General features: G+C 53.4%; 3 protein-coding genes across 6 annotated transcripts; 2 read left to right on the top strand and 1 right to left on the bottom strand.

Annotated features, from left to right (window-relative positions):
* The first annotated feature begins 237 nt into the window (after positions 1 to 237).
* Positions 238 to 10,706, top strand: NBL1 (NBL1, DAN family BMP antagonist). Of its 2 annotated transcripts, none has more exons than XM_032863609.1 (4): positions 238 to 412; positions 8,393 to 8,587; positions 8,686 to 8,797; positions 10,154 to 10,706. In XM_032863609.1, the coding sequence occupies exons 2-4, from the start codon at positions 8,418 to 8,420 to the stop codon at positions 10,400 to 10,402; spliced, it is 531 nt and encodes a 176-aa protein (XP_032719500.1). In that variant the 5' UTR covers positions 238 to 412; positions 8,393 to 8,417; the 3' UTR covers positions 10,403 to 10,706. The 2 variants fall into 2 exon arrangements, with proteins under 2 accessions (XP_032719500.1, XP_032719499.1); XM_032863608.1 differs by lacking the exon at positions 238 to 412 and adding an exon at positions 4,531 to 4,702.
* Positions 10,707 to 17,192: 6,486 nt separating this feature from the next.
* HTR6 (5-hydroxytryptamine receptor 6) lies at positions 17,193 to 28,548 on the top strand. Its single transcript, XM_032863611.1, has 3 exons — positions 17,193 to 18,205; positions 27,601 to 27,756; positions 27,957 to 28,548. Exons 1-3 carry the CDS (start codon positions 17,492 to 17,494, stop codon positions 28,446 to 28,448), a joined length of 1,362 nt encoding a protein of 453 aa, XP_032719502.1. The 5' UTR covers positions 17,193 to 17,491; the 3' UTR covers positions 28,449 to 28,548.
* A 1,950-nt stretch (positions 28,549 to 30,498) lies between these two features.
* TMCO4 (transmembrane and coiled-coil domains 4) lies at positions 30,499 to 113,005 on the bottom strand. 3 transcript variants are annotated; one of them, XM_032863612.1, is made up of 15 exons: positions 112,859 to 113,003; positions 108,539 to 108,686; positions 102,979 to 103,156; positions 97,768 to 97,942; positions 96,892 to 96,919; positions 83,435 to 83,567; positions 76,631 to 76,728; positions 76,230 to 76,373; positions 75,459 to 75,578; positions 71,299 to 71,463; positions 70,299 to 70,435; positions 67,455 to 67,539; positions 43,414 to 43,531; positions 37,175 to 37,292; positions 30,499 to 31,606 (listed from the first exon to the last, which is right to left on the bottom strand). In XM_032863612.1, exons 3-15 carry the CDS (start codon positions 103,146 to 103,148, stop codon positions 31,229 to 31,231), a joined length of 1,869 nt encoding a protein of 622 aa, XP_032719503.1. In that variant the 5' UTR covers positions 103,149 to 103,156; positions 108,539 to 108,686; positions 112,859 to 113,003; the 3' UTR covers positions 30,499 to 31,228. The 3 variants fall into 3 exon arrangements, with proteins under 3 accessions (XP_032719503.1, XP_032719504.1, XP_032719505.1); XM_032863613.1 differs by lacking the exon at positions 108,539 to 108,686; XM_032863614.1 differs by lacking the exons at positions 30,499 to 31,606; positions 37,175 to 37,292; positions 43,414 to 43,531 and adding an exon at positions 45,670 to 45,901 and having other exon boundaries at positions 112,859 to 113,005.
* Positions 113,006 to 131,018: the final 18,013 nt, after the last annotated feature.

The following is a 131,018-nucleotide window of genomic DNA, read 5'->3' on the forward strand; positions in this document are numbered from 1 at the left end:
GCCGCGCAGGCCGGCCAGAGGCTCGCAGGCGGGGAGAAGGGCCGGGCCGGGCGGCCGGGGCGCCCCCTCCCGCGAGCCCGGAGGGAGCGGCCGTGCGCGCCCGCCCGCTCTTTCTTTTTCGCGTCCCTCCCTCCGCTGCCCCCGCCCTCGCTCCCTATTTGGAGCGGAGACACCCCTGACGTCGGAGCCGCTCCGCTCGCCGCTCCCCCGCACCGCGCGCCCGCCCGGGGCCGCAGACGGCGCGCAGCGCAGCCCAGCCGAGCCTCGCGGGGCCGCCGCCAGCCCTGCCGGCCGCCTCCCGAGCCTCCCGGGGGGCGCCGGGCCTGCCGCCCCCCGCGGCCCGCAGACAGCTCCGCGGGAACCGGCGGGCGCGCCGCGCTCCTCGCCGCCGCCGCCGCCGCCGCCGCGCGCGGTAAGTCCCGCCCGGGCCGGCACGCGGGCGCCCGGCTTCCAGAGGCTTCGGCCGCAGGGGCAGCGCCGCGCCCCCGGCCCGCCCGGCAGCCCCGGGACACAGTGCGGAGGCGCCTCCGGACGCCGGGGCTGGGGACGTGGGCGCGGCACGGGGTGGCTGGGGGCACCGCTGCGCTCCGAGCCCGTCCCCGGACTCGCCGGGGCTTTCCATCGCTTGCTGAGAGTTTCGGCGGCCGGGAGAGGAAGGGAGGGAGGTGCGTGGCGAGCGCACGCCGGGCGGGTCGAGGGCGGGTCGGGCCGCGCGGGCGCTGGGGCAGCGGCCGGAGCTCGGCCGCGGGGCTCGCGCGTCTTCCCGGCTCTGCCCGGGCCTCGCCGCGCCGCGAGCCTCTCCGCTGCGGTACGTTTCTGCCTCCTTTTTGTCTCGCTCCCTGTCTTTCTGTCTCCCCATCCGACTGCCCGTGTCTCTCGTCTCTCTGTTTCCGTCCCCCTCTCTGTTCGGTCCCTTTCTTTCTGTTTCTTCTCCCCTTCTGCCTTCGTGTTCAGCCTCCCTGGGTTTATGCCTTTATGTTCTCTCTGTCTCTCGGTTCTGCCCCTCTGGGAGGGGGTACCTTTGTGTCTGTGCATCCCCCTGACCTCCACCCTCAAATTCAGACAGTCCCCCGGTGTCAGAGGCACGAGCCCCCCCAGTGGGGTTCATGAATAGTTTCCTAGACCGGGTAAAAGACGCGTAAACCCTCCCCCTACCTTCCGCCTGCCCCCGGGGCCTGGCCTGGGTCATCCCCCTGGAACTGAGTCTGGGGCAGAGGGAGCCAGCCTTTCCGGGGGCTCAGGGGGCTCAGTTTTCTTAAGAATTCCACCCCCGCGAGGCGGCCCGGACAGCGGGGCCCCGCTGCCGGCCACCTGCCCGCCCCGCTCCCTGGGCGGGGCGATTCTGATCTTTTACAAGCCACTGTAAAGGGGGCAGCTGCCCGCCTTGGCCTGGCCAGGGGGTTGGCAGACATCAGGGGAGAAGGGCACATTTTCAGGCTTTCTGAGGCCCTCGCCCAGCTGGAGGACACAAGCCTGTAACTACGGGAACCCCAGGGAAACAGAGGTCAGGGCTGGAGGCCAAAGGCTGGGCGCTGGCTGGGGAGGGGAGTGGGGAAGCAATTTGTCAACAAGGAGCCCCTCACCCTTTGTTACTGTGGAAACCCCCAGCCTCCAGAAACTCCCCCAGATGCTGGGGCTGTTTGGGTGTGGTTTGCCTTTAGTTGGGGCCAAAGAAAAGGCAAGACTGGATCATTTCCTTGGTGACCCTTGCCCCTCTCCCCGCCACCCCTGCAAACTGGACCTCTTTCTCCTGGGCCTGCGCCTGGGAGGGGTGGATGGGGGGAGTAGGTGGTCTACATTAGCCACGGGTATATCCTCATTCTTTTCAAGTGAGATTTCAGACTGAGTTTGGCTCTTTCTCCCCACCCCCAGCCCCAAGGGTCGGAGGCTGCAGAGTGGGCAGGGATGCCGGTGAGGTCTGCAGTGGGACTTCTGCTGAGCAGATGTGCAGCGGGCCCTGCAGCAGCTCATTAGCATAGATTTGTTTTGGAGACAGTTTTGGGTCTGTGGGCAGGAGGGTCTGCAGGTGGGAGAGCCGTGGCCTGAGGTGGGGGGGCGGGGGTGGGGAGTGGTTTGCTGTGACCTGGAAGCGGGACCTGCCTGGCAGAGGCGGGCAGGCCTTGGGAGCATGGGCCTGGCTCTGGGCGTCCACCCCCCAGGACAGTTAGTTCATGCTCTGCCAGCGCCTAGGGCCGAGGGGAGGAAGGAAGCCACCCCGCGGTGAGACTGGGGTCACGGAATCACAGTGGCCTTAAGCAACATGCCGGAGCCAGACTACACTTGAGGGAATCTGCTTAAATGGACCTTCCCAGGCCATGCTCGCTCTTCTGGAGGGGACCAATGTGGGGCTCAGGGAGGCAACACAAAAATGTTCAGGGGCTCTGTCTGTAACTCTTAGACTTTACCGCGCCCGGGGACACAGTGAGTCAATGGATGGGCTTGGGCCTGAACTTGCCCTTGGACCCCAGAGCGGGTCCAGTAGAGCCTACTGAGAGGAGTGGGGCTGGGGTCTGACGCCTTTTGGCCGGCGTCCCAGAGCGACCTTTCCAGCTGCACCATTCAAGGAAGTCCCTGTGCTCCTTCCAAGACCTGCAGGGACTGCCCCACCCTGGCTGAGCCCAAGCCTGGGGCTGCGGCTACAGAGGCCACGCCCTCCGCACCCGCAGGTGGGGACAGCCTGGCAGCCAGGCCCAGCCTGATTTCTCCTGGGTGGGTCCGAGGGGGCTGATCTCTCCAAGACCCTGTCCCTTCAGTCAGTGGCCCCAGAGTGAGAGTCGGAGGGGTTCTTCCTCTCGGCTCCCACCCTGGCCAGTCCGTGTGGGAGGCAGCACTCAACAGTTTATAAAACCCTTTCTAAGACATCATCTCCTATGGTTGAGTTTCCCCTAAATCCACTCTCATCAGGGCAGCTGCAACCCCGGATTTGGTTATTTTCAGGACCCGCCCAGGATCTGATGGGAGGAGGTGAGGGAGAGCGGAGGGAGGAGGGCATCCTGTGGGAGGCGGGGAGAGGGTGGAGGCAAAGTTTGGGGACCCCAGGCTAGCCCTAGGGGTGACATTACTGAGGCTTTATCCTGTGGCAGTTGCCCTCTGCAGACCTTTCTGCGCACTCCGTGTGCCCACCTTACAGATGAGGAAATGGAGGCACAGAAAGTTTAAGTTGGTGGAGGTAGGATATGAACCTGGGTCTGTGGCCGTCCGTGGCGGGGAACCCAGAGCGTGCTCTGTGCGTATGTGGACAGGGAAAGCAGGAGGGGATGGGCTGGGGTCATCTGTTCTGATCATTTCGAGAGCAACACACCACACACACCACGGGCTTGGTGTGTCAATCACCATGTCGCCCGGATGCTGGGCCCACAGGCCGAAGTCTCCGTCCGACTCAGGTGGGGCTGTAGGCGGGAAGGGTGCCCAGGAGAGGTTACGGAAGCAGGAGGTGAAGTGGGGGAGATCCTTGCCAGCAGGGATTTGCCAGCCCTGGCCTCACCTGCTTCCACACCAGGCTGGTTGCTGCGAACAGTGACACCAGGGGCCTGTGTGTGTATGTGACTGGTGGGGAGTGGACCTTTCTAGCAAGAAAATCCTGGCATATGTGGCCTGAATATTCAGATTTGCCCTAAAGAGGAAACGGGCAGCGACTGTTCACTTCTTACACAATATAGGCTTTGCGAAGGGGTTCACGGTGGGGGTGGGTGGGCTGGAGGGCTCCCTGGAAATCTGGGTCCCTCCAGTGACTTGAACACTTCGTTCCAGGCCCTGGAATCCAGGCAGCAGGGTGGTTGGCTCCCGTCAGCAGTGCTGTTATGGGGGTCCCTGCCCTGGGGAGTTTGGGGGGCCATAGCTCCCGACCTGGCTGGGCCTCAGAATCATGTGGGAGTGTCGTCGATGTTGCCCGGACCACAGCCTGGACCTGTGGGGTCAGAAAATGCAGCGCTGGGGCCTGGGGAATGTGGGCTTTGGCAAGCATCTCTGGGAAGATGCTGAGTTCTGGGCGCTGCGGAAACGAGAGGGGGGACCCTGAAGGCCCAACCACGGAACATGTTCTTGCTGCCCCTCCCCCAGCCCCTCCCCGGGGACCTTTTGAATGAAGGATCCCGAGAAAGCCCCCTCCCCCCCGCCGGCTCTGCTGTGTTTGTCCACTGCCCTCTTCTCTGGAACGAGAAAGCTGGACACTCACCTCCTTGGTCTGTGCCTCAGTTTCCACGGTGCTGGCTGGGGTCAGCCAGCGACCCCTCCTCTCCCCCCAGGGAATTTTCCGTGTCATTGGCAGCCTCAGGATGTGTCTGGTGTTTGCATAAGGCCTCTGAGGATCTGGGGGGTTTGGATCTAGGCTCTGCAGGGGGGCTGGTGAGAAGGCACTCATCCCCCCACTGAAATCTTGCCACGACTCGGAGGCAGGCCTGTATCAGACCTTTCCTGAGGCGCCAAGGTCCCAGGGGTTGGCCCTGGCTGCACTGTTGTCAGTGGCGGTGTGTGTGTGTGTGTGTGTGTGTGTGTGTGTATGTGTGGGTGTGTGTGGGGCGGTCTCATGGGCTGCAGAGTCAGGAGTGGAACTTGAACTCTGCTCCCAGGTAGTGCGAATAAGGATAAGAGACACAGCCTGCTGGGGCAGGGAGCCCCAGGCCTCTTGCCAACTTTGGACCCTTCCCTGGATGCCTCGTCCTGTTTCTGGATTTATCCTCTGGGAGCCTTCCCGTCTGCAAAGGTAGCTGGTGCTTATCTTGCTGCTGTCCATGTTCAAGTCTTGGTGTTGGTCAGTCCTTATCTTGTAAGCTTGAGCAAATCTCTTAATCTCCCCATGCCTCAGTTTCCTCCTCTGTAGAATGGGGGAGCTAGTAGTAGCTATCTCACGGGTGGTTGTAAGGACCGCATAAATGCATACACATTAAAAGCACCCAGAACAGTGTCTGGCCCAGTTAGCACCAACTCTTGCTCTGAGACAGGCTGGGCATGGGCCGGGCTTTTAGTAATAAAGCCCCTCTCCTTGCTTTTGCGAGTGCGGTCCCCTCAGCCGGGAGCTCCCTCCTCTCCCCGTCATTGGTAACTCACCGCAAATCCTGAATTAAATCCAGAATTAATGGGGTGCCTGGGTGGCTCAGTTGGTTAAGCATCTGCCTTTGGCTCCGGTCAGGATCTCAGGGTCCTGGGATCAAGCCCTGCCTTGGGCTCCCTGCTCAGTGGGGAGTCTGCTTCTCCCTCTCCCTCTGCCTCTCCCCCCTGCTTGTGCTCTCTCACTCTCTCAAATAAATTCTTTAAAATAAATAAATCCAGAATTAAGAATATCTCCTTCCCTGCACCCCAGCCCTCTCTGACTTCCCATCCAAACAACTGCTTCTGTGAAACCCCATTTCCTTCAACCTCCCCCTCTAGGCTCTGAGCTCTGAGCGGGCATAGGGTCTGGGCCCCCAGCTCCCCTGGCCTCTCCTTGGCCTCCATCTTCCCCACCACCTAGGAAGTGCTTAGTGGACTGAGCATTAAACTGTGGGGAACTTCATGCTTCATGGGAAGGGTACCGCTTGGCCCGACTTGCTGGGGGACCTTGGGGATGATCCCTTTGCAAAGCAAGGGGGTGGAGGGTTGTTGGCCTGGGGGAATCCCTCTGCCCACCCTGGCATTCTAGGAGTCCCATGACTTGCGATGTGATCTTCAGGGAGGGAAGAAGAGATGAGAATCTGTGGGTGAGGCTCTTGTCTGAGGAAGGAAGGTCCCACTGCTGTCTAGAAAAATTAGCTGAGCATAAACCAAAAATAAAGAAAACCTGCGAGCGGTGTGAGGCCTGCCCCGCCTTCCCTGCGCTCTCCCAGGGGACGGGGACCCGACTGAGCTGGGGGCCCACTGACTGCCTCCTCCGAGTCCTTCTCCCCAGCGGTGCTGTGCTCCCATCTTAGGGTAGGGGCAAGTAGGTGCAGAGAGGTCAGCTTTATTTCTGGAAGTTACACAGCTCCTAGGTGGGAAGGCCAGACTTGAACCAGAGGACTCTGGGGGCCATGCTTGGGGTGGGAGCAGGGCCACCAGTCTAGGTAAGCAGATAGTGGCTCCAGCTTGCTCTGAGGTCCTGGGTGCTGGCAGGTTGGCTAAAGGGACCCCCCATTCTCCTCCTCTGGGCCCTGCTGGATTAGCTCTGGACCGTGTCCTGGTGAGCAAGATTCCCCTTTCACTATAACCTAATAACCAGACCCCATGCTCCAGGCCTGTGACTCCCCTAAAACCTCACCACTACCCTGTCCCTCAATAAGCCTTGTTATTAACCTCACCCCTGTCTCAGCTCTGCCCCCCTTTAGCCTGGTCCAGGCCCACGGCTGCCATTCCAAAACCGCCCCCCCCCCATCACCTGCAAAGCAGGTCCACGGGGCTCAGGGCTTCTTCCACACCATCCCAGCCTCAACTCCCAGTCACCTCCTGCCCAGCCCAATCTTCCTGAGGAATCATCACAGGGTCAGGGAGAAGACAAAGTGCCCAGACCTGCCTGAGGTCTTTGAGGGAGCTCTGGCCTCGGGGTGTGTGTGGGGGTCCCTGTGGGGCTCCTTGTGGTGTGCTGTGGTCAGACCCCGACTCCAAGTTCGATTCCCCAGGCACGGAAGAGGACCCAGTGGGGTCAGGGAGCCTTCCGGATGCCCCGCTGGTTGAAAAATTAGTTGGGCTGCCAGGTAGGAACGAGTCTGTTCTATTTTGTTAGGATGTAGTTGTACTGAAAACATGGGTTCGCTGCCGGTCTTGTGAGTGAGACCAGAAATATGTGGGTGAGAGCCAGGGTCATGACACAAACGCAACTGGGACTGGGCAGGCTGTCCCGACTCACCTCCTACTGCTCTCCCTGCTTCACCCCTCCCCGCTGGCTGGGAGCAGGGGTCACCCAGGCATTGGGGTCCAGTGAGATGGGACTCAGCTCTGCTTCTGGAGACCTCCTGCAGGGAGAAGGGGCTGAGCAGGACTTTCTGGGTGGAGGGGACACGGGGCTGTGGAGGTGGTCCCAGCCCTGCAGGGGACCCGGGCCCTCTCCTAGAGCCCAGCCCATCTAGGTCTTCCCTGGAGTAACAGGCAAGACCCCCAACACCACCCCCTTTCTGGACGCTTCACCAAGGAGGCTGACTGAGGGTAGGATCGTTCAGAAAGGGTATATGTTCCCACTCTAGTGCTGGGTGTCTGTGGGACAGCACCTGGCCCCTGATCCCGACTCGGCCATGCCCAGACCCCGCTTGGGACCGTCCCAAGGCATGGAATCCCGGACTGACTGAGCTGGACCAGTTCTCCATGTCAGAGGCACCTTGGAAGCTTGCTAGAAAATTTGCAGCCCCGCTTGGCCCTAGAACTTCACCCCAGAAGTCCGTAGGGAACTCGGGATTCTTATGATCTGCCGACTTTGGCAACCAGTGTCCAGGGCACCTCACTCATTTTAGAGGTGGGGACACTGAGGCCTGGGTGTCCAGGGTCATACAGCAGGTGCAGACTCCCAGATCCCCATTCAACACACCCTTTCCCATGTCCTGACCCCAGAGCACCCCCTTGCAGGCCTGGCCCTCATTTCCAAGTCGCTCTGAAGCTTCCCTCTTCCACACGTTTGGAGGTCGGGGAGACGGCAAAGCCTAGGGAGGCTGCAGTCGGGGAACACTGGGAGAGCCCCCTCTGAGAGCAATCCTTCGGACACATGCTGCCCTGCAGCGCCATCTTCCGGCCAGTTCTGGTATTACAGTCTCATTCCATCCCGTCAGACGCTGGTCTTGCCTTGGAGATTGGGATGGTACTGGAGATAAATAAAGATGTATGTATAGACTCAGGGCTTGCGGCTCTGGTGGGGGATCCAAAAAAGAAATAGCCTGGTCTGGGGTTAGCTTTTTCATCTGACGCCCAGCCAGCCAAGGTGGCCCAAAAAGTCACAGTGCTGGACAGAGGAGGTTAGCTTTCCCAGTAGCTGACATGCAGGCGGTGTGCCCAGGAGAGGCGCTGCGTGGCCAGCCCCTCGAGGGCAAGCACTGTGTTTCCTGGGCAAGCTTGTGGGTTTGCCAGAGGCCCTGAAGCATCACAGTCCTCTGCCATCCCGTCTCGCCATCCCCATTTCTTGGATGAAGAAACCGAGGCACATAGAAAGGAACTTGCTCAAAGCTGTACAGTAGGGTTGCAGAGTAGCACCCGCAGAGCGTGCATTATGGGCTAGTCTCACCGCTGGGGGCTCTCGTAACCTCCTGGGCGCCCATGGCACGTGCATATGTTAGTGGCTCCACTGTCGAGGTTCAGAAAGGACAAATAATGGGTCCAAGGTTGTGTTTTGCTGGTAAGCGGTAGAGCTAGGGCTCGAACCCAGGCAGTCGGGTGGCAGAGTCCGTGCTTGTCATGCCGCCGTCCCCTCTGTCCACGGGGCCTCTGGGCCTCACCAGCCTCACCTGCAGTCTGTGCTCAGTCCTAGGGCCCTAGAGGCCACGGGCATGATGCTTCGGGTCCTGGTGGGGGCCGTCCTCCCCGCAATGCTACTGGCTGCTCCGCCGCCCATCAACAAGCTGGCACTGTTCCCGGACAAGAGCGCCTGGTGTGAGGCCAAGAACATCACCCAGATCGTGGGCCACAGCGGCTGCGAGGCCAAGTCCATCCAGAACAGGTGCGGGGCAGTGGCAGTGGGGGGAGGGGCAGAAGACGGGGCAGCCCATCCCCGCCGCTGCCGTGGTGTCACGGGCACAGTGACCTCTCCTCCTGCAGGGCGTGCCTAGGACAGTGCTTCAGTTACAGCGTTCCCAACACCTTCCCGCAGTCTACGGAGTCCCTGGTTCACTGCGACTCCTGCATGCCGGCCCAGTCCATGTGGGAGATTGTGAGTACTGCTGCCCGCCCCTGTCTGCCTGGGCCTCGGCCGCAGGGCCCACCGGTCAGGCCCCGCCATGTACAGGGGCCGAGAATTGTGCTGGGGCTCCAGACGTGGCCCTTGCCATGGGATGGCTTATGTGTCTGACACCAATATGTACTGGACAAGAGCTCTTCCTGCAGCTCCATTCTGATGTCAGTCCCACAATGAAATTCTTTCCGTGGTTTCTTACTCTTTTAAGATGAGACCCAATCCTCGCTGTGTCCCGCAGTGCCCAGCGTGGCCTGGCTTCCCAGTCTCTTGAGCTTTGTCTCTCCTCCCTCATCTTTTTTACTTGCTTGACACTTGACATCAGTGTGCTTTCTTTCAATCTCTCATAGCTGCTCTGTGTGGTATGACCACAGGGCCTTTGGATGTGCTCTTTCCCCTGTTTGGAATACCTCACTTCTCCTTACTCACTTAGCATCTATTCATTCTCCTGCTCTTGGCTCAGCAGCATTTTCAGGGTCCTTTCTTATCCCCCTGAGCACTGTGTGCGTCTGCTTTGACATCTGTCCCCTCACAGTTTTCCATCTGCATTTGGGTGATTGTGACAAGTCTGCTTCCCTCGTTAGACTCTGAATTCTTTGCAGGACCATGCCTATCCTTATGTCCCCAGCACTGGCAGGGAGTAGGTGCTTTGTGGAAGGAAGGAGGGAGAAAAGGGGAAGAAAGATGGAAAAAGGGAGAGCTGTTGGAAAAGTGTGAATTAGGAGAAAAGCAAAACCCTGCAGGGTCCAGTAGGGCAGACCTAGGCTGGGCTGTGGCTTTGAGATGGGGCTCTTTGAGGGCGTGATGTCGGAATGCCACCCCAAAGGTTAAGTGGAAGTCAAGTGGGCGATTTGGGGGCAAGTGGTCTGGGGTGGGTTAGGTGAGGACCTTCCAGGTGGAGGGAACAGCATGTGCAAAGTCTCGGGCTGATCAGGCAACTTAGACTTGGTGGGAGTGACATGAGATCGGGGATGGAGAGGTCAGCCAGAGGCCGCCTGAAGGTCCTGGGGAGGGGGCTTGGTAAGGAGTCTGGACTTTTCTTCAAGTCCACTGAGGTGGACTGTGGACAGGGGCAGGCCCTGTTGGATTTCTCCCCTCAGGCTGCCATGAGGGAAGGGGTAGGGAGGGGGCAGGACAGGTTGTGAGGAGACAAGTCGGGTGGCTCCTGCGGTGACTTGCCCTCCTCCCTGTGGAGGGGCCCGCAGAGCTAACTGTGGTACCCCCCCAGGCAGGCTCAGGCATTCTGGGGTCTCTGGGACTGTCGGTCCCATGAGGAGTGTTGTTGCCCGTGGGGCCTCTGGAAACATGTCTTCCCTTCTCTGCTGTCCTCTGCAGGTGACCTTGGAGTGCCCCGGCCACGAGGAGGTGCCCCGGGTGGACAAGCTGGTGGAGAAGATCGTGCACTGTAGCTGCCAAGCATGTGGCAAGGAGCCCAGCCACGGGCTGAGCGTCTACATGCAAGGCGAGGACACGCCAGGCTCCCAGCCGGGCACCCGTCCCCACTCCCACCCAGGCGGGCAGACCCCCGAGCCTGAGGATCCCCCCGGGGCCCCCCACGTGGAGGAAGAGGGGGCTGAGGACTGAGGCCCCAACTCCTCCTCCCCTCTCGTCCCCTGTGGAATGTTGGGTCTCACCCTTGGGGGAGCGGTGGGGAGAAAGGCCGGAGCCTCCCTTTGGCACTGGATGGACTTGGATTCAGACTTGGACTTGGAACGCTTTCCGGTTGCCGTGGAGATCTGAAGGGAGGGGTTGGGGCCAAGCTGCACAATTTAATATATTCAAGAGTGAGGGGAGGTAGCAGAGGTCTTCAGGGTTCTTTTTCGGGGGGGGGGGGCGGTGGTTCTCTTCCTTTCTGCCTCCTAGAGATATGCCTTTGGGAGCAGGAAGAGGTTGGAGGAAGAGGTTGAGGACCTCACACCCTGGTGGGGCAGGGCCCCTGGGGTACAGATGGTGGAGCGGGGACCCTGGACTGAGGGTCGGTGCCTTGCCAGCAGTAGCCTTGAGGAAGGGGCTGGGTCCAGGCTAGGAAGACCACTGGCAGAAGCTCAAGCCCCATAGGTTTCCCCAAAGGTCTCTCGTCCCCAGGAGAGCTTCTCCCCATTGGCACCAAAATGGCCCTCCCTCGATGGTGTGCTTAGGAGTCAGGTCTGGGCAGGACCCTGCTGACTCATGGCCCTGGAGCTGGGAGGCCTTTCTGGCTTCCTTGGCTTTCCAGCGGGTGGAGGAAGGCAAGAGTGGAGCCTACCTGGGCCAGGGGGAGGGGAGGACTCCCGGACCATCCCTGGAATATCCCTCACCCTCCCTCTCCCTCCCACTGCCCCCCCCCCCCGCCCCCAAGTCTTGGGCGGAAAACTGATGGAGCTAGCCTTACCCCTCCTGGGGAGCTCTTTCTAAATCTGACGGTGGCGGGTTGTGGGGGGCGCTCCAAGGAGGGATCTGGGTGGGATAGACTCTGGCTGAGCCTCAAGAAACCAGGAAGAGGAGGGGGGAGGGCTCATGGCGGCCAGTGTCCCCACAGCTCTCCAGCACCCAGTTCTACCTATCACCCCCCTCCCAGCTGCACTTTAACCCAGAGGGCAGTGGGGTCCTGGGGACAGGACAAGCAGGCGGGCCGTGAAGAACGCCTCGGTACCCACACCCGCCTGTGTCTGCCCTTCTGTCCCCAGGGCGGCGGTCAGCTCCCCCCCCCCCCCCCCCCCCCGGCCCACACTCCCGGCTGTTCCGACAAGGGCTTCTGGAGCTTGTAACCAGCAGATTGTTTCCCTGAGTTTTCTCATGAATAAATTTCCTTCAGTGCTTGTGTTCTCTTCCTCACTGGGTGCCTCTGCTGACCCAGAGTCCCTGAAGGGGTCCTCAGCAAGGAGGGGGTCAGGCTGCGCAGTGAGGAGCCCCTAGTGGCCCTCCCACTTTGCTGCCTTGTGGTGTGCCTGTGGCTGCTGCCTCCTTGGCTCCCACCTCTCTCCTTGGGCGCCCATGTCTGGCCTCGGATATACCTTGGGTGGGCCTCCAGACCAGGCGCTTTTCATCTTGACCCCTGGGCCCTTTGGGCTTAGCTCGTGCCATCTGTTCCCCCTCCCAGGGACCCAGTATCAGCCCTTTCCTGGACCCCCGTCTAGTCTGGCCCGGTAGAAGGGGAAAGAGACAAAGCCAGTGGTTATAAAGGAATATACAAGTTTGGGTGCTGTGCTAAGTACTCTACACAAAGTCACTCGCTTAATCCTCAGCACCAGCCTGTGATGCAGACACTGGCCCGCACTGTACAGAGGAGGCGGCCAAAGTGGGGAGGGATTGCGTCATCTGTCCAGGGCAGCATGGTTGAAAGACGGCAGCCACAGGACTCGAGCCCAGGCCTGACCCTGCTTTCAGCGGTTGTCATTTGTATGTATCCTGCTGTGTGCCAGGTGGGTGCCTGACCACCTCACAGGGACGCGGGGATTTGGGATCATTACCCCCAGGCCATTCAGTCCCCCCAATTCTCCATCATTGAGACACAGCAGGGCTGGCGGGGTGGGTGAGGGCCCAGACCCTTTGTTCCTCACCCATATTGCTGTGAACACCACATACCAGACAATTCACATATATTACTGCTAATCCACAGAAAATCCATTTTTTGGAATCGAGTGCTCTTATGCCCTGGGAGTGCTGTGCACGGGCCGGTAAGCAGCGGCGCCCAGAGTCTAATCTTGCGCCCTCTAGCGACAACGGTGCTGTACCACACGCACGATTTCCTCAGCGGACACTGCCTTCCCAGAGCATGGCTGGCTGCTCTGGGCTGTTGTGCAAGTTGTGTACTTCCCAGCTCCGGAATGGCGTTTCTTGCAGTTGTGCGGACGTAGCCATCCACCGGGGCCCTACGTCCCTGACGTGGAGTGGATTGGAGAGAAGTAGATCTCCTGCATGCAGACTCAGTGACTCCTAGTCTGGTAGGGACAAGTCCTGGTCATATTAACAGCCATTCCGTATGGTTGGAGGTGAGGCCTGGCCCAAGGATGCAGAGAAGATGCTGCGGGGCTTCCAAGGACTCAGAGAACACGTCCAAATGCAGGGCTTCCTGGGGCCTTGGACGCGGTGCTCAGAACCTGGAGCCTGGAGGAGCTCAGAACCAAGCACCGTGCTGGCAGGATGAATCTTGGGTCAGGAGCCGCCTCCATCCTGTGTATGGAACCAGGCAGGATAGACATATAAAGAAATTAAGAGGCTCATTGGAAAGAAAGTAGGAAGATGGGTTGGCGTGGCTGGTGGCAGGTGTGCAATGCTAGCCGGAGTTCAGACTTCATTCTCCTTGCAGTAAGAGCCCCGGAGGGCTCTGCACAGAGCTGGGTTTTCCAGAGAGTGGAGACGGATGGTGGTGACTGCAATCTTCCGGGCAGGAGATAGAGACCAGAGACCACAGAGACCAGAATTGAGTGGGGCCTTGGGGAGGCGGGGCCAGGTTGGAGAGGAGCCGCTGATTGGGTGCGGGAGCAGCAAATGGGAGGAGCCAGATTTGAATGCTGACGTCGCTTGTGCCAGCCTGCCATTGGGCATGGGATGGGAAATAGTGACTTCTCTTTTCCTTGCCAACCTCAAGCTGAACCACCAAGAGAGCCCAGAAAAAAACATGTCAGGTCCTCCTCTGCCCTTCGCTCCCTCCCCTGCTCCCCTCCCCACAGCAATGGTAGAAAGATCTTAAAATCTTTACAAGGGATTAACACCGAAAGCACAGGCTCCTCTCGGCCAGGGCGGGTAAGTAATTAGCAGCATCTTCCCCTCCTTGTGTGCCTACATGGAGCCTACAACTCCCAGCTCGTTTTCTTCCCCGGCTCCAAGCCTCTGGAAATATCCAGTCAGCCTGGGTGTACATTCAGGCTGGGCCACTTCCTAGCTGTGTAATCTTGAGCAGGTCAAACTCCCCAGGCTCAGTTTGCCCATCTGCAAAACGGGGACTAATGATGACACCTCCTTTAACTCCCAGGGTCACGGTGAGCTTTACCTAAATGAATGTGCAAGTGGAGTTTGGAACAGTGCCTGGCATGTAGTAAGGACACATGGCTGGCTCAGTCCACAGGGCATGTGACTCTTGATCTCAGGGTCCTGAGTTCAAGCCCCATACTGGGTGCAGACCTTACATTACAGAATAAAACCCACACACACGAGCAAAATGATGACTGTCCCTCTAATTATTGAGAACGAAGATTGGGTCCCAACTGCTGGTGGCTGGGCTGATAGTTTTGCTCATTCATTCATTGAACAGATGTTTATTGAGAGCCCGTTATGTGCTGAGGATAGAGCAGTGAACAAAACAGACAAATCCCCTGCGTCATGGAGTTTAGGCAGTTAATCTGTGAGAGCAGCTTTGAGCAGGCTTCACGGCCTCCCTGGCTCTCGGTTTCTCCATCTCCATAATGCGGAGCTCCGGTGAGCATGGAGGTCCAGGCCAAAGGCCTTCTGAAGAGTCACCTGTTCCACTGGGACATCAGCCTTCTCCTCCAGAGAGGGAACTCCCCGTGGCTAGAAGTAATCAAGCAAACGCTGAGGATTCCTGGAGGCCCCTCTCTACCCTGAAAGGTTAAGGAAGTCTGGGGCTTTATTATTCCACAACAGATACAATAAACTTTCGAGTACACACATGGAACTTTTGAAAAAGTTCTTAAATTCATGATAATAGTGTGGCCACAAGGTGGCGCCACCACACAGGCCCAATCTTGAAAAAGAAAATTAAAAAAAGAAAATGATAAGTTAAGGGGCGCCTGTGTAGCCCAGTGGGTTAAGCATCTCATGCTTGGTTTCGGCTCAGGTAGTGATTTCAGGGTCATGAGATTGAGCCCCTGTTGGGCTCCATGCTCAGTGGGGAGTCTGTTTGAGGCTCTCTCTCTCTCTGCCTCTCCCTCCCAAACCTGTGTGCACGCTCTCTCTCAAATAAATAAATGAATCTTTTAAAAAATTATAGTTAAGCACAAATCACAATATAACAAACGTCTGTGAACCTGTCACCCAGAATGAACAAATATGAACAAATTTGTCCTGTTTTCTTTAGGCCTTTAAAAAAAAATAAATGAGGTCCCTGAGTCCGCAGAGCTGGTAAGCAACAGCAGTGGGATCCCAAGTCTGGTCTTTATGATTCTCAGCCTAGTGCCTGGTATCCTGTCCTTTGGGGCATGGCAGAAATTGTCACAGGGGTGTCACATGGGAGGGAGGACAGTTCTCCCTTTCCTGCTGCCTAGACCCATCTGTAGACCCTACGACTGGGACTCTGGGCCCCAAACAGTGGCTTGGGGGCGGGTGGGGCGCTGCAGGGTCGTGAGGTTTTTGTCTTGGGTGTTGGGCAATCCTGAGTTTCAGTTCCACTTTGTCTCTTGCTCCTGGTGGACCTTGGGTGAGGCCCCTGGACTCTCTGAGCCTCTGTTTAACACCTACCTATCCTCATTATTGTAGTGGTAGGAATAAGAGAATAAAACCCCTGGGACATCACAGGAATCTTTTACATGGGGCTATGAATTTTCTCTTTCTGCAGAGGGAAAAAGGCCCCCTTCCCCTTCAGACTCCCTTTATGTTGCTTTTCATTTTCTTTTTTTTTTTTCTTTCTTTTAAAAATTATTTTATTTGACAGAAAGAAACACAGCGAGAGAGGGAGCACAGGCAGGGGGCAGAGGGAGAGTGAGAAGTAGGCTTCCTGCTGAATAGGGAGCCCTATGTGGGGCTCGATCCCAGGACCCTGGGATTATGACCTCTGCTGAAGGCAGACGCCTAATGACTGAAACACCCAGGCGCCCCTCTCTTTCTTTTTTTCCCCCTATAACTGGGAACCCTTTAGGATGACTTTACAAGTCTGTTACGCTTATTGTTAATTGTCTGTCTCCTTCCACTAGAACGAAACTCCACGAAGCTGGATCTTAGTTGTGGTTCCTGTAGTGCCCTGACTGGCCAGAACACTGCCCAATATCTAGTAGGTGCTCAATAAATGTTTGTTGAATGAATGAATGGAATCCACAGTACTGATCTGTGAAGCGTCTGGTAGAAACTCCTTTTTTTTTTTTTTTTAAGATTTTATTTATTTATGACACAGAGAGAGAGCAAGAAAAGGAACACAAGCGGGGGGAGTGGGAGAGGGAGAAGCAGGCCTGCTGAGCAGGGAGCCCGATACAGGGCTCCATCTCAGGACACTGGGATCATGACCCCAGAGGAAGGCAGACGCTTAATGAGTGAGCCACCCAGGCGCCCCCGGTACAAACTCTCCTTCGCTAGCGGGGAGAGAGCAGGTCCAGGGGGTGCTCCACCTCTACCTGCAGTGCCTCTACCCCATCTGGCCTAGGGATTCCCAGATCTGTTCACACTCTGTGTTAGACTAGGAGGACCAACCCATCAGACTTCATCCTTCATGTCTGGTGCTGTCGAGGAATGTTAGGTTTCTGCTCAAAGGATCCCGAGGAGGAGGTAACCTGCTGTTTAAAGGTTCGAAAAAAGCTATATGGGTTGTTATATATTATGTATACTATTAGATACATGTATATATGTGTATGCATGTGTGTGTGTACACATTTGGGTGTCAAGCGAGCTCCCCGGTAGCTCCCGATGGGCTGCGGACGGGCAGCTCCCCGACTGGGGAGCAGTCCTAGATGAAGGCAGCCACAGCCCCTCCTCTGAGTTCCTCCTGCGCGGCTGCCACGTCAGGAGGGAGAGGGGTGTGCGGGGTCGCAGGGGCGGTGGAGGCTGCGACCCGGAGGTGGGAGGACTCCGCGCGCGGCGGGGCGGGGGCTCGGTTCTCTCCGCCCACCGCGGGGCGGGGCGGGGCGCAGGCTCCGCGGCTCCGGGACCGCGCGCTCCTGGAAGCGTCACCCGCTCCTCCGCGGCGCGGGCCCCTAGCGGTGCCTCCCGGGCTTCCTGGGCGCCTGCCGGGCCCGCGGCCGCCTCCTCCTTCCCAGCCCTGCGGGGCCTGCCGCAGTCGCAGGCAGCGGAGCAGCGCGGAGCGCCCAGGTACCGAGCGCGGGCGGGAGTGGGGCCGGGGACCCCGCGGCCGCGCGGCCGCTGCTGCTGCTCCTGTCCCGGCGGGCCGGCCGGGCATCCTCCCGCACGCCGCAGGGGGCCGTAGTCGCCCAATCCCGGGCTGCCTCTGCGTTGGCTCGGAGACCTGCTTTCTCCACCGAGGGCTTTGCTGTGGCTGACCGGCCCCCGCCCTGCCACCCCAAGTGACCGCGGCTCCCGACCTAGCGCCCGGGTACAGCCACCTGCCGCGGAGGGGGCTGCCCCCTGCGGAGCGCGCTCGTTCGTCCCAGCTCTCGGCTCCTCAGGTCCCCGCCCCAGGCACGCGTCCCCACCCCTCCCTTCCCGCCCTTCCCTCTAGGGGGCTCAGCCCCCTCCCGTTCAACCTCACAGTCACCTGCCCGTCCCTGACTTCCCGCCCGCTCTCTCTCGGGGACTCTGCACCTCATCAGGTTCCCTCTTCCAAATCCCTACCGTTTGCTCCGTGTCCCCACCTCACACCATATAACCCCTCTCCATCCTCCTTGGCTCGTTGCCCCTTGACCTAGTGCCCCTGTCCCTCTCTTCCCACCTGACCCCTGGTGGCGGTCCGTTCTCACCGACGACGCCCACCCAGCCTCTGCTCAGGTCCCTCCCTCAGGTCTCCAGCGCATCCCACCTCGTCCTCCTGACCCCCCTCGGGCCTGACGTCCTCGCCCTCCGCCCCCCGCCCCCATGGTCCCGGAGCCCGGCCCCGCCAACCACAGCACCCCGGACTGGGGGTCGGGGCCGCCGTCGCACCCCGCGGGCAGCGGCTGGGTGGCGGCCGCGCTGTGCGTGGTCATCGTGCTGACGGCGGCGGCCAACTCGCTGCTCATCGCGCTCATCTGCACGCAGCCGGCGCTGCGCAACACGTCCAACTTCTTCCTGGTGTCGCTCTTCACGTCGGACCTGATGGTGGGGCTGGTGGTGATGCCGCCCGCCATGCTGAACGCGCTGTACGGGCGCTGGGTGCTGGCGCGCGGCCTCTGCCTGCTCTGGGCCGCCTTCGACGTGATGTGCTGCAGCGCCTCCATCCTCAACCTCTGCCTCATCAGCCTGGACCGCTACCTGCTCATCCTCTCGCCGCTGAGCTACAAGCTGCGCATGACGCCGCCGCGCGCCCTGGGGCTCGTCCTGGGCGCCTGGAGCCTGGCCGCGCTCGCTTCCTTCCTGCCCCTGCTGCTGGGCTGGCACCAGCTGGGCCGCGCGCGGGCCCCTGCCCCAGGCCAGTGCCGCCTGCTGGCCAGCCTGCCCTTTGTCCTCGTGGCATCGGGTCTCACCTTCTTCCTGCCTTCGGGCGCCATCTGCTACACCTACTGCAGGATCCTGCTGGCGGCGCGCAAGCAGGCGGTACAGGTGGCCTCGCTCACGACCGGTGCCGCCGGCCAGGCCTTGGAGACACTGCAGGTACCTGGGACGCGCAGGGAGACCCGGGCTTGGGGGATGGAGAGCAATGAGCAGCCGCTGGGTGCCCACAGGGCATCCATCACTTAATATATACACTTGCTGGTGACCTCCAAGTGGCCATTTCCAACACACCCGACTCTTCTGTGCTCTAGACTCAGTGCTGACTGTCCCCAGGACAGCTCTGCCAGCATGCGGGGTTGGCTTCCAGAAGGTAACATGGGCCAAGGGAATTCTGGGTGTCCCCCCTCCCCACCTGCTCCTCCCCCTGTCTTTCCCATCATGTCAAATGGCACCATCAGGGCATCACCCCGCAGAAACTTAGGAATAATTTCTCTCCCTAATGCTCATGGGGTTCATTATCAAGGCCTGTTGGTGCTGTCCTCCCGAACACGCCCCACTTCCAAGGCCACCCTCCTCCAGCAGCCCACCATTGCTTCTTTCCCAGAAGCCGTCACTAGTCTCCTGCCGGCTTCCCCTGCTTCCACTCCAGACTCACTCGGGTTGACTCTCTGCCCGGGAGCCAGCGCTTGACAAAACAGAAGTGGTCCTGTCTCTCTTAAGATAAAAGTGGAGACCCCTGTTGGGATCCAGCCTGGGAATGTGCCCCTGCCAAGCTCTCCACCTTCGCCTCCTCCCCTTGCCCTCTCTTCCTCTGCACCAGCCCTTCTGATGTTTCTGGTAGGCACCAGACTGCAGTTGGTGTCCAGGACTTGGCATCACTGTTCCCTCTCTGCCTGGCCGGCTCTTCCCCTGGGGCTGTCCTGCCTGCTTCCTTTACAGCTCACAGGTCACCTCTTCCCAGTGTCTGTCCCGGACCACCCTGTCTGCAGACCGTCTAAGCTCCCTCACCCTGTTATTCTCTATCCCAACCGCAGGTTTATGTGTTGAATTGGTCATTGTCTATCTCCCCCACGAGAGTGTAAGCTGGGCGCATCCGGTGTGGTTTTGATCCCCACTGTACATCCTGGGTGCTCACTAATGACTTGTGAGTGCTAAGGCCCTGCGGTGTCTGGAGTAGGGTAGGCTGCTCTTGTCACTCGGGCCATATGGCACCTGAGTCTTACTGTCCATTGTTCTAAACCCCCAAAGAATGGGGCTTTAGCTTGACCAGGCCTGAGGCGCAGAGAATTAGGGGCAGGCCCCGAGGAAGGTCCTGGGGGCTTCTTCGGTCTTGATGTAGTCCCAGGGGGAGGAGCCTCCCGCAGGATGGGAGGTACTGGGGGTTTGTGTGGACGGGGGCTGAAAGGCAGGCCCTGGGAGCAGCTTGCCTGACACCCCCCACCCCCAGGCCCTGCGGCCTGGAGCTGCAGCTGCCCTATCAACCAGGGGGACAGGACTTCAGTGAACCCAAGGTCAAGGCTGCAGTCCTACTCCCTCCGTCTGTGCACACTGGAGAACATTCCTGAATCCCAGTAGGTAGCTGAGACCCTCACTTGGTTCTCCAGCAGTAGGAAGGCTGCCCTGGGCCATGCACCCTCTCCCCCGGGTTCTTGTAAAGGAGCATTTCCCAAACTGGAGGCATCTGGAACCACGTGGGACTTTCTGCCTTCTCTCCACCCACCCACGCGCCTCAGGCGGCTCCCTTCTTCTGTATTTTGCATATTTCTCTCCACTGCCTCACTTATCTTTTTCCTTCCATGCCTTGGTTTAGAAAGGACCCTTCTTATCTCTTCCGGAAATGGAAACTCTGTACCTTGTTCATAAACAGAAGGTGGTCCTAAAGACAGCTGCCGCGCACCCTTCAGGAACCCCAGCTGTGTTGCTGGAGTTCAGAGGGGAGGTCCGAGGGGCCCAGCCCCAGGCCCGCTTTCTCTTTGGTGCTAGCGGGTTGTTAAAGACTGAGCGGCATCAACACCCACTTTCTCTTGACACAACCAGAAAAGGAGCTGGGAGAGTGCTGGAAAAGTCTCATGTTCTCGCTCTGTCATTGAGTTCTGTTACGGGTCATCTTATGTTCCCGCACCTCGGGGAGCTCTGCACGAGTGACCAAGGATGTGAGGAGATGGCTGTTCTTGGTGAGGTTGGGGTGGGATGGGTCTGGATTCTCCCTGCCAGTGGTACCCGCGACACAATTTCTGTCCCTGAGGCTAACTGGCTGGTGCCAGGATTGGATCTAAGACTGTGGCCCAGAGCCCCAGGGTGCCGACCACTGCAGTCCCACAGTTTCTCTGTGCCTGCCATGTGCTGACACTGGGCTAAGCTTGTCCCCCAAACACCCACTATCATCCCCATGGGGCAGATGGGGAGATTGGGGTTCCGAGAGAGGGGAGGGGTCTGACCCCACCACTTCCCAACCACTCAGCTCCTTAGCCAGCCTCCTGTATGCCTGCTTTCTTTATTGTCTGCTCAACTGCCTGCATTTTGGGATTTTGTTCCTGGAACATGGCCTCTCCTCCATTTTCCTGGGTCACAACCCCTTTCCTCCCACCCAAGCTGGCCTGTCCCAGACTCTAGGCTTCCAGCCAGGCAGTGGAAGCTCCAGTGCCTGGACGAAAGGAACTGATGAAAATGAACAAAACTTGGGGTGCATTGGACCCCTTTCCTCCAGTCCTCAGCCCTACGTAGCCCTGAGCTCCCTTCCCCAGTCCAGCTGCTAGCTTCTCCGCAGGGGACGGGTCGGGGCACATGGGTTTCTGAAGCCCCAGCTCCTCTGGGTTTGAGGGCATGGTAACTGAGCAGGCTTGAGTATTTTAATCTCTCCAGTCCCACCCCCCACATTGGCCTACTTGTGTGAACCGGCTTTTCAGAAGCCACTGGTTAGCTCAGCGGTCTCAGCCAGGGCTTCCTGGCCCTGCGGCTGTGGGGTAGGGGTCTCACTGCCAGCTGCAGCAGAGACTGGGCTGGGATGAAGAGCGGGGCATGGGGAGAGTGGTTTCAGAGTGAATGAGATGCTGCCAGTGTAGGGGAGAGAGGGAGAGAGAGACGTGCAGAGACCTGTGCTGGGGCGGGACGCTGCTCGTCCTTGGGAGGGACCAGTGTGGGAGGTCAGCGATGGAGAGCAGCAGGGGAGAAGGAGGTCCGCCGGGTGCCTGCCTCCCCAGCCCCTTTGTCTCTGTGTCAGGACCTGTGCCTTTGGTCTGGAGCCCTTTACCCACCGCCTTCCCCTACACACATCCTCCTCCCCTTCTCCCACCCTTCTCTCCTCCAGGTCCACCTCACCTTCTTCTCTGTCTTCTACATCCTCCCATCTGCCTCTCCCCTTTCTCTCCATCAGCCCCCCCCTCCTCCAGCCTTTTCCACCCTCCCTCACCCAACTCCGCATCACTTTGTCTTAGCGATCTGTCTTCCCTTCCATTGCTGTCCTTCCTCCTCAGAGGAGGAGGCTGTGACAGAAATATCTCAGAGGGGGAGGAGGGGGCTGAGCTGGGGAGAGGCTGACAGAGCAGCGAGTCTGAGCATGGCAGACTGGGCTGCTGATGGGAACAAGGGGGTCCGGGGCGGCCAGAGCTGGCTGTAGGAGCTTGGGCATCCGGCTGGTCAGGGGTTCAAATCCTGCCTCCAGCACTGCTGACGACTTCGGACAAGCCACTCAGCTCCCGCTACCCCAGGGGCAATGCCACTTATGACTTGGGGCTGTTAGAAGTATCGGCGAGACAACGTATGTCAGCCTGGCACACACTAGGTGCTCAGCATGTGTTTGTTCCTCCCCTTTCCTCTCGGTGGTGAGATACGTGGTTCTGGAGAAATCATCCCTCTGAGTCTCTTTAGGGGGGAAAAAAAAAACACCTCCGTTGCTGCCAATAACAGCATCATCACCAGAATCAAAGAGCTGAGCTGGACTCTAGCAACAGAAATGCTGGCTGACGCTTCCGTGGGGCTTACTGTGTACCAGGCTCCGATCAGCTGACTCTGTGTGTGCTACCTTCGCTAGTCCTTACTACAACCCTGTGGGGCGGATGCCCCTGTGATGGCCATTCTACAGATGAGACAGCTGAGGCACAGAGAGGTGAAACTCGTTACCTGGGGTCACACAGCCAGTTAGTAACAGAGCCAGGATTTGAAACCAGACCGTCTGGCTCCAGAGTCTGTCTTAGAACCCTCACACTACAAGTAGGTGATTATAAAAATTTTGAATTATACAGGGGAATACATAAATACACTTTATAATAAAAATCCAGAGGGTGCCTGTCTGGCTCAGTTGATAGACCATGTGGCTCTTGATCTTGGGGTCGTGAATTCAAGTCCCACGTTGGGTGTAAAACCTACTTAAAAAAATAGATAAAAAATTTTAAAACTATCCAGCCATAGAGATAAAGTGAAAGAACCTCCCAAGTCCCACCCAGCTACCTTCGATTCTTAGGGCTATTCTTACTGATTTAGGATGTGTCTTTCCACTCCTGTGTATGTGTGTGTGTGTGTATGTGTGTGTTTCCATGTTTGCTTATGTATCCAAAAAGACTTAGTGCTTTGTTTTGTGTATTTTTTTATTTTTATTTTTTTACTTAAAAATGTATTTTTAAAGATTTTATTTATTTATTTATTTGAGAGAGAGCGAGTGACAGCGTGAACGCACACAAGCGGGGGAGAGGGAGAAGCAGGCTCCCCGCTGAGCACGGAGCCTGAGGCGGGGCTCGATCCCATGATTCTGGGATCATGACCCGAGCTGAAGGCAGATGCTTAACCAACTGAGCCACCAGGCACCCCTGTTTTGTGTAATTTTAAAGCAAATGTAGTCCTGTTGTACCTACTATTTTGCAACTTGCCTTTACCACTTAATATTGGTATTATGTCTTGGAGATCTTGTCATTTGACTAATTTTATTCCTGGAAACATCTGTGTGTCATCTATAATGGGAAGGTACGATGGTTTATTTCACTGCCATCTTTCCGTGCACATTTTGGCTGTTTCCAGTTTTTTCCAGGAATAGTGTTGCCATACACATGTCTGTGTATGTCGAGTGTACAGATGTGCTTGGATATTTATCGTATGGGGAACCTGTCTGTGCGACTGCCTCCCGGGGAGGCACTGCCAGCCTGTCACCCAGGCGGCTGCCCTCGGCAGTGGTAGGGGCGTGCAAACAACAGCACATGGCCGCGAGGGCAGAGAGAAGAGGGCAGTTGCAGCTGGCATGAGCTAGACCTCAGGGTGAGGCCGGCGGCTGCCACTGGCCTCTGCCCCATGAGGGCCTCTGTGACAGTGCTGGGATTTCTGTAACCCCCCGCGTGCAAGCAATTTCTGGAGCTAGGAATGCAATTTCTGGAGCTAGGAATGACTTTGAATCCCAACTCAGCCCTTATCTGCTGTGTGGCTGCTGGCAAGTTCTTTTGCCTCTCTGAACCTTATCGGCAAAATGGGGATACTAATACCTACCTCACGTCAAGGCTGAATGGCACAAGGAAGATCAGATGTTGACACACAGTAGTGCTCCCTAAATGCGGACAAAGTGCTGATCGGGGTCACTTGGGGTGCTTTGCTTTGAGGTCTTGTGCTGGGACAGTGTGACCTGGGGAAGGTCCCCTATCCTCTCTGAGCCTTGGTTTCCTTCTCTCTTCCCTTCTGCCTGTGTTCTTGGGTCAAATCTTTGGGGGAGAAGAAGAGAAAGAAAAACCCAGGTTTCTCCCAGGAAGATTCCTAGAGAGGGAACCTGAGGCCATCTTTAATTCCTTCTCTGGAGCTCCTTTCCCAGTGATTGCCTCCCACCCAGATATCTCTCCAGGGTCTCAGTTCCCCAGTGCCCTAGAGCTCTGACAAGATCAGGGCTGTCTCTTGCCCCGCCCAGGTTGCCAGAGGTCAGGGGGTACCGGCGTGAGTGGCTCCTCTGGAGATGGTGGCTCCCTCCTTCCCTATCATCTGTCCCCATCGATGGCAGCAATGTGAGAGCATGGCAGATCTTTGGGGGAAGCAGGAGGCTCTCCAGGCTGACCATGGTGGGGCCAAAGGAGCCATACAGAGTCTACCCTGGGAGGGAGAAAAGGAGACAATGAAAGGGAAGAGCAGAGCCTTTTTCCCTCCCTAGTTAAAGCATGGTGAGTCAGAGTGTTTGTCCTGACATCTGTGCTGCTTTGGGGAGCCTGAGCTGCTAGCAGAAGGACGGGGCTCCTGAGGGTGCTCAAAATTCCCCCAGCCTCCAACACACAGCACTGAACCGACCTCAGGGCTACTGTGTATGTAACACTTAACTCCGTGTCAGGCACTGTGCATGCATTTATTATCCAAAGCCTCGCAACGACTCCACAAGCTGAGTATTGTTTTTCCCATTTTACAGATGTGGAAACAGAGACTGTCTCAAGATCACAGAGCGAGTAAGTGGTAGAGGCATGACTTGAAGCCAGATCACTTGTCTTACAAGTCCAGCTCTTGCCTCTGCACAAGGCGGCCCCACCAAGACGGAGGGGAGAAATCAAAGGCTTCTCTTAGGCTGTGCTTTGTGAATTTGTCCTTGGTATTCATATAACCAGATTTCACCTGGATAAACATACTGAGAGGTGGGGGTTACAGTGTGCGTCATCTCCCCGATCCTGCCCACCGCCATTCTAGCATCCTTAATCTTAAAGATGATGGCATCTACCTGGGCTTTCAGCACCATGGACAGGACACCAAAGTCTGGATGCCCTGGGGAGGCAGGGAGACATGGCAGGGCTAAAAGGGAGCCTCTCTGCGCCAGACCCGGGTGGGGGTTTGGCTTTGGTGCTCCCGGGACTAACACATCTTCTTGGCTTTGCTTCCTCCACCCCCTTTCCATCTGTGAAGGTTGCCTGGAAATCTGGTTCCCTTCCTACCTCCTTCTGACTTTTTCAATTACTCTGTAATCAGCCCACCTCTGGCTCCCTCAAGAGCTAAGCTGGGCTCTCCTGCAGTATAGGAAATTTTGGAGGAGGGACACCTGGCTGGCTCAGTTGGAGGAGCTTGCAACTGTGAGTTTGGGGCTGTGAGTTTGAGCCCCACGTTGGGTGTAGAGATTACTTTAAAATCTTTTTTGTTTAAGATCTTATTTATTTGGGGGCACCTGTGTGGCTCAGTGGGTAAAGCCTCTGCCTTCAGCTCAGGTCATGATCTCAGGGTCCTGGGATCGAGCCCCGCATCGGGCTCTCTGCTCGGCAGTGAGCCTGCTTCCTCCTCTCTCTGCCTGCCTCTCTGCCTACTTGTGATATCTCTCTCTCTCTGTCAAATAAATAAATAAATAAATAATCTTAAAAAAAAAAAAAGAACAAAAGCTGTAACTGTATGAGGTAATGATTGTTAACTAAACTTACTATGGTAAGTATTAAAAAAAAAAAAAGATCTTACTTATTTGGGGCACCTGGGTGGCTCAGTGGTTTAAGCCTCTACCTTCGGCTCAGGTCATGATCTCAGGGTCCTGGGATCGAGCCCCACATCGGGCTCTCTGCTCAGCAGGGAGCTTTCTTCCCCTACCTCCTCTGTCTGCCTCTCTGCCTGCTTGTGATCTCTGTCTGTCAAATAAATAAATAAATAAAATCTTTAAACAAAAAGATTTTACTTATTAGACAGAGAGAGAGAGAGAGAGAGAGATCATAAGCAGGCAGAGAGGCAGGCAGAGAGAGAGGGGTAAAGCAGGCTCCCTCCTGAGCAGAAAGCTTGATGTGGGGCTTGATCCCAGGACCCTGAGATCATGACCTGAGCCGAAGGCAGAGGCTTTAACCCACTGAGCCACCCAAGTGCCCCAAGATTACTTAAAAATTTTAGAAAGAAAGAAAGAGAAAAGAAAAGAAAGAAGGAAGGGTAAGAAAGAAAGGAAAAGAAAGGAAAGGAAGGAAGGATGGAGAAAGAAAGAAAAAGAGTAGAGGAATCCCTCGCTTCTAAAGGCCAGGCATGGTCCCAGACTACACACACGACCTTTACATAGTTCAATGAACTGTGCATACCTTGGCATACTGGTATTTACTTAAATTATAAATGTAAGGTGGTCTCATTTTGTGTAAAATTGGTGTATGAAAATCCAAATTGATTACAACATGCACTTTAGAGGGGGGCTTTTATGTCCCAGCTTTCGTGGGCATTGGGGGTTTCGTGGTCGGGCCTCGAGGCGGTCTCTGAACCCACTGGAATTATGGGATGTTTTTTCCTTCTCTGTGTGTGCATGTGTAACAATTTATATGCTTTTTGTTTTCTGGGGAAATGTTTTGTAGATTGCATTGGATTCTCAGTGAGCTCAGGAGGTCGAAAAATTTGAGGTAAGAGCTGGCGAGAAGGATCGTCTAGTTCAGAGCTTTTTAGTGTTTTGGAACTGCTGGTCACCAGTCTGCAAACTCAAATTCTTTTTTTCTTTTATAAGTGTATTTTTTTTTAAAGATTTATTTATCTGACAAACAGAGATCACAAGTAGGCACAGAGGCAGGCAGAGAAAGAGAGAGAGGAGAAAGCAGGCTCCCTGCCAAGCAGAGAGCCCAATGCGGGGCTCAATCCCAGGACCCCAGGATCATGACCTGAGCCGAAGGCAGAGGTTTTAACCCACTGAGCCACCCAGGCACCCCAGCAAACTCAAATTCTAACCTCCTCATGCCTGTGTCCCCTTCGACGGCAGCTGGGGGAAGCTCCTTTCTCCTTCTTTTCTTCCCCGTGCTCTATCTCTTGAGGTCAATGTTTGGGAATGAAGATGTCTGTCAGTTCACAGTGTAATTTGAGTTGTGCAAGGCCAAGGTCACTAGCACCCTTAGAAGTCTAAAGTGGATTTATTGCAAACATTTACTCTGTACATGTGTTTTCAGAAAAGCACTGTATTCTGTGTGACGTAAGGGTAAGGGTGCAGGCAAAATCACTACTCCCAAATATGAGGGAAATCTATGAAGAGATTGCCACATCCTGGGCAGTGGCACGGCCTCTTTTGTCAAGTATGGTTTAATTGCAACTAGTTGTTGAAGGGTCAAAGGCTTTGTGTGGTGCTGGGGCTCGTGGCCACATGTGTTGACTTGTACTGAGTATTGTCCTTGGCGAGGTGGGCAGGGGCTCCCCTGAACTGATAGTGTTGGCTTTGTCTTACTATCCTTCCTAGAGCTCCTCGTGTCAGGGTCAGGGCTCAGTGCCCGGCCAGGGTCAGGGCTCAGTCTATTGCTGAACTCAAGCCACAGTCTGGGCTAAGGCTGGGATCAGTGCTCTCCAGGGTCGTGGCTCCGTTTGAGACCTTGGTTACATAGGTCTCAATCTATGGCAACTATCCGGGCTTAGTCTGGGACCCTGAACAGGGCTTGGTTTCTTGCTGATGTCGGTGCGTAGTGTAGAGCCAGGATCAAGGTTCGCTCTGGAGTCAAGGTCAGTTCTGCTCTTGGGGAACCTAGGGCTATATAGCTGGGCCTCCGTCAAGGATCAGAAGGGCTCAGTTTATTGCTGGCACTAAGGCTCAGTCTAGAATTAGGATTGAGGCTTAGTCTGTGGCTGGGACCAGGGTCAGACTGGGGCTCTTCCTCAGGTAACTTATGGATGTGGCCTTCCTTCCACAGGTACCCAGGACCCCACGCCCGGGGATGGAGTCAGCTGATAGACGTCTGACCACCAAGCACAGCAGGAAGGCCTTGAAGGCCAGTCTGACACTGGGCATCCTGTTGGGCATGTTCTTTGTGACCTGGCTGCCCTTCTTTGTGGCCAACATAGCCCAGGTAATGCCACCACAGGGGGCAGGTGGGTCCAGGCCTTGCTGGGGAGGCCCCGACCTGCACCCCAGCCCAGACATGGGGATAAGAGGAGGGTGGGCTGCCTCTCAGGGCATATGTGTTTGTGGTGCCTCTCCCATCCATGCTGGCTGGGGTGGTCTGTGACCCTGCTCCAGGACCAAGCATGACGTACACCATCTCTCCAGGCCGTGTGCGACTGCATCTCCCCAGAACTCTTCGATGTTCTCACTTGGCTGGGTTACTGTAACAGCACCATGAACCCCATCATCTACCCACTCTTCATGCGGGACTTCAAGCGGGCCCTGGGCAGGTTCCTGCCATGTTCCCGCTGCCTTGGGGAGCGCCGTGCCAGCCTTGCCTCGCCCTCTATGCGAACTTCTCACAGCGGCCCCCGGCCGGGCCTGAGCCTGCAGCATGTGCTGCCCCTGCCCCGGCCACCTGACTCCAATTCTGACTCGGGCTCAGCTTCCGGTGGCTCCTCCGGCCTGCAACGCACGGCCCAGCCCCTGCTGCCTAGAGAGGCCCCCCCGGGAGCCCCCGGCCTTGGCCAGGGCTGCCGTGGTGGTCAGTTTCTTCAACATCGATCCCGTGGAGTCCCAGCTGCAGCTCCGTCCACTTGGGGCTCCCACGAACAGACCCGGGCTTGGAGCTGGTCGGTGGGGAGCTGTACTGGATAGAACCAAGTCCCCAAGGCCTTGGACCAGCTCTTGGCTAAGGCTGGGAGGCTGTGGGTATCCTGGGAGCCCTCGGAGGGTCAGCGGGGGCACTAAGCCAGCCCCCGCTCCTCCCCGGGGGAAAATAGCTGGTTCAGACGGTTTTCTCCAGGATGCCCCACTGCCGAGTAAAACCCATGCGTGTGTGTGGAGGTGGCTGGGGGACTCTGGCAGAGGGGAAAAGGACTTCTCGGTTCAACTTAGGGTGAAGACAATCATCTTTGACATTTCATGAGAGTGCAGGTCGGGGAGGGATGCCTCTGTCTGCAGAGGTGGATGAGGGCTGGGCTGGCTCCCTCATTCCTGAAAGTGTAGTCCTCGGGCCACCAGCATTTGTGTCACCTCCTTGGAGTTTGTTACAAATGCACACCTTGACCCCCCCCACCCCCACCCAAGACCTGCTGCGTCAGAATCTGCATGTTAGCAGGAGCCCCCGGTGAAATGTGTGCACAGTGTAGTTTAAGACGTGCAGGTTTGGATGATCTTTAAGTGTGAGGATGATCTGTGTTCAGTCGGGACAGCGTCTCGGGGCGGGGTGGGTGGGTTAAGTGTGGAGCCGCACAGAACCTGACCTAGGAGTCAGGAAGACAGAAATTTGAATCTCCACTCCAGTACTCGCCAGCTCTTGCACAGGTCCCTTAACCTTCCTGAGCCTGGTGTTCCGTGTACAAGTGAGGGTAACAATGCCTGATCATAGGGTGTCACAAGAATTAGGAGAGCACGTACAGACTACCCAGCACCCACAAGTAGTGCTGTAGGTGATATCTGTCGTTGTCACAACTCCTGGGCATCCAGCCCCCGTGGCCTCTCGCTGTGGGCCAGAAAGGGCTGTTTGTTCCCACTGTTTTTCCCGTTTCCCTCCTCCTCTTCAGGCCTGGCCTAGATCCCACCACCTGACTGCCCGTGGCTCCCCAGCTTCTTGCTCTGGATGCTGGACGGGACTCCCGTCCCCAGTCCCAGGCTGCTGCACCATCTCTCCTGGAGGGCAAAGTGGGAGCTGGTAGTTTCTTGCTCAGCACCAGGAATAGGTCTCCCTCCGTCCTGGACTTCCTTGGGCCTGGAAGGGAACCAGCTGATGGGGATACATCAGCCCAGGGCCCCACCTCCTCCTGGCATTGCCTGGGTCAGCCAGGGAAACAGGACTGGAGCCTGCTCAGGAACACAAAGTGGAGTGCAAGAAGTGCAAGAAGTTGGTGTGGGTTGCTGCCCTCAGGCAGGTTGGTGAACCCTGGCATAAGGACCTGGGTCGCTTTTGAGGGGGACTCTTGGTTCCCAGTTTACCTGCCATAAGGTCCTTTTCAGTCTGAGGCTCCCCGGATCCATCATCCCAAACTCCCAGGGAGCCCTCCATGCGTGGCCTGGCGCTCTCCTTGGTGCTGATTAGATTCAACTCTGGCCCCAGTCACTGGCCACAGAGGGGCCATGGTGCTCTTTGGGGCTTCCCCTCTGCCCCAGGCCTGCCTGTGTGGACTCTTAATAAACACTAGCTGAGGCAGTGACCGTGGTGTGGACTGGATTTGCCTGAAGGGCTCCGGGGTTGGAGAAGCAGCTGGTGAAGTGGGATGAGACCCTGGGCAACATGAGCTGTCTGGACTGGCAGAAGCGGTTCTATAAATATTTGTTGAATGAACAAGCAAACACACACACATGGGGACCCATTCAGCTCTAATATTCTAGTTCCTTCTGCAGTCTTCCACTGGGCTGCCTCCCCCGCCCTGCTCAGAGTTTGTCAATACTTCCTCTGCCTGGGCCCTGGCTTCCCCGTCTGCACAATGGAAGACAACTATCTCTGGCCTCTCATTCAAGCACAGTGGAAGAAACCCAGGAAGAGGCTCCCGGGGATACAGATACAGTGGCCGAGAGCCCCGCTCTGGAGTCTGAGACTGACCAGCTGTGTGATCTTGAGCAGATTATCTAACCTCTCTGGGTCTTAAGAACTTTCAGTAACACGAAGATAATAGCAGCGCCTTATCAGGTTATTGGTAGGGTCAGCTGAGACAGTCCATGTAAGCACTCTGTCCTAAATTCTCAATTATTATTTTTATTATAAGCATTGTCTCCCCTTCCTGCTATAGGAAATCCTTCCCCTGTGTAACTCATCCTTGTCACCGGGCCCACGTCCCACCCATAGTGCATGCTGACTCAGCATATATTCACCATGCTGTGACACTTACATCCAGGGCGCCACATAGCACAACTGGGAGGACCCTTCACATCACATCCATGTGGTCCATGCTCCTGGGGTTCTGCAGTGCACAGCCTGCACAACTGTACAGGCACATCTGATTGCACATCCTCAGAGCAGTCAGTTGCTGGCTCCCCACCTGCACCCGCTCTGTAGGTGTATCAGTGGTGCTTGTGGGTTGGCGGGCAGCCCTGGCGTGTGGATGGAGGAGCAGGCATCTACCCGGATTTACTTGGGCTGGGGGAGCCCCCTGGGCCCCCAAATGGCCAGCCAGCCCCCACAGCTGTGGCCTGAAATACAGGAAGCCCAAGGCTGATAGAGTCCTAGGGCTCTGAACTTTGCTGGTTGTCTCTGCAGGGCTCTGGCCTTCCTTCCTTGGGGAGGGAAAGCTGTCTATTTTTTGACTCCCCTCCTTCCAGTTCCGTTCTTTTTGGTCCCAAAGACTTCAGCTTGGGAAAGCACTGATGGAAATTCCGAGCTCACGTGGGGCAGCTGGTGGAGGGCTAAGGGAGTGCTACATGGAGGTACCTGGGAAGGCAGCTCAAGTCCCCTTCCATGGTCAGTCCAGCCCTGGGCAAGGCCCCTGGGTCTCGCTGGCACAATCGGGGCAGCCCAGTGGGTTGGGGCCCATGCCGTGGCTGCAGATCTTGGGGCTCTCAGCTGGGCTGGCAGCGGCAGGAAGGGAGGGTCCTTCACATTGGTCCAGCCCCGTTGGCGCCTGGGCTTGGCTAGGGTCGGTAGATATGGCCAGTTTGGGGGTGTCTCCGGGTGTGGCCTTGTCCCACGAGGAGGAGGCTGCTGCCTGGTGATACTGCCCTTGGGGCAGATTGCCGGGAGCCAGCAGAAGCCCTGTTTCATCCCAGCCTGGCTTGGTGGGGATGCCCACAGTCTTCAGGATGACTTCCATCTGCTTGGCATAGTCTAAGTGGCCGCTGACCTGCAGGAGGACAGTGCGTGAGGGCCCCGGGGGGCGGTGGTCAGAGCCCTGCCCTCCCCAGAGCCCCCAGCTGAGCTCTCGGGCCTCACGCTCTCCCTCAGTAGCCTCAGCCACCCGGTCACCAATGCCAGGACTCCAGCTCTCAGTGACTCTCAAATCGAGTGGGGTGGGAAGCCTCTGGGTTCAGGACCACTCCAGAGTTCATTAAATAAAGGTGAAGGATGTTTCTCTATAAAATCTGGGTCCTTTGGGGCAGGAATGGTCACTAAGACAAGGTTGAGAACTCAGAAAGGCCTACCTTCTTCCTCAAAGGATAGAGATACCCCATTTTGTGCTGGGATGTGTCAGTGGGTTAAAAGTAGGGGAGACTGAGAACGTCCGATGCCTCACGGTGATCATGGACAATGCCCCACGCGTATAATATGTCCTTAACACATTGTAGATGAATTTATTGGATACAGTCCGTTGACAGGTTTTGGCTGCTGACTGGAGCTGAAGGAATTGAGCCTTGGAGAGGTAAGGTCTTAGAGCTAGGTTGCCCGAGGTCATATAGCTAGGACGCGTCAGAGTTGGGTTTTAAATCTGGGCATGTTCTCTTCACGGAAATGAGCTGGGGAGGGGAGCTTTGAAAACCACTGCCAGTTTACCAAAGAGGAAAGCAATGTCCAGAGAGGGACGGTGGTTTGCTTAATGACACGACATGTGAAGAGCAAAGCCACATGGGGCTCGGGCGAGATGATGCCTATACAGTCTGCTCAGCTCAGATCTGCTCCTTAAATGCAGCCAAGAGCTCCCGCCACCAACGTGCCACCCCCCACCCACCCCAACACTCAGTCCACAGGGTCTGCTTCAGTGCCAGAGGCCAGCGCAAGACAGAACATTCCTTTTTGTTTAGAAAGAAGGGTGGGGGGAAACACTGGGGACACTTTGGGAACCACACAAAGGCTCCGTTGATAACATCTGCATTTCTATTTGAATCACAAATCACACTGAGCTATTCAAATGAGTTTTCAAGAACGCAAGAAGACAATTCCCTGTACGGTTTTGTTACTTTCTCATAACCAGAGCCTGCTGACTTCGCCTTCCTTCCTTCCTTTTTTTTTTTTTTTAAAGATTTTATTTATTTATTTGAGAGAGAGAGAAAGAGACAACACAAACAGGAGGGGCAGAGGAGGAAGAGGAAGAGAGAGAATCCCAAGCAGACTCCAGGCCGAATGCTAAGCCTGACATGGGGCTCAATCTCACGACCCTGAGATCTTGACCTGAGCCGAAACCAAGAGTCGGACACTCGACCGACAGTGCCACCCAGGCGCCCCTCGTTTTTTTTCTTCACAAATGCTTTTAAACAGTGTTCAGTGAACACAGACCCGTACACACCCATACGAGGGAATTTTTAGATCCCTGGGTTCAGGGTGGAGGTCAGGGGGGGCAGTGTCTTCCCACAGAGGGTGGACATTACTGGCTGCGAGGCACTAGAAAGAACTTAAGCTTGGCATCAGAGAAACAGGGGCTCCAGCCTCAGCTTTCTCTTACTAGTAACTGGATGAGTCCTTACAATGTCCTGAACTCCAGCTTCTCCATCTGTAAAATGAGGATCAGGACACCTACCTTCAAAGTCTGCTACAAGAGTTCAAGGGCCCAGCACTTTGTAGGAATCAGCAATTGCGACTTCTAACTATTAAGCTCCATATATGGCCCAAAACACTTTCACGGGGAAGTTACCCAATTAGAATTAGTCATACCTACCTCATGGGGTGGGTGGGAAGAAATAATACATACAAACCATGAGGTATAGCACCTGGCACATTGCCAGTGCTGCACAAACATGAGCTCCCTTGCCTCAGTGTCCTTGGAAGGGGCGATGGGGGACAAAGGGCAGGGCCTCAGCAGGGCTGATCCATTTGGGAACCCAAAATGGCTGCTGAAGCTCTAGCCATCACATCTCAATTCCTGCCAGCAGAAACCTAGACCCACAGGGACAGACAAGAACTGCTGAAGGGCTGGTGCTGGTCTGGGTGGAGGCAGACAGGACGGAAGGGAGATATTTGTGGGCACTGGCTGTGAACCTGATTCCAGGTGGAAATCCCACCAGGCAGCTCTTCTAGAATGCATGGCTCTGGCCTTCTTTGGCTCCACGTTGGCCCACGTCTCGGCCAACCCTAGGCTCTGAACTGCCACTCTGCGAAGATGCAGGGGAACCACTCGTTGGCAGAGTTCCAGTTTTCCAGTTAGCCAAAGGGATGGGAGAGCCCAGGTGAGGCCAACTCATGAGTGGGAACAGAATCTCTTCTCGGTGGCGGGAAGGTCCACTGTGGCTGGTGTAGGACCATCTCCCCGGCTGTCAGGATGGAAATGGGCCACCCATCTGGATTCACACTGGGTGTCACTGGGGCTGAGAAGCCCCCCCTGACCTTTCCACGCTGGCTAGGGACCGTCCCTGGGGCTCCCCGGTGACAGTGCTTGTCCTACCCCATCGTCTTCATCTGCTCATGCAAACGAGGGAGCGCAGGGGCCACTTCCGACTCCCTTGGTGCCCACGACTGGCCCCGAGCAGCGCCACCTGTTGGCTGCCTTGCAAGGCACCGTGGGACTTGCCCAAACTGGGGCTGCTGTCTCCACCTCCGCCTGCCACCAATGCCTTCCAAGACTATCAGGCCCCTTCGGGGTCCTTTCCTTCCTGGGCCTCTGTGTCCCCATCTGTAAAACGGGGCCAGTGAAGGCACTTGCACCATGTGTGTGGGGTGAGGAGTCAGGGAGCTGACACACAGGGCAGACTCCGTGACCCGGAGCTGGAGGTCACTGATGGCACACGGGAGCACAGTAGCAACGAGCTTGGGCTCTGGTAGGCTCCCTGGGCTCCAGGCCTCACAGGCCACCTTGGCTTGCACACCTCTACCGCAGCGCCGCTGTCCCTCCCTCACTGGATGCTGTGCGGGCTAACGACACGAGAACTCTAATGCAGGGGTGCAGTGCCTGGCCTGTGCCGGCTTTGTTATCATGAGTCCCTCCCTGCCCTGCCTTGGGTTAAGTTCTAGAAGTCAGATGACATTTCCTTTGGGATATGAGGAGTCTGTGGAGACCCCCGTGCTGGCTCTCCAGCCCTCCAGAAACCTCATGAGTTGGCCCCGAGGGTGGTGTCATCCCCCACCCGCCGCACCCCTGTCCCCGCACAGGAGAGGCCGAAAGGCAGGTGGGTGGCCCAGCCTTCGTCTGTTCCATTCACCCCCTCAGGAGATGGCCCCCCGCCTGGCCACAACAGGGCCAGCCCCTCAATCCCTGCTGGCTCAGGCTTGTCCGAGGCCAGGAGCCACAGCAGATCACGTCTGCCACCACGTCCAACCACGTCTGGGTTGGTGGCTGACACGGGGCTGGTTCATGAAGGCTCGGTCCGTGTTGGTCCAGCAGGGAGAAGGCAACTGTGCAGGCCTTAGCTCTGAGCTCCGGGCAGCTGGCATGCACCCCATAGCAGTAACTAAGGGCAACTCTTTTGCCAGGGGCCCCTCCTCCAGCAAGAATTCTCAAGAAAAACAGGAGGGCAACACAAAGGCAATGCTAATTACCTCCAATTACCCAGAAGAGAAATGCACTGCTTTTTGTGCTGTGCGCTCCTGAGGGGTGGCAGGTGCAGGAGAGGAGGGAACTAGCGTTGAAATGAAGGCCTCCTAGGGGTCATGCATCTTACATGCGCTGCTCTGGAAGGTGATTCCCTCCATTTCATAGATGAGAGAACTGAGGCACAGAGAGGTTAAGTCGGCGGCCTGAAGTCATACAGTCAGCATGCCAGCAGGAGAGCCTGGCCTCTCTGGGGCCAAAGCCTGTGCTCTTGCCACCTCCTCCTACTCAGGCAATTCCAGGGCAGAATGTGGGTCTTGTCCAGGGCTCTGTGGTGTTTAAAGGGAATTTCATTTATGAGTGTTTCTTCTGATCCTTTTTACTTTTGATTCAATAGGACAACGACCCCGGGACACAGGTCGGGAGGCCTTGCTCTGGTCCTGTGGTGTCGCGGTCTGGTCACTCATCTTACCTCACCCCGCAGGGAGGTGGACAGCACAGCCCTGGGCCTGGTGGCCGGCTGTGCTGCGGGCGGGGTCCAGGTGCCTGGCTCCACCCACCATCAAGGTGTGGGGCTTGGGCCAGGGGTGGGGGTCACTGGTGCAGGCTGCTTAGGAGCCTGGAGGGTGAGGGGGGTTAAGCCTGAGTCCTCCATAATGCCCCTCCCTCGGGGGGTTTCAGATGCCCATGGAGGGGTCTGGTCTGTCTGCTCTCAGGCAAGGGGGTGCCTTGTGTGGAACCTGGGGGAATGGGGATGTGCTGGGAAGGGCTTGGCACTTGAGCGCTGGCTGGCAGCCAACAACGTAGTAACTAGAAGCCCACGGTTCTTGCTCTCATGGGCCGCTCGCGTTGCAAGCATTTGCACTGGCCCAAGTCTGCCTGGGGACGTGACTACAGCTGAGTGCCCTCACCCTCCGGCTGGCTCACCGCTCTCCCACTGCCGGCCATATCTCCCTGAGCAGGAGCGATGCCCACCGGCCTCAGGCCTGGGTTGGAGTCCTGCTTGGCCATGTGCCCACCGGCAAGTGACCCTGGGCAAGTCCCTTTGCGTCTCTGAGCCTCAGTGTCCTCATCTGTATAATGGGGATGCTGGTGCCTGCAAAGGCTCAGGACAGAGCTGGACATGGAGACTGCCCCACATGAAGCTCTCAGCTCCCTATGACAGGCGAGTGCAGGAGGACGAGGGTCCGCTGAGCCCGAGAGATGGCTCTAGAACCTCAAGTTCAGTGCGTCCCACCCCATCCCCAGCAAGAATGCTTTTGAACCCTCTGTACCCGACCTAAGCCTAGTCTTCAACGTCTAGGACTGTTGGGGGATAGCGGGGGCCAGTTCGATAGCAGGTGGCAGGCTCTGCTCCCAGAGACCAATCTAAAGGTCTGTGCGTGGGCCCCTGGGGTCTGCATTTTATTCATTTATTTATTTACATTATTATTTTTTCCCGGTATCCCTGGGAAGAGGGGGCATCCTGCATTTCAGTTAAACCCCCAGATGACTCCAAGGTGGGGGTTCCTGGAACACCCTCCCTGCTCTGCATTCCACAGTGTCACAGCCCGGCCGTCAGGGGCTTCTGTAGTCTGGCCCCAGCCCTCCACCTGTGTCCTCTGGGGGCTCTTGGGACTTTTGGGGGAACTGGACCGTCCTGACGAGTAATGGGGTGGGGAGGGCACTAGTGTAGGTCCCAGAGCAGGGGCTCTGGAGGTGCATTTGGGCTGCTGATGGCCACGCGTGTGACAGGAATGTTCCTAAACCTCAGTTTCCTAGTGTGTGAAATGGGCACAATCACGGCTGCCCCAGGGGCTGGGTGCGGATTGGAGACAATGTGTGTGAAGGATGTGGTGACAAAGCGCCGGCAAAGAGACGGACAGGAGTTAGCTATCTTCTTCCCTCTGCGCCCTCCCTCCCCCCAGCAAATTCTCACGACCTCCCTCCTCTGGGGTGAAACGGGCCAGTGTCCCTGGGGCCAGGGGTGGCTGGGCTGGCATATGCAGAGCCCGAGGGGGGATAGGCAGTACTCACAACAGATGACAGGTCCACGTTCTCCACCCTCCTGTCCCGCAGCTGCACAGGCTGCAGGCCGGCCACGCGGAGCTGCACAGAGGATGTGCGGTACACGAAGCTCAGCAGCCAGTCCCCCCTGCAGGCAGATGGGGGAGTGGTGTCAGCCCCGGGAGCCCTACCTGGCCCTGGGAAGCCCGGTTGGCCCCGTGTGCGGGCAGGCAGGGCCCCGGCTGCTCCATGGAGCAGGACTGTGGAAAGCGGCTGCCTCTTTGGGGGTGCTGCCTGGGCCACGGCAGCCCCAGAAGGCTGTTTTGTCCCTGTTGGGCCCCCAGAGATGAGAACAGTGCCTGGTGTGCAACGGAGAGCGCCTGGTGGATGCAGGCATGGGGACCCTGGACCACGTCCTCACGAGTCAGCACATGGCTTTGGAGGGGTTTCCAGTTCTTGGGATGGTGGGTGACTGCTCTAGGGCTCTGTGGGAAGAGCAAGGCAGCAGAGGTCCTCTGGGGGTGAGCGGACCATGGGGGCTGGGAGCTACTGTGCTCTGGGGGACAGAACCTGGGGCTCTGGGTTCCTGTCTGTGAGCTGGGGGGCTCAGCTCGCCCTCGGAGTCAGGTCCAGACAACTTGGAGGTGGAGAGGCTGGCCGCCCAGTGCAGGTCCCGGACTAGGAACACCCTTCCAAGTACGCAGGTGTGGTGAAGCCTGTTCCCGGCACCCTCCTCCCCAGCCAGCCACACCCCTACAGCATCAAAAGAAAATAATCCTGGATCCTGTGCTCCCTTTTTCTTCAGGTACCATGAGCGCTATCCACAGAGGACATGGTAGGAGGGGCCCACGAGACAGCCTTCCCAATCGAACCCTTGACATTGTCCGGCTGAAGCCAACCCAGCTGAGAGCCACGCACTTGGCCTCACTGCCCAGCAGGTCTGTGCAAAGGGACACACCCCGTCTCCCCGTTGCAGCCGGGACTATCCCACTTAGCACATCTGGTTGTCTTTTATTGAGACTGATTCCAACCCTGGTTTGCATGGCCACGTGAGACCATGACTTCAGCGCACGCGTGTGGAAGAACGTGAGCTAAGAAGGGGCTCAGATTTGGGGCCCCTGGCCTGTCTCTGTGACTGCTCTCTGGGGCCCGGGGTGTGGGGTCGCTCTCCAGGCACCCCCGCAGGTGGTCTCTTACCACGAGGGTGCTCCTATGCTTACACCCCAGAAACCCCCAGAAAGACTGGGGCTCAGAGTTGAGGGGCCTCTGTAGATCCTCCTGTGTGTCCCACCCTGAGCTGGCCAGCCCTTACTCCCCCTCCACTGGGGTGGGGGGAGTGCCCAGGCCCCCCGGGCAGACACCGGTGGGGTGATGTCAGGCCCCCTTTTCCCCAACGGCCAGTCCACCACAGTGGTGATTATTACCGGCACACATACTGGTCCCTTTGGCTCCAGCCCTGAGATCAGACCATCCAGCCTCCACAGATCAGTGCAATGGCCTCCTGCCTGCTCTCCCTGCTCCTGGCCTCACCTCCCACACGCCACCATTGCTTTCCTGAAACACCCATTCTGACCACAGCCCTTCTCTCTTAGAAGCTGACTGTGCCTCCCCATTGCCTGAAGGCGTTCTCTTCTAGAAAATTCCTTTAGTCTCTCCAGAGAGCAATGCTTACAAGTCCCAGGGATTATTACAAGAAGCACCGTCTCTAAACACGGATGGCTGAGGGGAGAGGAAGGATTCACTCGTGTTGTTTTACTGCGCTGACCGTGACCTCTGTGCGTCACACGCTGGGTAAGTGTGGTCCGTACACATTTCTGATACAGACAGTTAGAAACGAGCCACGTCAGCCTCATCCCTTCCACATTGTTTCTGTCTTCGTCATGACAACACTCTACTTAAAATGTTAATTGCTTCTGGCCTGCAATGTTTCTGCTAAAAAAAAAAAAAAAGTTAATTGCACTTCCTTGTGTACATTTAGGGACAGAACAGGAACATATGTTAGAAGGTTCCATATCCTCTAAACTGTGCTAAGTAAACCACAGGGTCTTCCCTGGCACTCGAGACCCCTCTCCATCTGGCATCTGTCTGTCTCGCCCGAGGTCGGCCACGATCCCACGCACGGGACCACACAGAGCCAGGCTCAAGTCCTACCTTGTCAGTTACTAGCTGTGTGAGCTTGGGCGAGTTGCTTGGACCCTCTGGGCCTCAGTCTCCTCACTGCGTCTTGCCGGCCAGGGTAGGTAGGTGGCACACCATGGACACAGTGCTCCCGCACGTGAATACTCAAGAAGCATCTGGTCCGATTATGCCTCCCGCTCTCGGAACCCCTTGCTTGGCCTGGTCTTCCCGTGTCTGATGGGCTCTTACCCATCCTTTCAAAATTCAGCTTGGATATGACCTCCCCCAGGGAGTGTCCCTGAGTCCCTCAATCTGATACTATTAATCTTTTGTCCCTCATGTGCCTGGAGTATATGCTCCTTTGAGGACATGAGTCCAATGTCCTTTGTGTGTCCATTCCTTTTTTTTTTTTTTTTTTTTTTAAGATTTTATTTATTTGAGAGAGAGAGAGTGAGAGAGAGCATGAGAGGGCAGAGGTCAGAGGGAGAAGCAGACTCTCCGCAGAGCCCGGAGCCTGATGCGGGACTTAGTCCCAGGACTCCGGGATCATGACCTGAGCAGAAGGCAGTTGCTTAACCCACTGAGCCACCCAGGCACCCTGTTGTCCATTCTTGAGTCTTTTTCCTTCTAGGCAGAGAACTTTCTGAAGAGAACTTTCTGAAGGCAGGCCTGTGCATTAGTCCCGTGTCCCGTATCCTGAGCTGAAACAGCGCTCCCTGGTGGGGACCCAGCAAGCCAGGCTCCCACAGCCCTCAGGCTTTACGGATGCACCAGGCACAAGGGAGCTCTTGATTTGCCACCACGTGGCCTGTGGAAGGGCTGCCTTGGTTACTCACAGGCCTGGAGGGCACGGGCAAGCAGGAGCAGGGTACTTGGAGCAGGGTACTTGGAGCAGTGATTGCAGGAGTGCCCCAGGAGGCTCCCAATGACAAGCTCTCTCCATGAAGGGAGATGGGCCTGCCTCCGTTCCCATCCTGGGTGTGCTGTGTGACCCTGGCAAGGCCCCTGACCCTCTCTGAGTATGACAGATTGCAGTACCACTTGCCCCGGATAGCTTCCAGGGACTTCATGGAAACCCAAGTAAGGAGATGGATTTGCAAAGAGCTTTATCAATGTACATTATACATTTATAAACGTGTAATTTGGGGGAGTTTTGGCCTGAAGCTCCCCCATCCCCCACCCTCCGTGTTTAAGGAGTTTTGAAGCAAGTAAAACACCTTTGGGGGCCCAGACGATGAAATCCTGCTTGGTGCTTAGTTTGACCAAGAAACTAGAGTTATTGTTGGTCTGTGTTCCTTCCCCTACTCTCCCTGCTTCCCCCCTCCTCTCTCTCTCTCTCTCTCTCTCTCTCTCTCGATGGCTCAGGATCTCACAAAATCATTGAAAACCAAACTTATTAGCCTCAGGTTTGCAGCAGAAGAGATGGGTTTAAAGTTTTTGCTGCTTTCATATTGCACCCATGCAATTTTAATTCTTTCCCTTTGCTATTTATGAAAAGCACCAGAAAAATCATGCACTATGCGAATGGGCCCAGTTATTAAAACTGCTGGAGTTCAATGGGCATCTACTAAGTGTCTGCCCTTTTCCTAAATAAGATCATTTAATCTCCCCAGAAGCCTTGTGCAAGAGGAACTATTATTCAGTAAGTGACAGACAGAGCCAAGATTTTAACTGAGGACTTTTTCTTTTTTGGAGAGAGAGTAAGAGCATGAGGGGGGGGGGTTGGGGAGATGGGGAGGGGCAGAGGGAGAGGGAGAAAGAGAATCTCAAGCAGACCCCCTACTGAGTGCAGAGCCTGACCCGGGGCTCGACCTCACAACCCTGAGGTCAAGACCTGAGCTGAAACCAAAGGTCAGAGGCTTCGCCGACTGAGCCCCCCAGGCGCCCCAACTGAGGACTGTTTCACATCAAAGCTGCAGTGATTCCCTTTGAGCACGTGTGTATCTAGTCCAGCAGGGTCACAGAAATCAGAACGTGTGGCATCAGAAAACTGGCACACTAACAATTTTGGTGGATATGGCCACTTGTTCTCCAGAAAGTAGTTACTAAATTCAGCTGTCACCAACAGTGTATGGCTGTGCCCAATTCTCCACATCTTCACCAACACTTAGTGTTATTCCCATTTCAGATGTTTGATAATCTGATGGGCAATAAATATTATCTTACTGATTTTAATTTGCATTTATTTCACTCATGATGAGGTTGGGCATCTTTTAAAAAATTTATTGACTGTGGGGCACCTGGGTAGCTCAGTTGGTTAAGCATCTGACTTGATTTTGGCTCAGGTCATGATCTCAGGGCCATGAGATTGAGCCTGCACTGGCCTTCAAGCTCAGTGGGCAGTCTCCCTCTCCCCGTCTTCCCCCATCCTCTAAAAAAACCAAACAAATCTTTAAAAAAGCTAATTGACTGTATTTATTCTGTGAGTTTATGTGTAGATATCCTTTGAACATTTTCTTACTAGATTTTTTTAATTGATTTTCATGGGCTCTTTATATATTACGGCTCTGTCTTTGTTTCTTTGTTCTTCCTACCATATCCTAATTAAGAACTCAGCTTAGAGTATAAGTGAGAGAGCCAAACTGATGGTCAGAACTCCTGTGTCCTGGCTAATGTCCTCTGTCTGTGGCTAAAAATCATCTTTTTCTCTAGCTCTGAACTGTACAGCTGTTGCTGTGGGCTAAATCATCAAATGATAAAGACTTTCTAAAACTGTTCCATTTAATTTTGGTTCCTACTCAGGGTGGTTTAGATTAGGTAAAAATTAAATTTAACTGGCCTCAGTTTTCTCATTTGTATATGGGGATTAAGGTACTAAGACCACAAGGTTTAGGGGAGGTTAAGGGAGATCACAGTCACAAAGACAGGGGCAGGCCATAAGAGCCTAATACTCCTCATGTCCCTCCCCTCACATTGGGGCCTAGTTATGTTTTTAGTTTTGACTTTTTAATAATTGTCTATGTCCATATGTGCCCTTTCCACTAGCCTTGAGCCTCTCTCATTGTGCCCATCTTCGCATTCGCGTGCCCAGCTATGGTGTTGGGCACAGAATGCTGGATGAACCTGTGTCACACCCAACCTCGGCTTGGAGCCTTTTCCTCTCTGCAAACCCCAGACATATTCTCTAGACTTGGGAGGCCAGCACTTTGCTCTTTCTCTCTGCTTTGCCTTTTCCAGGGCTCTCCCTTGCTCCTTGGTTTCAGCTGAAGTTGGGGACCCCACTGGCCCTCACTCCAGCTCCGGCTTCTCGGAGCTCTAGTGCCGCGGGTCCAGTTGGTTGGGTGAAGCATCATGTTGGTGACTCAGGGGATCTGCTGCTTCCCCAAGTCCTACCTCCTCGTTTTCTAAGTTGTCATATTTTAAGTTGTATTCTTGGTGCCCACAACGAGTCAGCCATTTTTTCTAAACTCCAAACCTGTTCCTTGGAGTTTTCTAAACTCCAAACCTGTTCCTTGGATCTGGGCTTCTCGTCCATACCCAGGTCTGTGCGATTCTAAATCACTGCTCTCAACATGGTCACCCCACTGTGGCCTCCTGTGCAAGCTGAGGGGCTGAGCCCCTTCTCAGGCTGCCCTCTTGTGGTCTGTGGCGGGCTTCCTCTTTCCTTCCCCAAAGTCTAGGGCATGGCCTTGGCCAAAGCTCCCGAGTCCCCCTTCTCTGATTCCAAACAAAGGGTGCCTCCCTTCTAGCCTCACAGGCCCCCCACATCTGGCCGAGGAGCATTACTGGATGTGGGTCCTGGCTCCTCCATCGTTGGCTGACTGTTCTGTCACCCTGCCTGAAAGGGTGCTCTGAGAGCTCAGCTGACATACCCACCCACCCACCGCTCCCCACACCGCCAGGTGGCGCCCCCAGGAGCTCCACAGCCGGCGTTCACAGAACTCCCCCTGGGACCCACATCCCCTTACCCAGCCATGGTGACCAGCCCGGCCTCTCCTGTCACCTGGTAAGCTGGCCTCCGACTGACCCAGGGAACCCCTTTTCCTTCATCCTATGGGGACAGAGGCCTCCCCAGTCAGAACATGTTGCCCTTAATAAACCAGAGCCCCACTGGTCCCTGGGGTCCTCCAAGACCAGGGCCAGGCCTCGGACATCTGCCTGCTAAGTGCTCAGTGAGCACCGTCACCCCCCGGCGCAAGGCTGGGACAGACCTGCTATAGCCGTTAACGATCCTCCCAGACACCACTTTCCGGAAAGGCTCCCAGTGCTTGGCCTCTCCTTCCACAGGCGCGCCCAGCAGGACGACATCCTCAATGATCCCCTGGCAATCTGGGAAAAGAACCCAGAAAAGGCGGTCAGTGTCGCTGGTCACAGTGGGTCCTGGAAGGGACGCTCCAACAGTGGGGGAGGAGATGGCTGTCACACGCCCATGTGCTCACACACACACACGTGCTCACACGCGCTCACGCAGTAGTGGGGGCTTCCACACACTGAGTCGCAGGTCAGGGGACTGATCTCTTTCTGCAAAGCACCATCGTCCCTAATTCAGAGTTAAGGAAAAGCACAGACATGGTCAAGGTCACATGGCTCGGAAGTGACGCAGCCTGAGATGGGACCCCGATTGATTCTCAGCATCCGTGAAGCACACGACCAGCCACGGGCTCGGAGGGGACATCTTTAGAAGGGACCAGTGCACACCGGGAGGGAGACGCCCAGCCCAGTAGCTCCCTGGGGCCTGGGCGGTGTGGTGGGAAGGTGGGGGCGCCCAGGTTCCAGGGCAGGGGGTACACTCATCAGCTGCACAGACCAAATGGTTCAGATATATTTTAGGCGGGGTTGACAGACCAGGGCTGGCCCAGGGATGGTTCGTCCTGTAAAGACAGAAAGAGGGAAGCCACATTTCTTCTCCCCCATGGCAGACTAGAATGCAGGAATTGTTGGACGGGGGGTGAGCACACCTTGAGAAGCCCTGCTCCTGACGGAGGAGGGGGGCACACACGTCCCTCCTCCCTCCCCATCACTCTCTGTCCCCTCCTCTGCTGTGTTTTCTTCTTGTTCTGACAGCTTGTTTCTGTCTGACCAGGTGCAGGGAGGGCAGTGCTCTGGCTGTCTTCATCCCAGCTCTATGGCTGGGTCTAGAACAGTGCCTGGCCTGTGCCGGGAGCTCAGGAAAGATTTGAATCAATGAACAAAGAGGAAGTCAAGCGCCGTCCCTCAAGGAAGCCAGTATATGGTCTTTTGCACAGCCTTTGTAAAGCCGTGGCTTCAAATAACTTGAGTTGGGGGCTGAACTTCTCTGAGTCCACAAGGGGGTGATGACAATGGCCTCGAGGGTCTTTATGAGAATCAAGTCACAGCGTGGGAACCATCCAGCACAGGGGAAGCACAGCGGAAGTGAGTGTGGCCACCCTCTGCCCTGCGCCCCCACTTCCCCAAAGGTGGCTCTTTCTTATGCTTCTGAGTGTCTGCATGTCCCGGGAAGCGGCATGCTCAGTGTCACTCCTGGGGGATGTGCCCAAGAGGGACTACTCTGCCCTGTCTGCCACTCTTCTCTTGTTGGGGGACGCAAGCCTGGTGGTTTCTTCTCTCTGGGCTCCCGTTTCCAACCAGAGTGATTTTAACTGTTCTCCATCTGGGACTCCAGCTCAGCGCTGGTCTGAGTAAAGGGTTCCAGCCTAACAGGTGTCCAGGAACCCCCACTGCATCACATGTTCTAAATGCTCCCCCGTCTCTGATCTCAAGAGATGCCCTGGCACAGAATTCTGATTTCACTCCTTTTGCTTCCAGGGAGACGATAACCTGGCAGAAGGACTTGAAACTTGAGGAAGTCGGCGGTGTGTGCTAACAGCAAGGATGACTCAGGGGACCCTTGAGAGAAGGGCTATCGAGAATGGGGTTTTATCCTAACCCTGTCTCTTGGCAGGTGAGGAAACTGGTTCTCAGAGGGGGATGGGAGACGTCCAAAGTCACCCAGGTAGTGGGAATGAAGCTGAGCCCAGAGCCCAGACTGCTTGGATAGAAGTGGCTGGGTCCTTGGGGCCATGCTCTCTGCTGTTTGCACTAACACAAAGCACCGAGGTCACGTGTGGGTCATCACTGTTCCCAGAGTGCCAAAGGGTTGTTGACCCTGTGAGTCAGCTGAGCTCATCAGCTCTCTCTGGGGCCAGCGGCTCAAAGCACCTGCTCAAGGCCCCACCGAGTCTCGCCTTCTCTGGAGGGCGAGGACCCCTTGTGGCCAGAGGTGGTAACGCAGCATTCTGGATGGGTTGGATCCTGGCTGTTAGGAAAAGCCAAAAAAGGTAGTTGCCGGTGACCTTGAACTGACACCAGCAGTTGAACCTCACAAAACAGTCCAGAACCCAGCCAAATCAAGTCAGGGTGGGCAGTGAGCTGGAAACACATGTACCCATCAATGACGCCTGGCTGGCCCTGGGTCATCACGCCAAGGTCTGCCACGCTCAGACACGTGCCTTAAAGAAGGGTTGCTGTCTGTGAGGCTGCAAACCCGGACACAAGCCACGTGCCAGGCTTTCAGGAACGCACAGGTGTTAGCTGAGGGAAGTCGGCGAGAATTATTTTAGACCCACCAAAGGTAGACCCCTCTACCGCAGGTCATGGCCACCTGCCCAGTCCTGGAAATAGGATGGTCCAGGAGGGAAATCTGGGGTCAGAAGAGGATGCTGGCTGCTGTAGTAGATGCTGGAAAGGAAAAAATGTCAAATTTAACTGTTTGTTTCCAAACCTTATAATACCTGAAGATTTCATTCTTCTGGGTAAAAGAGAGAAAACTCTCACTCAGGCCCTGCTTTAGTGTCAAATAGTGTCCTCGCTGCCTTTCTGCTTCAGGGACAATGAATGTTTGCTGAAGCACAGTTGCATTTTGATTTACTCCTGTTGCTACCATCAACTTTTCTTCTTGTGAATTCTTTTTTTTTTTTTTTTTTTTTTTTTTTTTAAGAGAGAGAATGTGTGCATCTGTGGGGCAGGGGAGGGGCAAAGGGAGAGGGAGAGAATCTTAAGCACAGTCCAACACGGGGCTTGATTTCACGACCCTGAGATTGTGACCTGAGGTAAAATTAAGAGTCAGACGCTTAAAAGACTGAGCCACTCAGGTGCCCCTCTTTTTATGAATTTTTAAGGTATGAAGATAGTTCTGTGGCTTTGTAAATAGACTTCTGATGTAAAGGGAGGCAGGGATCCAACATGGGTTCGGTCGCCTTCAAGTCAGGAGACATGGCCTTTGAGGCTTGGATGTCTCATTTAAAAAAAAAAAAGTTTATTTACTTTAGAGAGAGCGAGTGAGTGAGGGGAGAGGCAGAGGGAGAGGGGGAGAGAGAGTCTTAAGCAGATTCTGTGCAAAGCATGGAGCCTGACACACGGGGCTCGATCTCACAACCTCGAGATGAGGACCTGAGCCGTCAAGTGCTGGACACACTCAGCTGACCGAGCCACCCAGGCGCCCCAGATTCCTCACTTTTTGAAACAATTCTCTCTATGTTATTAATATCCTACTTTGTGGGGTGCCTGGGTGGCTCAGTCAGTTAAGCGACTGACTCCTGGTTTCAGCTCAGGTCATGATCTCAGGGCTGTGAGATCGAGCCCCACACTGGGCTCTGTGCTGAGTGCAGAGTCGGCTTGGGACTCTCTCTTTCTCTCCTTCTGCCCTCCTCCCCCCTGCTCTCTCTCTAATAAAAATAAATCTTTATTTTTTTTAATTAAAGGTTTTTCTTTATTTATTTTTCAGACAGAGACAGCACAAGTGGCAGGGGGGCGGGGAACGGGTGGAGGGAGAAGCAGACTCCCCACTGAGCAGGGAGCCCGATTAGGGAATTGATCCCAGGATCCCAGGGTGGACGGATGCACCCGACCACGTGCCTCACCTCCCTTCCTTGATTTTTCTCCATTGCCCTTAAGACTATCTGACTTCCTACGTGTCTTGCTTTTAAAAGTCTCATTTATAGTCTGTCTCCTACTAGCATGCAGGCTCCCCAGGGGCTGCTCTCCAGTGACTCCCCAGTGCCTGGAACAGCGCCTGGCACAGACGCTGAGCTCCCCAGCCATGTGGAATAAACGAATGAATGAAATGGTTGTGGCATGAATGAAAGCGAGCAACGCGACTGAGCGGTAGGAAACCCTTCATGGTGAGGATACACGGAAAGAGGTTCTTTCTTCTTCTTCTTGTCTTTTTTTCCTTCCTGGCCCAACTTCTTCCCAGCAGCTACAGCTGGGGATCTCCGAAGACTGGCTAAAAGCAGAAGAAAAGCGCGACCCCAGCTGAGAGTAAACAGCAGCGTCTTTAACCATGGTTCTTAGCTCTCCAGTTGCTCATTTCCAGAGCTCTGTTCCACGGGGACAGATGCTACTGCACGTGACGGCGGTCTGCAGTGGGCGGAAGAGTGAGTGGTCCCTCTGAGGCTACCACTGGCCTCGTCTCCTCCCTCGGCCTCAGAAAATGTGATCCAAAGGCTCAGGCGAACTCTCCCGAGAAGCATCTGATGTGGGCTGTATTTTTAGATTCCCTTGCGTCCAGCCTACCTAAGGAGACTCAGGGTCGCCAGCCCCTTCCGGAGATCCACAGTGTCACTCCGGGGTGCCCCATCTCTGGGGGCGGGCAAAGACCCAGAGCGACTCTGGGGGCCTAAGAAACTGCATAAGCACCAGTTGCTGTCGGTCCACCGGATGCCTCCAAGGACTCACACGTCAGGATTTCAAGACCATGAAGGTGCCGTGGTGATTCACATGATTCCGGGTCAAGGTCGCTTGGGGTCATTACATATCTTCTCAACCAGGAGACTCTGCAAAGGGGACTGCTGCCCGGGGCAGGTCTGCGAAGACATTTGCCATTAGCGCGGGCCCACGTGCTCGAGAGAGATGGGAATCACGGGTCCAGGGAAAGCGGCCTGGCCTGCAGCATAAGAGACACCTGGGATCGAATCCCGACGTTGCTGTGTTCTGACCGGAGGTCAGTTATTCAACAATGTGGATTCTCAGCTCTAAACTGGGGTTCAACACTTTCCCACTTACTTTTCTTTAAACAGAATTTTAAGTTGTGGTAAAAGGCACCTCATGTAAAATTTACCATCGAACCATCTTTAAGCGTTCAGTCGCTTTTCAGTCGCAGTTCAGTCGAATTAAGAATGCTCCCAGTGTCGAGTCACGGACCCTCATTTCTATCACGCAGAATCTAGATAAACTGGGGCATGTCTTGTCTTGCATAATTCTTACACTTCCCGGAGTTCCCACCGTAGGCCTGACAGGACCCTTTTACCACTGGACCCTCTGAAGATGGTCTTAGCTTTTCAAGAAAGAAATCAAGAGCTGGGGACACGTGGGTGGCTCAGTCGGTGAGGTGTCTGACTCTTTTTTTATTTTTTAAAGATTTAATTATTTATTTGACAGAGAGACACAGCGACAGAGGGAACACAAGCAGGGGGAGTAAGAGAGGGAGAAGCAGGATTCCCAGCTGAGCAGGGAGCCCGATGTTGGACTTGATCCCAGGACCCTGGGATTATGACCTGAACTGAAGGCAGATGCTAAATGACTGAGCCACCCAGGTGCCCCCCGAAGTGTCTGACTCTTGATTGTGGCTCAGGTCATGGTCTTGGAGTCATGAGATCAAGCCCCATGTTGGGCTCCACGCTGGGTGAAGAGTCTGCTTGAGATTGTCTCTCTCCCACTCCCTCTGCCCCTCCCTCCCCCTGTTGTAATGAAAATTAAGAGCTGAGAACAGACAGCTTCTGTATGACAGCAAAGTTCTGCTTACACTGTAACACTGGTCTTGAAAATTGTATACAAGTTAAGTTTTTTGTGAAACTAACCATTCTTACAACATACCGAGTAGGGTCCATTCTTCCAAAGAGCCCTGTGGAGAATCTTTATGTATAGTGAGGGGTCCCTGTGTCCCTGGGAAGGACCCTCCTAGCTTCCCCTCTGTCATTTTGTCTTGTCCATACAGTGGGCTTTCTTCCAGTGAGGCAGGCCTGGGCAATGCTTCCCAGGTATTTCCAAACAAACCCCTCTAGGAGTTCATAGAAATCTCATAAACGGCTGGCATGGTGACATGACAGCCTCCCACACGCCTGTCACGTTGTCCGTAATGAGATTCCCCTGGCTTGCAAAGACCAAAGGACCTCAAACTTGAGAAGCAACAAAAAGCAGCATTTTTCTCCCTCCTGGCAAGGGGTCATGTGTGCACGGAGTGATAAGGCAGGAAACGACGGAGGAAATTACTGCCTGACCGCGGGTCCAGAAAACAAACCTTGAAGGAAATGATATGAACCGCATCTAAAACAAACAAAATCCATGCCAAAGGTACATGCGTGTGCACACACACACACACACACACACAAACGCACGCACATGCTAAACACACGGACAGAAGTGGCCAGAGAAGGAAGGAGGCTGGTGGCCGGGCAGGAGAAACGGAGGCTCTGACTGTCTGCCTGTCCCCCACCCTCCGGGAATGACGTTCACATTGGAAAGAATCCCCTTGGGGAGCCTGTCTGGACAGACTCTAAGAATTTGGGATGAATTCTTTTGGGAACGAGGAAACCTTTATCCTCTCCCCGCCCCCACCCCCGGCTCAATTCCCGTCTCTTTGATTTGGTTGTGCACAGTGGTAAGGCTGTCACCAGCATCCTGGGACCCTGGAAATTCATCTGCAAGCCTGACCTCTCCTCGCTTTTATGGGGCGGGGTCGGGGGGGGGGGAGCCTGGTCTGTCTGAGGACAAGGGAACTGGTGAGTGTGGCTCCACGTGAGGGAAATAAATCACATCAAATGTGAGGTCTGCTATCATGGACATGAAAGGGCCAGATGACCACTCGGCTGTCTGTTCTGCGTCTCAGCTGGCGGCTAGTGACAGCTCAGAAATAGTTTTCAGCCAAGCAGGAGCTTAGCGATTCAAGGGCCAGGAGGCTGAAATGTATCTGTGTGAGCCTATTCATGAGCTCTTTTGCCTTGGTTTATCTTGCAGACATCAGGGGCGGTAATGTGGGTCCAACGTCTTAGGGGCTGGGAATGAAACTGGAGAGAGAGATCTCGTGGCAAAGGTTTCTTCTTCTTTTTTTCTCATAAACAAAACTCTAGAATTTGATTTTTATAATCCCTCTTCTTCATTTCTTAATCATCAGAATTGTCATCACAGCTTACTTTGGGAGAAATAACGTTCACGCACGTTATTTCGTTACCCCCCATAAGGATCCCAGGAGGTTAGCCGGACTTCTCCCATTCTAGGATGGGAAAATCTTGCCTCAGAGACACTAAGCAGTTTGTCCCAGCTCACACAGTACATGGCATCATGGCATCTTTCCTACACGTTCTCTCCTAGTCTCCGTCCCTTTCCCCTTGGCTATCAAATATAACCTTCAACCAAAACCCATGTTTATGGATAACCGTGACATCTTCCAAAATTGTGTATTAAATTCAGAACGTGCACAACCTACCAAGAAGAACATTTCCAATGTGGCTGATTCAGGAGACACATTAGCGGGTTAAATTTTGTTAAAAGGTTAATTTCCTGATGGGTGCACCAGGCCAAGGGTATGTGACCTTGTGTTTTCGGTAATCTCTGGTACATCTGCCAAACCAAGTGGGTGAACAGATACTGCCGAGAGAGAGAAAGCACGGTCCTGGGTTCTGGGCATGCGCTAGACGTCCTCTCTGTACTGAGGACCTATTTCCTCCAGGGCAGTCTGGTGTTGATTATTTGACTTGGGGATTCCTGGATCCTGCAGGTGGTATACGGTTGGACCCTAGATCCAAGTGAAGCATGGTCCTGTGTCTCTGAATTCCCTCAATTCAGTCAAAGAGACATTTTCCCCCCTCCCTCCAGCCAAGGAACATGCTTACGGCTCTCATTTTCTGCTTCCTCCTTGTTTCTCATCTTGGAATGATTTCCTTTAATTTGGGGGGTGCTGCTTTACAACCCTTTATTCCACTCGAAATGGTTGGCGCAGTGATCCCTGGAGAGGGATGGCCAGGGCAGAGAGCATGGACCAACCCGCTGCTGGTAATAAGTCTGTAGGACAAACTCTGCCATCTCTGCATGAACTGCCCCGCCAAATGGTAGACCCTGAGATTGTGGGAAGGCCGAGATCCAGCAGCAGCCAGCATCTTTGAGTGTCCCTGTGAGCATGAGTGTGCCTCTGTGGACCTCGGAGCCTACGCTCAGGTCACCGGTGACACGTCATGAACTTGGCCATTGTTCTTCCATCTCTCTGCCAATGACTTTCTCCACTTGGGTCCCTCACCACGGCAGGGCCTTCTGGTGTCCTCTGGGATGCTGTGGAATTCTCAAAGACAACCCCACCTGAGATCCCCTTCATTTTTAAAGCATGCCACACCATCCTGCTTTTGTCGAGTTTTGGTCATTTTCAAAAAAAGGTGGCTTGTCACCGATGGGATCCAATTTTTCTTTGTATTTTCTTTTTCTTTCTTTCTTTCTTTTTTTTTTTTAAGATTTTGTTTATTTATTTGACAGAGAGAGAGAGAGAGATCACAAGGAGGCAAAGAAGCAGGCAGGGAGAGAGGGGGAAGCAGGCTGCCCACTGAGCAGAGAGCCCGATGCGGGGCTCGATCCCAGGACGCTGAGATCATGACCTGAGCCGAAAACAAGTCAGACGCTTAACTGACTGTGCTATCCAGGCGCCCCTCTTTGTATTTTCTTATAAGAAATTCTTTATCAGACCATTTCCTCCTGATTTTCATCTGCAAAAATGTGAGGTCCCTGAAACGGCAGCACACTAGGCAGTCGCGCTTGGACGGGCAGCACTCTGGCTCCGAGAACTGTAAGCAGGGGTCCTATCAGTTCCTTCCCCTCTCTGTATCTTTGGTGCCTAATAAATTCAAACAAAGAGGCCACAGCTGGGTGCCTGGGAACTTCCCAGGAAGCAGGAGCAGCCACTGGCTCCTCAGTGAGGGCAGTCTGTAGACCCTCCCCAGTCAGCCCTTGCTGGAAACCAGCCCACACTGGACTTGGAGAAACCCTTTCCCACCACAAGGTGGTGCTGTGGCGACCACAAACGCTCCAGCTGTCTCCCGCACCGAGTGGGGTGTGGGTGGGGAGGGGTCCTACAGAAGGGGCTTCCTGGAATGCCATTCAGGTTAGACAGGGTGGGGGCGCCCCGCCAGGAGGTGGGCTGACCACACTGCTGAATGCCTGTTTCCCCAGGGATCCCTGAGAGGAGCCATAAGAAGAGGGGTCTGGCCCTGGGCCCTCGGGGGCGTGTTGGGTAAACACTCAGCTAAAAAATTAAAGGCAGGGGTGCTTGGGTGGCTCCATCAGTTAGGCCTCCGGCTCCTGGTTTGGGGTTGGATCAAGATCTCATGGAGCCCCGACTCGGGTTCCGCCTCAGTGGGCAGTCCACTTGAAGATTCTCTCCCTCTGCCCCTGCCCCCATTCATGCCCCCTCTCTCTCAATAAATAGATCTTTAACAATGAGAGGGACAAGTCGAGGGACCCTGTGGGTGGCACAGAGAGGCCGGCTGTGGGAGTCTTCGCTTGCATCTGTGTCACTGTGGACAAGCTCCCCGGGCTCTCTGAGCCTGTTCTCTTGAGCAGCAGGGATGGCCTGGCACTCCCTCCCCCGCTGCTGTGACGGCTGATGATAGCAGTCCTCGTGGGCGGTGTGGCTTGTCCAGCCCCAGGCCCCGGGGAAGCGAAGTGAGAAAAGAGGCCTCCGGGACACCCTGATGGGCGGGTGGGCGCAGCTGCAGGGGGAGTTGTCGAGGGACGTGGAGGGAGTGTGGCTGGCAGGGAGGTCCCATCCCCGCCAAGATGCCCCCAGGTGGGGCTGGAGTCTGGTTGACCTCTGTGCCCTGAGCCCTGAGCAGTTACTGCCACAGGGGCAGGACTCTGCTGACGCATGGATAAAGAAACACAGCAGGGAAAGAGCTGCTAAGATCAAAGACTCGAGGCTACGCCTGCATCCGGGTCTCTGCGTTCCATTTGGCAGGTCAGGCTCCTGAGGTCTGGGCGCTGCTCACCTCTCCAGCCTGACTTCTCCCAGCTTCCCGGAGAAACCTGGGCTCCGGCTGCCCTCCCTAGACCGTCCACCTTCCTCCCTCTGGATCTTTGCTATGGCCCGTCCTGGGCTCGGAGGCATCCTGTCTTCCTCCCAGCTTGTCAAGGCTCACTTTCCTTCCAGGCCTGCCTCTTCCCTGAAGCCATCCCTGCCTTCTGGAAGGAAAGCCTCTCTCCTTTGAACTGCTTAACATTTGGTCCATACGACGTAGCATTTGGTACTGTTTTTTTTTTTTTTAATGGTATCTGTTCTCCTCCCTAGATTATAGGCAACTTGAGGGCAGCAAACTTGTCATGAGACGCAGCATAAGAAGGGTTCACAGGAAGTTGTTTGGAGTCAGACGCGCCCGCGTTAGTATCCCAAGTGGGGCTGTGTGTCATCCCAGATTACTAGCTGTATGTCCTTGGACAAGTCGCTTAACCTCTCTGGGCTTCAGGCCCATCAGTAAAAATGGGAAATTCAACACCTGCTTCCAGGTGTGATAATGCCCACACCTTCCAAGATCGAGAGGAGTCCTGTTCTGGCCAGCACACGGCAGGTGCTCCACGAAGATCAGCTCCCTTCCCCACACTCCATCTTGGAAAGATGGTTTCTCGTTTTGGAGGTGAGCAGCTGTTCTCTGTCAAACTTCAGGAGAGCGAGGCAGGGTGAACTAAAAACCACACTTTCCACGGTTGTCTGAGCCTGTGATCCAGGCTCAACCACCGTCCCCGAAGCCTCAATCTCCAGCAACCACTAAATGACAAAACGTAAAATCACCCAAATGGAAATGCAACTGGAGACTTGTCACCTAATTAGCAGTCTCCCAAACACCTGGCTGCTCGTGACAGCTTGAGAGATCATCATCTCCCTCTGAGTTTCCAAAGAAGCCCCTGTGCAGACCTTCCTGATAACAGTGAGGCGCCCTGGGAAGATCATTCCCAACCACGACAATGTCCTCGTAGCCATCTGAGACCTTTCCAGGGCGCTCAGCTCCTAAAAGGCGAGGGCGCGCTTGGACAGAGTACGTCAGGGGGATACGGAGCGTCTGGCTCGGCGTGGAGCTGGCATCTCCACGCCCCCTCCCGGAAGTGAGAAATCCGCACTCGTGGCTTTCCACGACTTTGCTGGGAAGCTAATAGCGAAATTCCCAGCTCAGTTATAGCAACTGGGTAATAACAGGAGGACGTATAATAAGAGGGACAGCCTCGAGGTTGCCGAATGCCGACTACGTGCCAGCCATTCTGCTGAGTGCTTACGTATATTATCCCCTTTGCTTAGCTTCTGAAGAAAGTACTATGAGACCCATTTCACAGGCGAGGAGACTGAGGCACAGGGACTAAGGGCCTGTTTGTGGAGCAAGTGAGAAGCACTCCAGGCCAGGCTGCGGGATCCGAGCTCCTTCTGCCCCAGGCCCTGCTCCCCTCTGTCTGAGTTTCCCGACCAGCTCAGGCCTCTACTCACACGAACATCCTTTCCACTCCAGATGTTTACATTTATCCGTAAGTTGTTGGATAGATGCTGCACACGGCACTGGAGGCTATTTACCCTGAGACGTCCTGCAAGTCCTTTGAGCAAGGAGATGCGGCTTTGCAAAGTTGAATAAATGGGCATTCGAGAAAATGAGTGAACAAAAGATGGAAGAAATAAACAATAATGAAGACTATTCTAGAGACCTGAAAGTCAGAGTTCACGAGGGGACACCCCGTGCTGGGGTGGCAGGGACAGAGACCCCAAATCTCAGACCCTTCATTAAAATGTCAAGGACGGGACACACTGACTCACTGGGGAGAACGTTTTTATCTTTTGCTGCAAAACAGGCCAGGCCAGGTTCTATAAGAGGGCAGCTTGCCAGTGCTGGCTAAGCAGGCCTGATGATCGCGGGCGTCTTAGCTACAAGGAAAAACCCCAACAGTTTCCATTCCAGAATGCTGTGAACTGAGATGGTTAATTAATATGTAAATCAGTGGGACTTGGGGTGTTTTCTTCCCTGGTTGGAATCCACCTAACCCCCATGGGAGCGTGTGTGCTTTCACTGCAGAACGTCTGGGTTCTTCCATGCCTATCAACCAGGGCTCACACAGAGCACCTACTTACACAAAATTCTGAGTGAGGGGAGGCCGAGGAGGGAAGGAAACCGACAATGGCCATGAGAGGTGGGATCTGTCCATGAGACTGGGGGGGTGGGGGGTATTTACCAGGGCTGACCATGGCCAGGAAGGGAACACTCCTCGAGACTATCCCCTCCCTGGCTCTGTGCTCACCACAGAAATTCTGGCAGATAATCTGTTTCCCCAGGAGCCTGGGCAGTGAGCATGGACATCTGCTCCATCTGCTGTCATCAGAGGGTGACAATTATTGGTGACCTAATGAATCAGCATTCAGTTCCCAGTACTGTGTCTTGTGAGTTTGTTTGATGGGACTCTGATCAGCTCTGGGTGCAAAAGAGACAGAATCAGGTTTCTGAAAATCCCAGAAGCAGACCTGGGGATGTGCGGGCTGCTCAGGTGCTGTAGGGCTTGGGGCACTCTGTCGCCGTGCCAGCGGTCCCCCTGGACAGCATCTGAACGTGAGCAGCCTCAGCAGATACCCTGGACAGAGCCTGCTGTTCCCCAGGCCACAAGCCATTGATGCTCAGATGAAAGAGACCGGTTCCTGAATTCCTAACCATGCTGGGGCTGAGTATTAAGCCTCCTGTCACTGGAAGCAATTAAGCAGAGGCTGGTAGACACCTCTGATGGATGAGGCCAAGGGGGTCCTGTATGCGTGGAGCTCTGAACCAGAGGATTCCGAGTAACCCCTTGGAACCTGGATAGAAGAGTCTGTACTTCCCGGAGTTCACAGGACGGGAAAATGCACTAAGGCCCTTGCTGACCGACCCCAAGGGTATCGTGAAATTCTCCTGGATCACCCAACTGATTAGACTGAATGGTGAGTGGCCCTTCCAATGTTCTAATACTTTCAACACGCAAACCACCTCCTGTATCATAGCCAGTGATCAAGCATTTCCTACGTGTCAGGCTGGTGCAAGGCGCCTACTATGTGCTGTTTTCTTTATCCTCATGGTAACTCCATGAGGTGGGTATCATTAGGTCTATTTTACTCGAGAGGAAGGCTTGAAGAAAAACTGTAGCCTTCACAGGGTTGCAAGGTTGGTAGTGAAACCAGGATTTGAGCCCAGGGCTCTCTGACCCTGAGCCCATGATTTTTTTTTTTTTTCCTGAGCCCATGATTTTAACCCTGGGGCATTAAGAACTGTGGCCTTCTACAACTTCTCATAGAGCCAACCCTCTAACATCACGGTTAGGAGGAAGAAGCATGTCTACAAATGGTTAGACAGGGTGGTAGGAAAGACACTCCAGGGGGAGAGGCTGATTTCTAGAGGTAAGTGGGCTCATCTAGTAGGCGCTGGGGGCCGGGGATGTGGGCTGATGGTGGAGCAGAGAGGCCAGCCCCAGATGCCAGGCGAGACAAGCCCACCAATCCTTGCTTTTTTCCTACAACCGTGACAATCCAGGTTCGCCGTGTGAGTAAATGTGTTTCAGCAGGTGGCAACGGCCAAAGTCAAGGGTGTCTGCATCCCCAAGAGAATGCAAGCAACTTCCCAAGGGAGTCAGCGGCCTAATCTGCAGCCAAGCCTGGCAGAAAGACCCTGTTAGTTTAGATGAAAACAGCAAATGGATCCCATGTTCTGATGAATCATTCCTGTCCTGGGAGCCGCCATCGGAAGATGATCCTGTCTTACGGCAAGCTCAGACCGGTGTGTGTTACAGCCTCAGAGAGAGCCACCTGGATGAGCAAATGGAGACGGGACAAAGACGTTCTTGTGTACTGAGGTCCTCTGAGTGGCAAGCACTGTGTTGTCACATCTGCTACACGGAAAGGTCAGCAGAGTGCTAGAGTTGAAGCCCGGGCCCGCCATTCGTACATGATCGCACCTTTGCCCTGTCCCAGGTCCCTTCCCAAGGGCTGGTGACACAGGGGAGAAGGGAATGCTGGAGTCCCTGACTTCAACCTCTTCACAGACAGGAGTGTCAATACCTAGACCTTAGCACTGTCTGTACGTTAAGCAAAGTGCTTAGCACCGTGCCTGGTCCATGGTAAGTGTTCGATAAACAGAAGTTACCAAAGCCCAGAACCAGCCCGAGAGGCATCAGTATCCCTATTTACCAACTAGGCCAAAGCTCAGAGGTGGAGTGACTTGCTTTCGGGGCCCCCAGAGAGTTAACAGAGTAGCGGAGCCTGGATTTGAACTCGGGTTTCTACACTCCAGATCCAGCACTCCTTGATGTCATCTGGCTTGGCGGCCACAGTCCCTTGAATCTTGAAGATCCAGGAAAAGCAATCCAGTGGCACCAGCTTACAGATGGAGCAGGGACTGGGGGGCGGCCAGGACCCACTTAATGCACACACCCCGGGGCCCGGAGTGCAGCACACCCGGCCGCCTTTTATCTGTGGAGTGAACACGCCGGCAGGAGGGCTGGCACATCTCAGATGTCTCGCTGACTATGTGGACAGGGCCACGGGGCAGGGACAATATGCAATGTCTCTAATTGATTCCCCTCAAATCCCTTTGGAATGAAGAGGAGAATAAATGCGTCAATGAACTGAAATGGAACCGATTTTTTGGTTCACGCGGCCATTTCCCGGCTCAGCCCGCGACCATGAGTCAGCCTGAGCTGGGCTCGCTTTCCAGCTACTTAATTCTTGAAAGCTTTTAGAGCAAACACATGGAGAAATGAGCAATCCGTTACGATCGGGGGCCCAGAGCCTCTCAGCAAGTGCTTGGATGGTGGCTCTTCCTGGCACCAGGCGCTGCTCCCCCACCCCTGCCACCTGCCGGAGCCAGAAATACCCTTGATTGGCGGGTCCGTCACTCCCCGAGCCCATTCATCCCCTCGGCTGGCGGACGGGCCATCGGAAGGCGCCTGTTTGTCTCTGGGAATTCTGGCTCCATGCATTTCCTGCCCAAGGGCACAAACATTTGTTGGCAGGTGCACATTCTGTCTCAGTTGGGAATGGGTAGGATCATGGCGTGGGGTGTGTGCGCGGGTGGTCTGGAAGCAGAGGGGCCCGGGTGCCCTGGGTCACTGGGAGGCGGGGCCAGGCTGCGGGGGGCTGTGTGCTGTCCTCTGCAGGCAGCGCTCATGGTCAATGTCATGGCTGCATTCCCGGGCTTCCATGAATTAACTACTAACCCGTATTGGGCACCTCCTATAGGCCAAGACCTGGGAAGGAGCTGAACCCAACAGGCAGGTCCTCCGTGAGGCTGACCACCCTCTGGTCGGGGAGGGAGACCTCCAGGCCGTCCAAGCAGAATGGCCCCCACTGAGGGCCTGGGTACTGGGCAGGAACCTCAGCTCGGCTACCTCCCTGGCTCTGCCTTCGGGGAAATCCCTTCAGCTCTCTAGGTCTCTGCCTCCTTCTCCGCCATTCTGGAAAACAGGACAAGCACTATCTGCTTCGTGATGTTGTCGTGAGGCTCAGTGAATAACACTGTTCCATGAGGGCCTAAGCACCACGTCCCAGCCTGTCGCGGCCAACACCCCACACAGAAGCAAGCCCACGCTGTGCCTATGTCCTCTGAGAGAAAGCAACAACAAGAGGGTCACCTCGTCAGTGCTTGTTCCTAAAGTGTGTGTGTGTGTGTGCATGTGTGTGCACATGTGTGTGTGTTAAGCATGGCCTTTTCAAGTTTGACTACTTTACTCCTTTCTGCAAGAAACACCCAATTTCTTTTTTCTTTTCTTTTCTTTTTTTTTAAGATTTGTTTATTTATCTGAGAGAGAGAGTGCATGGATGGGGAGGGGCAGAGGGAGAATCCTAAGGAGACTCCCACTGAGTGTGGAACCCAACGCAGGGCTCGATCCCAAAACCCCGAGATCACAGCCTGAGCCGAAATCAAGAGTCGGATGCTTACCCGACTGAGCCACCCAGGCCCCCCAAAAACACATTTTCCTTTCTAATTGCTGCAGACTTCCTTCCACGAGGCTATTGTGTGCACAATCTTGAAACGATGCTGTTTTTTATCCATGCTCCAAGCAACATCTTCTTTGCCTTAGAATATACGTGTTTTATCTTATGTGGGTAAGACTACTAAAAGCTGTTTGTTGAACTCCTCAGAACACAGTGTTTAAACCACTTGTCAAGGGGGGTTTGAGAGCCACATCTTGAAAAGGTTGTGTCTGAGCTCACGTGGGGTTGGGGGCCCTGGGGTTGGGAGAAGGCCGAGAACCTTCTGGGTGGCAAGACAGGGACCCAGCCCAGGAGGCGCTACCCAAGCAGAGAGGAGTTACCCTGAACTTGCAGTTTTCTTTCTCGGGCACGGGCAGCTCTGTGGGAAGGACAGCTGATGGGGATCTAAGGCCAAAACATCAGAATGGACGCACCTGGAAATATCACTTGGCCTCACACGGAGCCTTCGCTGCAAAAGGGAGATAATTATCCTGACCTTAGGTTGTTGTAAGGATCGGCGGCCAAAATCGTGAATCAGAGCAGGGGCCAGCCGCGGTGGACGCGAGTTCCCGCTGCATCATTACAGCCCTGTAGCCTAGGCTAGGTGCTTTATCTCTGTAAGCCTCCATTCCTTCATCTGTAAAATGGGGATAGGTAGACTCTCACAGGATTATAGTGCGGATCGAATAAAATGTGGTGTGCATTGTACTTAGCTGTGCCTGGAGCATCGTAGTGCCCACTGTCAGCTGGTGAGAGGACCAGGAGGAGGAGGACAGGTCTGGGGGTGGGAGAGGGGGCTGGATTCTTGTGTTTCCTTCTGTTTCCTAAGCCCAGGGCTTATGGGAGCCCGTGGTCTCCCCCAAGGGCAGGACACTCAGGTTAAGGATGTCAGCTCCCACCAGCTGGCTGCCCTAGAAGCTGGTAGCACAGGACATTAAGAACACCCCATACTGAGGACCTACTGTGTGCTAGGTGCTTTCCAGATGACTGATGCACTGCCAACCCTGCAAGACCCCAGCTCGTGTCTCAGATGGTGGGTTACTTGTGAAGATCAGACTCTAAACTCCATAGGGAGACAGGCTGTCCTGACTTACTCACTGCGGCCTCCCCAGGGCCCTGCACAGCACCCAGCGCACACCAGGTGCTAAATGCGTAGGAGCTGATGGAGTGAATTTCATTTAGAGAACTGCTGTATGGCAGGTGTGAGCTGAGCTGTGGAAGGGGCAGAGAGTCTGATGCAGACTTCATGCTGAGTGTGGAGCCTGATGTGGGGCTCCATCTCACGACCCCGAGATCACGGCCTGTGCCGAAATCACAAGTCAGAGGCTTCACTGACTGCGTGCCCAGAGACATTCCCATTTCCTGCCATGTTTCATATACCTCAGGGCAGTGGAGACGCCTCAGGTGATGGGCAGAGTGCTGGGTCTAGGACTCCAAGCGGACACTCTAACTCCAGAGCCCACTGCTCACAGCTCCTAACCAGGCAGCTTCGCGGTGGGGGAAGGGCTGAGCTGCCTGTCACCGTCACCGTGTGGCCTCGAAGCCCTGTGTCTTGTCCCCTCCTTCCTGCTGTGCCCCGTCTGCTGGGTGAGGGGACCGGATGGCCGGCTGTGGAGCTCCGGGAGCCAGTGGCTTGCCGCATTGCTGGTAAGCGGGTGCGTATAGCCGGGCTCTGCGGGCTTCCCTGGAGGGCATCCGTGTAAACACACACGGGTGTGAGCAGGTGTGCATTTTTGTGAGCACGTGTGTGTCCGTGTTTCTATTTGTTTTACTGTCTGGTGTGGGTTAAACAAGTGTGGCCACAGGGTGCTGCTGGAGTCCCGCCTGCGCCCTCGACCTGCCCCGCCCCCCAACCCCAAATGCCAGGGAGTCACAGTTTTGGGATTCAGGACCTTTCAGCTCCCCTTCACAGGTGGGTGTTTCATTTTCCGCTTCCCATTTCTGGGCACTATCAGGAGTTCCCTCACTTACTCTCTGAAAGAGAAAGGGAAATGAGGGATGGGGGTGCTTAGAAACGGCTCTGAGGCCCAGCTTTGGAGAGGTCGCCCCTCCATGTGGAGTCACTGAGAAGGCCAAGGGTGTGAAGCGGCTACACACCCGGGCCAGGGAGGGGCCATCTGGCCGAGACTGCCAGGCCACTGAGGTGTGCACAGCTGCCGTCTGTTGGGAATAAGCCGGGACTAACTAAGGGACAGACCTCTGGAGTATCCGTGACCAAGGTCAAGGCAGAAGGTTACCAGAGCCCTCTTGCCTCCTGTCCAGATACAGGGTGGGATGGGACATTACTAACAGGGGGGACAAGATCAGAACAGTCAAGAATAAAGACTTTCTCAGGGGTGCCTGGGTGGCTCAGTCAGTTAAGCGTCTGCCTTTGGTTCAGGTCATGATGCCGGGGTGCTGGGATGCAGTCCCGTGTCTCGGGCTCCCTGCTCAGCAGGGAGTCTGCTTCTCCTTCTCCCTCTGTCCCTATTCCCCCCTCCCCAACTCATGTTCTCTTTTTCACGCTCTGTCTCAAATAAAGGAAATCTTTAAAATAAGTAAAACACAAATAAAATGCAGAGGTTTTCTCAATAAATGCAAATGAGCTACGTTACCAACATAAAAAGGCCTTCCTTTTTCCTGCAAAAACTTACAAGCGTCTGTGCTCGGCAGGAAGCGGAGCCCGATGTGGTTCCCCCCTGCAAGGAGCTTCGAGAGTGGGGGAGGCCGACATGCGGACCCTGCCCCGATGCGCGGTGGGGCTCATTTCTCCACTTGGTTCACTCTCACGGACCCATCGAGTACCTAGTACGTGCGGGCAGGCGACAGGCTCAGGGAGCAGGGATGAGAAAGAGCAGCAGCACCCCGGTGCCCGTCTGTGTTGCGGTTCCTGGCCGGGGCTGCACGCCACAGCTGCCCAGCGGGGACGGACCCCCTCGGCAGGGAGCCCCGGCACATTGGTTTTGGGAAGAGAATTGCCCAGGTAGTTCTGCTGTGTGCTCCGAGGCTATAGTCAGTGGGCCGGCGGGACTGACGAGTAAACAGGTGGTTCTTAACAGTGACGCCAGAGCTGGAAAAGATGCTCAGGAAAGAGCGGAACAGTGGCTTGGAGAGACGGCCTGGCACTGGGGTAGGGATCACACAGCTCCTAGCTGGACTGCCTGCTCTGCTACCTGCCAGCTGTGTGATTTGGGCAAGTTACCTACAGTCCATACTTCAGTTTGCTCATCTGTACAATGGGTACGACACCAGCATCAACCCGATGGGGCTGCTGGGGAGGGTTATGTGAGATGACGGGGTGAAGAGGGTCAGACTGCACGTGCGACACACAGGCTCCTCGGCACAGACCCTTTCACAGGACCTGCTCAGCTGCTCATTTCTTCCATGATTCAGAGGCTGAGCATCTAACCAGTCAGTTCCAGCTGCTTAGCCCGGCATTCGAGATCTTATACCAGGCTCCTGTCCTAACCATCTCCTGCTGTCCCACCTCAGTCTCCTTTCAAGGCTACAAAAATGCTGGGCACCCCTGAGAATCCCTCCTTTGTTGTGTCAACCTGACTCTCTGCAATGCCCTTCCCTCTTGCCTCACTGGATGACCCCTGCCCACCATTCAAGGTCAAGGTCCTCTGCAAAGTATAGCACAGGGGTTGAGAGTGAGGCTTCTGGAGCCAGGTGCCCTGGGGTCGAAGCTTGTCTCCAGCACTTGGGATTTGTGTGGCTTACCCTGGAGGTCTGTGTTTTCTTGTTCGCGAAGCATGGAGTATGGCTACCTCCCAGGGTCGCTATCAGACTGAATGAGATCCTGCACATAAGTGCTTTCTGTGTGGCGGGGTGCACAGTGGGTCCGCACCTGGCGCATGAGCCCATCAGCCTGTGCTTGAGTCCCTTGCCCCAAATCAAGTTCCTCCATCTTTCTGAGCACTCAGTGCCAGCCAGGCACAGACGGGGCTGGGGGGCTGGGAGGGTGGGGGGTTAAAGGGAGGTTCAGACAGATCCTGCCCACCTGGAGTTCCTGGTCTCACGTGGGGGTGGGGAAATGGACACAGAATGACAAACTCCTTTATCTACACCACACTCACTAACGTTCCCTGTGCAGAGTAGATCTTCCGATCAGAGTTTAGAAGCAGAAATACTCTGAGTGTCCCCAGATCACAGCATCTCCTCCACATACTTCATCTCATTGTCTCTTGAGTAGCCTTCGAGGTAATGGGTATCAAGCCCGTATTCACATGAGCACTCTGGGGTTCAGAGAGGTTAAGTGATTTGTCCAAGGTCCCACAGCTGGTCAGCAAAGAAGCTGGGACCCAAATCCAGGTCTGCCTAATACAGAAGCCCCAATTCTTATGGGTGGGCCATGAAGATGTAGGGGAGGGAGCAGGGAGCAGGAAGGAAGTCGCCTTGGGAACCAGCCCCCAAAAGGCTGAGGTGCAGGGACGTCTCGGTGTCTCAGCACCCCCTTGTCACCGAGGGGCTACTTGTCTCCCACCTGGCAGTTCCCCGCCTCACATGCACATACACCAGGGTGACTTCACTTCTGACTACCACAGCCAAATGGACGATGGTAATTAATTCAATCTGTTCAGCAGGGAAATTGAAGACTTGGCTTATATTACTGACCTGACATTAACACGTAACTTATGCTAGTTGGGGCCACAGACATGCCTTTCTCCTCTGAACTGAGAATGTGTCCTATAGAAGACCATGTCCCTCCAGCTAATGAGGAGCCTGGCAGGTGGTCAGCTGCTTGGGTTGAGGGAGAGATGGCCAGGGACGAGCAAGATGATGTCAGCACAGAGAATGACAATTCTTCCAGAACTCCCAGGGAGAAGCAGATTCAGAGAAGGGGGGGGTTAGTCTGCAGCCAGCCCTGGACCAGTAGGGGGCCCCACAGCCTGAGTGAGATGCTAGAGGACGTGTTCACCAGGACCTGGCATGGGGCTGGATGCCTGACCTCCATGTTCTCCAGCCTTTGCCACTGCCCGCAGGTGACATTAGCCTATTGCTGCAAACAGACATATGGACTGTGTGGACACAACAGGGAGGCTGTGTCCTGCCCCAGCCCCAGTGACCCAGCCGAGCAGAGTCAGGACTCAGATCCACGTCTCCGTGGGCTGCAAAGCCAAGCTTTCCTCTACCCTGGCAGAGTCTGGATTGCCCTTTGGCAATTTGCTCCTCTCCCCGCCATGGTGGGTAGAACACGCTGCCTCACACTGACCATCCAGGGCTTGGCCATCGCTTTCTTTGGCCAACAGAATGTGCGGAAGATTAAAAATTGCCGAAACGCTTTGCCACTCCTTGCATTCGGGGAAAGCATTTCCCCTCTGTTCCCTTGAATCTGGTCTGGCCTGTGACTTGTTCTCACCCACAGCATGTGGCGGAAGTGATACGTTCTGGAACCTGGCCTTCCGAGGTCTTGCCCCGTTCACTCCTGCCTTCTTGAAATGCTGCCCAGAGAGAACCCATGAGGACATTACGTGAGCCTGCTGGAGGATTCACGGTCCACTGGGAAGGACTGAGGCATGCCGGGGACCCCCAGCCAGAGGCCAGGCAGTGAAGGAGGCCGGCTCCCATGTTCCAAGCATTCCAGCTCTGGCTGCAACCACACCAGTGAGCCCAGGCACGAGGAGGAGAGGAACTTCCTAGTCAACCTACAGGACTATAAGAAATACCCAGTTATTTGCGTATTAAGCCATAAGTTTGGAGAGGTTGTCTGTAGCAATGAACGGCTGATGCAGAATGGTGGTAGAGACGGCACAACCAGAGGTCTAGAACGTGCACATGCGGTTTGCCTTGGTCCTGGCCCTCTAGTGCTCTGCCCTGAGAGGAACATGCCCTGGGGGGCCGCTGCCCCTTCCGCTCCACTGTGACATATGCACATGGGGCAGATGTGAGCGCAGCCCGCAGCCTGGGGCCAAGCCTGTCCAACCCATGGCCAGAAACAGAGCCTATTCTAGAATAAGAAAACCACTGGAGATCCTGGAACCTGGCAAGGGTGTGGTGTAACCCTGAGTTTGGGGGTTAGCTTGTTACCCAGCATCACCCTGGCAGAAGCTGACCGGTACACCCATCCTGCCTCTCTCTAACCCACACATTTTTAGCAAGAGTCCTGTGTCCTGCATGAGAAATGGCAGCCCCTAATTTTCCCAAGAGATTCTGACAGCCCTGTTATCATTTGCACAAAGTTGTAAGAGCAGAACACGACATGATGTTGGGGACGTCAGTGGTGCGGCTGTGGTTCCAACAAAGCCCTTTCCTGCAGGGGATCAAAGAGCTGAAGGCGGGAGACACATGGGCCTCCAGGGGGCTCCTCCCAGCTGGCCAGAAGGTCCCAGGCGGATTATCTGTACTAGGAAGAGCTGCAAAGGCAGGGAATTGATGACTTTCTGACTTGCTCTGCTCTGGTGATGTCTAGTTAGGGGAAGAACTTACAGAGAATGTATGACATTCTCTATGCTGGAAGTGGAAAGTCACTGGTACCAGAGCCCCAGATTCAGCCCTGCTTCCTGGGTGGTTTCTGCCTGACCTCTGACCCCAGCCTGAATTTGCCTGGTGCAGACAGCTCCAAGTTGACTCCCCAGGCCCTTCTGGATGGTGGTCCCAGGTTACCCAAAGCTACTGGAAATAGGACAGAGGTGTCTCCCTATTGCTTAGCGATGCAGACAAAACCAAGTGACAAGGGGGCTGTTGAAAGCTACGAGGGAGTAGGGTACGGTGGGGGAGGGGTCCTCCAAAATGACAGAAGATGAAGCCTCTTCTGCAGGGCTCACCCACAGGGGCTTGGCCCTTCCATGGTCAATGCCAAGGACAGCACATCTGCCTTACTTGTGTGACCAGGAAAATATCTTTGGCCCCCAGTCCAAGGTGGGGAGACATTTTAGCAAAACAGAAAGAACAGGAATGAAGCAGGCCCCTTAGCCCCAGGGTCTGTCCCACGCCCTCTGGGGATGCCAAGGATGAAGAGACACCAGTCAGGCCGGTCTGGCTCCCTCAGATCCAGCCAACTGCGAACATTCCCGCCCCTCCTCGCTTGCTGGCAATGGGTCGGCAGTCGGGTCACAAGCTCAGGGGGAGTGGCCGGGGGCCATCTTCAGGGCTGGCCTTAGGCTGGCAGTGGCTCTGAGAGCAAAAGCTGCAAACAGACATCTCGGAGCGCAGTTTGGTCAACAAGGGAGGGCTCTACAAGGTGTGGAAATGCTCTGTGTGGGGTCCCTGGAAGCAAGCACGCAGGCCGGGTATTATAACTCCATTTTATGAGTGGGGAAGCCAAGGCCCAGAGAGGCGTTCCCAGAAAATCCCCAGGGAGACGGCTGGGTGAACCCGTCTGCCGCCCACCCTCTGCTCCCAGGCCAGGGTCATTACCAGCTCCCTCTCTTGCCTCAGGGGCCTGCTGCTGCTGTGCTCTACCAGGAGAGGGGTGAGTCTGGGTCCCGCAGACTGTGGGCCATTCCAAGAGCCCCGAGCTCTACCCCTCCCTCCCCCGGCCGTCCCCCGCTGAAAGACCTGCCCGAAACTGGCCCTTCATCCTGGGACCCCTCCCACCCAAGGTCCAGAGCAATGGCACTCAAGCTTCCCACTGTCCCAACACTCAAAGTGTGTCATTGGACAGCATGAACACACACCAGAGGTGGTCTAGTGGCTGGAATGATGCCTCCCCTAGAAGGGACATCCACCCGGAACCTGTGGATGAGAACTTCTTAGGAAACTGTACCTTCAGATGTAACCGAATTATGCAAATGTTATGAAGTTAAGGATCCTGAGATGAGATCATGCTGGCTTTGGTGGGGAGGAGTGGGGGTGGCTAAACCCAACGACACTGTCCTTATAAGAGAAGAGAAAGCAGGAAGGAGAAGATGACAGGAGGACAGAAGCAGAGAACAGAGGGAAGCTTCTACAAACCAAGGAGGGCCAGGGACTGCCAGGAGCTGGAAGAGACAAGGAAGGATCGTCCCCTAGAACCATCAGAGGGAATGTGGCCTTGCCGATACCTCTCAGTTTCAGACTTCTCATCTCTCTTCCCTCCCACTCAAGCACGCATGTGACAACACCAAGGCCAACGTCATTGTTATAGGACCATATAATCATTACTATAGGACCATTATTACAGGACCAGCCCCTCAAATTTACAGTACAAAAAAAATAAAACCAATTTCCAAATGACTTAATGGTTTTGTCTATTTTCAAACCACTTTTAACTTCTTACTAGTATCACCAAGAACTGGGAAGACATTCACAAGGCTCGTGATCCCTGGCCTGGAACCTTCTGCCTGAGGATGAACTTGGGAAGCGTTTTCATCTATGACAGTAAGCCAGACTTACCTTTCTCCTGAGCCATCTCTTGCAGACAGAAGTAGATGACCCTGGCTCCCAGGCTGAAGCCAATCAAAGTGACGGGTCTCCGGCCCTGTGGGAGACAGGACACAGGTGTCTGGGGGGGTGGGGGACACTTGCCAGTTCAGCATCGGCCCTGATGAGGATGGCCCTTGTACACTCCTTAGTGCTTGCCTCACGTTTAATGAATCATGCATCTGCTACCCCCAACTCCGATGGTCCCGGAGCTCTGATGTCTTAATCGGGACAGACAGGGCCCTCATTCCTGCAAGAATCCACCTGCTGCTGGAACTGCTTCCTCCCAGGCTAACAGGCAGCCTCTGGCTGGGTTAATTCCCTTTCATCTCAAACCATTACCCAGCCACTGTCTGTCTCTTCTTCCCCAGGGGACAGGACACATCTATTGGGTGGCAGACGATAACAGTGAAGTGGGATGCCAGGGAGAGGAGGCGGAAGGTACCCCAGGCTGTGACAATGGGTACATGGGCAGGGACATGTGGGGGAGAACTGGTCTGTTTCCAGAGGGGAATATGGGACTGAAATATTGGCTTTACATAAGAGAAGGTAGGAAGATAGACACAGAGAGGGATTTTCTAACTAAAGAACTTGTAGGAAAGGCAACTGCTAACAGGAAGAAAGTTATGGGGGATATCGGTGCCAGTTCTACATGGAAGGAAGGGACAGGAGCAGAGGAGCTCCAAAGGTCTTGTCTGGTCTCACCAGCCTCTTCCTTTTCCTTGGTTTTGTGCCAATACATGAATATTAACCTTCCCCCCGTCCTCCCCCAACCCCCCGCCATCTACGAGGACAGGAGACCCTTGATCAAATGGTAGCTAATTCTGCCGGAACCATGGCAATGGCTGGTCATCCCCCCCAACACCTGCCCCCCAAAGTCCCTGCTAACAGAACTCCTGAGTTTTGCTGGTGCACAGCCCTCTGGCCGGGGACAAAGTCCCTCCGACTCCCTTACAGCTAGGGAGGCCCAAGGACGAGAAGTGACGCAACAGTGTGACTTCCATGCCCCTCACTCCGCTTTCCTGCCTCTGACTCTCTGGGATGGGGAGGTCATGCCAGCAGATCTGTCTCGGACCAGAAGAGAGACTGAATGCAGAGGACACGTGGCCATGACACTAAAGGAGTCGGGGCTCTTATACTGCAAGGCCGTCCACGTGGGAGGCAGAGTAACAGCCCGCCGAGAATGGCCCCATCCAAACCCCGGGGCCCCGTGAGTGCCGTCTTAGAGGACAGAGAGGGAGGCAGGAGGGTCAGAGTGAGACAGGTGACGTGCTGGCAGAAGCAAGGGACAGAGAAGCAGATTTGCAGATGCTGCGCTGTGGGCTCAGAAGCTGGAGGAAGGGCGCTACTGGCCAAAGAAGGTAGGTGGCCTTTGGCAGCTGGAAAAGGCCGGGCTGTGGGTGCTCCTTGGAGCCGCTGTCAGGGACCCGACGCTGCAGACCCACGGGAGACTCCTGACCTCGGAGCTGTAAGATAATACACGTGGGTTGTTCTAAGCCCATGGTCACGCGTTATGGCAGCGAGAAGAAAGGAAGACACACGCGTCGTCCTGGAGGCTGACAGCCGACTGTTCCACGGGAGAGGAGGAACGCCTGCCTTGTTGAAGCCAATACCACTCTGGTCTTTGCCTTACGGCCAAACCTGGCACAGGTTTCCATTTCTTCTGGCAGAGACACAGCAATCGGAGGGAGGGTCTATTCCTCAGTTTACCCACTGTGGCAGAAACTGCTTGTTGTCCCTCAGTGTCTGTCCTCCCCTTTTCCTGTAGCTGAACATCAGCTAGGTTCACGGACTCACGGAAGACAGATGGCCTTCCCCTGCTTGTGCACCCGTAGGGGTGGTCCTAGGACCAGGGTCTGGCCGATGAGACATCAGTGGAAATGCTACCAACCAGGCCTTTGCTCTTTCTTCTTCGGCCCTTCCTTTCCCCTGCTGGCTGGGGCTGAGGCTGACATCTGGGACCACGAGGTCCAGACTACGGACAGCAGAGCAACACGCCAGAAGGAAAGCGGGCCTCTTCACCACAGCAAGCGCTCCCGTGTAAGATGGCCTCCCTCAGCTTTTCCTTGAGAAATGGACTTCTGCCTTCTGGAAGCCACTGTTGCGGTTCCAATAATCTTAACCTCACAGTCATCTCCGAAATGCTTCTCCAAACTTTGGTCTCCATTTACTCAAGTTCATCTCGAAGGGGGCGGTTTCATTTCCCTGGTAAGTACTGGATTCAGATTTGGAAGTTTTCCAGTTTCAGTTTTATTTATTTATTTTAGAGAGAGAGAGAACGCGTGCGTGCGCGTTAGAGCATCAGTGGGTGTGGAGCCGAGGAAGAGGGAGAGTCCTCAAGCAGACGCCCAGCTGAGCACAGAGCCTGACGCGGGGCTGACCCCGGGACCATGGGATCATGACCTGAGCTGAGATGAAGAGCTGGACGCTTAAGTGACTGAGCCACCCGGGTGCCCCTAAATTTGAAAAGTCTGACAATTATTTATCTTCCTGACCATCGTACACGATATTTGACTGAAGATCCGCTTGGATGCTTGCAGGAAGGAGCACCTGGCCTTGTCCATGCCCACAGATGTCTGCTTTTCCGTGCTTACTAACTACCTGCTAGAAACGCACAATCTCAGCTTCTCCTCTCACTGGTTCATCCTGGGATACTTCTGGGACTTGAACTAAGGGGCAGTGAAGACCGTCCACCCCCGCAAAGCCACTAGACGTTCTCCAAGTGGCTTGTCTCTAGGGCTGACGTCTGTGCACGGGTCAGCTTGCTCGCCTCCCCTCTTGCCCCTGCCACAACGTCCCATGGCCAGTCCCAGGTACCTGTTGCCGGGAGAGCAGGATGTGGGCCAGGTGCTTGCCAACCTCTGCTGACCGGTGGAGACACACACCCCAGGGGTTGTCGATGACGTTGGCCACGGCAAGGAGTGAGGCTGGCCAGGTCAGGGCAGCCATGATGCCTGGGGAGGAGGGATATCAGTGAAGAAAGCAGTGTGGGGAGGCCCTTCCAGGGAAGTGATGGGCTGGTTAATGGAGGCCCCAGTGAACGCATGCAGAACCTTGAACTTGGAACCTGTAGGTTTTCTAAGGGCTGCCAAACTGCTAAGTAGCAACGAAGTGAATTGCAGCTTGTGCGGGATTCCTGGACTAGATTCCTTCTGTTCAAGCCTCTGTCGTGACTGGGATTCCAAAGATGGCCTGGATTCGTCCCTCCACCCTGTGTCCTCCCACTTTGTGCTACGCTCTGCAGTGCCCAGCCCCTGCCGTGCCAGCCACGCAAGGCTCCGCCGTGGGACTTGCTTTGGCCAGCGAGACCTCAGTCGATGTGAGACTTGGGATGGTTTTGGGCAGCCTCTCGTGCACTCCTACAGCTGGTGTGGGCTAGCCGGCTGACCCCAGGGGAGGGTGACAGACGTATGGCGCAGAGCCAAGTTGCCCTTGTTGCCCTCGACAAGGCCAGCCTAGATCACTGGCCGGTCGGCTGATCCACAGCCATGTGAGCAGGTCCTGCTAAGATCAGTCAAATGAAGCCTCACGACTTCTCTGCTATTGTGAGAAATGAGTGCTGTCGTAAGCTACCGGGTTTTAGGGTTGCTTGTTATGCGGCAATAGCTACCTGATACGCTGTGTGATGATGTGGTTGGCTGTTGGCCTGTCCCCTCCCCACAGAGACCACAAACTTCACAGACAGGAATGCAGCCTCGACTTCTCTGTATTCCTAAAACCCGGCACAGTGCCTGGCTCACTGGGATCCTCCGGTGTGCACAGATACGGCAGCAGTGGGCATGCTGATGGCAGTGGGGTGGGGTGGGGGGGTGCTTACCGGACAACACCGTGTACTTCAGGGCCTCCTGGGCCACCATGTTGGCAAGACCACTGAGGATGGTCTCCAGGGCATTGCCGAGCTCCATCAGGTACTTGGCCTCCCAGGCCAGGCAGTACTGCTCGCGGCTGCGGGCCAGGGCTGCCCAGGGGGCGCTGAAGGTGCCTAGGGGAGAACACAGGTAGGTGGGGTCTCTCCTGTCTGCAGCAGAGGGTGCCCCAGCCCAGCTTCCCAGACAGGCAGTGACGGGGGACCACGTGCCCTGGTGGATTGGGAGCGGCAGCTGTTCACGGAGCAGACGGAGCACTGGGCAGAGCAGAGTGCCACACCGGCAGTGAGCAGGCTGGGTTCAGGTCCCAGCTCTGCGTTCATTAGTAGCAGGGTGACCCTGCACACCACTGTCCGACCCTGAGCCTTGCTGTGCTTATCTGCGCAGGGGGGAGATGAACATGGAGCTCCCTTTACAGCAGTCGTAGGAATGAAGTGTTGGAAGTTGTGTGTGTGTGAAGTGCTACTCTTTCTCACCCTGCAGTCCTTCTGGCATCAGGTGCTGAGGATGGATGATAGGAACGTGCACTGCACCAAGCAGTTGGCTCTGGGAATCAGCGGGAAGTCATTCTACAAACTCAGGCTGGGAGATGGTCTAGAAGTTTGGGGCAGAGGCACCTGAGCCCAGCTCTGCCATGACCTCACTGGGTCACCCAAGGCCCCCGAGCTTCCGCGTTCTCACTTAGGGACTAGAAATGGGGGATGAGGACAGTATCACTACAGTGACCAACATCAGACAGAAGTCCAACCCCGACTGTGTCACCTCCCTGGCATGATACCGAGGCCCTCGGTGAGCTGGCCCCTGCCTCCTTCCCAGCCCCATCGCTCCCCAATTTTTCACTTATACTCTGCCCCCCCAGAAACACACTGCATCTTCTCATAGCCTCTGAAACAGGGTGACACTACTGGCCCCGCTTCGTAGCTGAGGAAACTGAGGCATCTAGGCCTCCGTTGGCAGGGGCAGGGACATACACATATCACAGTCACTATTCTGTGAGCACAACAAGGGGGCACAGCAGGATGCCAAGTCTGGACACCCCCCACCCCGGCAAGTGCCTTCCTGCCTGCTGGCATCACAGTGTGCAATCACATGGTCTATTTGCCATGGACTAGACTCCCGAAGCCTGGGGATGGAACACATAATAAACACTCACGAAAATATGATCACGAGTGAACACGTGACACCCCCTTCCTGAGGCTTCGGGTTCTGGACATCAGCTCCCTGCCCGACTCCAAGGCCCCATCCGTACTGGAGGGTGTCAGGCCGACACGCACCACCCTGGGGCCATCCCCCAGCCCCCGCAGGGACCCGGCCACGTCTCCGCAACAACTCAGGGTGGAGAGCAGGGGCTGGGGTGTGGGGGGAGAGTAAAGGTGAGGGTGTGTCCCAGCCCGGCAGCTCCCTGGTTACTTGGCTCATGGCCAGCCATGCCCCCTACATCTGTAAGAATGGAAGGATAACATCTGACTTCAGAGTGTCATGGGATCACGTGAGAGATCACACACACCACACTGTATAAACTGTAGAGCACTGTATCGCCCGAGGCCCTGAACAGGGACCATCGAGCCAGACAGAGTGGTGGTGGTCCTACCCCAGTCCCTGGCTAGCCAGGGGACCCTGAGCAGCCCTTATGAACCTCAGTTTCCTTATCTGTAAAATGGGGGCGGACCAGGATGCCCACCTCCCTGGCCTGGAGCGAGGGACTCGGGGAGCAAGGCTCCTGAGAGGCTTGGATTAGTGCCTGGCTAACGCAAAGCTGTTGTCATTATTGTGTTAAACACAATCCTGTTTAACCGGGGGGGGGGGGGGGGGGGGGGGGGGCTACCAAGAATCCAACTATTCCTATCGCACAGGGCAAGCGTATGATGTCACAGCGGCTTCTCTCCCAGCAGAGACAGGAAGAGGTGCCGTATCTCCCTCCTGAACTTAATCTAGTTTGCTCCGTTTTTACCTCCCCTGCCCCCGCTTGCCTGGACAGCAGGCTGCACCAGCCTGCGGGAGAACACTGAAGTGGGTTTCAGGCTTTGACCTGGGGCTGAGAGAGCAAATGGGGGTAAAACAAGGAGAAGGAATTTGCTTTCCAGAGTGGTCAGAATCGCAAATTCCTCAACTTAGATGCTTGCTCTTGCTCCTTCCCTCCTGTGTCGGTCCTGCCTGCAGCGTAGTGGCATGGAAAGGAGTGAAGAGACACCCATGAACTTTGGGTCAGGAGACACGGGTTCGAATCCTCCATCTCCCTGACCTCCCGCGACCCCTCTGGGCTTCCTCTTTTGCTAGATCAGTACAGAAACAGCCCCCACCTGAGGGGGGTGGATGCGAGGATTGGGTGATAAGACACATATTGAGTCCCCATTGCGTGGGTAAGATGCCTGACTCGGGGTAGGCACGGACTAGGAACTCAGTCCACATTAGAGGCCTACTGTATGGGGACAGGGACTGGTGATCTCACACCATTGAGGCTTTGGCACCTGGTCAGGCCTCTATACAAAGCCTGGACATTTTCTCACTTGCTTTCTTCTGTGTTGTTTAGAAGAGCTGTGGCTTCTTCCCTCAGATCCCAGAGATCCGGAAATTCAGGAGGCTGTCAGCATGTGTCTGGCTGGGGTGTTCTGGATTCCCTGGCCCACCCTGCTTGCTCTCTCTCTCTCTCTCAGTGATGAACTATTTGTTGAGCCTCACACTGGGAACTTGCAACGGGGAGCCAGGCAGTGGGCGGACCACGGTGTTAGTCCTTGATGCCACCCCAGTTAGAACCACCTCGAAACGCATGTTCAAATGAGAGCCACAAAGGGGACGTGTGTTTGTGGAATGTCCATGAGAAACCGGGTGCCTTCCATGTGTTAGCTTGTTTAATTTAAACTTTGCAAGCATCTGGAAAGGCAAGGATCATTTGTTCTACTTTACAAATGAAGCACCTGAGGCACAGAGAGATTAAGCAATTTGCTTGAGGTCACACGGTCAAGATGTACTGATCTCTCACCTACTTCAAGTCTTTCAACTTTAAGCCACATGCTAAAAGTCCTTTGGTCTCTCCCACTTTCTCTGAGGATAAATTCAAGCTCCCTGTCACACCTTACATGCTCCAGCATGATCTGACCCTGTCAACACCCCTGCCTTCTAGCCCCCCATTCCAGCCATCCTGTGCTTCTTTTGCACCCCTAGGCCTTGGTACATGCTGCTTTTTTGCTTGGTTTATACTTCTTGCTCCTTCTTTACCCAATTAACTCCTGGTCTTTAGGCTAAATGTTACTTTCTCCAGGAACCTTGTTCCCTCATTCCCCAGAAACACTCTGTTGGTTCCTGTACTGTGCCATCCATAAACCTTCCATGAATTTATTGCTCAATCGTCTGTCTTCTGTCTTGGACCACATGTCCCAGGGGAGCTGAGGCCATGACGGTGCTCTCACCACTGAATTCCTAGGCTCAATGTCTGGCATTTGCTGTGTATGATACTCTAGAAACACTGCTGAGTGGCTAAACTAATAGGTAAATGGGTGGGTGAATGAATGGCGAATGGAGGGATGGGTAGATGGATGGTTGGGTGGAGACACAGAGATGGAAGCATGCATCAGTGAGTGAATGGGTGGGTGGTTGATCGGATAGGTAGCTGGATGACAGGTGATGGACGGATGGATGCACGGATGGATGGATATGCAGATGAGTGTGTGGACAGATCAATGAATGGATAGGCGAGTGGGTGGACGGTGATGGATGGGTAGATGGAAGGGTGGATGGATGGGTGGGTGGGTGGGTAGATGGATAGTTGGATGGATGATGGATGATAGGTGTGGGGATGGACTGGTGGACAGGTGGATGGGTAGGTGGATGGATGATTGATGGATGGGTGGGTGTGTGGATGATGGATAGATGGATGGATGAGTGGATGCGTGGACAGACTGATGGAGAGATGAAGGGTGGATGGATATGGGATGAAGTCATCTCACCTTCTTGAGCCTCAGTTTCCTCCTCTGCAAAACTGGGCCCCTCCTCCACCCCTCCAGAGGTATACATAGGCAAAAGCCTAGGCCAGGGTTTGGCCCACAACAGCAGTCCCAGATCGGTCCACACTTCCCCCACCATCCCCCCATCTTTGTTCTGCCCCAGTCCTCACGGTATTTGCCAGACGCCAGCCATCCTGTGATGGCAATGGTGATATGCAGCTGCCTGCCTTCCGTTAGAGGCAGAAATGTGAACTCTTCGATGGCCCCGACACGCTTCTTCATCTTGTATCCTAAAGACCCAGACACAAAAATGAGGGTGGAGATGACCAGGGACAACAGGAGTGTTAGTCAGAGTGACTCTCCGTGCTCACACACTCACAGTGAGTGCCAACTGTGTGCCTTCTCCCTCGACAAAATGTCTCATTTTTAAAGTCATTTAAGTTAGGTGCCTTTATTGTCCCCAGTTACAGTCAAGGCTAAGAGGCTTCCGAAGGCGAGCCGGCTCCCGGCGGCAGAGCTGGGGTTGGAACTCACTGCTCCATCCTGACTCCATTGGTTCTAGATCTTTTCTTCCCACGAACATCACGGGAGTAACACATTCTTCTCAAAAAAGTGGGTCAAAGTGACCATGATTCTCCATGTGGGGAGGGGTGGACCCCACCTAGGGAGTGGAACAGGGATCTGTGTGTGGGACTGGGGGGCTGCTGGTCTATGATTTAGACCCCCCATTTACCAGTATCACCCCCGCTCCCCAATAATACTGGTAAATGCAGGAAGCCTGCAGCCAGTTCCTGCAGGGCTGGGACCCAGCATGAAATAGAGCTGTGTTCTCCTCTGTCCCCCAGGGAGCCATGATGGGTGAGAATCTGGGCCTGTCTGTGAGAGCCGGGCCTCCCTGGCCGAACATCCCCCACTGGCCCAACATTCCTCTGTCACCTTACCTGTCAGGCCAGCTCCAGCCGCCCCGAATAGCGAGGTCATGACGGCGATGCCCGCCACCGAGCCCAGAGCCGCTGCCCCAGCACTGCCAATGATGGTGGCAGCGCCAGCGGCCACGAGGGGGGCAGCCAGACCCCCGGTCACGCCTGCAAGGAGAGCAGCCCATGGTAGGTAAAGGGAAGGAGATGCGGCCTACCCGGTTCTTCCCCCACTGGCCGCCCACCGCCTTCCATGGATGCTTCTAAGAACGTGAATGAACGTACTTCTGCACCTGGTGTGCGCCGCAGCCACCTCCCAGCTGACCCCCCTACCCTCTCCTCTCTATCTTCGAGCCTGGCATGTATTCTGCACCGTCAGGGCGCATGCGCGCCCCCACACCCTGGCCAACCTGGGCGGGCCTTACCGATCACGGTCCCGCCCCCGACAGTTGCCAGGCCAATCAGGAGATAGCGCTTCCATTTCCTTCGGTTTTCTTTCTTCTTCCGGGATGCCTCCGCCGTTCTGTGGGGGAAAGAGGTGTGTCTTTAGGGCCGGAGGTGCCTGGCACTCCCTGAGACCACCCCGCCTCACCGAGGCCCCAAACTAGGATCAAGGCCGGGGACGCTGCCATGCAGAGCCGGGTACCAAAGTCACCCTGGGCCCATCGATGGTTTAAAAGGCTGGAAAGTTTCTAAAACCCAGCTGGGAAAACCCAGTGTGTGGGATGTGCTACTTACCTAATGGGTCCGTCCTAACAGGGTTGCAATTTAAATAATAAAAAGACAAAAATAACAGTAATAATAGCAAAAGCAGCACCAAAAATATCTTGGAACAGATGGACCCAGACCAAGTACAAATACGATCACAGACTCCATCGCCCCTGTCTGCCCTTCCCTCCCCTGCTCCCTACCCTCTGATCCAGTCTCTCGCTGGAAATGTCTGCCATTGGAGACCTTGGCCTCGGGGCACTAGCTAGGATCGGCCAGACCTGACCTTTAAAAGCTATAAAATCAAGCAGAAGGGAAGCATTTGGGGTGAGCGGGGTCGGGTGAAGCGGTGATGGCCGCGTGAGCACGTAGAGAGTCACCAAGCCCAGCCCCCGTGGTCCCCAGGTGGGCAGACCCCGCGCTGCGGGGCAATCAGGAGCAGGATGGGGGAGCCAGGGCAGGTCGGTCGGTGCAGTCCTCATGAGAGCGAACTCTGAGCTGAAGTTGGAGTTTGGACAACAACCCAGTGTGTAGCATGACAGGGAGACGATCAAGAGGGAAAATGGTTAATATTTACTGAGGAATTCCTTCTTGCCAGAATTCCTTCTCGCCAGCCACGGTGCTTTGCACTTCACATGGCTTCTCTTACCCAGGAAGCAGTTTTATTATTGTGCCCAAATGACACAATGTCCAGTTAAGGGACAGCAGCAGCCCCCTCCTGAGGGCTGCGGGCGTGGAGGAAGAGAATGTCCGTCAAGCATTTAGCACGATGGCACCCTGCAAGGGGCGACCAAAACGGTGGCTGTTATATCACGCGACTAGGCGGATTTCCCTGAGCCTCAACTTCTTCTTCTGTAAAATGGGACTAACAACAGGTAGCAAGTCAGGTGGCAGGTTGTGAGGATGAAACGCATTCTTTCTTCATCCATCCAGCCAACAGCCTGTCACGGAGGGCGGGCTTCGTGCTGGTCATTCTGCATGTCGTGTATCTGGGAGCGGAACCACGCAGCCCTCGACCAAGCCTCACTTTGTGCCCACCTCGTTCCTCCTGAACCGCACGTTGTATTGAGAAGTACCTCATCCATCGAAGAGGAGTGGGATTTGAGCTGAGCGTTCAGGAGCTGCGATGCCGTTTGGTTCCCTGCCGGCTTACTTCTATGAATTCTTTTCCTACGCACCCCCTCCCGGGTGTGGAGTACGGCCCTTCGCAGCTCCTTCACTGAAGGGAAGGGGAAACCCAACATCAACATCCCCACGCACGCCACAATTCATGCTATCGGACACGGGATGAGGCTGAACTGTGTGCATTGAAGGGAGAAGGCAGGATGGTGACAGGGCATGGGTTCTGACGTCAGGAATGACCCCGTGAACTTGACCTTGACCCCTGCTGTGTGGTACTAGAACACCATCCACCCGGTTTGGCTACCCCTCCCTGTACTAGTCCTCCCTGCACAAGCCTTACACACCCCTGCCCTTGGAAATGAGGGGCCCTATGACCCACTGTCACCAAAGAAAGGTCAGTGGAAGGGGTGTGTGTCATTTCTGGAACAATCTTGAAGCGTCACTGCGGGGGTCTGATGAGTCTCCTGCTCAGCCACGAACCAGCAACATTCCAGATAGGGGTCACTCTGTCCCCCTGGGACCCGGGACCAAGACAGTGCAGTGGGGACTAAGGCCACTGCCAGTCTGCAACAGACACATCCTGTGAACAAGAAATGCACCTTCATCGAGTAAACCACTGAGACTCGGAAGTCACCTGTCACTGCTGCAAAAGCCAGTCTATTCCGTTGCTTGAGCTCCTTGCTGTGACCAAGCAGCGAGGATCTGACCCATCTGACCTGCCTCACCCTCCAAGTTGGGATAACAATAGCACTTCCTCCCCCGGGGTGCCATGAGGGCACACGAGATAAGCCACGCGCCGCGAGCGGCATACTGTGATCAGTCAGTATGTTTGCGGCTGTACCGGTCCTTTCGTTACTACGGTTACTCCCTCTCCACTTGGGCTGCAGATAAGCTTTGGCCCTTGATCTCTAGCACCATTCTGGGTAAACAAGAAGGTTGGAAATGAATTTCTCTGGGCAGAGTTCAAGGTCTGAGGAAAAGACTCGTGCCGCTGAGGACGTGTAACAGGAACACGCACTGCACCGAGCGGCAGGCTCTGAATCAGGGGCGTCCCATTCCACAGACTCAGGCTGGGAGACCGTGTGGGAATTTGGGGCAGAGGTATCCGAGCCCGGCTCTGCCGTGATCTCCTGCGTCACCCCGTGCTCCTGAAGTATCATTTTCTCACGTAGGGACTGGAAATGGGGTATAAGGTCGGCTCCCACCACAGTGATAGATAGGATAACCCCGATCGTCGGCTTTCCTTCCTCCCAGCCTCCGTGTCCCCTCCCTCTGCCCTGAGTGACGATAGCGCCCCCTCTCCAGCATGACACTAAGGCCCCCGGTGGCCTGGCCCCTGCCTCCTTTCCAGTTATTATTTCCTCACTCACAGTCCGCCCTTCAGAAACACTACACTGCCCCCAGGCACACTGCCTGGGCCTCGGTCCCTGTGCTCCCACTGGACCTCAGCTGTCAAGGACCTTCTCACCTTCCTCTGGGCTGGCTACACATTCGTCATCATTCAAGAGTCACCTCCTCCAGGAAGCCTGTGTGAGCCCCAGGGGTGCCTAAATGTGGGACTCTGGGGCCCTTCACCTTCTGTCCTCAGCATGTAATTCTGGACCACTGGTTTTCAAAGGGGGGGACTTTGTATTAACTGCATCACAAGCTCCCAGGGTAGCTGTTAAAATCACAGCTTCCTGGGCCAGAAGCTCTGGGCAAGAGATTCAGGGAGCTGTGCCCATGGCAAGCCCTCCAGGGCCCTGCTGTTTCTTAAGTTGAACAACTCCCCAGACAGGACCTTTCCTGCTCTCTACCCTCAGCAGCTTGTCCTGGGCTTGGGACCTGGACGGTGCTCAGAAAACGTTCTTTGAGCAGAACCTAATCATTCCAACAAGGACTGGCTGTGGACATGTTTCTACAGTATCTACTCCCCCGAGCACTGCCCAGATCTGTAAAGCCAGTGGGGCATTTTGGCTAAATAAAATATTTAGCTACAGAATGGGCCAATCACCACCAAGAGTAAAACTTCTGAGATACTAGGAACCGTCTGGGATATTTTAAAATTTTATAAATTTCTGCTTCTAGATTCTTCCTGCAGCGACATCTGTGCAACCATGATAGGAGATAATCTTCCCTCTTAGTGGAGTTTATGCAGAGTGGGGGGGTCTCATACCCTTAAGAGAATAAAATACGTAACCAGTAAATATGGTTCTTGAAGCTGTTTTACTTCAGTGTATGAATCCTACTGTATCAAATCCATGTAACAAAGATTAGATGGGCGATATACTCTAATCGCTAGTGTTATTATTTAAATGTTTACAAAAATTTGCTGAACCACAGAGAATACAATATTCCCCTCCCCGCCAAGTTATTTAGCTAAGGACCTTTCTCTCAGTGTTAACCCAAACTGATTGTCTTACTTTTATTTAAGTGCTCGAACGTTCTAATAACTGTTTTGTACATGAAACGAAGGGCTTTGCCAATCATCATTAACTAACACAGCATTTTACTCCTGCGATTAATTCCATTGTCTGGCTGAATTTCAACATCTGAAGGAAGCACCGCAGGAGAGGCTGGCTGGGAGACAGGGCTATAATGCTTCCCATATTTGGAAGTGGGAATTCAGAGCACGATGCTATAACCAAATGGAGCCCCGTTCCCATCACTGACTGGTCAGATACCACGGCAATCTCTGCCATCATCCAGTCCTGGCCACACTCATGCTCTGGGATGCCAGAAATGACCTTGAGTTGGCGTTCCATGTCAGCCTTCCAAGGACAGAGGCTGAAGCCACGGATACATAGTGAAGAGAAAGACACCTACGTTGCCCGCGTCACGGATCCACAAATAAACGTCACCCCTGCCACCTCATCTCCCATGAGAGGGTGTTTCTTATCCTCATCACCAAGGGAGAGCATATTTATGGGAATTCTAGAGACACTTCCTAAATAAAAGTGCAGAAAGCCCCATTAAGAATGATCTTTACTGCGGCACCAGGGTGGCTCAGTCGGTGAAACTTCTGACTCTTGATTTCAGCTCAGGTCTTGATCTCAGGGTCCTGAGTTCAAGCCCCGTGCTGGGCTCAACACTGGGCATGGCGGTTGCTTAAAAAAAAGAATTATCTTTACTGCTTTCTTCAGAATTAAGGAAGGAACCAGGGTGTGTCCATTGTGCCCTGAGGGAGGCACTAAGTGCCGTGTTCAGATGGGTGCGTTGGTTGAAACTGGTGGTGCCACTGGCCAGCTGTGTGACCTTGGCTGAGGTACGTCACCCCTCTGACCTTCTGTTTCTTCCTCTGCAGAACCGTGAAGGGACTGTCTGAGAAGGCATCTTCCGAGCGCTCAGGGACAGCTACGTGTTGACCATGTCATTCTGATGTCATCAGTGTCAAGTGCCAGTAGGACATTCACTAACATTTATGGGCACCTACTATGTGCTAGGTGTGGGTCCAAACTTCTGACCAGCATCCATTCATTTAATCCTCCCAATAGCCCTGTTTTGGAGATACTGCCATCATCCCGCTGTTGGAGGTAAAGGAGCAAAGGCACAGGGAAGTGAAGTCACTGAACACGCGGGAGACGCTCGCATGGCCTCCAGGCTTGGGAGTGGGGGTCGGGAGGGTGGATCCAAGAACAGAAATGTCCTATGTGTCATCCTCTGAACCCCAGGTTCAGGGTGTTGGATCAGGTTCAGGCAAAGGATCGCCTCAGGGTGTTGAGTGATCAGCTCACCTTGCAGAAACACAAACCGTGGAACTAAAAGAAATTCAATCCTCTACTTGTGTAGGTGAAAAAAACTGCTGTGGTTGCCCAGAAAGGGAAAGCAATGTGTCCAGGGCCACACAGACATTCAGTAGCAGAATTACACTGAGAACTAGGTCTCCTGGCCCAATAGTCTCTAGGCCTCCCCTGGGTCTCAGATCCTTCCAGAGGCCACAGAAAGAACCTGAGAGGTCTCCAGAGTCCCTAAAGCGGAATCTAAAAATTACACATGTGGAATATTTTTCTGAGGAAAGGGCCCGTACGTAGGAAGGTCAACAATGATGTTTGTACTACGGCAAATAATGTTTTTTTCAGCCAGTGACTCTTCAAGGTTTGTTCAAAGCACTTCACATGTATGAACTCATCTGAGCCCTCCCAGGGACCCTAGAAGGAGGGTGCTGTTTTTGTCCCATTTTGCAGATGAGGAAAACGGAAGCCTGGTGGGGGTAAAATAACTTCCCCAAGGTCACACGCTGAACTGGGCTGTCCTAGAACTTTCTTTTGCATCCTCCCTGATCTGGCATTACGAGTATCAGCAGAACATGTTTTTTCTTCTGATACTAAGATTTCCAAACAAACAGCTAGGATTGTCCTTCATTTCCAAGCATACACATATGTGTGTGTGTGTCTGTGTGCGACAAGGCTCAGGGCCGAGCTCCTGATTATGGTCACGGGCCTGGATCCAGTGATGTCTTCACTGACACAGCTCTGGGAATCAACACAAGCCTGTTTTCGGGCTATTTCAACTGATCAAGGTGCTTCCTTTCTCCAGGAAACAGCCCCTTCCTTTGCCCTGCTAACCGGGGCGGGAGGGCAGCTCCCGTTTGAAGCCAGCTTCAAAGCTACATTCCCAGCTGGGTGGAACTGACACAAACTGGCTACTCCGAGAGAGCCATTGGGCAGGACAAAGAGGACGCTGGGAGACGTGCCTGGTGCGGAGAGCCTGTGATTAGGCTGTGACCGGGACTGACTGATTGCTCTGGTATCAGATCCCGTGTAAGGTATTCCGGGGCTCTAGCCACGTGACCAGGATAATTTCCCTCTATACACACTTGACCCTGCAGAGAGAGCAAAGCCGCTCTGCAGCTGGGAGGGACGGGGGCCTGCAGGAGAAAGGAGGGACTCCTATCTTCTGCACACCTGCTGCGGGCCAGCCCCGGACCCAGCCCTCTACCCCACTGCATTCGTTTTTCACAGTGCCCCCGGGAAGACTATCCTTATTCCCATTTAACAGATAAGAATATTGTGGTTTAGGGAAGGGGGGGCCCTGTCCAAGGTCAACAAGTAGATGGTTGTCACAGATAGGATTTTGATCCAGGCCACTCTGGCCCACAGACAAAGGGTCACAAGAGCAGAGCTGGGTGTCAGGGTCATAGACTGTTCAAGTCACAGACTCGTGCCCCCCAGCCATAATCCATTCAATCCCCACTTTGTACAACCGAGGATTGGCGCCTAGAGAGGGGAAGTGACTTGCTAAGACCAGGCCACACAGAGCCAGGGCTGCACTGGACTCTCGGGCCAATGCTTCTTCCATCTCCCTGCATCAGCTGTTAACGGCGGGGAGGGAAGAGGGGAGCATGTGTTAGTGGAACAGGGCACTCAAGTGGAAATCCTCCATTCCTGGAAGGCAGGGTTGGGGTCACGGGGCTCCCTTACTCAGACTCCTCCTCTTTGGTTTCCTTCAGGCTCTCAAGGAATGTCTCTTCAAGGAGATCCAGCTCCCCCAAGGGCACTTGGAAGACGGAGGTCATGTGGCAAATGAGGACACGGGCCCGGGCATCATAGTGCCCTGGGAAGAGAGAAACAAGGGCAGAGAATCAGTTTAGCTTTTAAAGAGCAGTGTAAGGGATACAGCCCCAGGCCTGGAAACGGCCTCCATGCACCACCCCACGGAGGCGGTCAGCTAACCTGCGGGCCAGCCTCCTGGATGGAATACCGTGTAGCACTGAAAACCACTGATCAGAGACAAGGTGGTATTTTCATGAGATTAGCAAAGATCAATTTTTTTAACCCCAAAGCTTTTAAGGAAGTGTTGAAAACAGGTGCGTGCTTGAGGACCTCACTGGTGGGAGTGCGTATTGATTTAATCACCCGGAGGGCCATTCGATAGTATGAACCAAAACCTGAGAACACTGTGTATCCCCCAAATCATAGAGTCACAAAGCAGAACAGTGACTGAGGGCTGGGGAAGGGGTAAAGAGGGAGTCAGTATTTAGGGGGACAGAGTTTCAGTTTCGCAGGATGAAAAGAGCTCTGCAGGGGTGCCTGGGGGGTGCTCAGTCGGTGGAGCAGCTGACTCTGGGTTTCTGCTCAGGTCACCGTTGGGGGTTGTAGGGTGGAGCCCTGTGTGTGGGGGGGTCTGCACTCAGCAGGAAGTCGGCTTGAGATTCTCTCTCTCCCCTCCACCCCTCCCCCTGCTCATGCTCGCTCTTTCTCTAAAATACATAAATAAATCTTAAAAAAAAAAAGAAAACAAAAGAGCTCTGGAGATGGACAGTGGTGGTGGCAGACACAGTGAATGTGCTTACTGCTGCTGAAGGGTACACGTAAAAATGCCTAAAATGCCATATTTTGTTATGTGTATTTTACCCCAATGAAAAAAGGAGGGGGGAAAGATGTGCATCCCCGCTGGCTCAGGAATTCCATTTCTGAAATGCTAATCTGGAGAAAACAATCCTGAATGTGGGAACTAGGAAGTAAAGACCTTGTGGAAATGAGAGCATTCTGGAGATTTCTAACACCAGGGTTCCGTTACTTAAACAACAGCACATCCGCCTCGTGAGCCATAAAAAAAAAAGAGATTCTTAAGAAGTTTGTAAATCTGAAAAAGATGCTTAGGTAATGGGACAAAATTTTTAAAATGGATGGATTTACTTAGGAATAGGGTCCCGACTAAGGGAAAAAAAAAAAGCCCACTGCTGAGCAAAAAGGGAGAGAAAGACGTCAAATTGGATTTTCTTTTCTTTGCCATCCTCTTCCTTTACCCCGCACTCCTGAAGTCCCCTGAGACCATTAGTTTATCTAAAAACATCTCTACTGGGGGAGGGCAGGAATCTCCCTTGCATCCCTGTCCCTGCTCCCCAACCCTCTGCTGGGAGGGCAGCCTCTCTGACTGGGACCAGTCCCGGCCAGGGTGGGGGTGGGGAGGTCCCTGTTCTCTGTCGAGAACCCGTGCGCCCCGCCATCTGGTGGGCATAGCTGGGTGGCGAGGCCCCTTGGGGTGCAGCATGTCAGTACCTCAAGCCCCAAAACCTCCACCAGTCTCCAGTCACCCGCTGACACTGGGGCTCCCCTCTGCCTCACTCACGTGGCTCCAAACTCCCGTGGGACAGGACGGGTGTTATTTGGACCCTGTTATTTGGAGGCCCCCAAACAGTCCGGTCCCATAGTGTGGGACGGGCCCTGGAAGTCTGTCTCTGCAGGTGACAGCCAGGTTTGAAGACCACTGGTCTGGGGGCTGAGTGTAGGAGGAACAGAGCTGCTGTCACTCCTGACCCGGCTCTCGGTTTCCCTCCTTGATTTCCGCACAGCCCAGAAATATCTCCAGGCCTGGACTCCTGGCACTCTGCTTTCATCTTTCTTTGGCAATAATGTAGAAACGTCACGATTAGAACCACATCCAACCCCTACCATGACCTACGAGGCTCCTGGTCAAAGTCTCTGACCTCGACTTCTAGAACATTCCTGCTTCAAGGGCCTTTGTACTTGTCGGTCCACCACCTAAAAGGCTCATTCCTGAGATCTTCATATGGGCCTTCTCCTCCTCATTCAGGTCTCTGTTCAAAGCCTCCTGCCCAGAGAGGCCTTCCTGACTGGCTGCCCATCGCTCTTTATCCCTTTTCCCTGGCTGTCCCTCGTCACAGAGCTCACTATCTCTGATATATTCATTTACTTTTGTTTGTCTCTCCTCCTGAAATATAAACTTTGTAAAACCAACCTTATAAGGTTAATCTTTGCTCTATCTTTAGTTCTCAGAACAGCGCTTGCCACAAAGAACAAATGTTCAATGAATAATTTGACGGACCTGGGAGGGATCCTGTTTGTGTGTCTAACCCTTGGCAAACAGCTCATCCTCTCTTGGGTGGAAAACGGAAATGGTCAGTCACCTCAAAAAGGTTTGAGGAGAGGACTTCCAGTCCATGAGAGGCCCCTAATAAACATTACGGAATTAGACTCCTCCGCTGGGCGCCCACGATGTAGGTAAGTATATTATACTAAAGTATTACTAAATTATACTACAGTAGTAGTGGCTAGCTTCACCATGCGTGGCCCTCCGAAGTCCTGGAGTCTGAGGTTTCAGCTTCTGCAGAATAAACTAGTCCCTTCCTAGAACTAGGGCACTCCGCGAGCCATGAACTGGCAACGTTTGCCCCGCTGTCCTGGACCGCAACTGCCTAGGTACTGGAGAATAGGTATGTCGTGTCCTGGGGTTCCTGGGTCACTTACAGCTTGACAAAGGAGCTCCCCACTCTCACAGACTGTTGCATCCAGGTGATAGTTGAGCTGTGGAAAGTAAGCCAGCCTCCGCCATGGTGATTCACTGGTGGCAGTGATAATTAGCTACAAATTCATACTACACTGCTTAAGGCTGCAGTGATTGAGTTAGCTTCTGGAATATGGGTTGCCAGCGGGACAAGTGATTAGCTCCCTGAGTGTACTCAGGCATGGGGCTCGGGAATGTCAGCCCTGTGTAAAGGTCACTGGCAGCCAGGCTGGTGGACGTGGAGCTGAGGTCCCACGTAAGGCAAACAGTAGCTGGTGGGGGAGAGACATGAGTCCAAGGCAACCCCGACACTGGGGTTTTCCGGTCCCGGCTCTACTGCCAACTTGCCAGGTTGGCTGACTCGCTCCTCAAACACCCGACTCTCCTGTTGTGGAGCTCAGGTCAAAAGCCTGGGCATCGTCCCTGGTTTTTCTGGTTGCCCTACCCTGACATCCCATCCACCAGCTAATGCTGTCAGCTCCACCTTCAAAATATATCCTGAGTTGGACCCTGGCACTCCCCTACCACTGGCCACCGTGGCCACTGGGACCACCTTCCCTCTTTAGCCACTGGCCATTACTCTGGTTCTCATCTTTCATGCTTGCCAGCGCTCTATCTGCTGCAGAGCAGCCAGAGGGGCAAAGTCATATGGCTGATTGTGCTCTCTCCCCAACTAAAAACTCTCCCAAGGCACTCAGAATAAAATCCACATTTCTTCCCAGGGTCCACAAGGCTGGACATTACCTGGCCTCTTCCCACCACCCTCTCCCACATCACTTTCCACTGATCCCGTTTCACGCACCAGTATCTGGCCCACCAAGAAGCCAAGCTCTTTTTCCCACCCCAGGGCCTTTGCACTTGCTATTCTAATGGGAAGGCTCCTCTCCCAGAGCTCTGCCTGGCTGATCCCTTCTCATCAGTCAGGTCAAAAATATTCGCTCCTTACAGAAGCCAGCAGCCTCTAAAGTAAAGCAGCCCACCGCTGGTCACACCTTCCCCATTCCTTGTTCCTACCACTGTTGCATCTGTGGATAACGTGACTGTCTGGTTCTCCCCACCAGACTGTCAGTCTCACAGGGGCAGAAACTTTTGCTTTGTTCCTTGTTGTCACCCAGTGCTCAGGGCGATGCCCAGCAATTCGTAAGATGTGTTGGCTCTTTAACTAACTGAAGCTTTCCTTTGTCTGCCAGGGTTCTCTGATGTGCCCACCTGTTTCTGCATCCCACCTCCAGCTGAGACTCTTTTTCTCTTTCCAGTGCATCCCCAGGGGACAATGGAGACAATGGGTTTGCTGGGTAAGGCCTCTCTCCTCCTCTGGGTAGGGTCATCTCTTACAGTGACCAGTTACTCTTAAATGTCAAAGTCTTGACAATGCCTCAAATACTCTCTGAGCTGCTCATCACTCAGTTCCTTTCTCAAATGTCACCTCCTCTGAGAAGTCCTCCACTCCACTGCTTTCTATTCCCTTATCAAAAGGTATTTTCTTATCACCTTTTAAAACTTGATTTTTACATTGGCCGACTTGTTTATGATGTTTCCCCCTCTGGAATAGAAGCTCCAAATTCACCATACATTCCTAGCATCCAGGCCTGTGCCCAAAGCAAAGCAGATGTGTAATTATCATTGTAAGAGCAAAGAATAGGCAATTTGTAGGAATGAATGAATAAATGGATCTCTGTTGGGAGAGGTCCAAAATAGGGGGAATAATTATGCCGGATAAGATCTGTATCTCCTTCCAGCAGAAACACCCTATGATTAATACTCATGAATACTGGAAGCTTCCTTTATGCACTGCTTCCTCAAAACCAGACTTGGGGCTACCCTCTGCACGTACTGATTTCCTGAATTCTCACAGCCACCCAAGCAGGCGGCTGCGGTAGTATCTCCATTTAATCCAAAAAGGCACGGAGACAGAGACAGCTGGGTCACTTGTCCTGGGTCACCCAGCTGGTGGGTGGGAAAGCGGAGGGTCTGACTGCAGACGCTGTGCCCTTGGCCCCGCCCAGGACACAGGAACCATAGTTGAGGCAGCAAAACACTGTCTTCACACATTTCCCAGGCCCATATATTGCTTTTGGCTTCTGCTCCTCCCTCCTGGCCTCCCCTTGAGTCTGGATCAGGCCTTGATCTTGCCTGACAGTGGGCAGTGGGCAGGTAAGATAGCCCCCGCTGCTCCTGAGGGCTGCTCGGGTCCCAGTCCAGCTGGAAACCTACCCAAAGGACCAAGGCCAGGGAAACTGGTCTCCCAAGGTCCCTTCCAACTCAGAGATCTAAGGGTCAGTCTCAGGGTGCCTGTTCCCCATCCCACCTCCCAGGAGGCAACTTCAAAAGTCCAAGGTCAGTTGGACTTGAAACAGCTCCAAAGCAGCCTCTGCCCTATCTTTCATCAACTTCAGGAGACCAGAGTCTGCAAGTCACTGAGCACATGAATCCAGATAAAGCCATGTGGGGTCGAGACCCACGACAGAGGTCACAGGGCAGCTCGTGAAAATTCAGATTCCCTGGCTCCGCACTCAGGTCTGGCACGGGGCTCGGGAATGTGTACTTTTCACAAGCTCCCCATGTGATTCTGAAGCAGGGGGTCCCTACTCTAAGCAACACAGTGGTGGGCAAGCAGGTTAGCGCTTCCTGGTCTGAGAAGGTCTGGGCACCCTCATGCCTGGAGGCAGGGGTGTGATCGAGATCCCCTGTGCTACCTGGTCTATGGCGCTCCTTCTAAGTGCCGAGCAACCCCTGAGGAGCTGGCCCGTGTGATTGATTGCTCATCTTCCCCACGGTCTTGGGAGCTTAGTATGACAATGCTCAGTTTTGTGCAAGAGGAAGAACAGGTGCAGAGAGACCTTCTAAGTCACTGAGCTGAGAGAGAGGCAGAGCTCAGATAACAAACCAGGATTACTGGGTGCCAATGCCTCTGTCCAATCCAGTGTGGCTGTCTCTCAAAGGCAAATCCTATCCTCTCAAGTGAGTTTGGGGGCTCCAGGATGATCCCATGTGGTCAGCGGTGCATCTTTTCTGTGTTTACGGATATGTGGTGTGCACACACAATCCCAGGCCCAGCCCCAGCCCCAGCCCAAATAACAGGTCACCCTGTTCTTTGGAAAATCTTTGTGGTGGTGAGGGGGGAACCGAGGGAGCTCTTCTGCTCAGCCACCAGGGGGCAGGAGTGCACCAGCCCCACACAACTACTGAGTGGCCCGGGTGCCCACTCCAGACCTACTACCACACGCTGCAGAAGCCCTTGGCGTCCAACCCATTCCTCTGGCTTAGGAAGAACAAGGGCGTGTCCGAAATCACCCAGTATGTTCACGACAAAGCGGGGGCCAGAACCCACACTTCTGGGCCCTCCTCCCCACGAGTATCTCCCAACAGAGAAGCTATGGCTCCCAGTACTTCACTGTCCAGGGCTGTCTATGCATTGAAGGACGCGCGCCCCCCCAGGTGTTGTGATAACAACTCCACTCTCCCCACATTTTCAAACCCCCTCCTGTCCCCGGAAGGGGGTGGTATGACCTTCACTGCAAGGCTCTGAACAAGCCTCTGGGCTCAGTATGGCTCTATCTCTAAGTACAGCACCGGCAAGGCAGGCCCAGGGCTGACCTTCTACTTTCTGCAGAGCAGCAGGATCCCAGACCTTTGGGAAGAGCTCATGGTCACTGCCCTCCCTTTGGGGGCTGCCCCCCAGGCCAAAGAAAGGGAGCCCAGAGGCAGAAGCCTCACCTTTGTTGTCACACAGATTGGGTCTGAATTCTCAGCTGCCTAGCTGAAAACTTCAGGCAAGTTTCTTGACCTCTCTGAGCCTCAGTTTCTTTGTCTGTACAACGGAGACAAGAATACCGTTTTAATCTGGCTTTTGTTGAGATGAAATAGGGGGATGTCCATGAAGAGCCTGGCCAACCCGCAGGATGCACTCCCCGTTCAGTAAAGGGTGGCTTGTCCTGCTCCCTCCCTGGATTCTGACACCTCCTTGATCCTTGCGCTAAGACCCTGGCTAAGAAGCCGGCTGCCTGCTGGGACCGCCCTGCTGGTATCCTGCAGGCCAGGGATTTTACTTCTCCCCCCTAGAGTGTGAGAACACCCTTCTCAGGTTGTAGTCACACAACTGTCACCCAGCCTGCTCTACCACTACCCCTCAGTTGACCCACTTGAAGAAAATTTTAAAAACCTCTCCCCGTTTTCACTCTCAGTGAACCTTTTTGCATACAACAAATCTACGCCTTACTCCGATCCCATCCGGGCACTGGCTTTAAGCTTTTACTTCTGCCTAGCGCCCTCACTTTGCGTGGCAGAACATAACTCGGGGAACGGGGCTCTGGGGATAGACCCCCTCATGGCAGAATCTGAACTCAGATTGTTTCTTCCCATGGCTTATTAGAGGGGGACGGTTAAGGGCAGGAGGCTGGTGACAAGGTTCCTTGAGGACTAGTGGTTATAGGAGTAGAGGGGTCACTTCCGAGACCCTCCTTCAGCTCCACCTTCTCGCTCCTACGCTCCTGCCACCTGGGGCCCCCCACTCTTTGTTCTGACCTTGTCAAATCTTAAAGTCAGCTGTAAGGTGGAGGTCTTTTATTACTTTCTATCCGCTTGAGCACAGGGGTAGTTAAGAGAAGATTCTGGAACCACGCCGGTGTTTGCATCCTGGGCCCATCACTTTGTAGCTGTGTGACCTTGGGCACGTCATTTCCCTCTCTGCGCTACAGTTTCTTCTTTTGTAAAATGGAAACAGTAATGGCATCTGCGTACTAGGGTCACGGGGGGGTTTAAATGAATGAGCATAAAGCGCTTGGCTCAGGGCCTGCCCATAGTGGGCCTTCCATAGTATCAGCTGTGATGAGAATTACTCCCGCGGCCAGACAAGATCTGGTGCACAGAGTGGGTGCTTGGTTCTTGCTGATGGATGAACCAGTCAGTTCTGATACTGGTAACAGATTGTACGAGTCTCAGCGATGCTGACAGAAAACCCAGTGTATGCAATTCTACCATATCGAAACACCAATATCTCAAACTTTTCTGATTCACCAGGGAGGTAGGGTTTGCAATTCAGTAATAAAGACCAGGTCACAAAGCAGAGGCAAGTTTGCAGTAAGACAGCCATCCCAGGTGGCAGGTACCTCCTTCGGGTGCGTGGCCTGGAGTCAATGTTATCTTTGGATTCAGAGTCCAGAGGGCGAACCCCGTGATTCGGGGCACCTGGGCACCTGTGCAGAGCTCACAGTGACATTCACTTTGCCTTAAATGGAATTTTGAAACTGACTTTGAAAGGAAACCCTGGGCTACTTATTTAACTTCCTGAGCCTGACTTCCTCCCCTGTCCACAGGGGTAAAACTACCTCCCTTCGCAGTTGACCTGAGGATTATACACCAAACAGCAATTCACAATCTACATGTAAGACATAGGAAGGCAAGTAGAATACCTTACAAAGTTTACTAACTACAAATAAACTGGCCCCACATGACATGGACAGATGTTGGGTCCTAGAGCAGTGGTTCTCGGCCAGGGACATTTTTGCTCCCCAGATGACATTTATGGAGACATTGTTGGCAGTCACAGCTCAGGAAGCGGTACTGGTAGCTGATGAGCATATGTCAGGATACCACTAGACATCTTACAACACACAGATGGCCCCACCACACCGAAAGATCCAAGTCCAAATGCCAAGAGTGATGAGCTCGAGGAACCTGGTTGAGTTACCGGCTTAGATTCCGTTTAACCTTCAGCGAGTAAGAGAATTACTTTCTCAGTTGTGTGGGAAAAGAGTTTGGTGGTTGTTACTGGATGAGACCATGGTTATCACCCACAAAAGTCCACCCAGCTGCCAAGATGGCACTGTCTGGTGACTGAGATCCCAACAGTGTTGGTAAAGTTCAACCTTCCAGGAAGTTCTGAGAAATCCAGCCTTTCGCATTGATTTCCTGGGCTGATTCCATGACTAATCACCCTATCTCACACTCACAGAGAAACCTAGCTGCCTGGAAGGCCTCCTCCTACCCTATCAGTCTCTGTAGAAGATGGTTTAACCCTCAAGTACCTAACCCTTCTAGTACCTGAACTCATTCTCTAAAAAACAGGCATCCATCTATCTTTCCATCCATTGATCCATTCCTCCATCCATCCATCCATCCATCCATTCTACCTGTCTATTCTTCTATCTATCCATCCATCCAACTATCCATCCATTCATCCATCCATCTTTCCATCCACCCACCCATCCTTCTTTCTATCCATCCATCCATCCATCCATCCATCCATCCATCCATCCTTCCATCCACCCGTCCATCCATCCATCCCTCTATCTATCTATCCATCCATTCTCCCATCTATCCATCCAATAATTACTAAATTCCCACCATGTGCCTATCGCATGGTAGATGTTGGGGTGCAATAGTGAACAGGCCAGACCAGGGCCCTGCCCTCATGGAGTTTATGGGGGAAGCACCTGAACAGATGGGCCAACTATGACACTGACCTTCTCCTTATAACCATGCTCTTAGCACCAAAGTCAGGGGGGCGCCTGGGTGGCTCAGTGGGTTAAAGCCCCTGCCTTCGGCTCAGGTCATGGGATCGAGCCCTGCATCGGGCTCTCTGCTCAGCAGGGAGCCTGCCTCCCCCTCTCTCTCTGCCTGCCTCTCTTGTGATCTCTGTCTGTCAAATAAATAAATAAAATTGAAAAAAAAAAGAACCAAAGTTAGGTTTTTTTGTTTGGGTTTTTTTTTTTTTTTTAAAGGAGTATCTCTCTGTGCCCTTATTTGCATATGATGCGGCAGTTCAGAGAGGTTAAGTGACTTGATCAAGGTCACACAACGAGAGAGTCTCAGAGATAGGATGAGTATCCAGGTTTCCTGACTCCCAGGGCTTTGTCACTTTACCTCTAACCATCAACCCCTGTGAGCAGCACTCACGGCTGGAAATGGCGGCTCTGTCTGGGGCACTCTGCATGGTATACCTCATTTAATCCCCAACACTGCCCTCTAAGGTAAAGATTACTGTTATTCCCTTTTGATATGTGAGGAACTGAGGCATAGAACCATTTATAACTTGCCAAAGTGGAGCTTGAATTTTAACAGCCAAAGAGGCAGGCTAACTCCCCAAATGCCCCCACTTTTTGGTCCCTGGCTCTTCATGAATATGGATAAAGAGTTGGACACGACAATGACTGGCCAGCCAGGCCCACCTCTGGGCCTCATTTTCCCATCTACGCGCTGAGAGGGTGGGCTAGATGGTTTGAGGATCCACCCACCCCTGACCTCTGTAGACCTTCGGAGCCCTAGTCCCTGCCCCTTTGGGGTCCCCATGTGCTGTGTGCTGTCAGAGCTGCAGAGACCTGGGGAGGCTATCAGATAATAATAGTTTTGATGCCGCTCAGAGAATGCCCCTGGGAGGGCACAAAGTACCAGGTGGTGACATGAGACACACCATTTTAAACCCACTCCAGTTGTTCTGTGAGACCCAGGCCAAGGTCACCCACAGCAGAGTGGGCTAGGTTGTGTCCTAGTTCCTCAAGGGGGCTCAGGAGGATTTGTGGTTTGCGGGTTGGGGGCAAGAAGAAAGGTAAGATGAATATGGGTCTCTAGGTAAGGAAAGGGAGAAACTGAGGCAGAGGCAGGAGCACTGGGACACCTGCTCCTCCTACCTGGCGATAAGGCAGTGGGGCAAAGTGCTGGCCCCAGAGGCCAGAGACCCAGTTCTAACTCCCAGTCTGCTTCTAGCGCTGTGTGTCTCGGGGAAAGCCCCTTCCCCTCTCTGGGCCTTCATCTCTCCACCTGGAAAATTGATAGGCTCATCCAGGATGCCCTTGAGACCACGCGCTCAGGCCTATAGCCTCAACTCAGGCCTATAGCCCCTCGGGGGGCTCAGTGGGCTCCATGCCTGCGCGGCCCTCAGCCATGGGCCAGGCCCACAGCGAGCGCTTGGTAGCAGATGGCATCATTATTATAGGCATTATAACACGAGCGTGTCTGTGCTCTCTACTGGCGTCTCAGACCCATACGGACTCAACTCCTGACTCTACGAAGGTCCAGGAGCATCAGACATGATGATTCCTCCCTTACTTCTGGTTAAAAAATGAAAAAAGTGATACAATTGGGCCACATTCTTACACCATCTCTGCCACGTCCTGGGGCAAGCCTCATCAGCCAACGGGAGTATTACTAAATGCCGCGCCTGCCTGAGCACAGGGGCTCAGCGAGTCATCCTCGCGGTCCCATGCAGCTGTGAGACGGGCAGTGAAGATTGTTTGTTTGGGTGGAGCAGGGCCAGAAATACACAGAGGGCTTGGAGCCCGAAGCCGCACTTCTCCGACTAGCAAGGAGCCGCCTGGGATCTGGTCAGGGAGCAGAGTCTGAGTCAGGAGGAGTCCGGATTTCTAACAAACTCCCGGACGCCGGTGCTGCTGGTCCACGGACCGTACTGTGAAGAGCAAGGACTTAAGGTTCTTTCTTTTTAAAAAATAAAAAAGAAAATGCATTAGCCTCATAAGAAGGAGCCCCAAGGTTCAGTGTCCTGTGTGCCCTCCCGCCCTCGTGGACATTGACCGCGCTGAGCACCGCTGTACAAAGCAGGCATGTGTGAGGGGACAGGTCCCATGACCTCTTGTGTGGGGCTGGAGGAGGTCCCAGCGCCCTTCTCTCAGGGTCCCTGAACCACCACTTTGCATGAAAGGGGCACTCAAGACCAACCAGGGTTCCCCAGCTGGGTCCTAACACCCTGGCACCCTGGAAGTCACTAGACTTCCAGAGCTGAGACATCACTCCCGCTTCCTCTCCCGCGTTCCCTCCATCTGGTCTGTCAGGGATCCTGCCATCTCTTCTGACAGAACGACCCCTGCGTCAGCCTTTCACCCCCAGGATTTCTGCTGCCCTCGTGGAGGCCATGTTTCCTCACACCGGACGGATGGGGACGCCTCCTAGAGACTGCCCAGGTCAAGTGCATCCTGCTCCCTTCCCAGGCTCAGCTGCCCAAGGCCACCACGATGGCCCAAGCCCTGCTCGCTTTCCTGCCCGTGTTTCTGCACCTGCTTTTCCTGTTCTCATAATCCTCTTCCTCCTCATCCTCCTGCACCTCCACTCCCCCACGAGCTGGGGTTCCAGCGGGGCGGGGGGTGGGGTGGCTGGTGTGACTTTCCCTACGTAATCTTTCATAAAGGTTTGTAATGTACTTCCCACGTGATGGTTTGCAGGCTGCTGGGAGTTCACTTGCAGTTCGGTGCTTCTCCTCCCTGCTCGCCATCAGAATAAACATCGGGGGTCTTTGTGCCCAAATCTCTCATTAGCGCAGGGAACAGAAGAAGCCACACACACAATGATGGGGGGCCCGGGCAGAGAGGAGGTGGGAGAAATGGATGCGGAGCGACGGGGTCCGGGGAGCCCTGTAGCAGTCTGGTACGGGACACCCTGGGCGCTGCAGTGGGTTGCATGTTGACCCCCAAAACGATATAGCCACGTCCTAGAACCTGGGAAGGTGATCTTATTTGGAAAAAGGGTCTTTGCAGGTATAATTAAAGAGCTCTGGTTGAGGCCGCCCTGTCCAAGGTCCTTGCAGGAGGCACAGAGAGGAGAGGAAAGGGAGGAGCAGGCCCCGGGCTGATGAAGGCAGAAAAGGGACAGACACGGCTGTAGGCCGGGGTAATGCCTGGAGGTAACAGCTAGAGGTAGCTACAAGAGGCAAAACACATTCTCCCCTACAGCCTTCAGAGGGAGCAAGACCTTGCTTTCTGGATCTGGGCCTCCTGAGCTGTGATGGAATACATTTCTGCAGCGCCAAGCTTCCCCAAGTTCGGTAATTTGTCCTGACAGCCCTAGGAGAGAATGTGGGTCAAATCCCACACTGCCACTTACTGTGCAGCCTCGGGCAAATTGCTTAACCTCTCTGAGCCAACTTCTTCATCCACAAAATGGGGCAGTAAGATCTATCTCCTTAGTTCATTCACCAGGTATCTACTGAGTACGTACTAGGTTCCAGGTGCTGGGTTAGGGACTAGAAACACGTTGTGAAGGAAGCCAGATGTGGCCCTGCCCTCCTGGAGCTCCGGTCTAGAGGAGAAGCCTTGGCCACATGGTGCTGGGAGGAACATCGCAGATGGGAGCCCAGGGGCCTCCCCAGGGAAGTGCTCCCTGAGCAGAGGGAGGAGGGCAAGAGGAGCAGGACACTCTCTGGGCAGGGGAAGGACCCCCGCGAAGTCCATGGTGCCGGAAGCACAGGCCCTTGGGGAGGGAGGCTGGCGAGGAGAGCAGGAAGGGGTGTGCTGAGAGATGAGGCGGGGCTGGCCCCCCCTCCCCAGGAAGACCAGTGAGGGCACCCCTGCTGTCGTCCAGGAGGGAGTCATGGTGGCTCAGACCGGAGTGGTGGGCGACTTAGCAGGTAAAACCGTGGGGCCTTGTGAGGAGAGATGAAGTAATGGCCCCCCATTACTCCCCCTCACTGGTGCCAAGCCCCCACGGTGTTTGGCACCAATGAGGGGCTCACTGGCTCCCCAGCTACACAATGTTTCCTTTCCTTCCCTGCACCAAAAAGGCCACAGGGGATGGGCCCACAGGTGGCAACACCACCTGTGGCTTTGCTGGCCAAGCATGAAGAGGAGCACCCCAAACTTACTGAACTTTACGAAAACATATAGAACTGAGAAAATCAACTCACCATCCTTGAGTGAGAAGCTCAGAAGGTCCTGGGGAAAAAAAATAACAGGAATTAGCAATATGTTGGCGGGTCATTAGCCTGCACCTAGCTGAGCCATTTGTCAGCTGCACGACCCCAAACATGTCACTTAACCTCTCTGTGGCTCCATTTCCTTACTTATAACGAGGGGAGGACCATACTACCTATTTTATAAAGTTGCTTGGAGAATTAAATGAGTTAGTATTTGTCAGGTACATAATAAACACTATGTAAGTATTAAATTAAATCAATGGTAAATATTCAATAAGAATTTACTGTTAGCTGTGATCATCATTCTGTGATATTATGATGAAATATTTTATTTCTTATTTATTTATTCATTTCAAAAGATTTTTATTTATTTATTTTGACAGACAGAGATCACAAGTAGGCAGAGAAGCAGGCAGAGAGAGAAGGAAGGGAAGCAGGCTCCCCGCCGAGCAGAGAGCCCGATGCGGGGCTTGACCCCAGGACCCTGGGATCATGACCTGAGCCGAAGGCAGAGGCTTTAACCCACTGAGCCACCCAGGCGCTCCTATCTTTCTTATTTAAAAAGTTTATTTATTTGAGAGAGAGAGAAAGATGGAGAGCATGAGTGGGAGAGGGGTTGGAGGAGCAAAGGGGGAGGGAGAGGGACAAGCAGACACCACACTGAGTGCAGAGCATGACGCGGGGCCCGATCTCAGGACCCCGAGATCATGACCTGAGCCAAAACCAAGAGTTGGACGCTCAACTGACTGAGCCACCCAGGTGCCCCAAAATATTTTATCTTTCAACTATACCACCCCAACAGAAGTGATTTTCAGACTGACTTTGGAAGGAAATACTTAGTTCTCCTTTCCCCAGCGGTGGGCGTACCTGAACGATCACCAGTGGGTCATCCTTCAAGATGGGGTCCTTCAATAAAATCGGAGCAAACACATCTGCGCCTTCGCCTCCCAGGCCATTGGCGAAAGCAGTCATGGTTGGCAAGACGGCTTCGGGCAACTCCAGCCACTTCACGAGGCCGGCCACGAACTCTGCGCAGAAGGAGCTGAAAGACAGACATGGCTTGGATCCCCCAAGGCTTCCAGAACAGGCCTCACAAGCCCACTGGGAAGTTTAGGTCACACATGGTCACACGGGTGCAAATCCGCATACGAAATCCACAGTGACTGTGGTCCATGGAAGAAGACGGGGGCGTCCAACACCCGAGAGACGGGGAGCTAGTGGTGCAAGACGCCATGTCTGGAAAGTGGCTCATGGCAGGGTGGGGACAGGCACGGGACTCACACACCCTCGTGCCATGTGACACGCCAGGATGGAGGCAGGGATGGAGGCCTGGTGAGTCCAGAGAGGCAGCGCCCTGACCCACCCAGGGAGGGGAGGGGCCGCTGCTGGAAAAGGCATCCTATGGAAGGTGATTTGCCCGTTGGAAATCAGAGAGGACACTCTCTTTTCCAGGGAAACAAGTGCGCCGCTGCCGAAGCGGCTAAGTGCACAGGAAGGGACTGTCCCCACCACAGTGTCCAAGGATGCTGTTCGCTTCAGCAAACACAGGAGTCCCCAGACAGGGGATGGTTGGGTGCTCATGGGGAGACGGAACCCGGGAACGGAACCCGGGAACTATGGGAAGCACGTGGGATTTGGGCAACGGGGGCGGAGACCACATCAGGCTTCAAAGCTGCCATTCTTGGCAGTGACTGTGGTAAACCCACGAGGTGGGGGGGTGGGGATGTAGAGCATGGGGGTCAGTTAGGAGGTGATGACACCAGTCCAGAAAAAAGGCTGAGGCCTAGAGGCCAAGTCTATTTGCAAACCATCGTCCCAGCCTGCCTCGACCGGGCTGTCCAGGTGCTCCCTGCACTGGCTTCTGCACCCGGTTGGAAACAGGGCCCCCCAGAAACAATCAGAGCTCCCTGGCAGTGCAGGTAACCTCGGGAGGCCCCCGTGGACCCCAGTCAGCCCGCCCACTCCCTCCCTAGAGCCTCCAGTGACGAGGCCCAGGGGAGAGGTCACTGCGGGCCGCCTACAATCCTGCCTCACCAGTGTCATGGGTTCTGGTCCCCAGGAAGCAACTCTGAAATGGAGATTATTAGGGGTCCCTGTGAGGGTGGGTAAAGAGGAAGCAAGACTGGGCAGGGGGTACAGTTGAGTTGCAATGTAGCCTCAAAAGGAGTCTCAGCCAGCCCTGCAGGGAGTTCTGTAGACGGGTGAGCCCAGTGGGCCTTTTACACCCCTCCTCGCTCAGGCAATCACCCAGCAAAGGCTGCCGGGGGAGGAGGGTGGAGGCGTGGGCAAGGTGGCTCTCTTCAGCCGAGGCAGCCCTCTCCGCAGCAGCGGGAGGCGGCCATTGCCAAGGGGACATCTGAGCAATGCAGCATGGTGCCAAGTAAACTGGCCTCCCCATGCCTCAGTTTCCCTAACTGCAAATGGGTTTAAGAGACCAACCTCATTAGGTTGCTTGAGGACTCAACGAGCTGGCAGAGCCCTGGCGCATAGGAGATGCCCAAGGAATGTCAGCTGGCCTCAAGACTTTTACTTCCTTTTTTTTAAAAAAATGAACATATAATGTATTATTTGCCCCAGGGGACGACTTTTATTTCTCTCTCTATATAAAAGGTGACCAGGGGAGGCAGTGGAGAAGGGGTTTTAGAGTCGGGCTCTGACGTCCAGGGCACGAGGGGAGTCCTGGCTCCCTTGGTGACTGGCTTCATGCCCGTACTTCTCTTCTCTTAGCCTGGTTTTCCTGTGCTATAAAATGCAGATGATAACAGGATATGCCTCGGAGATTGGAGCGAAAGATTAAGTGACATTTTAACAGGGCCCGGCTCCTGATAACCCTCCATAAATGCTGGCTACTGCTCTTACAATTGTGGTCATTTGCGCCATCGCAGTCTACCGGGATAATCCCGGGGTGGTTGCGTGGGTGTGCTTGGAGACATGAAGTGACTGAGTGAGCTGAACAGAAGCGTGGCCTGGCCCTGCGCCCAAGAAGGAGGTCTTGGATGTTGAGAATCATAAGAGAGGACGGGTCGAGAGCCCAGACTCTGGTTCCAACCTCGGCACTGCCCCTAGCTGTGTGATCTTGGACAAGTTACTCAACCTCTCTGTGCCTCAGTTTCTTTATCTATAAAATGACGGTGATAATGAAGAAGCCCATTTCATCGGGTCTCTGGAAGTTAACATGTCTCCTTGGGCTTAGAACAAAATCTGGCCCGTATAAAGCACTATATATGTTTCTTACAGGAAAGAAATGAGGGGCGCCTGGGTGGCTCAGTTGGTTAAGCATCTGCCTTTGGCTCAGGTCAAGATCTCAGGGTCCTGGGATTGAGCTCTGCATCGGGCTCCCTGCTCAGTGGGGAGTCTACGTCTCCTTCTCCCTCTGCAGCTCCCCCTACTTGTGTGCACTCGCTCGCACTCTGTCTCTCTCTCATTGTCAAGGAAATAAATGAAATCTTAAAAAAAAAAATAAATGAATTAATGAGTATGTACATAAAGTAGCAATACAGCAGTGGATTACAAAACAAACAGCGTTCCAGATCGGCAGGACTTTGAGAATGGCTTCTAATGTGTATGTCGGCTTGGCCAGAATCGGTCAGAATCAGCCACAACAATGATACCAAATCACAATCACAGAGCAACGATCTGTCAGCCCCTGGGCCGTGGAAGTGCTTTATTCACACTGACTCCTTTACTTCTCACCACACCGTCCAGGAGAGGGAGATGTTCTTCTTACCCCCAGCGTAGAGATAAGGAAATGCAGCCCCAGAGAGGTGAAGGGATAACTCTAGGGTTCAAACCCCTGTCTATCTTCACGACACCAGAGGCCTTACTTACCCACTGGGACACTGCCTCTCCCCAGTGATTAGGTGCCTGGGTGCTCACCCAGGAGCACCAAACATTCCCTTGCGTCCTGGCCCCCCCTTGCTGATGGAACTCCTGGCTGCAGAGGTTAAATCAAGGTTCTCACTGCTGGGAAGGGGCAAAACCTCACCCCAAATCCAGGGTTTCTCATCCTGAGTCCAAAGTTCCACCGACTCACCAGGGGCTGGCAAACTACCCAAGTGGGCCGGAGCACGCCTGCAGCCTGCCTTTGTAAGTAAAGTTTTATTGGAACACAGCCGCGCGCATCCTCTGCGTACTGCCTCCTGCTGCTTTCAGGCTAGGACGGCAACGTCGAGTGAGGACCACAGAAGCCGCACGGCCTGCGAGCCGGAGATCCCGGGGCCTTCACAGAACACGTGTGCCGTCCCCTGCTCCACCCCATAATTTCTCCATAGTGAATAAACAGAGTTGATTCTAGGGAGTGGCATCTGTGACGTTTACAACTCAGACACAAAATACATTAAAAAAAGGCTTGCTTTTATGTCCCGTGCGGACAGCACACATCCCCAAGGTGCCCTGTAAAGATTACTGAAACCGACGGTATATCTGGGTTGTAACATGATTGAAATTACTTTCAAAATGTGTTTTGGGCCTAAAGAACATGGAGCTTATTGACAGAACTGGCCTCCTGAAAGGGAAACTTTGAGGAAGGAAACATCCCAGGGCACATGCTTCTGGCCGGGCAGAAGCAGCTACGTTTACAGGGGTACCCGGACGTGTGTGTGTTTGTGGGGTGGGAGGTGCACAGGACAATAACTCGCTCCTCTATGTGCCCTCCCAGGAGGTGCCCAGCATAGGCCTGGCACATAGAGCAGGCTCATGAACATCTGTTTATGGGAACAAAGTACACAGAGATCATCCCCCACCCGGTCCCCATGTACTGGCTTGTCGGGTACACCCAGCTGTAGGGGAGGCTCTGGGACTCACAGGTGGGCAAGGCAGCTCCTGCCCTCTGGGAGCCCCAACTGGAGGGGGGGCCGGTGTGGGAAGAGCTGCAGGGCAGCATGGTGGCTGCAGGGCTCGGCTGCTGAACATATGGCTAGAGAAAGACCCTGGTCTGGGGTTTGGGGAGGTCTGGGAAGGTTTCTTAGAGGTGACGCCCAAAGAGATGAATATGCTTGAGTATTCAGTCTGGCAGGAGACATGAAGATAAAAGACAAAAAAAAAAAAAAAACAAAAACACCAAACCCAAAAAACACCAAACAAATACCCAGCTAAGACCTAAGGCATGAGGAAGTTTACTCACAGGGGACGTTTTGGGGGTAAGTCTTGAAAATGCTGCAGACCCCAAAACTTCCTGTCATTTCCTGCCCCCATCTGTTGTTTCCTGTCTCAGTAATGGTATTTCTGTCCTTCTAGCTCCACCCACCACCTGGAGGATTGGGGCCACAGCAAGCTCTTCCCTCTGCTCCATCCACAGCAACCGACCTGTCTCCCCGAGGAAAGTCTGTCTCCCCTGTGCACCCCTCCATCTCCTGGTGTCGTTCAATGTCCACCTTTTGTTCTATGACACCTGGATGAAACCCATCCAGACATTTAACCCCGTCTGTCTAGTATAATGGCAGTCAGTTACTCAGGTGCCCTACCCAGACGGTGAGCCCCGAGAGGGCAGGAGCCAGGCCCCATTTTTCTCCTAGCACTACACCTAGCATAGAGTAGGTGCTCAATAAATGCATGTTGTATGCGTGAGTAAATATCTTTCCTCCCATCAGACTGTGTCCTGTTTGAGGGCAGTGATTCATCTCTTTCACGGGTACCTTCCATGTCCTCTAGATCACGCCTGGCACACAGGAGGTGCTCAGAAAATGCTTGGTGTGGGTAAATGAGCGAGTACTGAATGAGATATGTCTTATGCCCCAGATTGCAAACTCCTTAAAGGTAAGGACAATGACTTTCTCCTCTTTGCCAGTAACATCTGGTAGGGAGCCTGGCTGTCAATAATTGGTTCCCTGAGGTGCCTGGGTGATTCAGTGGGTTGAGTCTCTGCCTTCAGCTCAGGTCATAATCTCAGGGTCCTAGGATCGAGGCCCGCATCGGGCTCTCTGCTCAATAGGGAGCCTGTTCCCCGCCCCCCGCCTCTCTGCCTGCCTCTCTGCTGCTTGTGATCTCTCTCTTTGTCAAATAAATAAATAACATCTTAAAAAAAAAAAATTCGTTCCCTGAGGAAGCTTGACATTCTCTCTGTGAGACAAAAGCACTCACCTTTGCTCAGGTTCTGGAAAGAGCTGGGACAGGGAGATGCCACAGAGGGCGGCATAGGCAAAGCGGTTGGCCTCGGCCAGCTCGCGGCCCGTGGGCAGAGGTGACTCCCCCTCCACAGCCAGCTCGGCTACTGGAGGCAGCCTCTGGCTCGATCTGTCCCGTGTGGCCATTTCCAACCCTGCAGGAAAAAAAATCTCAGTGAAAAATGCAACTGGGGGTAGGTAAAATTTACGTAAATGGGACACAATGACTACCGATCATGAAAGAAAAGGTTGATAACTTGAACCATTCAAGATAAGAACTGCTATTCATCATCTTCCAGAGACTGAAAATACCATAGCAGAGACTGGGAACAGATATTTTCAATGTGTATCAACAAAGAATTTGTACCCATAGTATATAAACAACCCCTATAAAGTCATGAAGAAAAAGAAACAAGGCAAATTTTAAAATAGGCAAAACACCCAAATAGGCACTTCATAAAAGATACCCAATGACCAATGAACACATAAAGTTCAAAGTTGTTAGTCATCAGAGAAATAAAGCAAAGCTCCAATGAGACACTGCTACCTATTTGTCAGAATGGCTAAAATTGGAAGTCTGACAATACTAAGTGTTGGTGAGGAAAGGGATAAGTAAGACTTCCACACACTGCTGGGGGGAGTATTTGTGGTACAACCTTTTGGAAAATGGTTGGACATTTTCCACTAAAGCTAAATGTATGTCTTTTCTACGCCCCAGAAATTCTACTCCTGAGAAACGAGGACTAATGTTCACCAGAGGGCACATACATGAACGCTCATAGAAGCTTCATTCACAGTAGTCCCAAACCAGAAGCAAGCTCCATGTTCGTCTGCAGTGGAATGGAAAAACTGCACCATATTCAGACCACAGAATATCACAAAGCAATGAAAAAGGGTAAGTCTGGCTAACCGCAACAACATTAGTGAACCTCACAGGCACAATGATAAGCACACAGACTTATCTGCGGAATCGTGTTCATATGAACATGAAAAACAGGTGGAACCAATCTAGGGTGAAAGAAGATAGAAGAGAGGTTGCCCATGGCAGGCAGTGAGTACTGGTTCGGACGGGGCACAGTGAGGCTTCTGGATGATGGAAATGTTCTGTATCTATATCACCCACTGTGATTACATGGGTGTAAATATACTTAAAAATTCATCAAGCTGTAGGCTTACGATTTGTTTTCTCCATGTAGGTTACACTTTAGTGAGAGGAAGAAAGAAGAGAAGGAAGAGTGGGGGCGGTCTCCTTCTTCCACTCCCTTTATTCTTTCCTTCTGTCCCAGGGGCAGAAGGGGAAGTAGAGAAGGCAGGGGAGGGGACAGACCAAGCCAAGTCACACATCCAAGGGGCAGGAAGTGGTCCTGGGAGTGAGTAACAGGAAGGGAACCTGCCTTGACCACAGTGCATTGTGAATATGAATGTGGGCTCAGGACCAGACAGACCTGGGCATGAATCCAAACCCCTCTATTTGACAGATATGGAGCCTTGGGCAACTTGGCATTTCTTCACCTGACAATGGGGCTATGACAGTATCTGCCTGTAGGAGCTGGGCTGGCAGTAACTGACATAGCTGTGTGGGTTAGTATTTGTCAAGACTTAGAACAAAGCCTGGCATCAGACTCATGCCACATAAATGTTTGTTAAAGTAATAAATGCATTAAAAAAAATCAACAAACAGGCACCCGGGTGGCTCAGTTTGTTAAGCACCGACTCTTGGTTTCAGCTCAGGTCGTGATCTCAGGGTCGTGGGATCAAGCCCCGAGTTGGGCTCCATGCACGGCGGGGAGTCTGTTCGGGAGTCTCTCTCTCGCTCTCTCCCTCTGCCCCCTCCTTAATCATGCTTGCTCGTGTGCATGCACTCTCTCTCCCTCTCTCAGATAAATAATCTTTAAAAATATCAACAAACAAATCAATGACAAGCTCAACACAGTGCCTGGCACACGGCAGAGGTCCACATGATGGCAAGAGCTAACGTTACGTGCCTGTCGCTGGGGGCCAGGCCCTGGGGCTGCCGTGTTAATGAACCCAGTCTCAGCTAACTCTATGAGCCAGGCACTACCATAACGTCCAGTCTGCAAACAGAGGAGAAGTAGCTGCGCCCGAGTCACACAGCCAGGAAACGGACGGTGGATGGGAGCTCCAAGCCAGAGCCCTCGGCCACCCCCTCTGCTGAAACGCTCACCATACGACCAAAAGATTTTGAGTCTAATATCCACTAGGCCCTGGCTTTTGTCCATAAATTCAATCTCATCCAGCTGAGCAATAAAAACTTTTGTCCTCAAAATACAGCTTCTACAGAGGAATTATTTAGAAGTCAGCGCACAGTGAATATCTCCGAGTGAGTATCTCCGGGTTAGCTTTTCCGAGTAACCCTGAAGTAGTTAAAGGCAACAAACCAACGCTGTATAGTATGGAACCGTTTACGAAGCACTTCCCAACACAGTTAGTCCTCACAACTCTCACGTAAGGTCAAGTACGATGCGAGTCCTTACGATTCCCTCCTAGAGCTGAGAAATGAGCTCAGAGAGGCTAAGAGCCTTTCCCAAAGTTACACAGTAAGCAAGTGATGAAAGTCAAACCAGGTTTTTGGCTCTGAACCCTAGGCTCTTCCCTCTACATTTGCACAGGGATCCTCCATCCCTTGCTTCAGATGGAGAAACTGAGGCTCAGAGAAGTTAAGACCTTGGCCAATGTCACCCAGCAAGACTGGCCTCCACTGGTTGTTTCCGGAGCTCAAGTTACATACCTGTAGATTTTCCTGACTTGCAGGATCAGCCCAGACCATGGTGGTGGACAAAGGGGAGAGCAAAAAGTCACAAATGAAGGACAGCAGTCAGGGCAGCACCCAGTCCTGATGTTGGCAGGCTTAGCAATTTCTACATTTAATCCAATGCACACGCCATTTGGAGGCTGGAGTGATTGTGCCCACCGCCCAGAGGAGCCTCAGATGGTGTTTTACTGGGCTGGTACTGGGAGAGCCTCATTAGTTCCTAGTTCAAGAATAAGCAGACTCTTAATCAGAGAAGCACAAGCTGGCCTGGATCTATCCACAGGGTAGAGGGGATTTGTTCAGTGCACAGAAAGCTCAGATCAGGCCAAACTGATTCATTTGTTCAACAAAAAACACTTGATGTCCTCTCATCCATTCTCTACACAGCAGCTGGATTGGCCTTTTTGTCATAGACACTAGTCACGTCACTTGCCTGCTTAAGAACCTCTAAAGGCTTTCTCTCACCAGGACAAATGCTGATCCCCTAATGATGGCCTCTGCCCGCCCCAAACTCCGTCTCATGCCCCCAAACCCGGCTTGCTCATTATGCTATAGCCACACTGGTTGTCACTGCGCTTTCAAATACACAAGCTGGTCTATCCTCTAGGCCTTCGTCCCTGCTGTTTCCTCTGCCTGGGACACTCCTCTTCTGACCTTCACATCATTCTGCCTCAGCCTAAATGTCACCTCCTCTGAGAAGCCCTCCCTGACCTCCCAGGCTATAAAGTACTTCTACTCCTCTATCCCAACACTCTGCTCTATTTTCATAATACTTATTTTTATCTTAAATAATATATAGATAGATATAGATATATTTTAAAGACTTTATTTATTTGTCAGAGAGAGAGAGAGAGAGAGAGAGTGCATATGAGCACAAGTAGGGGGAGTGGCAGACAGAGAGAGAGGAAGGGAAGCAGGGTCCCCGCGGAGCAGGGAGCCTGACGTGGGACTTGATCCCAGGACCCTGGGATCATGACCTGAGCCGAAGGCAGACGCTTAACCGACTGTGCCACCCAGGAGCCCCTTAAATAATATGTATTTAAAGTATTTGTTTACCTGTGTATACCAATAGAATATAAGGCATATATTTTGAGGGTGGCCCCTCATTGTTTTGTTTCCTGCTACGCCCCTAGCTCTCTGAACAGGCCTTGGAATACCGCAGACATTTAGTAAGTGTGTGCTGGATGCATGAAGAAGGGAAAATGATATGTGATGCCCTGGTCTGGGTCTTAGGGCAGAGCAGGTGACAAAATGACAAATTCTCTGCCTGCCTTCTGCAGGGAGACAGGGGGCACTGGCGGGGGGGCTTGGTCAGTGAAGGTGTCCAACTCTTGATTTTGGCTCAGGTCAAGATCTCAGGGTCGTGAGATCGAACTCCACGTTGGGCTACGTGCTTAGTGGAGTCTGCTGGAGGTTCCCTGTCTCTCCCCCTCTGCCCCTACCCCCCGCTCACACTTTCTTTCTCTAAAATCAATAATTAAGCAAAATCTTAAAAAAAAAAGTGTGCAGCTATACATGAAAATAATCTAAGTACCTTGCCCAAGATTGCATAGCTAGTCAGTGGTGGAACCAAGATTCACACTCAGGTCCAACTGTAGGATCCATGCCCTTGATGACTGGGTCAAGAAGCGATAATCTGGGAAGAACAACTAGGGGGCTATGAAGTGTTGGGGCATGAGGGGGTGATGATGGTAGGCGATTGAAAGGTGCTGTCCCAGCAGAGGCCTGCAGGAAGCGAGGACAGCCCTGCGGGCGGATGGCCCAGGGTATTCCGAAGAAGAAACCGCACTGTGGTAGGGACAGCAGTGGGAGGTAGAGGTGGGGGTTGGGGGGAGAGCCCAGATGGAGGGACATGAACAGAGGCCTGTAGCCCAGAAATGGCTTCCAAGAGAAGGGGCCCCGGACAGGGGTGGGGTGGTAGGAAGCAGCACGTTCTGGGCACAGGGGACGGCATGTGTCAAGACCCAGAGGTAAAAGAGAGCAGATGCTTTTGAAGAACCCAAAAGAAGCTCAGTGCAGCCAGGCCTTGGAGGGTGGGTGGGCGCGGAGGGGCGGGAGGGAAGAAACGAGCGGGCAGGGGAGCTGCTGGGGGCCACACCATCTGGGACCACATCCTCCCAGCTCACGAGTCAGACTACCTCATGAAGGCAGCAGCCACGGGGATGCTGAGTACGGGTTTGTGTGACTTCTCGGGACTAATTTTGCAAGTGCCTGTGAGACTATAATTATTTTCCAACAGAAAGCTTTTTATTTTATTTTATTTTTTAGATTTTATTTATTTATTTGACAGACAGAGGTCACAAGTAGGCAGAGAAAGAGAGGAGGAAGCAGGCTCCCCGCTGAGCAGAGAGCTCGATGTGGGGCTCCATCCCAGGACCCTGGGATCATGACCTGAGCCAAAGGCAGAGGCTTAAACCCACTGAGCCACCCAGGCACCTCCAACAGAAAGCTTTTTAAAAAGCAGCAGGATGCCTCTACAGATTTTTAAAGACCTTTTCTTAAGTTCTAAGCAAATGAAAAATAAAAGTCCACTTCACCCCAGATGAACTGGTTCATTTAATAAATATGTACATGCACCCATAGGCACCAGGTGTCACCCCACGTGCCGCGGCACAGCAGAGACGAAGACAGACTGCAGTGCTCCAACCTGGAGGGATGTTCCAGCGAAGGAGACAGACGATACGCAAACTCGTAATGTTTAAGATGAGACAGTCTTAAATAATGGCGAGGATGTGAAGAACAAGAAACCTTAAAGAACACTCACCCGGATTTCAGGAAACAGTTGTGGGCCTCCCTTCTCTAAGTCTGAAAACAGGCTGTTCAGCTTCTTGAAGGTTCTTGGAGAAATATGCAAATTGCCCCGGGGGGAGCAAACCAGAAAAACCAGCCTGTGGGTCCATAGGGTGTGGGATCTGGAGGAGGAGAGACTGGTTAGTCCTGGGGTTCAGGGGAGCCTCAATGCTACTTATATTCTCCTCTGGGACTTGGCCCCAGCACGTTCCTCTTCCTGGGATGCTTCTCTCAGGAGGCTGGCAGTCACGGCCACTCACTGAGCACAGCCTGGGCCCCTGGCAGGGGTCTTCTCATTTAATATCCCCTTTCTAGCTCCTCATAACCTGAGATATGGTTATAGCGCCCGGCACAGGGTCTCTTTCCTATCTGTCACTGGTGCGCCAAAGCAGTTCCCTTGCCAGAGCAGATGCTCAGAAGACGTCTGTTAGAGGGGCAGCTGGGTGGCTCAGTTAAGCATCTGCCTTCAGCTCAGGTCATGATCCCAGGGTCCTGGGATCGAGCCCCGCATGGGGCTTCCTGCTCAGTGGGGAGGCTGCTTCTCCCTCCAAAGATGTCTGTTAAGGGAAAAGAGGAATGAACTAGCTTTTAGGCTTAAGCAAGAGCTAGATTTTCCCGCTAATTCTCTTCCCAAAGACACTCCTGTTCTTAAATCGAACATCAGATGAGGAAGGGAGATGGGGCAGGGACCAAGCACCTGGAAGTACCCAGGGTTCCCCAAAACTTCAAATAATCTGAGTTTCCTCCTAATGGCCATTTTCCATGCCAAAGAGCCAGAATATTATCTTCCGCCTTTAATCCTTTTGAAAGGAATTATCAGGGATAAGGCCCTGTTCCTGAATAGCCCCTTCCCGTGGGGCATGAGAATGTGCCCACACCATGCGTACAAACAAACTATGAGTCCAACCATGTTAAAAAGACACAGAGAAGGGGCGCCTGGGTGACTCAGTGGCTTAAGCCTCTGGCTTTGGCTCAGGTCATGGTCTCAGAGTCCTGGGATTGAGCCCCACATCGGGCTCTTTGCTCAGCGGGGAGCCTGCTTCCTACTCTCTCTCTCTGCCTGCCTCTCTGTCTACTTGTGATCTCTCTCTGTCAAATAAATAAATAAAATCTTAAAAAAAAAAAAAAGACACAGAGAAGACAAAACGGATGGAAGGATATTCTCCCAAATTCTCTACAAAGAGCGAGATACCAGAGACTTTTTGGGATTCTCCCTGTTTCCTGCCATCAGTATGTGTTGCTTCCGAACTCTGAAGAATGTTAGTATATGTGGAGACTGGCAGAGACTGTCTCTATCTTACAGCGGGAGGGTCTTGGATTCTGGATTGTGATTGTTTTTCTTTATTATGCTTTATGAATTTTTGGTAATGAGTATATCTTGATTTTAAGATCAGAAAAAAAAGTCATAATTTTAAATGATAACGTGGTGTGTGGGGGCCGGCTCATTCTGGCTGGGGAGAACTGATTCTGCCTGACTCCGGCAGCCTGAGAGGGACCACAGCCGAAGGAATGACACCACAAAAAGTGGGAGGTGCTACACAGGATGGGTTTTATTTTCCAGAGAGCTGGTTAACAGCACACCACTGGATATACAATATGATTCCAGGTAGGTTTTTATAAAATGTTTCACAGACCAAAAAGAGCACAAGCAAATCTATCCAAATGTTAATGACCACTGTCTCTTGGTGGCGGGGCTGTGGGACTAGATGTAATTGGGTTTTGTTCTTCCCATTTTTGTGTACTCTTTTTTTTTTTTTTTTTACAAGATTTTATTTATTTGAGAGAGAGAGAGAGTATGAGAGAGAGAGAGCGAGAAAGCAAGCAGAGCGGGGGTTGGGGGAGGGGAGGAAGGGGCAGGTAGGGAGAGGGAGAAGCAGACTCCCTGCTGAGTAGGGAGCCCCACATGGGGCTCGATCCCAGGACCCCGGGATCTTGACCTGAGCCGAAGGCAGATGCTTAACCAACTGAGTCACCCAGGAGACCCAATTTTCTGTATTTTTAATGTTTTCCATCCTGAGTGCACTGGTACTTTTATAATGAAAAAAAAATTTTTTTAAATTAAAAACAATTTTGCTCTTGATCCTCAGAAGAGGAGTGCTTTATCTCAGACAGCCTTGGTCCCGGGTGGCCCATTGGCCTGAGGTCACAGTTAAGTCCCAGTCCACTGACCAACAACCAGGTCTTGTAACCAACAGAATGGATGAAGCACAGCGTGATAGGCTGAGGCAAACCCCATGCTGGTGTGAAGGAGGAGACCCTGTTTCCGACCCCACGGATTGTTCGCCTGGATAGGCTGAGCCCCCAAACTCTCCCAGCTGACAGAGTGTGCTGGCAGCTGTGGGGCGCGGAGATCTGTCACCTGAACGGTCTACATTGGTCCTCAGGGGACTCTACCCCTTGCTCGGTCTGATTTGGGAACAGGGTCTGGTCCAAGGGGAACTGAGATTCTCAAGTATGTCTGAGAAGCTAAAGCAGTTTTCAGAGGGAGTGCTGGCTTCCCGCGGCGAGAAGAAGACCAGTGGTCAGGGCTCATGGTGACTCCTGGGGCCACCTAGAGTGCAGGGAGCTGGTCCAGCAGCACCCAGGGCCTAGGAGGTCAATGACGGATGGAGTAACTTCTGGACATCAAGGGTCTCCTGGGGATCTGTCCTGGTCCAGGTGCTGTGAAGACACCAAGGGACTCTGAGAAAGGTGTGCACTTGACTCAGAAGAAAGAGCACCCGCTGGCAGGGAGAGGACATACACACACTGAGAACCAGCAGGGCGAATGGTCACCCATGGCTGGACTGCAAAGGCCAGGCCCAGGATGGACGGGCATTACGCCGGTGTGGGCAGTGGCCTGATGGTCTATGATTATGAGCTTTATCTAGCCTGCGACATTACCTATGCCAGAAAATGCTGGCTGAGCTCTTATGGTCAGTAGTGAGGGTAGAGAGCCATTCCACACAGCTGTCCTCAGTTCCGCAAGCACCCACAGTAGGTGCCCCACTCAGATTTGCTGAGGAACGCCACATAGACCCAGCGGGATTTCTTCCCAGGGGGGTGGGTGGGGGGATAAAAAACCCCCGAGTCAGCGCCGCAGAGACAACAAATATGATCAGTATCGTCCTGAAACATCCTTTAAATCATCCTTAAAACTCCATGTCCTGAGCCTTTAGGAGATCACACGCAAGAATTAATTTCTTTTGTGTTTCTTATTTTTTTAAATGCAGATTTTCTTTATTTATTTGAGAGAGAGAGAGAGAGTGCACATGAGCAGTGGGGAGGGGCAGACAGAGAGGGAGATGCAGAGCCCCCGCTGAGCAGGGAGCCCAATGTAGGGCTCGATCCCATGACCCTGAGATCATGACCTGAGCCAAAGGCAGAGGCTTAACTGACTGAGCCACCCAGGTGCCCCTGAACTTCTTTTGTGTTTCTTACACGGCAGCCCATTATGGCCTTTTTAACCCCTTAGAGCAGTCAGTGGAGGCCAAGGTCAAATTTGACATGAATGTGTGTGAATGGGGCGGGTGGGGAGAGGTGTTCTTTTTCTTTTTTCTTCTTTTTCTGGTGAACTCGTTATAACAGAGGTCTTTCTTTCTTTCTCTTTTTAGAGAGGGGGATGGAAGGAGGGGAAGAAGGAGAGGGAGAATCAAGCGGACTCCATGCCCCATGCAGAGCCTGCTGGTGGGGCTCGATCTCACAACTGTGAGATCATGACCTGAGCTGAAATCAAGTCAGACACTTAGCTGACTGAGCCACCCAGGCACCCCTAGGGTTGAGTTTTTTTTGTTGTTGTTGTTGTTTAAAGATTTTATTTATCTGACAGAGATCACAAGTAGGCAGAGAGAGAGAGGAGGAAGCAGGCTCCCCACAGAGCAGAGAGCCTGATGTGGGGCTCAATCCCAGGACTCTGGGATCATGACCTGAGCCGAAGGCAGAGGCTTTAACTCACTGAGCCACCCAGGCACCCCTACAGTTGAGTTTTTAAGTGAGCTTGTGGTACAGTAACAGAAGAATCACTAGTGGGATAACAACAATATTATGAGAGGGCTGGGGACTAACTGTTCTAGAGCCAAAGAGAAAGAAAAGGACTTGGTTGAAGAAACCCTTCACAACAAATAGAGCTACAGCATTGTTCTTAGGCCAGAAGCTCTGAAGATGGTAGTTAAAAGTTCATACAAACACATACCGATACCCACGACACACAACCTTGAGATGGCTTCTAGAAGGGGGGATTCGAGGCAGTCCCCATTCATTCCCCCCACCTCGCCCCCCTCCAGCATTTTAGAAGAGAAACCCATTCATTCTATACCTCTCTCTGGAAGTTAAATTGGAAGCCACTGGTACAGGTAGCATTTCAGGAGGTCCCCATGGCAACAGTTCCGACACAGAAGAATCCAGAGGGTTTCAGACAAGCCCGCTACAGACCAGAAGAAGAGAAGGATGTTGGCATGGAGGGAAAGTTCCTATCCCATCTCACTTCAGCAGCCTGGAGGATGGGCAGGTAGTGGAGTGGGGAGACAGCGTGCCATTGGGATGGACACTCAGGTTGTATGATGTTCTGTCCACATCACGGTTGCTCCATGCCTCCCCCGCTAGCGCCCTGGTACAAGCCAACATCATCTCAGGTGGATCCCGGCAGGAGCCGCCCCACCAGTCTCCCGCTCTGTGTGTTCTCCCCGCTAGCTGTCCACCACGCTGCAGCCAGGAGCTCCATCTCCACCTGAAGTCAGATCATGTCCTTCTCTGCTCCAAACCTCTGCTAACTGCTTTCCAGAGTCACAGCTCTTCCAGCGGCGCCTGTGCCATATGCAACCTGGCCCCTGGTCTCTCCACCTTCCTCCCCTTCTCCCCTTTACTCGCTCGGCTCCACTGTACATCCTCCTTGCTGCTTCTGGGGCCCATCAGCTATGCTCTCACCTCAAGGCCTTTGCATGGTCTATTCCATCTGCCCGGAATGCTCTTCCCACCGACAACCACATGGCCGACTCCCTTCACCTCCTCTCTGTCTCTGTTCAAATCTCACAGCTCAGTGAGACCACCCTGCCCCTGCTTTCCATCCCAATCCCTTTTCCCTGGCTCCCCTGCTTGGTCCCCAGCAGGAATCTCTACTTACCGTACTGGATCATTCACTTGTTTACACCCATTGCTTATTGTCTGTCCCTTTCTGCCCTTATGCAAGCACAGCAGGCACTTACAGACATCTTCTGAATGAACGGTGGTTTCTACTTGGGAATAACTAAAACATAATGGGAGGCACATCTGCTGAGGAAGGAGGGGGGGCAGGGAATGGCAAAATGTGTGATGTTCACTTGATCTGTTGGTTTTCAAATCGCCCCACAGGGCCCAGGGCCTTACTCTGGTGGGCAAGAGGAGATACAGTGGGGACCCTTAATGCCTCACCTTCAAATTATAGCAGTAAATAATCCAGGGTATTATCCCTCCAAAAGAAATGAATATATATATTTATATATATAATATGAATATATATTATATACATATAAATATATGTATATATATACACATACATATGTGTATGTGTGTGTGTGTGTATATATAACTTATGAATGTATTTATTTATTTGAGAGAGAGCACATGCACGTAAATGTGTCAGTGGTGGGGGTGCAGGGGGAGAGGGAGAAGCACACTCCCTGCTGAGCTCGGAGCCCCACACAGGGCTCAATCCCAGGACCCCGAGATCATGACCTCAGCCGAAGGCAGATGCTTAACTGACTGAGCCACCCAGGTGCCTCTCAGCCTTACATTTAAAAAAAAATTATTTATTTATTTTATTTTATATTATTTTATTCTATTTTATTTTATTTATTTATTTGACAGACCGAGATCACAAGTAGGCAGAGAGGCAAGCGGTGGGGGGGGGGGGAAGCAGGCTCCCCGCCGAGCAGAGAACCTGATGCGGGCCTCGATCCTAGGACCCTGGGATCATGATCTGAGCCAAAGGCAGAGGCTTTAACCCACTGAACCACCCAGGCGCACCCCTCAGCCTTTCATTTTTAAAGAAGGACGATACAGTTTTATATAAAGTGAGGTTCCCATATTTGCTCAAATGGTACTCCCAAATGTAGATTTCATCCCTGAGCACCTCTCAGCAAACCCAGTCCAGTCCTGGAAGTCAGGAGGGGACAGTTGGGGTGGTAACAGTGGATAGGCAGAAATTACCCCCCTGAGATGAGTATGCAACTCCCTCCTGAATTAAACCTCCCACACTCCTGGGGATGTCTAGTGGCCTGGGGATGGGCTCAGATCAGAAGGATAAGGTGATGTTAACCTGGGGAAAGGGAGATACAGGAGGAACGGTGGTCTAGTGGAGCATGTGCAAAGGCCCCGAGGAGGGAGGAGGCAGCACGTTGCAAGCACAGAGGGCTATTGATGAAGTGGCCTGAGATGGGGCTGGAGGTATAGGCTAGACGGTGCAGGGCCTTATGGCCCATGTTAATGGTCTTGTTGTTTGCCCTAAAATGAACAGGAAACCACAGCAGAATTTTAAGCTGAGGGTGGTGCAACTGAATTGGCCCGAATGCCCAAGTGGAGGGAGGCTAAGTAGAAAGTGGACTGGGGTCCTCCCTTCGATCCCCTTCTGACCACTAGTGCACACTCAAGGCAGCAAGCCCCCCCTCCCATCTCATCTGCAGCCCCAGTTTAACATGTACAGCAGTGTTTACAACACACACAGGCCATAAAGGACCGGATGACATTTCTCAGGTCTCCCCTGTGAGGGCCCAGGTAGCTGGTCCTGCCTTTGCAGCCTAGAGCACCAGCCTGGAGCACCTGTGCAGGCTCAGGAGAAATTCTGTAGGCTTCAACCTTCATGAACTTTCCACACTAAGCTACGGCAACTGACTTGGCCAACCTACTCGGCGCCCATCCAATTGCTCCTGGGCCTTTGGCAGAAAAAGCAAAAAGGCTCCCAGAGCACCAGCCCCAGGGCCTTTGTGGTTTCAGCTACTTTCCTCCTCATGACAACCTTAGAGGCAGTATTTTACAAATGAGGAAACTGAGGCACAGGGTGGTCACGTGGCTTGATCAAGATGACTCAGGAGGCTACTAAGCCCCTAGGGACCTGAGCCCACATCTGTCCACTACCACACCCGCCACAGCAAGCGCTGTTAGAAGCTGAAATGCTGTGGGGCAAACAGTCCAGTTTCTGGACCTTGACAGGGAGTCTCAGCCTCCTTGCCTGGAACTCAGCCAACCACCCCCACCTCTGCCTTTTACATCTCTCTGTCAAGAGTGGTAACAGATTACCGACAGGGTCACTGGAGCCTCTAGATAAATATGCTCTAAGTAAATACACCCTCACTCACTCCTGATGCAGCAGGGCCTCGGCCAGAGGCCACATTTTAGACTGTCCTTTACCATTCAAGAAGCATTCTGACATGGTACCATCAAGGCCAGGCACTTTTACCACCCCTGTTGGATGATAATGAAACAGATGCCCACAGAGTTCCTTGGACCACCCTCTACCCACCTAGCTCCTCCCCACCAAATCCCTGTGGAGTCCAGAGAAAGCTCAGGCTGGCTAGGCATCTCGAACTAGGCCCACGAGATAGGAGGTTCAATTGATGAGAGGAGGTTCAATCTTTCTCTGCCCTTGTCACATACTTCACAGCTGGTAACATTCTAGGGGTCTGTCCTCTCTGTCCAACCCTTCCCACCCCTCCACCCCCCAAATGGACAACAGTGTTTTATTCCACTCTTCCTAGGGTAGTCCCCAAGGGCAACACTTCTCTTGTTCATGGCTGTATTTTCAGTGCCTAAACAGTGCACACACTGGGGCACACAGTAGGTGCTCAATATGTGTCTAATAAATGAATGGATGCCCCTAAAATGTAAAGGGGTTTCACATTTTCTGCAGTGAAATGAACATTGAGTCAGGGAAAAGAGAACTAACACGTTAACTCCTACTTTGTGTCAGGCAGTGGTCTCTAGGCCAAGACCCAGAGTCTAGGCCCGCTGTGCTCTTAACTCTGACTCTGGAGCAGAGCAGAGAAAGGACACGGTGAAAGCCTACTTTGTCTCTGTGCCAGGCACTGACTGGGTCAGGCTCTGGAGTCAGGTAACCCAGGTTCTTAAAATGTTCTCCTTCCTAGGGGTGCTGTCTTGGGGAATTCATCTCTCTGAGCCTGTTTACCTCTCTATATGGTCCCCCCAGAAGTTAGTAGCAGTTCCTCTTTCCTGCTACACCAACAGGTGGCAGGGTGAGAAGTATAGCCCATCTGTAATTGGGGGCCTGGGCTTTTTTCCAGCCCTCGCCTGGAATTCTCAGTCTGAATGTGTGCTATGAAATCATAGGGCTGTAAGGGCAAGGAGAGAGGGGGTGAGGGGATGCCGGAGGCCTTCCCACTAGTCCGTGGAGGGGACTCTGAGACAAGGAAAAGCCCAGTGACCCTGTGTAACCTTGGGCAAGTTCCTTCCTCTCCCTGGACCTCACTTATCACGGGAGGTACTGGGCAACCTTTAGCAGCTCAGAGCCCCGAGCTGGGAGGCAGAAGATGCCTGGGTGCACAGCCCGGCCTCAGTTTCCCCATCCGCCGCTCTGTGTAATTCCTAAAGGCGCTTTCGGCTCTAAAAGCAACCAAGGAACCACCACGCAGCCTGGACTCCAAGCAGTCAGCGCCCGGAGCAGCTCATGGCCACTCCTCGGGAGGCCTGGCGCCCACGAGGGGCAGAGGGCGGGGTGGGGGGCAAAGGCCCGCGGGGCCTGGTCGGGCCTTGTGGGAGTAACCCTCGTGAGGCCAGAGGTGGGGAGTGGCCCTGGCGAGGGCGAACTCCGCCAGCGGCCCGACTCAACCCGTGTTTCTTACCTGTCCGCGGGGCCAGCGGCGGCGGCAAAGGCAAGGACTCCTCCCGCCCCGCTCGCCCCCTCGGCCTCGGCCCCGCCCCGCCCCGCCCCGCCCCGCCCCCTCGGTCTCTCCCGGCCGATTCCGCAGCCTGTATCGCCCGGAGCTCCCGGCCACCCCGCCCCTCCTGCCCAGCCGGTCCCGCCTCTTGCGCGTACTGTCCCGGGCGCGTGGGCCGGCCTTCCGGCCCCGGTCTCACGCACTGCGTGTCCCGACACGGCTCTGTTCGTTGCCACCCCGCGACAGGGGAGTCGGCATCAGGAAGTGACGGGCCAACTGGGGCGCGAGGTGCGGTGTGTGGGTCTGGTTGTCTTCCAGGAAGCAGCAGGACCTCAGAGCCAGAGAGCGCCCTGCAAGGCTCACTGGGGAACACTGCTAGCCTGGGGGTTGGTCCCAGAGTGGAGGGCCGGCAAGCGACTTAGATGGAAACTTCCAAAAGTAAAGGGTGTAAAATCAAGGAGCCAGCCACAGAAACAACCCTCCTGCCTGTATATACAGGACAGAGGGAGACACAGCGAGAGAAGGAACACAGGCAGGGGGAGTGGGAGAGGCAGGCTGCCCGCTGAGCAGGGAGCCCGACGGGGGGGCTCGAGCTCAGGACCCTGGGATCATGATCTGAGCCGAAGGCAGACGCTCAACAGTTGAGCCACCCAGGCGCCCCTGTGCTCTGATTCTTGTTTTTGTCTAGCGCTAAGTTTGGGCCAATCTGGGGGCCTTCGTGTTTGAGGTTCCCTTGCCTGGTGCTCTGCCCAGAGACCTTCCTTTTCCTGCATCTGTTTCCAGCTTTCCGTTACCATCTCCACTCAGGGTGTCATCTGTATCTTCAAGGCTTAAATGTTTCCTGTTTACAGTTTATTATCTGCCACCCCCACTAGAATTTTAAAACTCTAAGTGTAGGGATCTCGGCTGCCCTGTCCTCTGCTGTGTGCCCAGCCCCAGCGACTGTGCTGGGCACTTGGTAGGTATTTAGAATTTTATGAATGCAAAATTATTCATTGTGTATCAGAAATTCAAACGTAACTCGGTGTCCCATATATTTACCTGGCAATCCTACTGGAGCCCCAACCCCAGAGCTTCTGATTCTCTTGGTCTGGGGTCTGGCCAGGCATAGCATTGTTCACAACCTCACCAGATATTTCTAATGGGTGCATAGCTTCAGGAACCACTGTTGTAGGGCCTTGTCTATGGATTTTATTTGCGTGTGATGGAGAGTTGTAGAAGGTCCTGGGCAGTGGTGTGACATGATCTGACCTTTTAAAAGGATCCCACTGGCTCTTTGCAAGGACAGAGGGATAAAAACAGATACAGACAACCTGTTAGGAAGCTGTGGCAATATTCAGCCCAGGGAAGGGACTTGTATTTGTTGTGTGGCTGCTATGGGCTAGGCACGAGGAAAGTATATAACGGAGGGCATAGATTCTGCAGCCCAGCCCCAGACCTACCCAAGGTTGAATTTTTCAGGGGTGTGGAAGCCTAAAACTTTATATTTTTAACAAGTTGCCCTGGTGATCTGATGATCAGTCAGGTTTGGAACAACTAAGTGGTTGGATTCGATTCTCCCAGAAATTATAGAAATAACCATGAATACTGTTTTGGGAATATTACCCTGTGGCTGGCTCTACATGCTTTCCATATTTACTTTATATCATTCAATCCTATGCAGTGGATACTATGATTAGCCCCATTTCGAAAAAGAAGGAACTGAGGCTCAGAGCGGTTAAATACCTCAGTCAATGTCACTGAGCGACTAGATGGCAGAGCCAGGATTTGATCAAAGACCAAATTCGATTTGGACGGTTCTGCCGTCCTGCCCTTCCACAGGCTTAAGTATCAACACAGGTTCAGAGATGTTTAGATGAGTTTCAGATCAAGAATCCCCAGAGGGAAAGGCTTTTTTGTTGTGTCCTGTAGATGTCTGTCCTTCCAGGATGTAGGTGGGGCTGGCCTGGCCTTGGTGTTCGTTGAATGGAACTGAATTATGGGGTGATGTCACGGGAGGCAGTCCCCCATTCCTTCCTGTAGAGTATCCTTATGATGCCCTCATGGTGACTTTGAGACTGAAGGACCCAGGAGATTGTTTATGGTCCCTACTTTCCTAGCTGCCATGGGGAAAGACAGGACATACCTTCAGAGGAGGCCCAGGGTGGAGGGCACTGCAGACGGTTTGTGGCTACCATGGATATTGTGATATTGCTGAGAAATCTCTTGTTTGTGTTTCCAAGGCATCTTTGACCTGGAGAACTGAACATCTTTCTGTTAATTGGACCATCAACTGGCCCAATTAATCGGAATTGGAGAAGCTAAGCAGCTGGGGTTTGGGGTCAAAGCCACGTGGGTTAATATTTTCCCCTGACTCTACTTGTGCTTTAGGTGATAATTTTGTAGTTCTCTGCCTTATCTCTTACACAGAGGCTTGGGTGGCGATGACCTCTGTCTGCTTCTCTTCTAAGAATGCTTTGCACTTTCCCCTGCCCTCATATTTTCTAGTGGATGAGACCCACAGCATTAGTGATGTGTGAGATCATTTACCTGGCATGTGACCTTGCATTAACTCTCCCCGGATCATACACGAGAAAGTTATTATCTTCGAGCCTTATCATTGAGAACACAGTTTAATGCCATTGAATTTTTTTTTGAGGTACAATTTTTGTTTCCTGTAAACTACTAATCAAGGCCATTAATTAAACTCCTATTTAAACCACTTTTCTTTGTGACTTACAGGTTCACAAACAGAAAGGATATCGATACATATATATGTATACTTTTCTTTCTTTTTAGAAATGTATTGATATATCTTTGGTGTGTAAAATTATATGTATTTAAGGAGTACAATTTGATATTTTGATGTATATATACCTTGTGAAAAGTTCACCTTGATCAAGTTAAATAACTTAACCTTTACATAGGTACCATTGATGGTGTGTGTTTGTGTGTGTGTGTGTGTTGAGAAAATTTCCTTTAAAGTCTATCCTCTAAACCAGTATGGAGGTTCCTCAAAAAGCTGAGGAAAAGTAGGGTAGAGCTACCTTATGACCCAGCAATCCCACTACTGGGTATTTACCCCAAAGATACAAATGTACTGATCTGAAGTGACACCTGTATGCCAATGTTGGTAGTAGCACTGTCCACAATAGCCAAACTGTGGAAAGGGCCCAGATGTCCATCAACAGATGAATGGATAAAGAAGATGTGGTGTATATACAATGGAATATTATGCAGCCATCAAAAGAAATGAAATCTTTCCATTTGCAATGACCTGGATGGAACAAGAGGGTATTATACTAAGCAAAATAAGTCAATTGGAGAAAGACAATTCTCAAACGATCTCACTCATATGTGGAATTTAAGAACAAAACAGGATCATGGGGGAAAGGAGGGAAGAATAAAACATGATGAAATCAGAGAGGGAGATAAATCATAAGAGACTCTTAACCATAGGAAACAAACTGAGGGTTGCTGGAGGGGAAGGGGGTTGGGGGATGGGGTAATTGGGGGATGGACATTAAAGAAGGCACGTAATGTGATGAGTACTGCGTATTTCATAAGACTGATGAATCACTGAATTCTACCCTCTGAAACTAATAACACAATATATGCTAATTAATTGAACTGAAATTAAAAAACAAGATCTATCCTCTTAGGAAATTTCAAGTCTCTAGTACAGTATTGTTACCTGTGGTCGCCATGCTGTACATTGGATCTCTGGAGCTCATTCAGGCTTAACTAAAACTTTAACCTTTGATCAACATCTCATTTCTCCCTTCCCCCTGCCCCCAGGCCCTGACAACCACCAGTCTGTTCTCTGCTTCCACCCGTTTGACTCTTTAAGATTCCACACATGAGTGAGATCAGGCACTGTTTGTTTGTCTTTCTGCGTCCGGCTGGTTTCGCTTACAACAACGTCCTTCAGGTGCATCCACGCGGTCGTAAATTGGAGGATTCCCTTCTTGTCTATGTCTGAGCAATATTCGCTGTCCTTTAACAAAGAGGGAATAGGCCTCCGCTCAGAGCCTTTGGCTCTCCAAAATACCTAGTTAGGATTGGATTCTTCTGTTATTTATTGATTTAATAAACTTTGTATTTGGAATGAGCTCAGATCAACAGAAAGATTACCCAAGTAGTACAGAATTCTTACCTAAGACCCATGGATCCTTCGCTCTGTTTCCCCAAGGTTCTTGTCTTACATAATCATGTTACATTTGTCACAACTAAGATACCAATATTGGTAAATTACTATTAACAAAAGTATGGACTTGATTTGCTGGTTTTTCTCCTTATGTCCTCTCACCATTCTAGAATCTGGTCCAGGATACCACAGGTGCTCAGTGTTATTTATTTTTTATTTTTGGTCTTTTTCATTTACTGAAGTGTAATTAACATAGAATGCCAAATTAGTTTCAAGTGTACAGGGTGGGAATTCAGCCCTGTACGTCACTCAGCACTCACTACAGTAAGTGTACTCTTTATCCCCTTCATCGGTGCCCATCCGTCCCCCACTTACCTCCCCTCTGGCAACCACCTGATTGTTCTCTGTATTCAATAGTCTGTTTTTTGGTTTGTCTCTTTTTCAGTCTTGATTTCATTTTTAAGTCTTTTTTTTATTACTTTTTATAATACAAATAGTTTTTCCTTATGGATGACAGTGATCTATTTCCTTTTAAAACATTGAGCAAAAAAAAAATTCAGCAAAGAAAAATGGAATTATGAAAAAAACTATAATGGTAAAAGTGATATGCAGACATGGAGAAAAAATCTCCATTTCCTCTGGATCGACTGCACTGTGGGCTGGGATGATGGTCACCAGTCTGATGGGTGGTCTTCCAGCCAGACTGGTTTCCCTCATTCATCTTGAGAACATATGTTTCCTGTAGGAATGGTCGGCCCCGATATGAATATAGACACTGACCAGTGTGGTGGCCCGAATCATGACAGTGATGACTCATGGAACGTTAAATCCAGAGGGAGGTGGTTCCAGGGTTGGCCCAGTAGCTCAGTGTTGTCAGCAAGGACTTATACTCTTTCCACCATTTGTCATCCTCAGCATGTTGGACCTTTCTGCCCTGAGGTCCAAACACAGCTTTCTATGTCCAGAAGCAGAAAAGAGGAGAAAGGGAACTCTCCCTATGAGCCTTTGCTCATGGGCTTCCCCCCATGGTCAGGGTGGAAATGATTTCCCGGAAGCCCCCTTGCTGGGATCACATGTCTGTTTTGCATGACCATTCCTGTCTGCAAGGGAGTCTGGGGAAGCAAGGCTCTGGCAAGGAGACTGGCTCAGATCCCCGGAGGTGAGAACAAGCCAGTCCTAACATTTGTGGCACTCAGGGCAAGAACATGAAATGAGAACGAAAACATGTCCTGACCTTCCAGCCCTGCAGATACACCATGAGAACCACATGGAAGACCAGGCGTAAAGTTAAAATCTGTCAGCTTATCAGAGTTCCATGCCAGGATGTAACTCCTGGCATGCTGGATGGCCTTCTTTTTTCTCTCCCATCCCTGTTCCATCCCATACCACGTGAGGTCTCGCACATAGGTGTGTGGACACTCCAGCCCATACATCTGAGCTGTCAGCCCCTACAGACAACCACTCGTTGGCCACTCCTCAAACTTAGGAATGTGGGCACTTGGACGCACCCTTGGGAGAACGGGTCAGGGAAGAGGCTTACTCCTGCAGGTTGAAAGTGGGCTTGGCGTTGCTCAGACAGGGAGTATTGGGGAACTGGGTGTCCAGAGGGTGTGGACTTAGGTGGGCTTATCCTCTTGGTTTTGTAGACTCCTCTCTCCATGGGGATGGGCATGGCTGGAGGAGGGTCAGAGTGCGGCTCTCTACTAGATGGGGCCCACAGCAGAGATTACTCGTGCCAGTGTGGATTGGGCACCTTGCTGTCCAGAAAAAAAATCAGGTTCCTCTTAAGGCAGGAGGTGGATGGGCTGTTGAGTGGGCAGCCCTCTCCATGTCCGCCCCAGTGCAAGCTCAGTGATCGTAAGTCTTACTGACCCCTGCCTCTCTAGGCCCTAACTCTATGCATGGTATGTGGTAGGTGCTCGGTGATGGAGTGCGTGAATGAGTGGGTGGGTATCACTAGCGGTGCTGTGTGAAACCACAGGGATGGAAGCAGTTGGAGGCCAGCGTTTAGAAGGGAAACCCCGAAGGGTGCTGAACCCCCCCGCTCCTCACCACGCTCTCACCTCCAGTGCACACATCTTGTTCATGCTCATAGCCATAGCCTTCCACACAGGGTCTGCCAGCAAGGGTCCGCCGTTGCCATTTCAGAGTCTCAGCGCTGCTAGGAGCTCTGGGCGTTCCGACCCCAAGCCCCCACCCCAAGCCTGCCCCACCATCCAGGTGTGGAGCTTCGCCCCTGGCACACAGGACCGCTCGCTGTCAGGTCCGCCTTCCTTCCCCTGACACATCCCCAGCTCAGATAGGTCTGCTCTGTGCCCTTGGCTATGTTGTGTACTGACCAGCTTCCTGCTGCCCTCAGTGCTCTCGTTCAGCCCATTTTTTGTGGCAGTTCAAATCAAATTCTTCCTTCAAGGCCCAGCCAGTTCCCATAGGCTTCCTGAGGCTTGCCTTGGCTGCCCCAACCCCCTTCCTCAGGTCTACCCTGGGAATTCACGGATGCCATGTCCTGCCCCAGACACTCCTCCATTTAACAGACATCACAGGCCTCACCAGGCACCAGATCTTCTGTTGGGGGAGGGAGGAGGTATCAGAGTTCTCTGGGTAGCAATCTTACTCAAAGAGAGATACGAAAGCGTAGGACAGGGCCTCATGGACAGGCAGGAGAGGAATGGCAAACAGCGACCACCCACCAAGACTAGTGATCATGGAAGCCAGGGCAGGAGGCTTCTCTCTCTGCCTCTCAGAGGCCATAAGGCCTCGCTCTTGTCTTCCTCTCTGTGTGTTTCAGCTCCGTTAGTCATTTGCATTCAGCTTTCTACCTTCCACATGCTCCTGGCTCCGTATCAGCTCCTGAACTTTCACTGCTCGTGACCTTGTAACTCAAGCATGTGCGAATGAGTCAGGGCTCCTTTAGATTACAAGAGAAACAGCCCGGTCAAAATGGTGTAAGCAAAGAAAGGGCATTTATTGACTTATGTGACTTGAAAACTCCAGAGGAACATCAGGTTTCAGGCATGCCAGGTCCGGGTACTCAAATAATATGCAAATAATATGATTAGGAACTTCTATTAGAGAGAAAGCTGGGCTCAGCTTCCCTCTGGGTTGGCTTTACCAGTAGAAGAATCTTTCCCCTGCGGGTGCAAAGACTGCCACCAGAAAGTGCCCCCAAACATTCTACCAGCTTAGCAGCTCTGGTGGAGAAAAGTCTCCCTCCGGAGTGTTACCCAGATTCCTGGGTAAAGCCGTCCCTGGCTTAGCCTGGAACCAGACCCTGTGGCCAGGGCACACGGTGCTTTGATTGGCAGATTTGGGATGCAAACTGTCCCCTCAAAAGACATACATGGTATTATTACCATGAGAACCCACCCGGACAGAGTTTGGGTGGGGAGGAGACCAGCCCCTCAAAGAGAACTCCCATCAGTGTGGAAGGTCGCCTCTCATTAGCTAGGGTCAGGGTGGGGGGATGGCGCAAACTCCTAAGTTCTCTACAGGGCCTTCCACTACCATCCATCTGCTCAGTGCCCCTCATTCTTCGGCAAACAGCAGAATGTTCCAAGTCCTTCTCCTCTCCATCAGAAGATTCTATTGGGGTTGCCGATTACAGACCAGCTGGTCACAGAGGAGGACATGTGACCCAAGAGGACCAATCAGAGTCCTTCCTTGGGATTTGTTACCATTTACCAATGAAGAAACTTGGTCTCTTTCTTTCTGGAGGTGAAGAGAGGAAGACGTCAGCAGGAGATGGTCAAGTTTCCAAGCTATCGGAAAAAGCTAGTTGGAGAGAACAAAACCCAGATGCAGAGGGAAAAAGGAGGCAGAAATGGGGAGAAACAGTCTGCATAGAGAAGGCCTGGCCCCAGCATCATCCTTACCAAAGCTCGCCAGGAAACTGCCTTTGCCACCACTTGGTTAAACCAGCCAGTACATCCAACTTTTTGCCTAACTAGCACAGTTAATGTTTGGGTAATTGGCATAGCATCTGTGCCAATATACAGCACTATATACCAATGCCCACAATTGGTGATTGTGATGATTTTTCCTTCCTACAGATGTGAGAACGGAGGTTCAGAGAGTTTGAGATTAGGAGCCATGTATACAGCCAGCAAGTAGCAGAGAGGGGACTCAAACCAGGCTGTCTCCAGAGCCACCCCAAAGCTCTGTGACCCTGGGGCACACAGCTCAGCAGGGGATTAGCCCTGGGCACATGTTTCCCCCTGAGTCTTTGTCCGTCAGCTGCTTAGCATTGTTATGTGGGGTTTAAATTATTTTTAAACTATGAAATATGTACAAAAATGCACATGCGGGGGGCGCCTGGGTGGCTCAGTGGGTTAAAGCCTCTGCCTTCGGCTCAGGTCATGATCCCAGGGTCCTGGGATCAAGCCCCACATCGGGCTCTCTGCACTGCAGGGAGCCTACTTTCTCCTCTCTCTCTCTGTCTGCCTCTCTGCCTACTTGTGATCTCTGTCTGTCAAATAAATAAATAAAATCTTAAAAAAAAAAAAAGAAATGCACATGCAGGACATAGGCACCGACACTCTGGGTTGTAAGTCTTTAATCTGTGAAACGAGGATAATAACTCAGTAATTGTTATACGGTTGTCACAAAGACTAAGGGTATTTAGGAAATGTGGGTGATGAATCTAAACTCCATCTCCAACATGTTGCGCACTTTTTTGTGGGGGGGGAGGAGGAATCAGTGGGCTTCTCTGAGCCTCATTTTCCCATCCATAAATGGGAGAGGTAGGACGTAGTCTTAGGAGCCCATCAGACGTGACTTGAGCCGACGTTGCCACTTACATGCGACAAGACCATAGGGGAGTTAGAGGCTGAACTTGAAGAAGTCCAGCTGACTTCATGAAGAAGTCCACGCAAGCACGGGCCCAGGAGAGGGGTGGTAGGGTTTCCCAGGGCTATGTGAACAAAGTGTCCCCAACTGAGCGACTTAAACAACAGAAATTGTCCCTCACATTCTGGAGGCTAGGTGTCCAAAAACCTGGTGTTGGTGGGGTTGGTTCCTGCTGAGAGATCTGGGGGAGGACAATTCCTTCCAAGCCTTCCTCCCAGCTTTGGGTAGTTTGATGGCCATCTTTGGCGTCCCTTGGCTTGTAGAAACATCATCTCAGCCCACCTTCATCCCCACATGGCGTTCTCCCTGTGAGTCTTCACCTTGTCTTCCCTCATGTGCATCTGTCTCCACGTCCACACTTCCCCTTTCTAGAAGGACATCAGACATATTGGATTGGGGCCCACCCCAATGACCTCATTTTGAATTAATTATCTCTATAAAAACCCTATTTCCAAAGAAGGTCACATTCTGAGGTAGTGAGGGTTAGGGCTCCAACATATTTTCTTTCCGAGAGGGGGACACAGTTCAACCCCTACCGGGTGCTCAGTGCATAGTAGTTCTCTTTCCTCAGCAAACTTCCTTATGGAATAAGGTTAGATACCTGGCATACAGCAGGTGTCCAATGAATGTTTGTTGAATAAATGCATGGATGGATCCTAAGTTCCAGAGTGTTCTGAATTCTTCAGAGAGTTCTCTACTGACCCAGGAAATAGCTCCCTCCCCCTTTTAAAAAAGGTGATTTCAGTATATTCAGATCAAAGTATAAAGTTCCTAAGAACAGCTCCAGGCAGATTAAAAAACTTTTTAAAATTTCTCTTTGAATGAGTTCTATGCTGTTCCTACAGCCCGAGAAATGGCAGGCAGTTCCTTCATTCCTGGAAAAGCTTTCCTCTGCCACTAAGAATACATTGCTTTAGCAAGGGCTGAAAAACTTCCTCCAGGCATTTGAAAAGAGGTTCCAACAGTGAATAGGGTCTTATCAGAGGAGATGAGAAAATGCCGGTGGGTAATGGGTCAGGTGGGTTCCCATAACTCTGTGTCCCAAGCACCCGCTAATCCAGGAAGCTATAACCAAGTAGAGGAAACCCATCTCTTCTTAATTCTTTGCCCTTCAGGCTGGGGCACCCCCATGCCGTGAACACTCATGATATGCCAGGAATGTTCCATCAGGTACAGCTAAATGACTCAAAGTCCAGACTCTGGAGCTGGACTTCGGTGGTGCACTCTTGGCTCCAGCATGGCCTCACTGTGTGACCTTGAGCCAGTTCCTTCTCCTCTCTGTGCCTGAGCAGCCCTGTTGGTCATTTGGGGGGCTAAGAATAGTATCTATCTTATGGTCTATGTGATAACATATGTAATACGCTTTGTACGGTGCATTCAGGTCATGTTACTGATTATTTTATTAACTGTTGTTGAGACGCTGCTGATGCTGAGGGTGAAAACAGGAGAGATGAATTCTAGTGCCCAGGCTTTAGTAGACTGACTTCCTTATCCATACGACTGAATAGAATAAGACGAGCCTGTCCTCATCATTCCTGTTAGTGCTTTCTAGAACTCAACCCATCTCTTTCTCTTTGTCTTCTCCCGCCCTTCTTTAACTCCTTGTGATCCCAAGGGCTCAGCCATGGGCTATTTCACTATTCCCCACAACCCTATGAGACACGTACTCATGTGTAAGGAACCTGAGCCTCAGACAGGTGATGAGGCTTGTGGATGGTGACGCTGGGATCAAGTCAGCCACGTCTGACTCCAAGGCCCCAGAATGGGGAGATGGTCTGATAAGGATGAAATTTGCCTTCTGCCTGCAATTTCTCTTCATCCTTAGGACCTCAACACCAAGCTGTCTACCAGATTGGCTTGGATAATGCTCCCATTCTGGGCTGGCTTCACCCCACTATCAAGGCCCGCCCCCCTGCCCGTTGTCACGTTGAACAGGCCCCAAGAGATTCAATCACCCACAAAGGTCACTGATTGATGATAAAGGCAGACTATTAGGACCTGGGATTCTCATCCAGTAGCACTAAATCCTCGTGGGGACCCTGGGAGGAGTGTGGCATCATCTTCTACTTTAGGTGAGCAAAGTGAGGCTCAGAGAAGTTCTGTAATGTCTACTCGTCACACATTGGGTCAGAGCTTAGCTCTGGGCTTAGGCCTGCCTCTCTTTCACAGGCATCCTTTCACAGGGCTGCCTGTGTCCTCTGTTCTCCCCCAGCCCTTCAGGACAGCCAGCACCAATCCCGGCCTCTAGTGCCCTCCATGCGCAGACAGCCAGGGTCCAGAATGTGCTTGGGACCAGCTGCCTTCCGAGGGCGTGAAGACGGCAGCGTCAAGACATCTTCTGCCAGGGGGATGGAGGGCCCCCTGGTTGGGGACCATGTGCCAACGCAGCTTCCTTCAGGGGTAGGTTGGGACCGGGTAGTCAAAGTCTATAGAAAACCCATTCCATTTTCATCATTCTCTTTTCTTTTTCTTTCTTCTGCTTTTTAAAAAAAATATTTTATTTATTTATTTTGAGAGATTGAGAGTGTGTGTGTATGCATGGGAGGAGGGACCGAGGGAGAGGGAAAGAGAGAATCTCAAGCAGACTCCATGCTTAGTGTGAAGCCTGGCACAGGGCTGGATCTCACGACCCTGAGATCATGACTTGAGCTGAAGTCAAGAGTTGGACGCTTCACTGACTGGGCCACGCAGGAGCCCCTTTTCTTTCTCTTTAGTGTAGACCATAGATTCCAGAATTCTGTGGCCCCTCTTGGCACCTAACCACTGGAATTCAGAGCCTCCTGAGGTTTTTCCTGTTATCCCTTGCAAGCCCACAGGCAGCAACCAGCTTCCTGGTCATTCTGGACCAGCACATAAGGGAGACAGCTTGATGGAACAGAAAGAGCTCTGGATTAATTCCTTGGGGGAGCTCTAGAAGTGATTGGCTGTGTGACCTTAGGCAGAGGAATTTACCTCTCTGACCATTAGTCTCTTCATTGGCAAGATGATTTCAACTTCATCAGGTTGTTATGAAGACTCAGCTAGAAAATTCGTGTGAAGCAGTTAGTGTGGTGCTTGTCACATTGTCAGGACTCAGTAAATATGTGCTCACCATTATGATGGTAGAAATGGGGTTGTCATTGGCAACTTGAAACCTTGGTGGAGGTTTCTTCTTGGTGGAGGTCCCGAGAACCGGATGGAACGTGAGTGGAGGTGCGGGGGGGAAATGTTCTTTCTCTGTCCTACTGGCAACCATCCCAAATGGCACATGCCCGAGGCCAGCTCAGGAAATGCAGAACAAGTTCCATCATTTGCTCATCATGGGAAGACAGGGTGTTCTTCAAGCTCACCTGAAGAACTCACACTCACACACACTGCCAGCACGAGGAGTAACAATAGCACGGGTATCCCAGAGTTGCCCTGGAAATACCTTTACAAGAAACAAAGGAAGGCACCCAGATTGCAAGAACGGTGATTTGCATGCATCCTTATGTTTTGAGTTTTCTCTGTGTGAGTTCAGAGGGGATGTGACTCCTGTCCACTGCTCAGGGGCCCAGCCATGCTGCCGCTCCTGGGCTTCGGGGGACTTAGGAATAATCCAGTCCAATGAGCTCATTCCAGGGAAAAATGAAACACAGAGAGGCAAATGATCTTGCTGGACAGCACATACCCACGGGGCCAGAGTCCTCCCTTCGGGCTCCAGTGGCTGACTTCTGTCATCCCTCTCTTACAGAGGCATAATAGCCATGAACAAATGCCCAATGTGCGTGCACCTGTCATCCTCCCAGGAGGCAAAGTGGGGGTGGGGAAGGACAATGGATTGTGCCCAGTGAGCCCCCTGAGGTTTCAAGTCTGCTTCCCAATTAAGAGGCCTTTGGAGGGAAACAAGGCGTCGTTTCCCACCCTCCACTCCCCTGGATCCCTAAGCCCCTCCTCTAGCTGAGACCTCCCTCTGGGAGAAGCCTCCTCTATGTTCTAGAGCAGGCTTTCAGAAGGCAGCGACTGTCAGGGTGAGGCGGGAGAGGTGGGGTTATTGTCAAGAACTGTTGCATTTATGGGGCCTCTTATCTTTATGACAAGAGCTCAGATGGGAGTTGAAATGCAATCACACAGGAAAAGCAACACCCAAACTGAGCGTGAGACCGCGCATCTGATGAGCGTTGGAACCTGCTGTTGGGTGAGGGCTGGGGGAGTCCTTGTAACCTTGAGATTCTCTGAGAAGCCAGAGCCCAATGACATGGGCCTGGGCAATCCGGTGGGTGTACTGGAGCAATTCCCAGACTCCCCTACATGCTCTCCATCCCTCCCCAACTCTGCTGAATGAACGTGGGACCCCCAGCAGCCCCAGAGCCACTCCTTCACACAAATTCCCCTCCTCCATCCCTGGAGGCAACTCACAGGTACACCCAAACCACCAGGACCTTCGTGGAGCTGGACAGCACAGGAGGGCTTCCCGGGGTGGGGGTGGGGGGGGAGGACACACCTCCCACTTCCCAGGAGGAAAATGTGTCAGAGTCACAGATCTAAACAAACTGCCTCAAAACACAAAAGACTGAACCAAAACAAAGCGAGAAAATAAAACCACCTACATAAGTTGCAAAAAAAGGAGTCTTGGTTCTATTTGTTTTGCAGTAAGTTCATCAACGTATACAAAGAAAACC

Source organism: Lontra canadensis, unplaced genomic scaffold, assembly GCF_010015895.1.
Source record: "Lontra canadensis isolate GAN:19392208 unplaced genomic scaffold, GSC_riverotter_1.0 scaffold25, whole genome shotgun sequence".
Taxonomy (NCBI): Eukaryota; Metazoa; Chordata; class Mammalia; order Carnivora; family Mustelidae; genus Lontra; species Lontra canadensis.

Bases quoted from the DNA above. Each gene is read 5' to 3' on its own strand.
- NBL1 (XM_032863608.1), top strand. From the start codon at position 4,650: ATGCCTCGTCCTGTTTCTGGATTTATCCTCTGGGAGCCTTCCCGTCTG. The intron at 8,588-8,685 runs GTGCGGGGCAGT...CTCCTCCTGCAG, and splicing joins GCCAAGTCCATCCAGAACAG to GGCGTGCCTAGGACAGTGCT. The intron at 8,798-10,153 runs GTGAGTACTGCT...TGTCCTCTGCAG, and splicing joins CCCAGTCCATGTGGGAGATT to GTGACCTTGGAGTGCCCCGG.
- HTR6 (XM_032863611.1), top strand. From the start codon at position 17,492: ATGGTCCCGGAGCCCGGCCCCGCCAACCACAGCACCCCGGACTGGGGG. The intron at 18,206-27,600 runs GTACCTGGGACG...TTCCTTCCACAG, and splicing joins AGGCCTTGGAGACACTGCAG to GTACCCAGGACCCCACGCCC. The intron at 27,757-27,956 runs GTAATGCCACCA...CCATCTCTCCAG, and splicing joins TTGTGGCCAACATAGCCCAG to GCCGTGTGCGACTGCATCTC.
- TMCO4 (XM_032863613.1), bottom strand. From the start codon at position 103,148: ATGGCCACACGGGACAGATCGAGCCAGAGGCTGCCTCCAGTAGCCGAG. The intron at 96,920-97,767 runs GTACGCCCACCG...TTTTTTCCCCAG, and splicing joins ACCCACTGGTGATCGTTCAG to GACCTTCTGAGCTTCTCACT. The intron at 67,540-70,298 runs GTACCTGGGACT...TGTCTCCCACAG, and splicing joins TCCTGCTCTCCCGGCAACAG to GGCCGGAGACCCGTCACTTT.